At 35.1% G+C, this 144,179-nt stretch overlaps 7 protein-coding genes, 3 long non-coding RNA genes and 1 other non-coding gene across 27 annotated transcripts in view; 6 read left to right on the plus strand and 5 right to left on the minus strand.

Moving 5' to 3' along the window:
• The window catches only part of LOC113694085 (uncharacterized), a 9,127-nt gene extending 1,531 nt beyond the window's left edge, over positions 1-7,596 (plus strand). The window contains exons 2-13 of one of the 9 annotated variants that reach the window (XM_072053179.1): positions 1,355-1,466; positions 1,547-1,675; positions 1,752-1,800; positions 1,915-2,067; positions 2,981-3,123; positions 3,226-3,330; positions 3,765-4,398; positions 5,595-5,697; positions 6,385-6,505; positions 6,624-6,955; positions 7,055-7,127; positions 7,231-7,596. In XM_072053179.1, coding sequence (XP_071909280.1) covers positions 1,360-1,466; positions 1,547-1,675; positions 1,752-1,800; positions 1,915-2,067; positions 2,981-3,123; positions 3,226-3,295 — 651 coding nt within the window. In that variant the 5' untranslated portion in view covers positions 1,355-1,359 and the 3' untranslated portion in view covers positions 3,296-3,330; positions 3,765-4,398; positions 5,595-5,697; ... (2 more) ...; positions 7,055-7,127; positions 7,231-7,596. The remainder of the gene's footprint in view (positions 1-1,354; positions 1,467-1,546; positions 1,676-1,751; positions 1,801-1,914; positions 2,068-2,980; positions 3,124-3,225; positions 3,331-3,764; positions 4,399-5,594; positions 5,698-6,384; positions 6,506-6,623; positions 6,956-7,054; positions 7,128-7,230) is intronic. The other 8 variants (XM_072053180.1, XM_072053182.1, XM_072053186.1 and 5 more) reach the window with 8 other exon arrangements.
• A 23,064-nt stretch (positions 7,597-30,660) lies between these two features.
• LOC140008527 (UDP-URONIC ACID TRANSPORTER 1-like) lies at positions 30,661-35,426 on the minus strand. The gene is made up of 4 exons (XM_072053188.1): positions 34,707-35,426; positions 32,727-32,830; positions 31,890-32,118; positions 30,661-31,081 (listed from the first exon to the last, which is right to left on the minus strand). Exons 1-4 carry the CDS (start codon positions 35,172-35,174, stop codon positions 30,935-30,937), a joined length of 948 nt encoding a protein of 315 aa, XP_071909289.1. The 5' UTR covers positions 35,175-35,426; the 3' UTR covers positions 30,661-30,934.
• Positions 35,427-45,703: 10,277 nt separating this feature from the next.
• LOC113691656 (polyubiquitin-like) lies at positions 45,704-58,108 on the plus strand. Of its 2 annotated transcripts, XM_072053195.1 has the most exons (4): positions 45,704-45,908; positions 46,436-47,395; positions 51,292-52,280; positions 56,848-58,108. In XM_072053195.1, exons 2-4 carry the CDS (start codon positions 46,436-46,438, stop codon positions 57,866-57,868), a joined length of 2,970 nt encoding a protein of 989 aa, XP_071909296.1. In that variant the 5' UTR covers positions 45,704-45,908; the 3' UTR covers positions 57,869-58,108. The 2 variants fall into 2 exon arrangements, with proteins under 2 accessions (XP_071909296.1, XP_027065703.1); XM_027209902.2 differs by lacking the exons at positions 45,704-45,908; positions 46,436-47,395; positions 56,848-58,108 and adding an exon at positions 50,512-50,672 and having other exon boundaries at positions 51,244-52,579.
• Positions 55,818-112,703, plus strand: LOC113691658 (UDP-N-acetylglucosamine transferase subunit ALG14-like). Of its 6 annotated transcripts, none has more exons than XM_072053197.1 (7): positions 55,818-56,119; positions 103,613-103,817; positions 103,942-104,081; positions 104,874-105,020; positions 105,134-105,193; positions 105,469-105,673; positions 106,603-107,038. In XM_072053197.1, exons 2-6 carry the CDS (start codon positions 103,637-103,639, stop codon positions 105,643-105,645), a joined length of 705 nt encoding a protein of 234 aa, XP_071909298.1. In that variant the 5' UTR covers positions 55,818-56,119; positions 103,613-103,636; the 3' UTR covers positions 105,646-105,673; positions 106,603-107,038. The 6 variants fall into 6 exon arrangements, with proteins under 6 accessions (XP_071909298.1, XP_071909299.1, XP_071909297.1 ...); XM_072053198.1 differs by having other exon boundaries at positions 55,901-56,119; positions 103,623-103,817; positions 106,496-107,038; XM_072053196.1 differs by lacking the exon at positions 106,603-107,038 and adding an exon at positions 112,551-112,703 and having other exon boundaries at positions 55,906-56,119.
• Positions 67,376-70,006, minus strand: LOC113719989 (uncharacterized). The gene is made up of 5 exons (XR_011815421.1): positions 69,657-70,006; positions 68,963-69,005; positions 68,769-68,856; positions 68,574-68,685; positions 67,376-68,139 (listed from the first exon to the last, which is right to left on the minus strand). It is a non-coding gene; the product is annotated as an uncharacterized lncRNA (long non-coding RNA).
• On the minus strand, positions 72,489-72,595 carry LOC113694433 (small nucleolar RNA R71). The gene has a single exon (XR_003449383.1). It is a non-coding gene; the product is annotated as a small nucleolar RNA R71 (small nucleolar RNA).
• Positions 73,176-74,411, plus strand: LOC113693081 (uncharacterized). The gene has a single exon (XM_027211662.2). The coding sequence runs from the start codon at positions 73,176-73,178 to the stop codon at positions 74,409-74,411; it is 1,236 nt and encodes a 411-aa protein (XP_027067463.2).
• Positions 80,799-90,401, minus strand: LOC140008528 (uncharacterized). The gene is made up of 2 exons (XR_011815941.1): positions 84,275-90,401; positions 80,799-82,133 (listed from the first exon to the last, which is right to left on the minus strand). It is a non-coding gene; the product is annotated as an uncharacterized lncRNA (long non-coding RNA).
• On the plus strand, positions 96,109-97,610 carry LOC140008529 (uncharacterized). The gene is made up of 2 exons (XR_011815942.1): positions 96,109-96,433; positions 97,211-97,610. It is a non-coding gene; the product is annotated as an uncharacterized lncRNA (long non-coding RNA).
• A 2,171-nt stretch (positions 112,704-114,874) lies between the features above and the next one.
• On the minus strand, positions 114,875-120,244 carry LOC140008530 (uncharacterized). 3 transcript variants are annotated; one of them, XM_072053191.1, is made up of 7 exons: positions 118,014-120,242; positions 117,730-117,785; positions 117,500-117,559; positions 116,660-117,399; positions 115,728-115,862; positions 115,403-115,558; positions 114,875-115,313 (listed from the first exon to the last, which is right to left on the minus strand). In XM_072053191.1, the coding sequence occupies exons 1-7, from the start codon at positions 118,022-118,024 to the stop codon at positions 115,113-115,115; spliced, it is 1,359 nt and encodes a 452-aa protein (XP_071909292.1). In that variant the 5' UTR covers positions 118,025-120,242; the 3' UTR covers positions 114,875-115,112. The 3 variants fall into 3 exon arrangements, with proteins under 3 accessions (XP_071909292.1, XP_071909291.1, XP_071909290.1); XM_072053190.1 differs by having other exon boundaries at positions 115,728-115,847; positions 117,730-120,244; XM_072053189.1 differs by having other exon boundaries at positions 117,730-120,242.
• A 13,308-nt stretch (positions 120,245-133,552) lies between these two features.
• LOC140004594 (MDIS1-interacting receptor like kinase 2-like) lies at positions 133,553-137,551 on the plus strand. The gene is made up of 2 exons (XM_072053192.1): positions 133,553-136,074; positions 136,288-137,551. Exons 1-2 carry the CDS (start codon positions 134,565-134,567, stop codon positions 136,683-136,685), a joined length of 1,908 nt encoding a protein of 635 aa, XP_071909293.1. The 5' UTR covers positions 133,553-134,564; the 3' UTR covers positions 136,686-137,551.
• Positions 137,552-144,179: the final 6,628 nt, after the last annotated feature.

The following is a 144,179-nucleotide window of genomic DNA, read 5'->3' on the forward strand; positions in this document are numbered from 1 at the left end:
AATTTTGTGTATAGTAATTAATAAGTACAGCGTAATAGGAGTATTATGTGTTAGTCTTTGAGCATCGAAACAGGAGAGTGGGAAAGGAGGGGGAAATCTTGCGGCACAACTGCTTGAGAAAATGTGTGCATGGGTTTGGGAGTTCGTAGGTGTAAAAAATAGGTGTAGATTATAATTAGTATGTGGTAAGTAGATAGTACAATGTGTTGAGTGTATCATACACTGTTACATTCGTTGTTATGCATAAACATAAAACATGGAGAACTAATGCATGTTGTGGATTAACAGGAACAGGACAGAAACAGAATAGAAATGTTAGTTTGAAATTGGGATGTCATATTTGGGTCTTTATTGGTGTATGTTTATTGTATTAGTTTGTGTGCATGAACACAGTGTTCGATAATTGTTACATGTTGTGGTTTAACAGGTACAGAGAAATAACAGAATTCAAATGTTTTGTACTCAGTTGTGCGTCTCATATTTTATACTACATTGATGTATGATTATTGGTTTAGTTGCATAAAGAGAGACAAGTTTTTAGATTGGAAGTGAATAAGTATGAAAGTAGGTTATAAGTTGACAATGTGAGGCGGAAGGAATAACAAATCGTGAAGTGTGGCATAGTCAGTGTGGAAAAACAGTTACGAATCTTGCTATTTATTGTACGTGCACATCATGTTGGATAATTGTTCCACGTAGTTATTCAGTAGTGACAGTAGTAGAAGTGTTCTGTAAAATTGGTTGAACATACTTTGAAATTGTTCCACGGGCTTGTTACTTAATTCATATTGTTGAATAGGGTGATACATAAAGGAGAAGGTGATTGCATCGAACTTGATGAGTAGGAGAATAGATTATAAAATGACTAAATGAGGCATAATTAACCAGAAACTTTGGTATTGAGGCAAACAAATTGTGAAAAGAAAGATTACTAGTGCAGCAATTGTTGTGGTTGGACATCATTTTTGATAGTTGTTACACATAGTAGGTCAGAAGTTACAGTAATAAAACTGATCTGTAAAATTCCATGAAGATATTATAAATTTGGTTGCCCCCTATTTCTACTGCATTGGTATTGTACAATAGCATGATAAGTAGAAGAAGAAGTTGATTCTAAGTACAATCTGATAGGTAGAACAATAGATTATGTAGATTAATGATAGTTGGAATAAATAACAAACTGTGAAAAATGACTTATTCAGTGTGAAAAAAATGCTTCAAGTTGTACTATAACTAGTGTGACTAATATTTGATGCTCATATATTATGTTTAACATTACTTCATGATATGTTATGTCTGTAGCTAGAAATAAAATTTTGGAACTGAAGTGCAATTTGTTTGTTAAAAACATTAGTTTACATGGCAAGAACGCGAGCAGGAAGCACACTTCAGGAAGCAGAAAGAGAAGAACTCACCGAAACAAGTGGTGATACAGAACACAGGGCACCACCCAATTCATCGAATAGGTAAGTGGCCAGTGTTTGTGTATGGTCGTGACAAGTTAGATTTGTTATCATTATAATGCATTACAATGTTGATTATTCAGGGGCCGGATGGGAAGGAAAAGAAGCAATAAAATGAATGATCGTTTAGGTGGAGAGGAAGAAATGGTTACAGCGAGAATAAGCGAGATAACAGAACCAGTCCCACCATTGAATCCATGGATGAAATTCAGGTAAGATTATTGAATTTGAGGAAAAAATAATACTACTAAATAGCACAAATAACTTTGGAGTTTTGAATGTGGACAGGAAAGAGTATCAACGCACGGTTTCGGCGAAGGGTGTTAAATTGATAGAGGTATACTGTCCTAGCAAAATAAACACTACAATCATTCTAAGGAAAAAATAGTGAAGCGAGCAATTATTCTGTGTTTAGTTTAACGTGTCTTTTGACTTTGTTTATTCAATGCAGTACAATGACATTGTCCGGGCAGCATATAATAAGTTGAGTGAGGAAGAATTAAGGATGCGAAAGAAGGAGTATTTGAAAGAGAAAGAAGAGTACGAGAAAGAAATGAAACGTCTAGGAGAGCCGATAGTGCGAAAAGCACGGGTTCACATCAAGGTTAATACACGTCATGATTCGTTAAATACTTAATGAAACTGTATATTTTTCTAATGCATGCATCTAAAAAATGGTGTAGAATCAGAAGTACACTATCCGTTGCTAACCAAAGCAAATGTCAAGCTTAGTTTCACGAATCAATGAAACTAAGAAGCAGCAGATTAGAGACATAGGGTTTGGAGGGCTGTGAAACATACAGTGTCACCGGATTTCTAGTGGCATAGCTACCTGGCTTGTTGATAACTTTAATCCGACATTGAGCAGTTTGAATGTACATGGAGATAGTGTGCTGCCTTTAATATCAAAGAATATTAGTTTAATCCTGGGGGTCCCAAACGAAGGTCCCGTTCCAGTTGAAGACACCGATACAACCAAGGTTGGGGGAACCGAACCAAGTCGCAGGACATACAAATGGAAAGAGCTGCCAAATGAGTTGGTAGCCATGAATGCAGGGAAAGTATTCATACTACTATTTGTGGCATTTTCTTGTAGATGTCTACTAGCTCCAAGCACTAGAGCCGAGCACAAAATAAAACTTTGGACCTGTACGCAATTGGTTGATAGGGTAGCTACATTGAACTGGGCTGAGTATGTGAGGATCGTACTATGCAATAAAGTGCTAGAGGTGTAAAAGAAAAGTGAAAAGCAGCATCAATATGTTGGCGGTTGTATCTTCGTTCTGCTGGTAAGATTAGGTAGTTGTAGTCATGATTGAAGTATGCTTTAATGGTTAGATAATACACCATAGAGTAATCAGTTTTGCGTGTATGTAAGCTATTGTCTGTATTTTCACGTTCTGTCGAATTCAGTGTGATGGATTGATTAGATTATGCTCAAATGAGTGCGTTTACAACGATGTTCAGGTGGAGTCAAGTTTATCTATAGTTGAATTAATTGCTCTATTGTATTGCAGATTCATTATCTTGATCGGGTGCAAATACTAAAGCATAAAGTGCCAAGGACTACTCCACGAGCAAAGGCATGGACAGATGCTCTGATCTCTGAAAGGATGCATTGGAGATTAAGAATCTTGGAACTTATGGAAAAGGAAAACTGGTGACATATTATTTGTTATTTACCTCATTTCATATAAAAAGTATTGATGTATGTATTGCGTGGCTTTGCTATTGAAAAGGTTGGTTTAATTTGATGTTAAAGGTTGAACGAGATGATTCGAAAGAGAATGAATATGGTGCCCAGAGTACTGAACTATCCCCCGATTTGGTAGGGATGCTGATGAATAGCGAGCATGCCGATATCAGTGTAAGTGGGTCTGTTCCATAGTTAATGAAATTTATTGTTTGATTTGACGTAATTACTGCATATTATTGTCAACATTATGGGTCATTGATAGGCCTATTAGCTTCATTCTACATACAATTACATGTTAATATATAAAACCAATTCCAATAGTATATTGAACAAATAAGTTATCTTGAATTAAGTCAGATGATTGTAAATACATAAATTTAGTGATCTTTTGAATAATCATGTTATAAATAAATAAAAATTCAATGTTCGTGGTGACCATTTTATTTATTACCATAGAATTTAAAGTTATAGAACCTATGCCAGCAGTACAAAAGTTAAATTAAGAACTTTCACTTAAATATACTATTGTGTATGCCTGTATTGTATTCCATTCTTGAGAGCATGTGGGTCATTTATGAATTGATAATGTCGTCATGTAACTGCAGGCTAAGCTAAATGAGCTGTATAACATTGCTGTTAGTAGCCAACGAATGATATTAAAGATTGCAGAAATGCTCGCTTCTCATCCAAGAGCAAAAGCTTCCATTTCTGGGCCTGAAGCACTAGACAAAGGAAAAAAACCTATACATGAGGACTATACAATGCACAAGAGTCCTGATACCGAAGAAGAGCTAGAATTTCAATCTGCCGAAGAAAGGGGCAACGATGAGGATGATGATGCTAATGAATTTGATGCGGAAGGGTCTGAAGAAAACGAGCATAATGCAGCGCAGAGTGAAAAAAACGATACTAATACGAGGACAAATATTGAACCCATCCCAAACCCAGAGTTGAATGAAGATATAATGGGTATGGAGAATTCAATTCCTACCTCATTAGTTGTGCCCGATAACATCAGTCAGGGATTGCAACAAGGGGTTACTATGACAACAATTGAGCAAGGAAGCATTATACACCTTCAAGAGTAAGAGCAGGAGCAATATAGGTCAAATGTCATAGAACCTGCCGAAGAAGGTCAATCAACGGTGCAACCACCTTTGAACGCCAGTGCATCGACGTCACATCTACATGAGCCAGATACACCACGTAGGTTGCGGTCATATGGTCGAAAACGGAAAGGTTGGTACAGTTATATTATTTATAAGGTTCTAATTCAAGTAACATGATTGTAACAGCTATATACACACACGGTAACTCTATTTATACCCTCATGTTGCTATCTATATGGGTCTGAATTCTCGCTAGTCATCATCGAAAACTTGTAAGCATACTGTTATAACACACCAATGTCAGCTGCATATAAAACGGACCTAGCAAACTGAATTGAGTATAATAATTAAGTATGACTTTATTCCAGCCACATTCAGATAAGCCTAATGTCATATTAAGTCAATTGGAAAGTTACAGTGTGTTTGACAAACTGTTAGTTACATCGTGTTTGAAGATTGTTATAAAATAGTTATTGGGAAATCACAGTATGTTTAAAGATTGTTACGAAAAAAATTATTTGGGAAGTTACAGATTAAAAATTAATACAAAACTTCATACATGAAAACTGTTAGTTACAAAGTGTTTGTAGGTTGTTAGAAAATAGTTATTTGAAAGTTACAGTGTGTTCAAAAACTGTTACAAAATAGTTATTTGGAAAGTTACAGTTTGAAAATTAATACAAAATTTCATATTTGAAAACTGTTAGTTACGAAGTGTTTGTAGGTTGTTACAAAATAGTTATTGGGAAGTTATAGTGTGTTCGTTGACTGTTACAAAATAGGGAAGTTGCAGTTTAAAAATTAATACAAAACTCCATATTTGAAGTCTGTTGGTTACGAAGTGTTTGTAGGTTGTTACAAAATAGTTATTGAAAAGTTACAGTATGTTCGAAAACTGTTACAAAACAGTTATTTGGGAAGGTATAATTTGAAAATTAATACAAGACTCCATATTTGAAGACTGTTTGTTACGAAGTGTTTGTAAGTTGTTACAAAATAGTTATTGAGAAGTTGAATGTTATTGAAAACTGTTACAAAATACTTCATTGGGAAGTTAGAGTGTGAAAATTAATACAAAATCGTATGTTAGATGATTGCATGTTACAGTGCATTTGTAGGTTGTTACAAAATAGTTATTGCGGTAAATGATGGTGTGTTTGAAAATAAAATAGTTATTGGGACAGTTACAGTGTGTTTGAAAATTAATTGATTGGTGTTTCTAGACTGTTAGTTACACTATGCTTGAAGATTGTTACAAAATATTTTACAATTTGTTACATAATAACAAATAAATTGCATATGAAATGCATGTTCTTTACTTTTCAGGAGGCCCTAACATTGAGATAAATCACAAGTCTACACGTGCAATAAAGAAGAGCACCATTCTGCGGCCGGCGGAGTACATTCTACCAGCACCTGTGATAGTAAGGTTGTACGTTAAAAATGTGGCTGCATATGCATTGGACCCCGACAAAAATCCCAAATAAGATTCTTAATAAAACTATTAATTCGACATTGTGAGCCATTCATTTCGATAAGTACGCATGTGGTTCATTGTAAGATGGCCCAAGAAAACAGTATAAAAATGGATAAGAATTGATTTCATTATTACATGTTCGTTTTTTGGAGTACGAGTATTAATTATTAGTAAATTGTTCAATTGTGGCCCGGATTTGATAGGAACATACTTATTCAAATATTTCAATTCTCGTTGACACGACTTGACTTGAAGTCACTCAAAAATGGCATGCATATGTTGAATCGGGTCAGTAGTTTATTACGTTTATTCAAAAAGTTTGATTATCAATTTATTGATTGGATTAGTGATACGTAAACGCAATTATAACAGTCAATTACATGTTTTGGAAACCATTAGAAATTGATTAGGTGATTGATATGTTTACCCGTCTTATGAATTGGGGTGGAAAAACTGCCAAAAGTAAAAAGCTTGAACGCGACATCGTTGAACCTCTAGCAGTTGTGAGTTTGAAATTTGGACTACATCTTATTATATGCTAAATTTTTTCAGCATCATATCTAAATTGGTATTACAAACCAACACACTATTACTGACGTCTTCTACACTACTCCCACTCATCCATGTTATTGGTTGCAGAAAGAAATTTTAAATGAGAAAATTTGACAAGCTACCTGATGCTAGCTTATCTGCTAAGCTGAAAAAGTTATTCAAAGTTTGCAATAACAATACGGGGGTTGATCCCGCGAATTGTGATTGGGTATGCAATTACCACCTTTAATCCAAGGCTTTTTATTAGATGTTGAATATCCAAAATTGTAGACTCAGGTTACATATAATTCAAATGTGTTACCTTTTTTATACCTTATTCGTTTCAGATACTTGTGTCTGTATGCACAGAGGGGTATTGATTTGTCTACAGTTTTGATGTCTCACAGTGAGAAGTGCACCTACTAGACCCTAATAGCAATCAAGCAAAGAGCAAAGACATAAGTGTACTGAATCGACTAGTATGTTGGACTGTCACGTAAACGCATTATAAGAGAAGAGGATGACACATTAGTGCTTCTAATCTGTTTTACATAATCTTTAGTGCGCTACAGAAACGTGCTCTAGGGTTAGTCGTGGCGACAAAGTTTGACAAGGAAATTAACTTCTTCAGTTTCGCATATTTGGTTGCCGATGCCCCTCATCACTGACCAAATATAATGTAAATAGTTTGATTTCTCACATCATTATTGTTAGAGTTGCAAATATTTTATTTCAACACATATACTCCAACTGACTAATGAGAAGACAATATGAACAGATGTGACAGTGGTGTCTTCATCATAACATTCATAGAGCATTGGAGTGGAAGGTTGGCTGTTCGGCTTACAAAGGTATTACAATTGCCCTCCTTTTTTTCCTAGTTTATAACTGAAATTGTGGTTTATAGTTGTTGCCTTTGCTTTCGAAATTACTTATTATTTTTAAATTGGAAAGGAAAATGTTGGCAAGTATCGAGTGCTATACACAGCTTGATTGTGTACCTCAGCAAAGAACTCTAAGTTTCCGGACAGCTTTGCAAACCTGCAAGTACCAAAACGGGCGCAGTTGAATGTTGGTAATGCATGAATTTCATGAAGTCAAATATGACTGTAGTTGGACAAAATTGGATCTTCTCCCATTTATACATTGTTATGTGTGTAATGTAGCTTTTAGATTGATGTAGACAATGTTTTGGGGTACATTGAGAAGGACTATATTAACCCTATAGTAGATTATTGAAACTTTTAAATTAACAGTCATCATATGTACATAAGTTACAACAGAGCTTATATGAATTTGGATGACGAACACATTGCAGTATAGGGTCCATACATGTCTCTCCATAAATTGGGGACCGAAGAATAGCTTTCGTAGTTTGGACCAAAGAATAGCTCAAATAGTTCAATATTTGGTACAAAGCGCACATATAAAGTTACAACAGAGAACACAAAAAAGTATGGGGTCCATACAACAAAACACATATGAATTTGGACCCAGTATGGATACAAGTCACGTTTGGACCCAAGAATAACTTTCGTAGTTCACAATTTATTACACAGAGCACATATAAAGTTAGTGCACGTGCATTGTTAGATTAAATTATCATGTACATAGCTCGTAATAGTCACTAAAAGGCGCATACAGGTGTAGATGGAATTTTACGTTGACATTTTCAATAAAATATGACAAATTCATATTTTTGGACATTAAGATGCATCCTTTAAGTCGAAACTTTTGACAAAATCAGTATCCTTGCAAATCGGTACTACCTTTTGGACCGAAAACACCATTTATTGTCATTAATAACCCTAAACGAAATGTATTTTTTAAAAAATAAAGCGTAAGTACGTGGAAACTACTTGTAATGCAACAAATACAATTGGTGAATACGTCTCTGCAGCATGCATAAGCACAGGTGTTTGCCTCAACCCAACCATGGGGAGCTTTTGCCTTATTTCATATTCTGCAATGAGTTCATTATGTCTCTTATCATCAACCACCCGATTGAAATATCTAAAGAACTGCACAAGGTCGTGATCCAGTTTCAAATGATTTTTAATTGTTGCATTTAGGTTTTCGCTAAGTTGGGTGCTTCACATTCCCGCGGTCCATTTTTCTTCCATCATACACCTTGCCCACTTATCACGAATTCGATACAGCCCGGAAAGCCATTTATTATTTTCAAGATTGTGTTTTTTCACCATCACCTCCCATACCCTATTGAATTGTTCCACTTCTTGAATCTCATACATGCAGGCACCAAACATGTATGGAAGGTCACTACTTTTATTTTAGTGATTGCCAAGATATTTCATAAAATTACGTCTTATGTGAAACGTACATAGACCGTAAAACGTTTAGGGCATGACAAGTGAAAGAGCGGCTGTCATGGTGTGATCTTGGTCGGTTAGTATGGTACTTGGACGCTTTTCGCATATTGTTTCTAAAAATGTACCAAACATCCATTTGAAAGAATCTATCGTCTCATCATACATAAATGCAGTACCGAATATCACAATTTGCCTATATTGGTTAAAACTCACAAATACTCCAAGTGGCCGATATTCTTTATTTGTTTTGTAGTTTGTGTCGAATTTGACTACGTCTCCAAAAAAGTTGTAGTCAATTAACATTCCTACATCAGTCCAAAAGATATTTGTTATCTGTTCTTCATAGTCCAGCTGTACGGCATGAAAAAAAGGATGGATTCTCGAGTGTTTGCTCTTGAAAATAATTCAGCATGCTACCTGTTTCTTCATATTTTAAACTCCTTTCCCGTCTCGTTCGAAGATATCGTTTAAGATCATCCCGAATATATCTCACATTACCCATTCCACCTGCCTCCTTTCCCATAAGTTCATGGATCTGTTTCAATGAAAACCCAGCATTCTCTCTTATTTCAGTTTGGAATCCTTGAGCTACACTCACTTTTCTTTGTGATGGTATCATGTGCGCACATTGAGCAATGTGCAACTAATGGTTATGCTCTAAGACAAGGTCATGCACACGGTACTTTATTGTCCCTTTAAACAACATGATAATCATTTTAGCTCCACACCCTGTTTTCGTCGGCGCTCGTGTCCTCTTTGGCATCATATCACATTCATACTTGCGCTTCACACCTTCCTTGCAACAACTATATCTCTTAGACGTGGTCACGCCATCTTTGTCTTTATTCAGATAGTTTTTACGTACACTAAAACCCATTTTAAAGGCATACTTGTTATAAAACTTGTACGCATCCTCTTCACTGTTGAACTCCATTCCTAACTCAGGGGTCCAATCTTCTGCCAATTTGCTTGACAGGGTGTCGAGCCTGTGCAATAATAATTACCTACGCAAGAAAAATACAAATTTTGTATATAGCGGTGAGCAGGGTCGAATCCATAGGGATTGGGAATAATTCGTCCCTTCTACAGTTCAGTACATGAGGGATTTTTGGAAAATATAAAATTACTAATTAACTAACTAATAGAAATAAACAAAAATTAATCAATAACCAATATGACTCTAACCAAAGGTGCAACTTTTCAGACACGGTCCATTCAACTGATCATCGATGCAAAGATAATTTAATTACTCATTAATAGATTGGTTATAGTTGTCATATACGTGATGAACAACCAGCCTTTCCTTAATTTCTCAATAGTTAAGATATGACCGTTAATTATTTCTCTAACTAAGAAATAACCCTAGGTACGACCGTAGGATTTAATTACTTGATTGCATTAATAATTAGAAAAACCCAACCCTAACCATCAAACACGTTACGAGAATTTATTTAAATTAGATCATACGTTTCCCTAACATGAAATCAATCACGCCAGTCGCCACTGGTATTAATCAATTGAACAATTACGGATTCAATTAATTAATTTGGTATTAGTTCATTAGGTTAATTCGAATATCGGGCCCTTGACATTCAAATAACATAACAAGCATACACAATTAAATCAGGAAACGTACAAATACCAATGAATAAAAGAAATAAATAAAATTAATTCGATCTCACAGATATTTGGAACCGCGCCTTCAAGTTGGCCTTCAACTAGATGAAGGGCTTACCCACGCCGCATAATTAAATATCCGCGCAAATTAATTGACTGTAAAGGCATCAAGTTTTTCACTAGAAAGTAAGGAATAAGGGATATTTTTCCCGTTGGGGAATATTGTCGAACAGTTGGCATGTGCCTGACAAAGGGAAAAGAAAAGAAAAAATAAAACTGAACTAAAACTATTCTAAAACTAGTGATAAGAGCTCCTGCACGTTCGTTCCCTTTTTAAAGCCAAAAGAAAGATGCCTAATACTATCTCCAGTGGTCCCCACGAATTAGCAACAAGTAACTGCCAAAACTTCCTACGTTTCTTTCCTCCCAAAGCTAAAAATGACTCAATGCTTTCCCGTGGTCCCCGCCGCAGATTCAAAATCAAAGTACAAAAGGCAAGGCCTCTTGGTGTTTCCTCTTTCTCTCGTCTTTCATTGTTCTTAGGACTCTTAGTACTCAAGACACTCCCAATCAGCCAAAAGAAATACAATCCGTCCGTATCACCATGTGGGCCAAGTTTGTGGCTTGTTTGAAGTCTCCATTATTTCTAGAAAGTCCCTCATTTTTTTTTAGTTTCCTCTTCCACTCCTTGAAATTGAGTCCAATACCAAATTATAAATAAATATTAATAATTAAAACAATATTTGGCAAGGATAAAAGGGAAATTAACAATAAAATGCCCAACAATTAACACCCTATCAATTCCCTCCACACATGAATCATGCTTGCCCTCAAAGCATGAGAACAACATTTGAATACCAAAATTTTGATAATGGCTATCGCTCCAACTACCGTATTGCCAAGATATCCAGAAAAACATATATCAAGCATCACAGGTTAAGATCAAAGAAAAATCACCTCGGTTAGCCTCTTAACCACCAACTCCTCTAATTTAAAGTAAACTAATCTAAGAAAAATGAATGATTGCTCACATTTATCAGCAAATGGTCCAACTATTAACCAAAATCTCGACATTAAGATCACAAACCGGCAAGCTGACTTATTCACATACTAACACAATCTTTACTTTACTTCTTTTTCTTTTTTTCTTTTTGTTTTTATTTTTATTTTTTTTTCTGAGTAACAAAAAACTTAGTCTATAGCCCTTAGAATCTTTTAACGCGAACTCTAAGATTTGACAGATGGAGGAGCCCGGTTACTCAGCTCCAATCGCTACGGACCACGCACTCATAGTAACTACTACCTTTTGACGCGAGAATCGACACTTTAGGTGAAAATCCCCGGTTACTCAATAGTAACCACTAGTGGAGTACAGTCAACTCTTATTTACAACCATATAGCACGATATCTAAAAATAACACAAGAATAACAGCAGTCAGCCTCAAATTTCCAAACATGGAGAACTAAAATTAATAACTGGACCAATTCATATGAAAAATGCCAACAATCATTCCCTATGCCTAGAAAAGTTAACCAAAAATTGAAAAAATTAAGTAATTATTGATATTCACCAAAGAGATGTTCCTGAACTCAATCACATCAACTTGATACCTTTTTATTACTAAAACTTGGCAATAGCATAATTAGAGACAATAATCCAAAATCAAAACTTGGTATTCATACAAAACTGATCACTAGAAAGAAAAAGAAAAGAAAATAAATGAAAGATAGACAAAAACAAACTAAAAATAAAGGAAAAGCCTCTAGAAACTAAAAGCAAAAAAATACTAGCACCCCAACTGATTCCCCCCACACCTAAATCATACATTGCCTTCAATGTGATAATTTAACAACAAAAGTAAGCAAAAGAGCAACGGTACTTCCCTGAAGTCGTCAAAATAGGAGTGGAACAGGCGGGAACTGAGGAACAAGACACTCATGGTGTATAAAAGCTGCCAAATGTTGCGCCATGTTGTGCAAGTTGATGTCAATGCGGGTCACTCGAGTCTCCAATCTCTCAACTGTGTTCCGGAGTTGGAGCCAGTCATCTGCCGTTGGGGTGGGAGAGACTGTGAGTGTCTAGGTGTCCTAGACCTAGAAGCAGATCAAGGCCTCACCATGGTCTCTAGATGTCACTCTAATCACAAGGGGCTACAAATGCCAACAAATAATGGAAACAGAAAATTCAAAGCAATAACAATTTTTAAAACCAACCCAATGAACAAGAGGCACAATTCAATCACCCACAGGTTATACAAATACCTCAACACTAATGACAATTGCACTCAATGAGCATCTATGGTCCAAATGTAGTCACATGCAGAATCAATAGACCCCAAAAATGCAGCAAGTGGTCCAAACAAGTCAATTAGAGGCAACCAACTCAATAAGCAAATTTAAGCGTTACAGTCACCTCCCAATTTAACAAACAAATTACCCACAATTAGCCACAAATTACAGCAAATGAGACACAATTGGACCCAAAGTCGTAACAACTGTCTCCAATTGGACAGAAATGACCCAATCACGAATGCCCAGTAGTCACAATTCGATCAATTAGGCAACCAATAACACAACTATAACAAATGTTAAACAACTACCATCGCCTGTACCACTGGTAAATGCACAGGGAAAGAGTAAATTAAATAGCTAACTCAAATTCGATCCACACAAATGAAAATAGAGGGCTCAAGTAGGTAAAACCCAATCAATACTCAACAATGTAATCATTATCAGAAAATACGCCCAAATGGAGCAGCAAAGAAACGTAATTCCACCCTAAAATTAAACCCAGAAAACGCCCAATTCAGCTCCTGCTCTATCCATCAAAACAATACTAAAACAAGGGTAGAAAGCGAATACCTCCACCTGTCAATTTTGACAGGTGGTAACGTACTGATGAAGGAGAAAGAGAGATGCGCGCAGAGTGAGCTCGTGGAGGGGGTGGAGCTGCTGGTGGTGTGCAGCTGTCGGTGTACGGCTGTGAGCTCATGATCATGAGCGAGGGAGGTGCGCAGCTGCTTGTGGCGTTGATGGAGCGTAAGCTGCGTAAGAGGGAGAAAGATCTGGGGGCGGAGGCTTCAGACGGCGAGGCGCACTGGAGTGGAGCTTGAGCTGAGGTGGCCGAGAGGGTGGCAAGCTGGTGGTGCTCGCGCGGTGGTGGCGGAGACGCGCGGAGTGAGCTCGCCGCTATGTGGGCTGTCGCACTCGGTGGTGCGCGGAGAGAGAGAGATGAGCGTGGGCAGCGGCCTGGGGATGACGAGCTGGTGGCGGGCGAGGGAGGAGCGGCGTGGCATGCTGGTGGGGGCGATTCGAGGTGGGTGGCGAAGGATGGAGGGCAGCCGAAAGAATAAATAAAAGAAAAGGGAAGCGGGGCAGCGGGGAAGAAAATAAAAAGAAAGGAGAGAAAGAAAAGAAAGAATGAAAGAAAAAAGAAAGAAAGAAAGAAAAAGAAAAAAAATAGTTTTTGGGTTTTTTTTTTCAATGGCTTTTCCGAATTTTTTTCCCAATTTAAATTTTCAAAATTTAAATTTTTGAAGAAAAAGAAAAGAAAAAATGTTTTTTTTTTTAATTTTTGATTTTTTTTTTCAATGTGAATTTTTTAAAAAAAATTTTGACTTCATTTTTTGGTCGTCAAATACCGCGTGGGCACGCCAAGATTGGTAAACGTCCACTGATCTCAGGAGACACAAACACCGCGTGGGCACGCCAAGATTGCACTTCCTGATCACAGTGAAGAAAAATATCAAGACCGATTACTACCCAAATGAGCAACAACAAGACGAAAGAATTAAACAACGAAAAATAATAAAATCAATATTTGGGTTGCCTCCCAAAAAATGCCTTTCTTTTATGTTTTTGGCTAGACATTATCATATTTGTTCAGGGTGGATAAAATCTTGTAACTCGTCTTAATGCTTCATCCTCTATATGGTCCTGATAACCCTCGTAAATAGAGTAATTCTTGAGCACACGAGTTACGGGCTTCTATGAACTAGTAGATGGCATCAAACCGGTCAACAATAATTTAGATTCTTCACTCATTCCTCCATTACGCGCATTTATTGGTTCAACATATTTTGTCATTACCGCTCTTAACTTATTCCTGTCATGAAATTTAAAATTTTTTGGTATAATAAAATCAATTTCAATAACAGGAGTTGAAGAATAGAAGTCAGGAAAATATTGATTAAGGAATAAGAAGATGTCACCGCATTTGGAAATTGTTCACTAGATTTATTCACTTGAACGAGTTGATGTTGGGGTCTCATTTCTTACACTTCAACTTCTTTTTCAATTATATTTTTAGATCCATTTTCTTGAGACTCTTGTAGCTTTATGTCACTTGTCAGAATAATTGCACTCTCATTTTCTTCAAGGTCGACGATGGTTTGTGAGGGCAATTCTTCATAATTTGAAAGTTTTTCTTGGACTTGGGATTCTAGGCGGTTAATTGCTATCATTAATTGATTGACCTGAGTTTGCAATGATTGCACTTGTCCCCATTGATTCCTCATTGTCCCCGGCAACGGCGTCAAAAATTGACAGGGTGTCGAGACTGTACAATAATAATTACCTATTCAAGAAAAATATAAATTTTGTATATAGCGGTGAGCAGGGTCGAATCCACAGGGACTGTGGATATGAGCATCTAGTAATCACTTTTTAGCCATTTTATCAAAAATTGGTAAAAATCCCTTGCGTGAAGGACATTAATTTGAAGAAATTCACAAATGATTCCTCCTATTGAGACGATAAATAAATTGAGGCCAAAATTTGATTTTTAGAAGGCCATAGACTAATGCACCTCAATAATTTTGAAATAACCAATGGGCGGACAATTCAACCAATCCAGTTTGCCAATTTATTCAATAAATCATCAATTCATTTGACCAATTTACCCTTTTTAGGGTCACCTGGTCGATTTTTGAATAAATCTTCAATTCATTTGACCAATTTACCCTTTTTAGGGTCATCCGGTCGATTTTGAACAAATCGTCAATTAATTTGACCAATTTACCCTTTTTAGGGTCATTCGGCCGATTTTTGAATAAATCACTAATTCAATTTCATTCATTTGGCCAATTTACCCATTTTTAGGGCAACTGAGCCGATTTTGAATAAATCAAGTTTCGTTCAATCTATTTGATCAATTTACCCTTTTTAGGGTGATCTGATTAATTTTGAATAAATTAAATTACATTCAATTCATTTGACCTGTTTCCCTTTTTAGGGTAATCCGGTCGATTTTTAATAAATTGTCAATTTCATTTGACCAATTAGAGTTGCAATGTCGGATTTCAAAACTTAGTCGATTTTTGAGAAAATCACCCATTGCATCCAGCCATTTGATCAGTTGGGGTTTTGACCCGTGTTTCACTGAAAAAAAATTGGTCAACGAATTCCAATCTCTTCGATAGGAAGTTCGTCAAGGTCAAACCCGTGCGTTTTTGCAAGTTCTTGTATCGATCAAAAGTAATCAATCCCTTCGGACGAGGTACTCATTTTGACAAACGTCTCTTCTCATTCCAATGGGCCAAATTTTTCAAATTATTTTTCACTCCATAAGATGATCGGATCCATCAGGTATTGTATAGTGCTTGCTCTGGAGGATTGCATTTTCATACTAGGCCTACCATTGGCACAAAAAGGGTCCCCCCATAGGACATGCATACCGATTTTATATTCTTTCTTACTAACTCTGGGTATTTTCCTTTTGTTTTCCCCCTTCCCCCCTGCATTCATAAGAATATTTCAATAAGGCAAAAACATTTTTCTATATCTGATGATAATTTTGATCTAATAAAGTTTGAAAATCACAAGTATTATTTGATTCTTGGGCAGATCCAACAATGGAAACCTGAAAGATCCATCTGAAAGCTCTAGGCTAAGAGCTTCTAAGAGATTTCATAATTGTTTTCAAGGAAAATTCTATATATTTGACTTGTTAATATATTTTTGTGTCAAAAGAAAAGGAGACAAAAAGTGTATATGTGGACCTCTTTACAAGTTTCTCTCTTCTCATTTGTATCATAATTGAATGAGAATTTTTGTTTCAAACTTTTTCAGCAATAAAATTTTTGGACAATCATTGTCTTGTGTATATGTATGTACATTTCATTCTTTATTCTTATTCATTGGAGATTTCATGATGAATTTTGAGAAATAAGACCAAATTGAGGTTTTTTCAACCTCTAGCCTGAATTTCACAAGTGTACACTTTTTAAAATCCTCATGTACACTAGGTTGGTGATCCGAGCTATACAATAAGAGTGCTCAGAAAAGAAAAAGGGTGAACGGACACTCAAAAAAAAAAAAGGCCTAATGAGATACCTTTTCTCCTTCACTGTACAATTCATATTTTTGTCCACTTCTATTAGCCCAAAATAAAATCAGTCACATTGATTGATGAATTGCAAGTTGGGGTATTCTTTGTTTGAGAAATGTCCACTGTGTCTAATTATATTCAACTCACATCTAAATGAAAGCAAAAATGTGCATTATTCTTGTTTGTTTTGAAAATTTGGAATGATACTTTGAGCATTCATTTCTCTACCTATACACATTTTATCATTTGATTTCCCATTTGAGTTTTTGAAAGAATAATTTCGTTTCAAATAAGAACCCTAATGATCACTACTTATATTGAAAAGTTTTCAAATATAAAAAAAAGGGGGAATAGATTTTCAATAACCATTTCGTTACTTTGGTTGTCATGAGGTGTAAGATTGATACTTTGGCCATCGTTTCTACAACCTAAACACCATTTATCCCTTGTATCCTCATTTGAGCCAAAAAATTGGTGGTTCTTTTCGAGTGCACATATGATCGCACCCCACATTGGGGAAGGAGATTGGGGAATTTTGAAAATGAAAGAAAAAGAAAAAGGGGAAAGGGAACCGCAAATTGGGAAAATTTGATTCCACTTGGGTTCCAATTTTGAAAAAAAAAAGAGAAAAGGAAGAAAAAGAAAAGGAAGAGATTTGTCCACACGGACCGCCTATGTTTCACAAATACGGATGAATAAGGGTCTTCCTCAGTCAATTAATTCAGACACATGCAAGAAATTTCGCATTAACGAAAGTTTCCTTTCAGAGTTATTGTAAGGGACGGAACAAAGGTCAGGCCCTCTTCTTTTCCAATCGGACATTCTATCCCTAGTCATTCCTTTTGAGCTTTCAGAATAAATTATTTCGTTTGACAACCCCTGAGAATCGCAAACCCCACATTGGGGCAAGTTTGAGTTGAAAAGGAAAATTTCAAGAAGTGAAAAAGTGAAAAGCCACAAAATCCAAAAGAAAAGAGAAAAGAGAACCTCAGTTCAAAAAAATAAACTGGGGCAAATTTTGAGAAAGTTCAAAAATGGTAGAAAGCCGAAAAGTCAAAAGAATAAAGAAAATGAAAGAGAAAAAGCCTCAATTGAGCATAAACTAGGGCAAATTCTGATTTAACCCTAAAATAGGGTTGACACAACAATGCGATCTCAGATTTTTCAAACCGCTTTTGAATCTGCCTTCAAGCCTTAACTTTTCTAAAGCACCCCACCTGACCCCATTACAAAAGTCGCAAGTCCTGACTTCTGTTCTTTGCAATGGCCCTGTTAAGAAAATTTCTGATGCCGGAAAATTTTAGCTGTATTTCTGAATTGCTTGGGTATGGGGTTTGACGCTACTCACCATGTGAAAATCCACCAAGTTGAGAGAAAGGAAAAAGAGGCAAAAAGCAAAGCAAGAAAAGGAAATGCAAGAAAAGGCAGGAAAATTCGACGCTGAAGTCCCTGGTGAATGATAAAAAAAATGCAAACAAAGTCTGAGATTTTTTGAGTTTCAAAAGAGGGGCAATTTTCAAAAATGCGATTTTTGGTGCGATATCCCTGAAAGTCTTATTCTTTAACTATCGTTTTCAAGCCACATTACAATCTCATAAAGTCCATCGTTGACTTATTCCTTCATGACAACCCAAAGTGAGGATTATGCTCATAAGAAAATCCATCAATCATTTGTGATCATAAGGGTATAACCAGTTTTCGCATGTTTAGCTATCGTTCCTACCCATTTGTTGCAAGTTTAAAGCTTATGTGTTGACTAAGTTTTCTTAAGAAATAAGGGTGACAAACGCTTTGCTTTCACTAAGATATGATATTAAATGGGTTAGATACGATTTGAGCGCAAGAATGAGACAGCTTTTGACCTCCCATTTCCTTCAGCCACTTCCAAATCAAAAATAAAGTCACTTGATTGGTCCTGAAAGATGAACCAACCAGAAATAGTGACCCATCACCCAAAGCATTGATGCTAAAGTGGGGAAGAAATCTTTCGTAATTTGGCATTATTTCGAGAAATTCATCATGAAATGTGCTATATAAGTAGAGGTGGCAAAATGGGCGGGATGGGCGGGATTTGCTTGGGTTTGAGATGGAACCGAGTCATATGGGTTTGGGTCCAACCTTACCCATATGTGTTTTGGGACTAACTTGGGCGGGATCATTTTGGGATGGGTTTAGATTCATCCCGCCCAATACCCAAATTCATTTTCTACATATTTTTTTTCCTTTAATTCATTTTTTATTTTTTATATAATTTTAATATTTTTGATTTATTAAATTTCTTTTAGTTTTATTAAATAAACATGCAAGTGCTTTATACTCAAGATTCCCACCAAAAATTGGATTAACAAATAAAGGAAAAGATAGATATACAGCCATATTTCAACATATATCAAGATGGCCAAGGTCCTTAGGATGTTGAATATTTATCCTCATCATTGTCCAAGGATGACAGGTCTAAACTAACTGAAATGCTGGAAATTCTTGTGGATAATGACTAAGAAGATTACTAGATTATATTCGCTGGTATGACTATAAAAATTGTTAAAGATAATTTTTGAATCTAAGACTCCGTTTGGATTGACTATTTTTTCAAAAAATAAGTTTTTCAAATACAATGTTACAGTAATATACAATAACTCAAGAAACATCCCATCCATATTAGTATATCAAATTTTTCAAAAAAATTTTATAGTAAAAATTTTTCATATACACGGCTACAATAAAATATTTCAAAAATACCTACCAAAAACAGCTAATCCAAACGGAGCCCTTGCCATTTGAGCCCAATGGGTACCCAAGTATTTCCCATCCTTTCCCATTCATTAATGGGTATAGTTGGGATGTGTCCCAACTTAAACCCAATACCAAATTATAATACCCATCCCGCCCAAAGTTCCTTTGGGCATGGGTAGCCCATTGGGACTTGGGACAAATTGCCAACTCTATATATAAGTTTAAGCAAGACATTCAATTTTCTTCACATGATATGTTAGGAAAAGCAATTGCTTACTTTGTTCAAATAAATGGAGGGTCATTCAAACAAATTTTTTGCAATTAAATAGGCCTACACTGGGGCAAATTTTCATGTGAGAGATTTTGCAAAATAGCCCACACTGGGGCAAAAAATTTTTGTAATACATTTGAGGATGTCAAACCAATCACGCTGTTCTTTCTAAATAAGAAATTTGAATGCATGTCATACTTTGATGAACCCCTTGTACAGGTATTCATGGTTCAAAATGACGAAAAGCATCCAGTGAGGCGGAAGGCCGATACTGCAAAGAGAAGCAAGAAGAAGGAGGGAAAAATGGACCCGACACTGGGGCAAATTAGTTTGAAAAAATTCTCTCGGAAAAATCCGAAAGGAAAGAGAAAAAATCAAAAAGGAAAAATCAGAGAAAAGAAAGGAAAAATAAAAAAAATAGAAAAAAAAATCAAAAATCATCAACAAATCATCATCAGAAAGGTCAAAAATCAAAAAACTCAAGTTTAACTTCTTGCTTCTTAACAAATCAAATTCAATTTCTTGTTCACAAGATCACGTTGGGTCTGGATTTCGTGCCGCCAACTTCACAACATCCCGTTGGGCCTGGATTTCGTGCCGCCAACATTTCATTGGGCAGGCTTGGGTTTAATCCCACTGACCAATTCATCACACTGGGGCAAATTATTTCGACAAGTCTCTCAGTCAGCAAAAATCAAAAAATCAAAAAATCAAAAAATCAAAAAATCAAAAAATCAAAAAATCAAAAAATCAAAAAAAATCAAAAAATCAAAAAATCAAAAAAAAATCAATCAAAAATCAAAGTAAAAAATCAAATCAAGTTCATCACGGCAGACTCGGGTGTGATCCCACTGTCCGATTGTCAAGCATTCCATTTTCATTGCTATTGGAGCTGGGTTTGTCCCGCCAGTAAGCATTTCATTTTCATTGCTATTGGAGCGGGACAAATTGGAGCTGGGTTTGTCCCGCCAGTAAGCATTTCATTCTCATTGCTACTGGAGCTGGGTTTGTCCTGCCAGTAAGCATTTTATTTTCATTGCTATTGGAGCTGAGTTTGTCCCGCCAGTAAGCATTTTATTTTCATTGCCACTGGAGCGTGAGGTTAGTCCCGTCAGTGTGCATTTCATTTTCATTGCCGCTAGCCGTGCGTCAGTCCCACTAGTGTGCATTTCATTTTCCCAGCCGCTAGCCGTGGGTCAGTCCCACTAGCGTACGTCCCATGATTTTAAATTCTTGTTCGGGTCAGTCCCGTTTAAATTCTTGTTCGGGTCAGTCCCGTTTAAATTCTTGTTCGGGTCCATCCCGTTTAAAATTTCTGTTTGGGTCAGTCCCGTTTTAAATTTTTCGTTTGGGTCAGTCCCCATTTCAAAATTTTTGTTAAAGAGGTCGGTCCTCGTTCCAAAGACGGCAGTCGTTCGAGTAGTCGCAGCCGAATAATCGCAGGTAAGTATTTGGTGTCTACTTATTTGTCTCAAATTTTTCCAAAACTCAGACAAAGAGGGGCAAACTGTAGACACCAAATTTTCGATTTTTTTTAAACTTTATTCATTTAATTAAATTAACTTTAGATTTAATTATTTCAATTTGAGTTTTGTTGTTTTCTTGTTTCATGTCTCTTATTTTATTTTATTTGGTTCAAGGTTAAAGGTTCTTTTTTATATATTAAATTTCAGAAAAAGGGAAAAAGCAACAAAAGAAAAGAAAAAAAAGAAAAATAATAAAAATGACAAGTGAAATCTTGCATGAGGGACAAATGTCCTCATTCTAGTTGGACAACAAAGGGGTTAGGTGTTACACATTTAGAGGACCCAAGAGAAAAAAGGAGGGGGCTGCAGGAGAAAAATAAAAAAAAAAAAGAGGGCAGAAACTAGCTACAGCAAGAAGGAACGGCCAAAAAAAGCTTGGGGATGGAAAAAACAAAAGAAAAAAAACAAAAACAACGAGGAAAAGAGGACGGCAAAAAAGGAAAAACAAGAGGGGAGAGTAATTGGAGAGGGAGCTCCGTGAGGCTACGGAGGACGAAAAGAAAGAAACAGAGGAGTGCTTCAGCGGAAGAAGAGCAAAAAAAAAAAAAAGAAAAAAAAGAAATAGAGGGCTTCGTCCAGGGGAGCTGAAGGAGAGTAGAACCGAGCGGGAAGCTCGGCTGGAAAATAGGGAGAGGTTTTCAGCAGTAAAAAATCAAAGGAAAAAGAACAAAAACAGGGGGGAGGTTCTCAGCCGTGGGTTTGAGGAGGAGGAAACGAGCGGCGGACGGCGAAGAAAACGGAGAACAAGGAGAAGGGGAACGGCGGCCAGAAGAGGAAATCTAAAAGAAGGAAAAAAAGAGGCTGGGGTAAGGAGAGTGGATGAGGGCTGAGGAGCAACAGAAGAGAGAGGAAAAGAGAGGCGTCGGCCGCGCCGGCGGAGATGCTACAGAGACGGATTCAACGATGGCAACTGCGAAGATTTTGAAACCCTCTCCTCACGACTTCACCAAGGCTTACTCTGCCTATCTCAGTCGATCTCAAGGACACCGCCATCCCCGACTGCCTCCAGTCCGGCTGCCAGAAGAGCACCGCCGCTAGCAGTCCACCGTAAGTTATCCCTTTCATTTGTATTTCATTTTTTTTTTTCCTTGATCACAAGTTTTGGAAAGTTTTTCAAATGGGTCTGCCATGACTTGGTTGTTACGTTTCCCCTGTTGATGGTCCATAATTTTATGATTATACATGTTTTATGTGTTGATTTGGTTGGATTTTCTTGGGATTTCTGATAATTTTGGGTGCTGCTTTACATCAATTGAGCGAGAGATTAGCTAAAATTTCTTATGCTCATGTGGTGTTTGACGAAATACCCAACCGACAGTCTTGCTTGAGGACGATTTTGCTTGCGTGTTCTTATCCCAGAAATTTTGTTTACTAGAGTTGGGTAGTTGACGTTTTGGCAATTATGCAAGAGGTTGGGTTTGGATGGTGTGCTGTAGCTCCCTGCTTTTCCCTTGTGGTTGTGCAATAGATTTGAAATGATGAATTAGAAGAAAGCCACGGTTGGGAATAAAATTATTGCAGAGAATATTTGTTGCTCAAAAGAAAAGTTTCTCATGGCTTTGTATGTTCTTTTCAAAGGATTCTACACTTAGCATGTGAATAAGTTGACCCGTATCAATTTCCCTTTAGTAGAATATGTTTTTCAGTTTGGCTATTGTTGTTTCATTTCTGCCATTTTTGAATGAAAGCTGTTAGTTCCCTTCATCCGATGATCTGCAAGGCTGTTTTGCTGTGAATACTGGTTTTTTATTGCAAGATTATGGTTGTGCCTAAGATATTTATCTTGTGAGTTTGTTTGAAGTTATGGCAGAGCTCTAAGCTATTTTGGTTGCATTTTGATGAGCATCAAATCTGCAGCAGAATAAAATTTTTGCAGTCCTCTTTGCTGTTTTCTTTTTTCTGCAATTGCTCACCAAGTTTCAGCCATCCAACCTGCTGATTGATCTTATATTGGAAAGGTGGATTAGATAAGTGGTGTTGGATTAGCATGTTTAGTATTTTGTTCAAATTCAAGATCTGATCTTTAGCATGTTTTCTTGAATGTTTTGGTTCGACACTTCAAACAAGAGTTAAACATTTTCGCTGCATTTTTGTTTTGTTATTTTGAAAACCACTGCTACCCTTTGTTTTTGCTAGCTGTCACCAAACCAGATTTTCTGATTTGATCTTGCAACAAAAGGGTAATATTTGGCTTGGGTGGTGGTTAGGAGTGTGTCTTGCGATTGTTTGATTCAAAAAGCTGATGTTTGTGAGTGACATATTCGAATTGATAGTGAACTAGAGAAGGTAGCAGGTTGATGTTGCATAAATTCTCACCGTAGCCTTGCATGAACAGATTGTAGAAATGTGCTTTGCAAAAAAATAACTTTCTAAAATTGCGTTCTGGCCCCCCAAGTCTCCCTTTGTTCACCGTGGCCCAAAATCTGGAAAAATCAAACTAATTTCACTTTTTCAAGTTTAATCCTCTGTTTGCATATTTTATGTGACTTTTTGGATAGATTAATTCTTGATTTGTGGGTCATAATTGCGGCTTAATAATTTTGTTGATTTGTTTATCTTGTTGGGCTTAATGAAATAAATGTTTAGGGCCAAGAGGTTGTTTTGTGTTTGGGTTTAAGAAAGTTGTTTTAGTTTATTTTGTTTGTTTTTTTTGGTTTGGGCTAGAGAGTCAAGGCCCATCTTTTTGGTTGGCTAATTTTTTGGCCACAATAATGTACTAGCCCACTTGTTTTTCCCTGGACTTCGATTGGGCCTGGAAGGTTTTGGCCCAAGCAAATAACAAAAATGGCCCAATGGTTTGGTCCATTAAGAAACCAGAAAACGATTCTGCAAATCAGTCCCTAAATTTCCCCCCTTAACTTTACTGTGGCCCTGAATATTTTCAACTACTTTCAATTCGGTCCTTACTTTAATTGCAAATGAGTCCCTGAACTTTATTTTTCATTAATTTTGACCCCAAAACTTTGTTAATGTTTGCAATCAAGTCTCTTATTCTTTTGACTTCTTAAATGTGAGTTGCTTACATGATTCAATTGATTCAATTTCAAGTTTACCATTTTATTTTTTATGATTATTTGTTGATTTGTGGTACCTTGACCCTTTTATTATTTTGGAGGGTACATTAGTAACTTCACTACGTTAGAGCTTCAACTCAAGAGAGGTATAACTTCTTTTATCTTTTTTTGTCTCTCCTATGTGAACCAACGTGCTACGTGAGAAATACATGTCTACTTTGCTTTCCTAGCCTTTCTTTAATTTCTTTTATTTATGTCATTTACTTTTGCTTTTTATTTAAGTTATTCTTTATGGGGTATGTGTACACCTCTTGGCTTGTAATAGTTAGGGATTTAACTATTTTATTCCTTTTCCCCCTTTTAGATTGTAGTAGGGTCTCCCTAATGTAATAGATAGGGTTTGGAGGAGCATTCAATGAAAACCTATCGAAGTCATGTGCCTAGCTAGCAAATGTAATAGTTAGGGCTTTAATTGTCTTATGTGTCTTGCATGCTTAGTTGCTACGTGTTAATTTGCTTTGTTAGGGCCTTGCATCTAGTCGAGCATGCTAAATGTTATGTGCTATGTGTTTATGAGTGTTTGGCATGTCTACTCGCTTTTCATAGCCATGAATGAATGTGATGGATGAATGTACGTTTCCGCTAGTCCAACGCTAGTCGGAATTCATAGAATGGGCTAGTCCAACGCTAGACCCTTAGGGATTTCCCCTCGTTAGTACATATTTGCATGTTCATTACATGTCATGCATTCTTTTTAGTTTTATCATTTTTGCATGCCCCTCGAACCCCTTTTCCCTCCATTTTAGGATTTTTGCATTTCATGCTAGTTATAGGGTTCATTTGCTTGAGAGTCCCCTAAATATGGGATATAGACGAGTGTGGCTTTTTCTAAGCCTTAGCACGCTTGTATTCCCTCTATAAAAGGGCAAATTGAGTCACGATTTAGGTCTCTCCGTACCCAATATGCATGAATTCCCTAGACTCATGCATTTTTAAATCCACTCTACCATTTTATACCCTCATCACACTTTCATTTTTCCTCCCATTTTGCACACGTGCACCTTTATGTTTCTTCACTTGCACACGAACACTTTTATCATCACTTGCACACATGCACTTCATATTATCATTTCACATACTGTACCTTGCCCACTCACGTGCACATTTTCATTTACATATTTATTGTTTTTTATTACTTTTTCAAACTCATGTCCTCACATTGCATACATGCATTCCATTCATTTGCATCCCATTCGCATTATTCGTGACTTCTTCAAAGGATCGTTATTGGGCTTCACAATTAATGTGATTGGCACCACTCAACCTTTGAAGAGAAATTTCCCCCAATACCCCTAGGTCTAGGGTTTGCATTCATGTAGTACACCCAAATGTAATAAATTCTTTGGTTAAAACAAGAAAATCTTTGATTAAATCATGCAACTAGCCTTGGCTAGGTCAAAGGGGTGCCTTGGATTTTATCCTTGCCTTCTCCTTTGTCAAATGTGACTCCCAAACCTTTTTCTTTGATTTACGTAGACTAGGAGTCGTTTAAAAAGGGTTTTCCCACTACTTGTTCCTATTTTTCTTTAAAAATACATTTTTTAGGTGACTTGGTACACCTTAACTCATTACCAAGTGGCGACTCCGTATTTTGTTTCAAAAAACCCTTTTTAAACTATATTTTTGGGTCAAATCGTCGCATTCTCAAACCCCATTTAGACCCATTTTTCTTTTAAATCACAATTCATTTTTCAATCACAAATTGAATCAAAAAATATTTTTTTAAACCATTTATTTATTTATCAAAAAATGGGGCGCGACACTAGGTACGACCGTAGGATTTAATTACTCGATTGCATTAATAATTAGAAAAATCCAACCCCAACCAACAAACACGCTACGAGGGTTTGTTTAAATTAGATCATACGTTTCCCTAACATGAAACCAATCACACCAGTCGCCACTGGTATTAATCAATTGAACAATTACGGATTCGATCAATTAATTTGGCATTAGTTCATTAGGTTAATTCGAATATCGGGCCCTTGACATTCAAATAACATAACAAGCATACGCAATTAAATCAGGAAACGTACAAATACCAATGAATAAAAGAAATAAATAAAATTAATTCGATCTCACAGATATTTGGAACCGCGCCTTCAAGTTGACCTTCAACTAGATGAAAGGCTTAGCCACATCACATAATTAAATATCCGCGCAAATTAATTGACTGTGAAAGCATCAAGTTTTTCACTAGAAAGCAAAGAATAAGGGATGTTTTTCCCATTGGGGAATATTGTCGAACAATTGGCATGTGCCTGACAAAGGGAAAAGAAAAGAAAAACTAAAACTGAACTAAAACTATTCTAAAACTAGTGATAAGAGCTCCTGCACGTTCGTTCCCTTTTTAAAGCCAAAAGAAAGATGCCTAATACTATCTCCAGTGGTCCCCACGAATTAGCAACAAGCAACTGCCAAAGCTTCCTACGTTTCTTTCCTCCCAAAGCTAAAAATGACTCAATGCTTTTCCGTGGTCCTCGCCGCAGATTCAAAATCAAAGTACAAAAGGCAAGGCCTCTTGGTGTTTCCTCTTTCTCTCGTCTTTCATTGTTCTTAGGACTCTTAGTACTCAAGACACTCCCAATCAGCCAAAAAGAAATACAATCCGTCCGTATCACCATATCGGCCAGGTTTGTGGCTTGTTTGAAGTCTCTATTATTTCTAGAAAGCCCCTCCTTTTTTTTTTAGTTTTCTATACCACTCCTTGAAATTGAGTCCAATACCAAATTATAAGTAAATATTACTAATTAAAATAATATTTGGCAAGGATAAAAGGGAAATTAACAATAAAATAACCAACAATTAACACCCTATCATTGCTGCAATCTATTACTTCTGCTCCTGCCAATTATGCATCAAATACCCTAATTTGCAACACTTCCTGAATAGTATGTACATAAACGACAACATAAATGTATATTATCATTCATAATGTGTTATGAATCACACATTGTTCGTATACCAAATTCTATTATTACGCTTATCAATATGATTAATGATTCACATCACTTTACTTTTACTCTGAGACAACGGCATTATCTATGTACAAATACAACTCCATGTACACTAACTTATACGGACTGTAATGTATTGGTCAGACGATGTAAGTCTATTTTAACTGTATGTACATCCACCCTGATAATTATATTTTGATTCTAGGTTCTTTAGCTCACTGGACCTTATCTCATTCGTTAATAACAACCGCATAAGCCAACTCCGCATTTTCTACTATTTTTACATTTTGAGGTCAAACAAGCACTTTCTACTCATTATAATATATTTCTTATATCATGTAATTTACTTACAACACAAGGTTCATCCATTTATTATTCACATATATGTCTTTTCCTCTGCTTCACCTCATTCAACTCTACGTCTCCATTTTATACACACTGCATGGTTAGGAGAGGGGCAAACTAATATTGCTCCATGAGCATGGACCAATTACTAAATGCACAATGATTCATATCAATTGTAATACGGTGGCTATAACATGTAACTAATTTACAACATGATGTACATTCATTCACTTGTTAAATGTGACTTTGTTTCTCTCATCTTTCCCTAATTCTGTTCGACGGTTTACTTGAATACATACTCCTAGGTCTTTCAAAAACTACTATCCCATTATAGTCCATCACTGAAAAGCTGAATGCTCACACACACACAGATACGGTACACACATACAAATACAGTACAACTTCACTATTCTTCTATCATCTTCATAGTATGTCTTCAGTGACTCTAATTTCATCCTTTATTTAACAGATGTGCATTTGGGTGACAAATTATTGGCCACAGTTACTGACATGGTTCAGTCATGTTACCTTGGTCTACTAATACGCTTCACGTTTCACCAAAGTCGAAGAGCGTAGCTGCTTCTGCTATTAAGTTGAAGGACAAAATCTGGCTTCGCGAGATGCTGAATTTCCTCTGTTAGCTTCTACCTTACCACCTGCCGTGCACGTATTCAAAATAGATACAACACTCTTATACCTAGTTGAAGACCACAGCTGCTTCTGCTATTCAGTTTTACGGACAAACTTTGGCTTCGTCTCTGTTTGCTTCTACCTTGCCGCCTGCCTCTCCACCCACTTTTCTGTCAATTGCTACCTTCATTAGAGTAGACTACACCACTTCACCTAGAAACACTCAGTAGGTCAAATCCCACTCGAACTTCAGCTTTCTACCTTCAGTGAGTGGTCGGTCAGAGTAGACTACCTTCAAAAGCACGCCAAGACTCTTCCCTCAGTTTTGATTTCTGCAGCTAATTCAAAATTTCAACTTGAATTTCAAAATCTACTTCTCTTCCGTTTGCTCCGTCTGCTCCCATTTAGAAGTCAACATTTTTTTATTTGGAATGGCATTGTTTTTGTGCCCTGCTTCAGCCTTGCTGACTTGGCTCATTTGTCTCCTCACGTTTTTTATTGTGAGGAGACCGTTCAGGAGCGGTCATCAGACGACTGCTCCTGCCCCGTATCCGTAGTCATCTGGTAGAGAAGTTTGAAAAGAAGCCTGTCGTTTTCCAGCGAATTTCTAAGAATATAGTCAAAATTGAAAAAGTTCAAAAAATTGGTGTTATGTGGGGAGTATTGGTGAATAAGGGGTCGCCGTAATTGTGAGCTGAGGCTACTGATAAAAAGAGTTTTAATTTTCATTTATTTTGGTTCTTTTAAAAAAAAAAAAACGCTTCGCCGCTCATTTATCTTGGTCATATTCATCGCCGCTTGTCTTTATGTGTCGCCGCCCATCAGATGAGCAGTGATACATGTTTTTTTTTCAGAAGCATTCTTCCTACCTTTTATTATTTCATATGTAATTTTTAATAAGTTATTTAGTGTTTAATAAAAGGCAGCGCGACCAATTAAATGTAACACTTTTCATCTGGAACATTAAATAAGTTTTATGTAAATAATTTTATGTAACAGGTTTTCAAATAATTTTATGTAACACTTTAAATTATTTAATGTTCAGTCTAACACTTTTCAGATAATAATAATACTTTTCAAATTACAATGTAGCACTTTTCAAATTAAAATTATTAAATCATATTACTAAAATTCTATTATAAACCAAAATTATCAAAAATTTAAAATATGATATTAGAATAATGTTAAATTTATAAATTAAGATGATAATCGAGTATGCTATTAAATTACTAATTTTATTTACCTAAGTCATATTTTTAAAAACTGTCGCCGCAATCAAGATTTGCAGTTTTATTTTAAAAATATTCTTTTTCAGTTAACAAAATTGATTTTTGCTCAAATCAAGCCTTCTCACTTTAAAAGAAAATATTTTGGCCGACAACGTCCGTTGATCACAATGAAAAAAAAAATTTTGACGTCGCAAATTTGATTTGCATCGTCAAGTAGGAAAAGTCAGCTTTTTAAACTATTAAAAAAATTGAATGCCTCCTGTCCGTATGAGGCAAATAATTTGGGCCTCAAGTAAGAAAAGTCAAAAAGTAGTCCTGACGTCTCATATAGGAAAAATCAAAAAGTACTCCTGATGTCTTGTCAAGTCGTCATCAGGCTTGTCGGTGTCGGCAACCTTTCGCCATTCATCAGATGAGCGGCAAAGTATTTTTATTTTTTTTTTTAAAAATACCGAACCAAAATAAATGAAAATTAAAACTCTTTTTACTAGTAGCCTCACCTCTCAATTGCAGCGATCCCTTATTCAGCAACCCTCCCCACGTAACCCCAATTTTCTGAACTTTTTCAATTTTAACAATATTCTTAGAAATTTGCCGTGGTTTTCCACAATTCTGCAACCAATGAGACAAGTTAATGGCAGCATAAACAGAAAAATACAGCACTCGGGTTCCTTTCAAAAAAGCAACAGCAGTTGCAGGGCAGTCATTGCCTGCAAGAGCACAGGTTTCATCAATTGATGATGATTGTGCTCAAAATTGATGACATGAAAAAGCCTGTTCACTTGGCCATGATCATAACAAAGGTTTCGAGAGCAGGGAGTGGAGGCCAGGATGATAGCTACAAGCAAAATCTTGCTGCATCAGAGGCTTGCACTACTCTTTAGAAGGTTCTACTGCATATTTAGAAAGGCACAAACATTATATCTGGCAAGTTAGGGATGAGCAAAGGAACACAGCCTTGTTCTGAAGTCAAGAAATCTTGCAAGTATATTATTTATTAATTAGCTGGAATGAGGAAACGATTTTTGAACTGGTAAGTAGCTCGAAAGGGTCGTGTTCCTTGGCCAGTTGAGCAAAAAATTCCCCTCTCTGCAGAAGCAGATTTAACAGCCTCCTTCACCATCTGAAACTGCATTGGATTAGGCTTTAGCCTCTTTCCTAGGTTTTCCATGAAGGATTTCCTCATTTCCTTTTGCATGTGAAAATCACCTCTCCGTTATGAAAAATCAGAGGGTAAGATTTCCATATTGGCTCCAAAGAAGCATAATCATTTAACGGTCTAAAGCCCTTAGCGAAAAGCTTACATCCAAAGGCAGGGCAAGATGCGGAGGAGGACAAGCAATGGATCAAAGCTCCAAAAGTGCAGGCAGTTGAAGTAATTAGATAGGTACAGGTACAAAGTTAAAGAGAAAAAACAAGTTGTTAATGTTCCTCTTAATAATGGCAAATGTATGGTATAATTCACTATATCATGTATGAATTTCTATGACAAAAAGGGTACAAAGAAATAATCTCTCCCTGACATTGTAAAGAATAAGTCCCAAATGTAGTAACTCTTGAACCTTCTGAGAGTATCAGAAGTATGAAGCCGCATTTGACAAGATATCTCCGGTGCACATCATTTGTATCTCCGCTTTGCTTCTCCATAAGCAACAACCCCCATAACAGTCATCGTATAGCCAGCAAGGCCAGTGAAGGTTACAGGATTGCGGAAAATAAGAATTGAGATAACCACTGCAACAGCGCCTTTCGCATTGCCTAATACCTGACAAAGTTCAGAAGATCATAATAGGACCAGAATAGCTGGAGCCATACATGCATGAACATTTGCTTCTTAGAGTCTGTGGCATAGATCCCCAAAAGACCAGTCATTATGTTTTTAACACAGGAAGCAGGTACCCTGCAATTATGTCTTCTCATTTAACACAGTAATATTTACTTACTGAGTGGTAGCATCATTAACCCTACTTTGCCCCAGCCCCAGCGCAATATGCTTTTTCTTTTACAGTCCATGCCTCTTACTAAGCTCCTACAGAAGAAGGCATTTTGCCAACTTTCCGAGCAGCATCGATTGTCCAGTCTATGTTTTGTTTTCTCCTATTGGTTTTGAGCAGTTACTGCTTGAAAGTTATCGGTGTCACTTTATCATATGCTATAGAGTTAACGGCCTACCATGCCCCAGGAGATACAACCAGGTTTGCATCTACATAAGAAATTGAAAAACCCAAAACCAAAGCTGTTCCAATTTGATGAAACAACCATATGAAGGTTCAATAAAAGCACTAAATCAGCCCTAAGGAGCACCAGCCTCAAAAAAGTGAAGTATCCATGGGGTAAGAGAATAAGAAAAGCTCAAGTAGAAAAGAAAGAAAAGCATGACTATTCATGACATTTATATCATGACATGGGTATTGAGGATTAGATGATTATGACAATATTATTTGGCCAAAACTCAAGCAAGATATATATTCTTCCAGTAAATTTTATAACAAGTGCATCTACTAGACAAAGCAACTCCATCTACAAACTTGCACATCCATAGGCACACCCACAAAGAAATACACGGTACCAACCTGGAGCGTTAGTGCACTTGTATGCTTAGTCACCAAGAAATTGCATAGGTTGGCTCCATAGGCCATTGCGGAATTGAGTAAAAGAAGTATTGTCATGTATCTATGCTCTATCCCAAGCGATACTGTAACTTCCAAGACATTTGGCTCCATTATGATTGCTGCAGGCAATAAAACTACAAGAGCAATTGGGGACATATAAAGGAGCAAATTCATGGAGTTTAATTTCTCCCTGAAACAACAATGGTGAATGTATCAAAGTAAAATCAAAATATTAATTGAGGGCTGAAAAGTGCAATGCACGACTTGGACTAGAAATCAAAGCAGTATGCTCACAAGTGGCAAACAATTTAAAGAAATCCACAGAAGAAATTTCAGATTTCCAGGTCCAACTAGTAGTTCTTTAGAGGATTTGCATAAATGTGAACCAATCTCTCACTGTACCAAACCATAGTGGGTACATGCGGAGACAAAATGTGCATTAACAGTTCCGGCGCAATATGCAAGATGATTTTTAGTTGGTTATGATTGAAAAGAGAGGAAACCAAAAATAAAATCAAAGACATGCATAGCATACAGTAACAAGTTGAAAATGAAGGCAAACAAGGAGAGCAAGAATTGCTTCCACAATAAGCATAAAGGTGTAATCTCATTGCAGCAAACTCCTTTTGTGGGAAGACTATGCTTACATGTCAATCTACATAGTTTAGCATATATTTCTCATTCAGGACAACACTTGCTTTTTGTTTTTCTCACAATATTAAGGAATTGTTAACCATTGTTTGCACATTGCCAACAAAAAGCTGGCAGGTGAAGTACCAAATGCAGCAAATGTCTTACCCTTCTGAAGAAAGAAGTACGCCTTGAAGAACAGACTTAAATGCTCTAGCAGCAGTTGCACCAATGCACATAATAAATCCAAATAAATGGAACATTGGCTCTCCCTGTAACCATATAGCATAGTTTTAGTTCCACAAATTCTGAAAACACGATCAACAAGTCACCAAATTCCAGTTTTAGAAGACAAAGAATTCAGTAGATCCTAATGTATTTTAGAACAGATTGGAAAATTTATAAAGAAAACTGATAGATCTATTTACTTGCTCTGTCATCCATTCAATCATGCTTAGGAGACATGTAATGGGTGATAAAGAAAGTATGTAGGACTTGAACCAGAATATTGACATAAAAATTGAGACAATAAAACAGCACAACTTATACGCCAAATACAAATGGCAAAGCACTTTTCATTAGCCATACCACTCTGGTTCTCAGCTTCAATCAGTCTATAAGATATGAGGGAATATATATCCATCTTCACTAGTTGAATTTAAAGCATGACTCACGCACAGCACAAGACTGTTCCTAACGCATTAGCTCTTTTTTTTTTTAACCCCATTGTTTTTAGCTCTGTTCCATAACTATTCAGACCTGAAATGCCTCTTTAAATATGTATAATGCTGCACTTATTTCTTTCAAGTTTGAAACTTTTGCTTCAGCATTTTATTAGAAAATGAAGCATTTCTTTGGAGGGTTATTAGACAAATAAACCGTTGATGTGTTCCCCACCAACAGGGAAAAACTTCATCTTGAGTGTGTAGGAAGTACCCAGGTTTTTGAATACCCTATGGCCTGAGTGCAGTGCTTCAGACTCTAAACTTGCTTTTAGATCCCCTAATTCATTCTGACACTTCACCCCAATCTTACACCTACACTTTCGGATATTGAACTTAGTCCTCAAGAATGATAACATGCATTTGACATTGACTTCCTTATAGGTTCTTCTCATTCACATGCACAAGCAACACAACACAACCATGTGACATGACACTTACCACAACTAAAGGAAAGTTATCTTTGCTTCATTTCAAAGCCTCCCTCCAGCCCAAAAATTGATCCTAAGGAAAATGTACATATGCATGCAAAGTTGCAAATCTCAAGAAGCACTGCACATGATCCAATGAATCCCACATATAATCAGCAAGTTGCATAAATATAAACTGAAGAAATGCCAGGCATGACCCAATGCTTGTACACATAACCAGAAACTACATAATCATAATCTCAAGAACGCAGTCACATGATCCGGTACTTTTAGAACCTGAACGTGACCAGAAAATTTCTGATCACGTAACTTTGAGTCAGATGCATTCTTGATTCAATTTATTCATATAAAATTACCTAAACACGTTCACAAAGTTAAGTAAAACCTAGATAAAATCTTGTATTTCCACTCAATAACTATTAGCATTTAGCCTAGAAGTCCTCAGAAATAGTATTCTAGACTTGCATAAACTTATACTCTTAAAGAGTGCTGGCATACATCAGACATTGACTTTTTGAGGTCTCTATTACTCCACATGCATAAGAAGCAAAATAATACAGCCTTCCAAGTCCACTAATTTAGTATTTGATTAAAGGCCCAAAACTTCTACAACGCAATGGGAAAAAAAAAGTAATCTTTATTTCAAATTGAAGAAACAAATGCCCGCAAAATAAGCAACTAATATACAGTAGCAAAACTAACAACATCTCAGATCTGATCTTCAAATGTTAAATTGGCATCCACAGGAAACGACCTTAAAAACAAACAAACAAAGAATTTAAATAGCCGAAGTTGAGCTCCAGATCAGCAGCAAATCAACGAAATATACAAAACCCACCCAAAAGATCAAAATTTTTCTGCATTAGGAAAGCACAAATCACAGTGCAATTAATTCAGATAATTAAAAAAGAAAGAAACCATGAAAATAAAATCCTTCAAAAATGGATCTTAAATGCAAAAAAAGAAAAACATATTAAAGCGAAAATTTAACATACCCCACTGGCAATGACTACCCCACCGACGACAGGAACAAGACAGAGATAGGTAATCCAAGCTTCCCTTTTGAGGGTCATGAGATAAGCAAACAAAGCTGTGAAAAACGGTGTCGTGGCACCCACAGCTTGATTGAACGACACTGGTAAATACTTGAGAGAAATGTTGCCACCCACAACAGAGGCACAAAACACAATGCTGAGAGTTGCGATTCTGAGGAATTGGGACATTGATTTGATCCTCTGAAATGGGACAATTTTCAAGAAAACAATGGAGACATAACTGAGGAGTGCACAGGCTGCCATGTGGCACATTGTCAGGAAGACTGGGAAGGCAAAATGATAATTTGAGAGCAAGAATTTGTTAAGGAGAATGACTCCTATGTTACTCGAGTACCATAGGATAATGAGTGTTATAATGAATAAAGCTTGCTTCTTTGATGCTGCTGCTGAGGCTGATGATGATGACATTTTCTGATCTGGGCTGGGATTATTTTATCATATGAAATTCAAGGATTTCTTTTTTCCTCTCTTCTCGTATGGGGGAAGGCGAAGGAGAAGATGGAGGTGGAAGTGGTGGAAGAGGTGAAAGTTTTCTCTTTTCTGGGCCTCGGTGGGCAAATATTTCTAAGCTGCGATCACCCTGTTATTTTTGGCCTTGGTTTGGGATGCAGCCATTAAGGGGTGTGTCCTCACAGTATCAATGTGATGGTGCCATGCTTAGGGGGTGCTGTTTGTGTTTTGTTGTGACTGAGCAACTGTTTGTGTGTGATTTTACAGGTGTCATGTCATGTTGGGAGTGAAAAGTAGGATTTCTTTAAAAACAAAAAACAAAGGAGAAAGCAAAACACTTCTTTTAATTGATTTGTCTAACAGGTGCTCTATTAACATATATTTCAGGTATTATTTTTTAAAAATATAAAATTAATTAAAAAATAAATATAAAAAGAAGTAGGCAAAATTAAATATAAATGCAAGAGATGATAATGATTGTTAATATATATATATATATATATGATAAGTTAGGTAAATATTAAATATGTTGCCGAGGGCTCTAAGAATATCCGTTAGAAAAATTCTTTTTTTTTTTTAATGTTTTTGCAATTTGCACTGTGGTCTAAAATAGGGATAGAGGGAAATCCAATTATCAAGTATGGGAAATCCAATTACCATTGAATTCAAATCCAAGGGACACCAAATCCTTATTGTACGAGTGAAAATGAAACAATCTTGATTTTTTTACTTTTCTTTTCCTTATACATAGTACAAATAACAAAGCTAGCAGGAACTTCATACCACATTATCACATTTATTTATGCATGCAGATACTAATATGATGATGCTCACACTATGGTTGACTTGAATTTGGAGATATTTCTGTTCTACTCTTTTGAGTGGCGTCAAATTCTTGATTTGGAGCCTTTGTGAAATATATTGCAATCTGCCTTGGATCCGAATTAACTTCATGTGCTATAAGTTTGTGATTTATGCTACAAAAATATAGTGAATGTTTGATTGTGTGAGAAGTTTTTATCCACATTAATGAGGAATGGATACAAATTGGTTGAACACAAATAAAAGAAAAACTGTTTAAATGAAAAAAAAAATGCTCTACTCTTTGGTTTTTAGAATTAACAAAGCACTAGATATATGTCCAATAACGGCTCCGTTTGAGTTAGCTGGTTTTTGGGGTGTTTTTGAAATATTTTATTGTAGTAGTATATATGAAAAATTTTTACTATAAACTTTTTTTGAAATATTTCATATAATAATATGGATGGGATGTTTTTTGAGTTATTGTATATTATTATAACATTGTATTTGAAAAACTTATTTTTTGAAAAAATAGTCAATCCAAACGGAGTCAGGATTATTGTAACGAGAAGGTGTATCTACTTGTTACTATGGCATGTACTTCCATTTTTTGTATGTAACTATGGTATGTACTCGAGTTAAATATGGACTTGCACTTGGAACCTTAATATTTGAGGAAAAAGACTAACAGGAACTAATTAATTTGGCAGATACTTTGTTGTTGATTTAATGCTCATTGTAATGCATTAACTACTCGTTTTCTTTGATACTGCACAGGAGATATTATTGAATTTTAGAACTCCATCTCTATTTCATGGTAAAGCAAAGGAAATTAGTTCATTATAGGAAGGGTTTTTTTAATGGTTGCCTTTGTTACTACATTTAAAATCCACGTAACTTATCATGTATATATACATATTAATAATATTACCCTCCCTTGCATTAATATATTTTTTTCGATTTAAGCTTTTCTATCTTTCCTTGTAGTTATTTATTTTCTCTAATTAATTTTATATTTTCAAAAATATGATGCCTGAAATATATCTTAACAGGTGCCCAATACCCTTATAACAAAATAAGAGTCTTTAAACAGTTTGTTAAAAAAAAAAAAAGTTCATGATATGTATTTTCTACCATTAATGCAAATCTCATGAATAAAATTATGATAATTATATTATATAAAAAATTTTTTTTTTTATTCACAGATAAGATGTACTTCAATTGCTAGACTTTTAGAAATATAAGATTAATTAGAGAAAATATAAGATTAATCCATAGCCTAATTCGTGCTCTTCAAGTCGTTTGAAATTTTAAATTATACAATAAATTACAATAAAATTTTGAATAAACATCCAAAAAAACTCAAAGGGCCTTTAATTGAACTCCTTCATTGAACACTCCCCACAGGAAACTACATGGAAATGACAAAAAAGGTCATGTACGTAATTTACCAAGAGAGACATTTGTGTCCTTTCACCAAATATAACTTTTTTTTCTATTTCAAATTGCATCATTGCCGAAGTAAAATCAAAACAAGTAAAATTTTATGGGCCACTGATAGTAACCAAACTTGACAAACCCATAATTCTGTAAGGCATATTAATATACAAACATTGCAGGCCTCCATTAATTTATCCTTTCACTTCTTCATGCTCCAAGAAGATCCCCCTCTTGTTTATTGGAATCTAGACTCGTCATCATCTTGTTTAATTTTAATTTGGATGAATAGGAATGATTATGAAATATAAATGATAATTTAAAAAAATTGATTATGTTTTTGTACGTTATTGTCTTAGTGTGTGCATCTATTTTTCTTAGTGCCTATATTTGTTGTTTTCTGGCCTACAATATATGGTGCAATTGATAATGACAATTATATAAGACACAGAGGAGCATACTTTAGTTTTGGTTGCAAATTGCAAACCTAAACCTTAACTTTGAGGATTAATTTTTTATACACTGATAGTGTATACACGTTCACCATTAGATGCATGACACATAAATCAAATTTGAATTTGAAACTCAAATTTTGCATATGTGTTGCATATCCAAACGTGATAATGTATACAAATATAAGATTTTCTCTGACTTGAATTATTTAGCCAGAAAATTTGAAAAAAAAAAATGTTTCTGGCTCAATGCACTTAGACTCTTAGAAATTTAGTCTCCAATCTTTTTAAATTGACAAAATTTGTTCCTTTGGTTAGAACAACATAGCACATGAGGACAATTGAGGGCTCCTAAAACTAGATTCTCATAAATACTTAGATGCCAAAATTTGATTTGTGAGAGATACAATTGAACAAGGAATAATATATAAGAAACCAGAGGTTTTAACTCTTCTTGAATTTAACCGTATCGAAATCCCAAATTGGAAGAACATAATTTGTGTTCTCACTATGCAACTTTTATAAGGATTGAGTAGAAAGAGCAATAATTGTCTCCTCTCTAATCTTGATTATTACTACCTCGTTTGTGGTTCTGTCCATTGTCAAAAACTCGTATACCTAAAAATGACCAGTTCTATTGATTTGCAAAAGGGCTATTTAGTCTAATTGCAGAAAATTTGGGGGCGAACCCAAGCGAAGAGACATGAAATGGCCCATAACAAGATAATGATTTGCAGGATTGAAGCATAAGAAAAACTTATCATAAGACCCTGCATTGTCTTTTCCACTTTTTTTTTTTAACTATTTTTCAACTTTTGTATAATGATGCACTTTTTCTTCATAGATAGGGATCAATTGAAGCAGAAACTCTCCACCCTTGTTTTAGGAACCATATGCTGCGAGCAGCCTACTCAGACGAATAATGAGGTAAAGTTCTTTCTCTTTTTCTTTTTCTTTTTTTTTTCAAATGAGCTAAAGTTAGAAATGGATAAAATGAATATATTCCAGAGTTTAATTTGTATTGTAATCTTTCTTCAGTCCAACAACTTAGGGTTTGTTTGGTTCACGGATGAGATGAGATGGAATAATTTATTCTCTGATTAGTCGAGTCACCATGGGATCAATAATCCAAATTATCTAGTATTTGGTTAGTTTAGACTGAATAGGATATATTAAATTATAATCCTATCCTATGTTTGGTTGGAGATAGGATTACTATTTTAATGGCTAAAATGTCCCTTAATTTGTAGGATCATTTTAATAAAATAATTTAATAATTTATAACTTTTATTAGAATAAAGTAATTTGAAACTTTAGAATTATAAGTAAATCAAGGGTTTGATATATAAAAATTTGCATTCACTGAAACTCAGCCCATTTAGGCCCTAAAAAATAGGTTTTAATATAGTTTTTGAATCTAAATTTGAAATTTAATAAAATAATGGGCCAAATTTTGGCTAAATTAAGGTTAAATTGAATAAAATTTAATCCATTTAAGAGTTTTAAATGAGCCAAACTCAAGTCAATATAGAAGATTTTTCTTTGAACTAAGTTTGGGCTTATTGAAACTCTTATTCGCAAAGCCCAATTGATAAGGTAGTGTATTTATATAGAATTTGGTTGAGAAAATAAAGTTAGTAAGGGCAATTTAGTCCAAGAGCAATATAGTTCTTTTATTATGATATAAATAGGGGTAAATTTGCTTAAAAATTTCAAATTAATTAATAGGACTAAATTTGTCAAAAAATTTAAAATAATGAAAATGGACAAAATAGTTTAAAATTTTAATATGATTAGTAAGGGCAAATTAGTCTATTTATTAATGTATTATTATGTAAGAGAATGGTTATATAATATTCATCATTCGCAAGAGTAAATTAGTTCAATATTGTTATATTGGTAGTAGGGACAAATTAGTTTAAAATTTTAAAATTAATTAGTAGGGGCAAATTAGTCCATTCATGTTATACTATCGTGTGAAAGTAAAGTTATATAATTATGAGAGTATGAATTTATATTATTCATAAGGATAAATTAATTTAAAATTTTATTATCTCATCTTCTGGTCATCCGAGAATGACTAATATCACCCCCATGGGATTATTTTACCCCATGAACTGGGGATTAATTTGGTTAATTAGGATGTGTCATCCCATGTGTAAAATACAATTAAATATGGGATGACACAAGATAATTAATCCAATTTTATGTTATTCTATAAACCAAATGGACCCTTAAGGGATTGGTCTCATTTACTTTGCACATTGATTTATAATTTTATATAACCCTAATGGCCTAATCAGGATAATGAGCTTTTTCTTACAACTAACAAACTTGGCTTTTAAGTCTCCTAAATCTTTCTTTCTTGTAGTTGTGGACTTTTGCTCTAATGTTGGCGAAGTCTCATTTTGTGAAGAACTCCATAATGTAATAACCTTTGCAAATTCCGTCAAGGACCCAAAACAAGTCTTTTTTGTAAATATGAGGGAGCACTTTATAACTTTTCATATGTGAGGAACAAAAAAAAGGACTTGTTACAAATGTGAGCGATAATTTCACTGATTTTCCCCTGAATTAATTCAATCCCATGAATTTGATTCTCACGTGGATTTTGAACCCTAGTACAAAATTCGAATCCTGAATTTGATTCTCCTCTAATTGATGGTTTGAATCATGAATTTGATTCTTTCCCAACAGCCAAACATGGAATTCGAATTCGAACCTTGGTACAAAATCCGAATCTTGAATTTGATTCTCCCTTAACTGCCAAACATGGTTCAAATCTTGAATTTGATTCTCTCCCAATTTGCTAGACATGGATAGAAAAGATTCAAGAGAAAAAGAAAGATTTTAAGTATCTTCCTCTAACCAATGGACCACCCAATGATTATTGGATTTTAGTTATCAAAAGTATTATTTGATTGCTTATTTGATTATATCAAGTTTTTCATTATATGCAGTGAATTCATGTGCAATTGTAAAGTAAAAAAGATTTTTTTATACATTCTCAATATGCACACACCCTCGACACAAGGGTTGGGAATGAATAATGATACCCATACCAATTGCTTTAATGACCCATAATAATCCTTCCATAAGAGTGAAAAAGTGAATACTTGCCACAATCATTCCCTACTTGTGATTTGATTTTCATATTAATTATCTCATTAATAAACCCCATACCATTTGTTTTTTTTGGGGGTGGGGGGGCACGCTTGCAAATAATAAATATTACAAATTGGCATTTTGATTCCCATTCCGCTCTCTATTCGGGCATGCGAACCGAACAGTCCTCATCTGTTTTCCACTACCACGCTCAATTGGTCATTTTGGTCGGTGCAACTTTCCAATTACTCCCTATCTTTTTCCTAATTAGACCAAACTGACCGAGTTATTCCAAGAGCCAGTGGCTGGAATTTCATAACGACTATTAAGTCAATGGGTCATATCATCACATTATATCGCAAATTTCCGCCAAATAAGATGGGCAATATGATTAAACTTCGTTAACATTAAAACGGTTTGTTTAATGGTTATCCATTGACGATTGTTAAGATATACTTCAAATACTAGATTTTAGAAATATAAAATTAATTTAAAAATTTATATAAATATAAGAAAAAATAATTATTATTAGCATGTGTATATACAAAAAAAATAGATTGAGTGAAATTTAAATATATTAACAAGTGTCATTGGACACCCGTTAAAAAATATCAAACTAAAATTAATTGCCTAAAATAGTGGATGTGAATTCCCAAATGACACTATCTATAATATAGTTGGATTTGTCCCCTTCCTTATAGCATAGGAGTAGGAATCAATGTATAAGTAAATGATTGATGCTTGACAAAAAAATCCTAAATGACACTATTTATATCTTCCCTGTTTTCCTTGCGCAAACTACGATTATCTTTTCAGGTACCTTCGATCTACTTGAAAATGTTTTTGACAAAATTGGGTTGATGATGAAAGATGAAGACTTATAGGAATAACTTTGAAATAAGGAGACTAAATAGAAAAGTTTTGGTAAGGTAGGTGGCATACCTAATGATCTTACATGACCAATTACTAAACATGGAATTCAAACTCGAACCCTAGTGCATAATTCAAATCTTGAATTTGATTCTTCCCCTAACTGCCAAACATGGTTTGAATTCTAAATTTGGTTCTCTCCCAACTGCCAACACAGAATATAAATCTTAGCACAGAATTCGAATATCGAACTTGACAGCAGAAAAGATTCAAGGGAAAGATTTTAAAAATCTTCCTCTAAGCAATGGACCACCTAATGGTTATTTGATTTTAGTTATCAAAAGTATTGTTTGATTGCTTATTTGATTATATCAAGTTTTTCATTATATGTAGTGTATTCATGTACAAGTGTAAAGCGAAAAAGATTTTTCATACATTCTCTACGTGCACACACCCTCAACACAAGCGTTGAGAATGAATAATGCTACCTATACCAATTGTTTTAATGACCTATAATAATCCTTCCATAAAAGTGAAAAAGTTAAAACTTGCCTACAATCATTCTCTACTTGTGATTTGATTTTCATATTAAATCTCTAGTTGTTTTTTTTCTTTTTTTGGTGGGGGGGTGGGGAAGGCATACACTTGCAAATTATAATAATGATACAAATTGGCTTTCTTATTCTTGAATGATACTATTTATATCTTCTCTGTTTTCCTTGTGCAAACTATGATTATCTTTTTAGGTATCTTCGATCTACTTGAAAACATTTTTGACTAAATTGGGTTGATAATGAAAGATGAAGACTTATAGAAAGAACTTTCACAAAAAGAGGACTAAATAGAAAAGTTTTGGTAAGGTAGGTGACATACCTAATAATCCTATATGACCAATTGTTAAACATGGAATTCGAACTCGAATTTGGTACAGAATTTGAATCTTGAATTTGATTCTCCTCTAACTGTCAAATATGGTTCGTATCTCCCAACGGCAAACATGGAATCTAAACGTTAGCACAGAATTCGAATCTCAAACCTAATAGCAGAAAAGATTCAAAGGAAAGATTTTAAGAATCTTCCTCTAACCTGTGGACCACCCAATGGTTATTTGATTTTAATTATCGAAAGTATTATTTGATTGTTTATTTGATTATATCAAGTTTTTCATTATATGTAGTGTATTCATGTGCAAGTATAAAGTGAAAAAAATTTTCATTCCTTCTCTACGTGCACTCACCCTCAACACAAGGGTTGATAATGAATAATGCTACCCATACCAATTGTTTTAATGACCTATAATAATCCTTCTGTAAAAGTGAAAAAGTTAATACTTGCCTACAATCATTCCCTACTTGTGATTTGATTTTCATATTAAATCTTGTTAATAAGCCCCATATTAGTTATTTTTTTTCTTGTTTTTGGAAGGGGGGAGGCATACACTTGCAAATTATAATAATAATACAAATTGGCTTTCTTATTCTTGAATGACACTATTTATATCTTCCCCATTTTCCTTGTACAAACTATGATTATCTTTTTAGGTACCTTTGATCTACTTGAAATCATTTTTGACTAAATTGAGTTAATAATGAAAGATGAAGTCTTATAGGAAAAACTTTCACAAAAAGAGGACTAAATAGAAAAGTTTTGGTAAGGTAGGTGACATACCTAATAATCCTATATGACCAATTGCTAAACATGGAATTCAAACTCGAACTTGGTATAGAATTCGAATCTTGAATTTGATTCTCCTCTAGCTGCCAAACATGGCTCGAATCCTAAATTGGATTATCTTCCAACGGCCAACATGGAATCTAAACCTTAGCACAAAATTCGTATCTCGAACCTAACAGCTGAAAAGATTCAAAGGAAAGATTTTAAGAATCTTCCTCTAACCATTGGACTACCCAATGGTCATTTGATTTTAGTTATCAAAAGTATTATTTTATTGCTTATTTGATTATATCAAGTTTTTCATTGTATGTAGTGTATTCATGTGCAAGTGTAAAGCAAAAAAGATTATTCATACCTTCTCTACAGGCACGCACACCCTCAATTTAAGGGTTGAGAATGAATAATGATACCCATACCAATTGTTTTAATGACCTATAATAATCCTTCCATAACAGTGAAAAAGTTAATACCTGTCCACAATCATTCCCTACTTGTGATTTGATTTTCATATTAAATCCCATACTAGTTTTTTTTCTCTTTTTTTTTGGGTCATACACTTGCAAATTATAATAATAATACAAATTGGCTTTCTCATTCCCATTTCGCTCTGTATTCGGGCATGCGAGCCAAACAGTTCTCATTCGTTTCATACAACCACGCTCAATAGGTCATTTTGGTCGGCACAACTTTCCAATTATTCCTCTCCATTTCCTAACTAGTCCAAACTGCCCGAGTTATTCCAAGAGCTAGCGGCTGGCTGGAATTCCACAACGACTTTAAGTCAATAATGTGTCATATCAACACATCATGTTGTGCATTTCCGTCAAGCAAGATGGGCAACTAGATAAGTCCCCGCATCGGTACTTGGGGGGGTTTGAATTGGGTAGATAAGTCCCCTTGGCGCCTTCAAAAGTTGCCGGCTTTTGAAGGTTGCTTGGGGATTTAGGTTTATTTGTCGAATTCTTGCTTTCGTCAAGAAAATGTTAGAAAAAAAAGATGGGCAACTAGATTAAACTTCGTCAAAACTAAAACTGTTTATTTAACGGCTGTCCATTAATGCACGTTAAGATGCACTTCAAATATTAAATTTTTAGAAAGGTAAAATTAATTAAAAAAATTTGTTTAAAATGTTCATCATATTTTATTAAATAACCTTTTTTTTATCTTTCACTTTTAAAATGTTAATTTATGTCCCTTATAAATTGACATTCACAAAATTTGATTTCAACCTAAGTTTTCGATGACTTTTGAGCATGAATTTACCATATGACTCACATGCAATAATTTTTATATACAAAAAAGTCAAATCTCACTCTTTTAGTAGCAAAAATTAATATAAATTGGGTCAAATCCTACTTTTTTACGAAAAATAATGAATATAGTTTGTGTCATATACCGCTTTTTTAGGGGCAAAAATAAATATAGATTTGGTCATTTATTTAATTGCAAATGAGATCTAATCTTTTGTCTCTAAAAAAAAGTCATGTATGGATCACGCAATGAATTCATGATAAAAAATGGTTGAAAATTTAAGTTGGTGTCAAATTTTACCGAGTTAATTTTGTAAGAGATGTAAAGTTACTATTTTAAATATGAAGGACGAAAAATTTTATTTGACAAAATGTAAATAACGTTTTGAACGATTTTTTCTTAAAAAAATTACTATGTGTGTATATACAAGATAAGTTGAGTGAAATTTCGATGTGTTAATGAGTGACTATTAGACATCCGTTAAAAAAAAAATCCCAAACTAAAATTAACAGCTTAAAAGAGTGGACGTGAACTCTCGAATGATACTATTTATAATTCAGTTTGACCTGTCCTTTCTTCGTAACGTAAAAATAGGAATAGATATATGTATATATTTTTTACGTTTGACAAAAACAAAAAATTCCAGAATGACACTTATAACTCCTTGAGCAAACTACGATTATCTTTTCAGGTACCTTCGACCTTACATAAAAACGTTTTTGACTAAATTGGGTTGATAATGAAAGATGACTAAATTGGGTTGATATCTCAGAGGAGTCGGTCACCAATGACCTTACTTAAAAACGTTTTTGACTTAGAACAGTTTCGTTAAGGTACGTGACCTACATAATAAAATAATCATATATCACCAATTGCCGTTAACGGTAGGCATTGGTTTGGTAGACGTAAACGTCATTGGTGACCGACTCCTCAAGGAACTCCCGTTTCCCCTTCTAAGTCGGTCATCGCTCAGACTCTTCACGCTATAAATTTCCTCAACATCCCCTCTTTCTTTCATTCATCCTTTCTTGTTGTACTAGTCTTCTGAAATTCTCCCCAATTCTTCTATCAAAAGCGGCTTTCTATTTTCTATCCCAACAAGGTAATTGATCTGTCTTGGATAATCTTTAGTAATTCAAAGAGTAAATTGTTTAGTTCTAAAATCTATGTTTTGGGCGTTTGGCTTTGAGATTGGTGGTGAATTGGGATTAATCTTGTATTTTTTCTGACGTATCTGTTTGGGTTATTCTGAGATAATTTATTGGTTAATTTTTTCAATTAGTCCGGTTGGTTGATTTTGCTTTAGGGTTTTCGATTTTATTTTTTGGATTTTGATGATCTTGCCTATGGTTTTTATAATATTTGGAAATTGAATGATGCTTCTCTAGGGTCTTTAATAAATTCTCGATTTTGACAAGTTTGCTCTAGTGTCTTCGATCGCTGTCAGTCAAATAGTTGTTGGTTGTTTTTTTCTGCAGAAGGATTCCTTTTGCTATTGTTTTGTTTTTCCTAGCGATTTAAGCTGGTTTTGGAGTTTCAATTAGTAATAAACGGAGTTGATGTGTCAATTTTAGGTTGAGAAATTTGCAATTTAACACAGCTGATTTTCGTTCTTTGTTTATTGAGCAGATGCAAATCTTCGTGAAAACCCTCACCGGGAAGACCATCACTCTTGAAGTTGAAAGCTCTGACACAATTGATAATGTGAAAGCCAAGATTCAGGACAAGGAGGGCATCCCTCCGGACCAGCAAAGGCTGATATTTGCCGGAAAACAGCTGGAGGATGGACGCACCCTTGCCGACTACAACATTCAGAAGGAATCCACCCTTCACTTGGTTCTGCGCCTGAGGGGAGGCATGCAGATCTTTGTAAAGACCCTTACCGGAAAAACAATTACCCTCGAAGTTGAAAGCTCTGATACAATTGATAATGTCAAGGCAAAGATTCAGGACAAAGAGGGCATTCCCCCAGACCAGCAGAGGTTGATTTTTGCTGGAAAACAACTTGAAGATGGCCGCACCCTTGCTGATTATAACATTCAGAAGGAGTCGACCCTTCACTTGGTGCTTAGGTTGAGGGGAGGGATGCAGATCTTTGTGAAGACCCTCACGGGAAAGACTATCACTTTGGAGGTTGAGAGCTCAGATACAATCGACAACGTGAAAGCTAAGATCCAGGATAAGGAGGGAATCCCTCCGGATCAGCAGAGGCTGATCTTTGCTGGCAAGCAGCTTGAAGATGGCAGGACTCTTGCTGACTATAATATTCAGAAAGAGTCAACTCTTCATTTAGTGCTGAGATTGAGGGGTGGAATGCAGATTTTTGTCAAGACGTTGACAGGGAAGACCATAACTCTTGAGGTGGAGAGTTCAGATACTATAGATAATGTGAAGGCAAAAATTCAGGACAAGGAGGGCATACCACCAGACCAGCAAAGGTTGATCTTTGCTGGTAAGCAGCTTGAGGATGGCCGCACGCTTGCAGATTACAACATCCAGAAGGAATCAACGCTCCATTTGGTTCTCAGGTTGAGGGGGGGAATGCAAGTTTTTGTTAAGACTCTGACTGGAAAGACCATCACTTTGGAGGTGGAGAGCTCAGATACGATTGATAACGTCAAAGCTAAGATCCAGGACAAGGAGGGGATCCCACCTGACCAGCAGAGATTGATCTTTGCTGGTAAACAGTTGGAAGATGGAAGGACTTTGGCAGATTATAACATCCAGAAAGAGTCCACCCTTCACCTTGTCCTGCGTCTGCGTGGTGGTTTCTGAATGCTGCATCTATATGCAGTTGAAGGCTGTCTCTTGAAGATGGCAGTATTTTGTGTTGTCTGCTTGACTTCTGTTGGTGTTCAAGCCATGGGTCCTAATAACTTCTCAAGCGTTTTTTAAATGTATAGTTTAGGGATTTGGTGGTGGTGTTCCATGTTTGTGATGGGAATTAATGGTGGTGTTATTTGATTTGTTAATAAAGTTCAGAAGTTTTCAATATTCGCGCGCCCTGGAAATTTTTGGTCATTTGAAGTTTTTTGTTTTTTCCATTCAATTACTACCTTGTATGCTTCGAGATGTGACAAGAAAATTTGAGAAAAACCACAGCCTACTTTTGATTGCTATATTAGCGCTCTCATCGCCTTGATTGCACTTGCTTAATAGTGTTCTCTCATCGCCTTTGATTGTGCTTCCTAATGAGATTTAATTTCAGTGTTTTGATGTATGATAGTTCGAGCTTGGAATTTTGGTCATTTGAAGTTTTTGTTTTTCCCATTCATTACCATCGATATGCTCGACAAGAAATGCAAGTTGGCTCTTGATTGATATTAGCATTCTCTCATTGCCTTGATTGTGCTCGCTTATGAGATGTGATTTCAGCGTTTGGTGTATGATAGTTCGGTTTATTGGTGAGTTGTGATCCTTTTGGCAGTGTTGTTTAGACTTTAGAGATGTCTAATGGTAGATTACTTGCAAGTAATCTGCAAAATTAGTTCCTTTGGGATTCTGCTTAGTAGAACTATAGGTTGATTTTGTTCGTCTATAACCAATAATTGCACTTTGGTTTGCTTTACCACGAGTTAAACGCTTTATACCTGTGAACTAAACAAACCGAACCTCAAGCTTAGCCTTGAGGAGAAGTTAGATTATCATCAGCTTCCTTTTACAAGAGTACAGTTACAAAGGATCTCAAAGATGGACATCTTGTATTCGTCTGAGGACTTGGACAAGTTGACCATAGTATACCGTTTGATCCAGTTGAGATTACCAGGTTGAAGAAGTGGTCGATACAAAAGCTTTTCTTCTTCCTTCTTCCTTCTTCAGAAGTGGTTAAACAGAGTATTCTATTCTCTGGATACAGACGATAGATTTACGCGCTTTTTAAAGGCAGACCTCCTGGTTTACAAGCACTAATTTTCTGATCTTAAACTTTTTTTTTTTTAAAAAAAAAAGAGCTTCTGTTTGAACTAAATCATGGGCCAAATGCCCAAAATTAAAGGAATAAAAGGTGCTGCTGGGAAGCGTTCTTTATTTGGAGTGCACCTAGGACGGAGTCCAAGCTCAGACTATTGTCCCTTCTAAACCTATCACAATGATTCATACTATTGGTATTTCCTACACAAAAGGAACACACTTGAAACAAGTTAGCTAGTGCAATGATACGTCTTCCACCAATGTAACCATATTGGAATCATTTCCGGCTCCCGATCTTATCAAAGCAATAAGACGTTTGTTCATACTCGAAATTTTGATCCGTTACCATCTCATCTCTCTTGCTTTCATCAAGGCCAATCTCACAGCTTCAGCTTCATCTTGAGTCTCCAGTTGTGAGCTTCTCTCCACCAGAGCCCATTCAGCTCTGAGTAGATCTCCATTTAGCTTAGCTACAATACCAATTCCTAGCTTGTGGCCCTCTTTTAGATCTTTTTGTAGCTATCTGGAGTTCCACTTGCTCCCCTTCCCCACTTCCTTCCACCCGTACCTTTGCATCTGCTTCACTTGTTTCTAGTGTGCTTTTGGATTCCTCTCCTTTGCCAGCATCCTCATACTCCAACCATTCTGTGCCAGCTTTTTGAACTATTCTTATCCCTTCTGGATTACTTGGTGCCGTTCGTAGTCGCAGGCTCGCAGCAGCAAATATTACTGATGAAAATGTTATCAATTCTTAAGGGCCCTGAACTTTTAATTGAGATTTTTATTTAGTCCTCAAACTACCAAAAGCTCAACTAAGAATGACTTCAGGGGTCACGAAAAAAAAGAGTAATTCTAGAGGGTAGAAACTAGTCTAGCTCAATTGAGCTATTCACGAGTTTACTTGGTCAAAATTCAAACTCAATATTTTTTGAGCTCAAGTTGATAAATGCAAACTCAAATTCGAGCAACTCTAATAGTTCGATGGGTTTTAGTTCGAACCTAATACTTGAGATTCGAAAGCTTGTTGAATTAATTTAACTTCAAATACATATCTAGTTTGAGATGTCTACATATATCATTGAATTAATATAGTTCGAAAGCTCGTAAATTGAACTTTTGTTAGTTTGAGATGCCTACTAATCCCTTGCGTAAAACTTTATAAAATTCTAATTTACGTCGCTTAAGCTCGATTGAGATCAAGTTGGAGCAAGGTAGTATAAACTTGAGAACAGTTTTTAAGAATTCAATAAGAGCTAGCGCTCGAATTTCAACTCGAATATTTTTTCTATAATTCGATTACTTATTACATGAGTCACTTTGATCTAGGGAATTTCATTAAAGGGTCTAGTTCACGTTTCGACTGAAATCCTCTATCTTATAACATCGTATATAGTACTATATGCTAATAAATTTGGCTAAAAACCTAAAGGTAATGTACCATGGTCGCAAAAAGATTAAACCGCTTAAAATTCCTTATAAAATGAAAAAAAAAATCAAGATGATTTTTATTGGTTGATACAATGATGACACAAAGTCCTTACATATTTTGAAGGATAGGAAACAAAACATAAACTCGCTTTCAATTATAATTATCAATGCTTATTATTAACTAGTTAATGCAGTCCTTTCTACCACAGTGTGTTCTGCGTTCTTATGCATAAAGTTTTATTGAAAATTCCCGCATTAAAAGATTTTAGTATATTAAAAAAAAGGGAAGTCCGATTCTTACCGTGTAGGCGACCTTACGTGATTGGTACTTAGACGTCATTGATGACCAACGCATCCAAGGAATCCGTTTCTTCTTGAGCCGGTCATCGGTCACCCAATACTACTATATAAGTATCCCATCACCCTGTCGTTCATACTGCTACATTCAACGTCATCTGCATCTCCTCTTCTGAAAAACTCTCTCAAATTCTTCGATCAAAAGCCTTCCTTCGTTGTTTAGTCTCTCAAGGTAATTGGTTCTTCTTCTTCGATTATTTGCCTTCTTTCTTATGTGAAATTGTTTTATTGATTGTGTATGGTGCTTCGATGATTCTGAATATATTTCTGGTATATTATTAACCTGGGGCTTCGTCGGAGTTGGAATTGTAATTGGAATTAATCTTTTGCTTTATATCTGAAAACAGCTATTTTGATTGCTCTGGTTGAAGGAGAAAATTTTCCCCTTTTACATTTTGAATCTGTCTATACTCTAGGATTGTTTTGGTGATTTACTAGTTTGTTGATTTGCAGAATTTAATAAAAGTTGAAAGCCCTTTTTGGATAAACAACGGTTGATTGAGCTTTCGGCCTTTTAATTAGGGTTGAGGAATTTAATTAAGTTCACTTTTAGATGAGGATTAATCCTCTGGTGTTGTATTCGTTCTAGCAATTTACGTTCTTGAGGTACTTTTTATCTACTTTGATACGTCCTCTTTTTAACCTTCTGTGTGGTTGTTGTTGTTGCAATTTTGGCTTGAGGATTTATTTCACATAATCAGATCTGATTAGGGTTGGATTTGTGCTTTCTCTGATCTTTACAGATGCAAATCTTTGTGAAAACACTCACCGGGAAGACCATCACTCTTGAGGTTGAAAGCTCTGACACAATTGATAATGTTAAAGCCAAGATCCAAGACAAGGAGGGCATCCCTCCAGACCAGCAGAGGCTGATTTTCGCTGGAAAACAGCTCGAGGATGGACGCACCCTTGCTGACTACAACATCCAGAAGGAATCCACCCTTCACTTGGTTCTGCGCTTGAGGGGAGGCATGCAAATATTTGTCAAGACGCTTACCGGAAAAACAATTACCCTTGAAGTGGAAAGCTCTGACACAATTGATAATGTCAAGGCTAAGATTCAGGACAAAGAGGGTATTCCTCCGGACCAGCAAAGGTTGATTTTTGCTGGAAAACAACTTGAAGATGGACGTACCCTTGCTGATTATAACATTCAGAAAGAGTCGACCCTTCACTTGGTGCTCAGGTTGAGGGGAGGAATGCAAATCTTCGTGAAGACACTCACCGGAAAGACTATAACCTTGGAGGTTGAGAGCTCGGATACAATTGACAATGTTAAGGCTAAGATACAGGACAAGGAGGGAATTCCTCCGGATCAGCAGAGGTTGATTTTTGCCGGTAAGCAGCTTGAGGATGGCAGGACTCTTGCTGACTACAATATTCAGAAAGAGTCCACCCTTCATTTGGTACTCAGGTTAAGGGGTGGAATGCAGATTTTTGTTAAGGCTTTGACAGGGAAGACCATTACTCTTGAGGTGGAAAGTTCAGATACAATTGATAATGTGAAGGCAAAAATACAGGACAAAGAGGGCATTCCCCCAGACCAGCAAAGGTTGATCTTTGCAGGTAAGCAGCTTGAGGATGGGCGCACACTTGCGGATTACAACATTCAGAAGGAGTCAACCCTTCATCTCGTGCTCAGGTTGCGAGGAGGAATGCAAATTTTTGTTAAGACTCTGACTGGAAAAACCATCACATTGGAGGTGGAGAGCTCGGACACCATTGATAATGTGAAGGCTAAGATCCAGGACAAGGAGGGGATCCCACCAGACCAGCAGAGGTTGATATTTGCTGGGAAACAATTGGAAGATGGAAGGACTTTGGCCGATTACAACATCCAGAAAGAGTCCACCCTTCACCTTGTTCTGCGTCTGCGTGGTGGCTTCTAAATGCTCCATCTGTTTCAGCCCGCTTGGCTGACTTGTGTTTGGTGTTTATGCCTTGGGCCAATGGCTTCTTAAAAAGTTTTTAATTTAGTATTGTTCCAGGGTTTGCTGGTGGTGTTATTCCATGTATGTATGTAACGGGAAGTGATGCCAGTGTTGTTTGTTTTGTTAATAAAATTTAGAATTTTCTAAATATTCTTACCCTGGATTTCTGTTTTGTTTTAAGTATTTCCCTTGCATTACGACCTGTGCTTAGCATTTTTCACAGTTTGACATGACTGAATATACGAGTTTCTTGAGAGCAATCCACCACATGCCTGACTCAAGCTCATTGTTCATCGCTATTAATATGTTGACTTCAGTTGATTGGTGGGTTCTGATCGTTTTTCATTATAAAGGACTTTCTGGTTTCATTAGTGGATCAGGGTTTAAAGCATACTGTCCTCAATATTCTTCTAAAAAGGGTTCAGTTAGGGGAGGCTGTCATAGATGTCCATCCTTAAAATTTTCTCAAAACTTAAAAGTAGTTGATCCTAATAGACTGTTTAATTAACATGTAAATCTTTCAGTTGAGCAACCCTGGTTCAGAACATTGTTAAGTGGTTGAAACGTGAAAAGGCAATAGGATAGTCAAGAAGTGGTTGATAACTAGTGATCTTTTTTTTTTTTTTCTTTAATAATCTTCAACCTTATTTATTTATTTGTTTATTTTGGTTTGAAGTTTTGAAAAGCTTTTGGTGAAACTCTAAATCATGGGCGCAATTGAAGAATAAAGGTCGGTGGACAAAGAGCATTAAACCATTGAAGTTCCTTGAAAATTGAAGAACAAGATGCTCTTATCCACTAACATAGTTATGGTGTAAAATTTATACATATTTGCAAGAAAAATAAGAAAAAAAAGACACCACCACTTGATTCGAGTTATCAAAAGTATAATGAATTACCGAATTAAGTTTTTGTCATACATGATGGATATTGTTTGTCATGCATTAAGTTTTCTGTGATATTTTACACGCAAGTCATTCGTCAACATACGTGTTTTCGTAGAAGGGTATGAGTGAAACGCTCAAGAGTATTACTAATTAAATTAGTGGGCATTAAAAGATCAAGGGGCAAACACACAAGGAGATTCACAATCAAGAGGCCAAATTAGGGATTTTGACAAAAAGTTAACATCTTTTTTAAATTTTAATACGATTTACCCCGTGATTAAAAAAAACAGAATATACAAATATGGACAAATCATGACATTTTCGAGTGGAAGACATAAGAATTTCCTAAAATTAAGGGACCATCTTTTAGTTTGTTTGAAAAATATCCACCTGCCAAAAGAATTGAAAAATTAAGAGTGTGTTTGAATTGCATTTTCCGTCATTTTTCATGGAAAAATTACTGTAACGATTTGATATATGTGAGGGAAAAAGGTGATAGGGAAATGTGATCACGGAAAACGACAATATTTTCCGACAGAAACAAATAATCCAAACACACCCTAAGATAGTTTCAATCGAGAGGAATCTCTAAAATCGAGTAAAAGAAATTTCTAAATGAGGTGGATCATCTTTTAATTTTTTTTTTCATAAGGAATTCACGTACCAAAAAGTAACGGAAAATCACCATATGTTCTAAGCCATGGAGAGATCTTGAAATTTAAGGAGGATGTTCATTTGTTGGGAAAAAGTTAAAGGCAATTGATCCTTATTATTATTAATTTTTTGACAAAAACTTTTGTAGGCTCGATTGACAGCCATTTGGCTGTAGATCGAGTGGTACACTCTACACAAATTGCCACGTAATAAATATTCAAAATTTCACAATTTTTATTCTTGGCTTATCCATAACCTTTCTCACCAATCTCTATATTCTTGGTTTTTTTTTCCAATGCAAACACAATTTTCCAATGCAAACATTTCTTCCTGCTTTCTTCCGCAAATTGCATCTCGCTTTGTATCATCTCCAAATCGAATTTTTTTTTTTTTTTAAAAAAAAAAGAAAAAAATTCCAAACCCCTAATCAAATTGATACTTGACTTTTCTTTTGATTTATGGTCAGATTTGTTTTAATTGGGTTTTCTTCAAAATAAATCGAAATCCTAACCGTAGGTGCTACGAGAAAGAAGGAAAGAAGACACGAGGAAAACAAAGGCGGTGACTGTAGGTTTGATGGTTTCAGTGGATCTAAGAGTGCAGATTTTGGGGTTGGAAAGGAAAATGGGTTTCTGAACAAAAGGGGCAATACGAATGGCTGTTCATATTCCTTGCAGATGCTGCTTCCTACACCGAAAGATGGTGATGGCGGTACCGTGGTAATAAGGAAATTGAGAGAGATGAGTAAGAATCTGACGGCTGTGAGTCATCTGACAGGTTGCTTGAACCATATCACCAAGTAGCACCGCTAAAATATATAGGAGTCCAAACTTTGGCAAAAGGAGGTGGTCAGCTGCAAAGGCTGATTTAACAAGGGGCGGGGCCATTGCAAGAATATATTTTTGTGCAGATGACGTGGCAAATCTCATACCTCTATGTCTACAGGTGGATGGCGGATCGGAAATGGGGCAGGAGCAAGAACAACCGTTCCTTGCAGTTGAGTTGACGGGAATGATTTGATCAAAAAATTTTATGCGATTCAAATCACATTTTATAACTCGATTTTTAGATCGTGTGTGAGACTTACAAAAATTTGTTTTAATGTCGTGTGCAAAAAAATTTATATTGTGTGCAATCAAAATTATACACAGTAAAAAAAACACATAATCGATCGAAACGATTGTACCTGTAACCGTCTGTGCTCCTGTTCACTCAAGTTTTTGCCTTTTTTTTTTCCCCGCTGACTTGTCCTTTTCTTGAGCGTGTTGGGCTCTTGTTTCCGACTTTTCTGGTATAATAATAATCCTTTTTCTTGTATTTGTTTATTTTGTTAGGAAAATTTTATAACAAGCATCCTCACTCACTCAAGAAAAGAACAAGTTAGAGGAAAAAAAAAGAAAGGACCAATTGCCTTATAATAAGCATCCCCGCTCACTCAAGAAAAGAACAAGTTGGAGGAAAAAAGAGAAAGGACCACTTGCATTATAATAAGCATCCTCACTCACACAAGAAAAGAACAAGTTAGAGGAAAAAAGAGAAAGGACCAGTTGCCTTAACCCTTTCCCAACAAAATAAACAAATAAGAAAAAGGATTATTATACTAGAAAGGTTGGAAACAAGACAACGGTCTTGTTTGGCAAGTAAATTTTTAGTCAAATTGATTTGTTACAAGTATTTTAATAATTTTATTTACAGTAATTTTAAAAAATTTTAAAATTTTAAAATTATATACTTTAAAATATTTAAAAATTTATATACTTTAAATTTTTTTTAATAATTTTTACAATAAATTATAATAAAATTTTAAATAAATACATAACAAAATTCACTTGACAAATGGGGCAAGAGTCCCGCTCGTTCAAGAAAAGGACTAAAGAAAAGAGGTGGAAAAAGTGGGCTGCCTTAACCGCGTCGGCTGGGTAAGGGTAAGGCAGGCAACTAACAAATTGGCACGCAGCCATCATGACTGACCCAACGCCTCACAGGAACCTGTTCCGTCTGGAGTCGGTCATCGCTCCTATAAATAACCCCGGATAATCCTTTTGCTTTATCATTCACATCTTCATTATATAATCTACATCTCTTCCTCTAAAACTCTCATCAAATCTCCTATCGAAAGCCGCCTTCCTTCTGTTTCCTCTCGCAAGGTATTTGCTTTTTCATCGATTGTCTTGCTTGCTTCTCGGTTATGTGAATTTTTGTTGATTATGTATATGATGCTTGACTTTTAGATGGATGGTGAATTAAGGTTGCGGCTGGAGTTGGAATTTAAATTAAACTTTCGTTATATTTGACGGATCTGTTCTGATTTGATTTGATTTGATTTGATTACTCTGGTTGAACGAGAAAATTTTCCCCTTCAATCTTTTGGTTTTGTCTGATTTGTTTATTTTGCTGTGAGTTTTTGTTGATTATTAGTAAATTAAGCTGTAAGCCTTTCTTTTTTCCCTATAGAGGATAGGAAAAGGTGGAATTGGTCGATTTTTTTTTTTTGCCTTGTTTATTAGGGTTCAGGAATTTGATTGAAACCGCTTCTTATGTTAAGAATTAACTCTTTGATTTTGTAGTTGCTATGCAGATGTTGGGTTGGGGTATTTGAGTGAACCATAATACCTATTATTTGACCCCCTAGTTGGTTTTGAATTTGGTTCTTCAAGTGATTTCTTTCTTTTTATGCATTTGTTGGTTGAAGAATATCTCATAATCAAATCTGATTAGGTTTGGGTTTGTGCTTATTTTAATTCTGACAGATGCAAATCTTCGTGAAAACCCTTACCGGGAAGACCATCACTCTTGAAGTTGAAAGCTCCGACACAATTGATAATGTGAAAGCCAAGATTCAGGACAAGGAGGGCATCCCTCCGGACCAGCAAAGGCTGATATTTGCTGGAAAACAGCTGGAGGATGGACGCACCCTTGCCGACTACAACATTCAGAAGGAATCCACCCTTCATTTGGTTCTGCGCCTGAGGGGAGGGATGCAGATCTTTGTAAAGACCCTTACCGGAAAAACAATTACCCTCGAAGTTGAAAGCTCTGATACAATTGATAATGTCAAGGCTAAGATTCAGGACAAAGAGGGTATTCCCCCAGACCAGCAGAGGTTGATTTTTGCTGGAAAACAACTTGAAGATGGCCGCACCCTTGCTGATTATAACATTCAGAAGGAGTCGACCCTTCACTTGGTGCTTAGGCTGAGGGGAGGGATGCAAATTTTCGTGAAGACCCTCACTGGAAAGACTATCACTTTGGAGGTTGAGAGCTCAGATACAATCGACAACGTGAAAGCTAAGATCCAGGATAAGGAGGGAATCCCTCCGGATCAGCAGAGGCTGATCTTTGCTGGCAAGCAGCTTGAAGATGGCAGGACTCTTGCTGACTATAATATTCAGAAAGAGTCAACTCTTCATTTAGTGCTGAGATTGAGGGGTGGAATGCAGATTTTTGTCAAGACTTTGACAGGGAAGACCATAACTCTTGAGGTGGAGAGTTCAGATACTATAGATAATGTGAAGGCAAAAATTCAGGACAAGGAGGGCATCCCACCAGACCAGCAAAGGTTGATCTTTGCTGGTAAGCAGCTTGAGGATGGCCGGACCCTTGCAGATTACAACATCCAGAAGGAATCAACCCTTCATCTGGTGCTCAGGTTGCGAGGAGGAATGCAAATTTTTGTCAAGACTCTGACTGGAAAGACCATCACTTTGGAGGTGGAGAGCTCAGATACGATTGATAACGTCAAGGCTAAGATCCAGGACAAGGAGGGGATCCCACCTGACCAGCAGAGATTGATCTTTGCTGGTAAACAGTTGGAAGATGGAAGGACTTTGGCAGATTATAACATCCAGAAAGAGTCCACCCTTCACCTTGTCCTGCGTCTGCGTGGTGGTTTCTGAGTGCTGCATCTATATGCAGTTGAAGGCTGTCTCTTGAAGTTGGTAGTCTTTTGTGTTTGTCTGCTTGATTTCTGTCCGTGTCCAAGCCATGGGCCCTAATAGCTTCCTAAGTGTGTTTTTTTTCAAATGTATAGTTTGGGGATTTGGTGGTGGTGTTCCATGTTTGTGATGGGAATTAATGGCGGTGTTATTTGATAAGTTAATAAAGTTCCGAAGTTTTCAATATTTACACCCTGGAAATTTTGGCCTTTTGAAGTTTTTTGTTTTTTTCCATTGAATTACTACCTTATATGCTTCGAGATGTGACAAGAAATGATAGTTTTCTTGAGAAAAACCATAGCCTACTCTTGATTGCTATTGGCGTTCTCTCATTGCCCTGATTGTGCTTCCTTATGAGATGTAATTTCAGTGTCTTAGTGTATGATAGTTCGACCTTGGAATTTTGGTCTTTTGAAGTTTCGTTTTTTCCATTCATACCGCCTATATGCTCGACAAGAAATGCAAGTTGGCTTGATAGGAAAAAAAGGGCCTACTTTTAATCGATATTAGCATTCTCTCATTGCCTTGATTGTGCTCGCTTGTGAGATGTAATTTCTACTTTGGTGCACGATAGTTAAGTTATGCTATAGATGTTATGCACGTATCAGGTTAGATCCCGTCTTCCTTTGGCCTTTTTAGTATTAGAAAACAATAAACAGTATTCGTCGAAATAATTTTGTGAGTTCAAAAATTTATTGTGATTTTAACAACTTCTGAAATTAATGTATGATTGAAGAAATGTTAGTTAATTATGCACATGTAGGTGATTCCACATGTAGTTAAAAAAAAAAAAAAAATCCTGCAACAAACTTTTGTTTTAGTCCTATTTATGCTTTCTTTTTCATTCCTGAACATGGTTGTCTACTTGTTTAATTCTTGTTTTAAGATCGTAGTTTTCAATTTGTTTTATGGGTCAATTAATTTTCTTTCTTGATTCGAATGGCATGGTTTTGATTATAATTGGTGCATTACATCATATGTATAATTCGATAATTTCATGCAATTAGCCTTTGAATTAGTTATTCATACAAAAAACCACCACATATAAACTCATATGTATTCATTCCAAATGTGTCAGCTTTACAATTCTTAGCTATGTTTTGATCCACAATATTATTAGAAAGTCTTTCAACATACTAGATGCAGTCCAGTTAAAGAAACAGTTAAGAACTATTTTAAATAAAAGTCAAACCATAAAGGAGTATTTCGTTTAATAGGTTCGGCTAACGAGTGTTCTAGGATGCGTTATTGGTTAAAAAGGCGTCGGTTGTTAATATTTTAGCAAAAGTGTAATTATTTCGGAAGAGTGACTGTGTGTATTCATATTGTAAATTCGGTGCAAGTTAAGTGTTTTAATGAGTTTCGGCACTCCTTAAAAAGTCCTTAACACATTAATTCTTGAGAGTGCAAATCCCTTTAAATTATCGGAAAAAAAAAAAGAAAAAAACAAAGCCTGGCAAGAAACAAAAAAGTCTTCAACGTGTTTAAGCACCGCAGAAGAGTCTTCTAAGAAATTTTGCACAAGAATTGCAGTGAACTTGACTCTCAAATGTGAAATCAAATCAAGGCCAGAAAGAACACGTTACAAGTCTTCCTTGGTCCCCCTAAGACGCAGATTGGAAAGACCTTGACTTAGACTTTAAATGCAGATCTTTAAACTCACGCTACCTCAAAAGGATTTAACGGGAATTAGCTGAAATATCAATGTCGTTGTTACTTAAGCAGAAGAGTCTTCCAATTGCATCTCAGATGCTTTTGATGTCCCAAGGTGCATCAGTTGACAACTAGTACTCTTCTTTACTGATCAGCCGGTGGACCCATAAGTTTTTGGCTGTATTAATGGACAAGTTTTGCTCTGACTTCTTCTTCTATTTTATTAATTCCCGCACCACTTGTACAATTTTAATACTAGACCATAGAGGCGCTCTTCCTATAAATAACCCTTCATTGAGCAGCCATTGTTATAGTTGGCATTCACATCTTCATTATGAATCCGCAAATCTTCATTCACATCGCTCACATCTTTCACATCGGTCACATCGTCATTCACACCGGTCACGTCGTCAAATCTTCATTCACATGGAGACGGGGCAGGGATGGTCATCAGAATTTGAGCAGAGCAGGGGCAGGAACCGTTCCTAAACAGTTTATGATCAGGATTTAATTCAAATAAATTATACGATTCATATCATTTCTTATATTTTATTTTTAACAACGTATGTGAGGTACACAAAAATTCAGGTTTCTGAATGCTGCATCTATATGCAGTTGACGGCTGTCTCTCGAAGTTGGTAGTCTTTTGTGTTTTTGTTCGTGTCCAAGCCATGGGCCCTAATAGCTTCTTCTTAAGTGTGTTTTTCTTTAAATGTATAGTTTAGGGATTTGGTGGTGGTGTTCCATGTTTGTGAAGGGAATTGATGGCGGTGTTATTTGATAAGTTAATAAAGTTCAGAAGTTTTCAATAGTTGCACCCTAGAAATTTTGGTCTTTTGAAGTTTTTTGTTTTTTTTTTCTATTCAATTATTAACCTTATATGCATCGAGATGTGACAAGAAAATGATATTGTTCTTGAGAAAAACCATAGCCTACTCTTGATTGCTATTGGCGTTCTCTCATTGCCTTGATTGTGCTTCCTTATGAGATGTAATTTCAGTGTTCTGGTGTATGATGGTTCGACCTTGGAATTTTGGTCTTTAGAAGTTTTTGTTTTTTCCATTCATTACCACCTATATGCTCGAGAAGAAATGCAAGTTGGCTTGAGCAAAAAAACACAGCCTACTCTCGGTCGATATTAGCATTCTCTCATTGCCTTGATTGTGCTCGCTTGTGAGATGTAATTTCTACTTTGGCGCACGATAGTTAAGTTATGCTATAGCGGGTCTTGTGCTCTCCGCAACATGTCTTGAATCACAAATTTGAACCACACTCTAGGAATTAAAATAATTTCTTCTTTTTTTTCTTTTAATTTATCTAATTTTTAATATTCATTTTTAAGATTTAAAATAATCATTGATTCAAAATTATTTATGAAAGCAAAGATATGGTTTTTATAAAATAATAAGCAAAAACTTTTTTCTATTTTTTTGGATTGCTTCAGGGTTAATAAAATAAAAATATGTTCTTTTTTTAATGCAACATGGCCTCAATAAGGGCATTTTCGGCATTAAGGGGGTTTTTGTTAAATGTTTGATCATTCAAAGGGTGAGACCGCTATTTGGACAAATTACAGGGATTGATTGGTAATATGATCAAACCTCAGGGGAGGTAAATGTAATTAACCCTATTAGTAATTATGGATTCGAAATATATTATATAACAATGTAGAAGTTATAGATAAATATGGCACTGTTTTCTTTTTCCCATCTATTGGATATATTGTTAAAGGTAAAGTTAGGAGGAGGTCCTAAAAGTGACAAAATATTAAGTGCTAACTTTGCTATAATAAGGATATATGCCTTGCTCTCTTTTGGTGTAGATTTTGTAAATGTCAATTTTGGAAAGTAATTACATACAATAATCAGCTATCTGAAAAAGTTACCCTTTGATAGATTTTGGATTTTACAAATGGGAACGTTACAAAAAAAAAAATTTGGTAATGGCACTCCACTTTTTGTTAATGATACTCTCATTATCATTTTTATCATATAATTATTATTTATTAGAATATATGATTAAAAAAGTGTCATTAATAAAAAATGAAGTGCAATTATCATTTAAAAAAGTCATTATTCAAAATCAAAATTTAACATGATCAACTGAGAAAGCCGATAAAAAAAAATAGTGCAGTGTCTATGGTTAATCTTCACCTCCTTTAGGGCTGGGCTAATGCAGCTTCGCCTTTCTAACTTTAGGTCCACTGGACCGAGCCTTAATTGATCACTCGCATGAATTGAGACCTCAATTTTTTTAATCATCGTCACTTTATCTATACTATCATACTCTAACCTAATATAATAGGAAGGTCTAACTGGACCTACGAGAGACAGATGAAAACTAAACTACCATCACTTTAATCTAATCTAAGAGGAAGGTCTGACTGGGCTTAAGAGGAACTGATGGGGACTGAACCATTATTAGACTTGACGTGGAAGGCTCAACTGGGGCTACGAGAGACTGATGAGAACTGAACTACTATCAGACCAGATGGATACACTATGTATTTGTATGGATCTCTTGAGGAAATCACATATTGTAACAATTGATGGGAGGCAAGGTTAGAACTTTGAACTCTTGGCATCTCACCCCATCAAGCGTTAAAGTCTTGGTGGTGGCCAATAGCTCAAAGATTGTTGGTTTGGCGTCAAGTTTAGACTCGATTGTAATGTCAACTGAGTTTGGACTGCACCAAGCTCAACCAACTTATTGCTCAGTTAAGAAATTATGATCTATTTTTTATTTTCTTTGTAGAATATAAATCAGATACTAGGGCTTTGCAACAGCTCAGGAAAAATCAATGGTCATTTTACGTGATCATTTCCTCAATTTATATCCCATCATAATAATGGTGCTTTTAAATGATTAAAATTGTAATTAGGGTTATAACATTTTGTCCTCTTGAACTTACAGGTTGTCACACGTTGTCATCTTGAATAAAAAAAAAAAAACTTTGCACCCTTACCCTAGTAAATAATAGGCCCTCAAAACATGTGAAAATTTTTCTTTTAGTTTTGCTCCTAGTATTATTCACACTTTGTTCCTTTCAGCCAAAAAAAAATATACACTTTACTTTAATAATTATCAACTCTATATATAATATATTGAACTATTAAGAAAGTTATAGTATAATTTTAATATTTACAACTAACATTGTGAGAATCCGAAAATTTTCTTATTTTCTAGCCATTATTTTAATTCCATGCATACATTTTCTATACTTTCCTTTATTATATTAATTTTCTAGCTATTATTATAAGGGAATTAAGTTTTTAAAACATTTTTTCGGTATAAGTTAGTTCATGTGACATTAGTTGTGTATATTAGATGTGGGACCTGCTAGTGCGTTAAGTGCGATAAGTTTTGACGACTAAGTTAAGTTTTGTATAACGGGTTTATTTTACAAGGTGTTAGGAAATAATTAGAGGTTAGGTAGATAGATTAACCATTGGGAAACAAGAGGATAGGATTAAACCTTAAATGCGCCACGTGTCGCGGTACCATTCGAAATTGGATTTTGACTAACCTTTCTTACCTTACTAAACACCAATTTTGACCAAGCTTTCCTCACTTTTCACCCCTTCTTGGCCGAAACTTTGAGAGAAGAAAAGAGAGAAGACTTCATCTTGTATCTTCAATTTCTTGCTTCAATCTTGTGTTTCAATCAACCAAATTGCAAACTACTCCATAAAAGTTGTTCACTAAGGAGATTCCAAGGTGTTGGTGGAGTGATTTTGGAAGGGAAAGCACCAAGCTTCTATCTTTCTTGGAGGAACAAGGTAACCTTGGCTAGAATTTTCTCTCTACTTTAATTAATTGTCAATTAGTGGTTTAGAGTTGTGAGTTTTGTAGTTTTATGGGAAAATTTCATGGAGAAAGTGGTGACTTGGAAAATTTCAGATTTTTGGTGAATTTTCTGGTCTAATTTGATGCTTGAGCAATTGTCATGGAATGATAGCTTTGTTATGTGTAAAATGAAGCTTTTATATGCTAGTTTTGGTTGCTTACAGAAAATTCCAGCTTGTGTGGTTAAATTTCAGCTTTAGGGTTTCAATTTGGGACTTTATTGTGGTTGGTTTTGGAGCTATCAATTGGCTCAAATTGAAGGGTATTGTGGCCCTAATTAGGTGTGTTTTATCACTTATGTGTTGTGTGTGCAATTGTGGTTGATTTGAATAGAGATTGATGATGGATTGTAGGGTGGAAAGTAGAGGAATTTAAAGGGAAATGCTGTCCAATTTTTGGGGCAACTTGATTCCTTCAACTTTGGTTGATTTGGTGATAAACTTGCTTAAGATGCTTGGTATATCTATAAGTTTTACTTAGGTGTTGAATTTTGGTTGATAAATTTATATATACTCTTGTGTTTATGATGTAGTTGTAGCTTGTGTTGTGAAATTGTTGTAAATTTGGTGAATTTCCGCTTGTAGAAGAAAGTATAGCTCTTATTCAGAAAATTCCAGCCTTGAGTTAGGGATTTGAGTTGATTATTGAGTGGTTAACTGGGTATTGCTTTAATGATAACTTAGATGTTGGTTTATGATGTGTTTTCTTGATTTGGTGTATCGAAACCAGAAAAAAAAAAAGGGTTTGTCAAACCTGTAACTTTGACTTCGTTTTTCACTTTGATCTGTATCAAATCAGCGGTTGGCCAAAATACGAAAATTTTAGCCCTGTGTTTCAGCTTTCCAACGCATCTGAAAATGCTTTAATCGAAATTTTGTAGCCTGAGTTATTGCCATTTGAATCCAATTCTGATCAACAGACTGACAATGAAATTCTGGTTCTGTAATATGCAAATTCGATCTGGATCAACTATAAACTGGATTGAATTGTCTTCATGAAAGTTGTAACCCTTTGTTTTAGCTTCGAAACGCTACCTAGTATACCTTGATCCGATAACCACAACCCAGTTATGGTCGAAACCGTGCAATCCGTTTTCATACGGTTTTCATTTTTGCGCACGCGCATACGTTTCTTTGCCATTTTTGCCGTTTTGGCTGTTTTAGTCCTTATTTCCATTGTGATGGTTGTTTGATTGATAGTTAAGTATATCTTCTATCACAGGCAGTGACGACCCGGACGGAGTCGGTGGACCCGTATAAATTGTCTTGATTTGCATGCTAACTATTTTGGGTGAGTAATTGGGTTTGTTTATGTAATAAATTGTCAAAGTGTTTTGTTTATGTTAAATGGATACTTAGACGAGGGTGTACTTTATCTCACTCGACCTAATCCCATTCTCTGTTCTTGATTTAATATGTGAGGATACATGCCTTGTGGCGAGTTGAACCCCTTGTGCTGTGTGCTGTTGGGGTGATTACACGACTTGAGTATTTTGTTGAGTACTTTGTTAAGAGATTGGATATCTCAGGGTTAGGTTCCAACCCGATTCCAAGGGTAAACGGATTATTTGAACCAGCCGGGGGTTGGTCGAAATCACTTCTATGCTAACCTTGGGATTTTGTTTTTTGTTAAAACAAAGTGGTTTTGCTTTTGCTCGAACTGCTGTGTGCTGATGACTGGCCAGCGGGAGTTGATAAAGTGAACGAGAAAAATAAGTACTCATAATAAGATCTACTTATTAATGAAACAGGGCATTATGACCACATTGTCTCAACATTAATAATGTGCCACAAAGCATAGAAGTTTGTCTATATGCCCAATATCAGAATAACTAAACCAAAGAGATCCATGTAAGAATGCACTAAATTACCCAAGGCACAAATTCCAAGTGATATTATAATGAATGCTACAATTAGAAAGAAAATTGCACACGACAACTTCAAGAATTGTCTAATGAGACAAAAGAGAAAGTAGACCACTCATTTCAGTCATCTTCCTCCATGATAATGGCTCCAAACAAACAGTGAGTACATCTGTCACTGACCTGGAACCAGACTTGCTTTGGAAAGGTCTACATTTACTATATCCATTCCCGAAAGATAAACTAATTTCTTACCTCCGTTCCTTGTCCTTAATTTTCTCTGATCTATCATTTAGAACTAATTTGGATTTGATTTTAGCCATTGGTTAAAATCGAAAGAGTCAAACATCCAAGAGTCATTCAGACACATGCAATCAGAAAGTAGACTGAAGAACTCCAAGTTATCATGATTCATGTATATTTGTGATGAAGGCTTGCAAGGATCTTTCTGATCAAGCTTATTTGAGTTTTTTCAATAAACTTCTCATTTGCAGGGGTAAAGACTTTTAACACACTAACTAAATCACTAAAATAACCAAACTGGAAGTGTAGAAATCCAAAAGTACCCTGAAAATGTAATATATTCCATTTCAAGAAATCTAAGATATTTGATTTGCAATATAAGACTTTTCAAAGTACACAACTCCCCCAAATTAACTTTTTATGCCATTTTGGCAATTGTATATATTCCATCTCAAGAAAGTGGGTATACTAGTAATAAAGAAAAAGAAATAGCTTGACTTGAAAGTGAAGTTATTTAAAAGAATAAGTAATTAATCATGTAAGTAGAAGGGACAAAACAAGAGTGGGGCTGCATGAGACCAACCAAGTTCCCTCCATTCCAAGTAAATAGGTTAATATCCAGATAAAACTTGAGAAACTAGACTCCACAACTACTCATCAGCATGAGCTACACATCATTCTCCCCCATCACCACAGTACGACCACCCAGAAGCAAAAAGTTCAGCTTTTCACCCCATATGGATGTTTACAGCTGGTTAAGTGCAGTTCCCAGGCATGCAGTTCTATTCTCCATATAAATGATAAAAAGGATACTGCTAATCTAGTAAATAAATGGTGTAGGCAGCGTCCACCTTTACATAAGAATGCCCTAGCCACGTATTAACATCAAGACAAAATGATCATGTTACATATGTATACTAATAATTGTCAGCTCTCACTTGGTGACTATAGAACCATTTGTATAATTCTGAGTAAAAAAATTCTTTCTTCAGTAAGCTAACAGCATATTTAACCATCTCGCTTTTTCTTATCCATGTTCGTCCTTTTGTAGTTTTAAGGTGACTGAGAAGACAAAAGGTCAGATGCCTGAAGAATCTAACATGTGGATTGTCAATTGAGAGTAATAGAGGTCTAAGAAGAAGATCAATCTCTCATTTATTTCTTCTAAAGATGCACTTCCTTTTTTATGTAGGTTCCCAAAAAAAGAATCCCTAAAGTTTAATCTCCACTTTCTAAATTTTTTGACACAATACAGTATGATGAAAGAAATACTGGTGAACTAACATATCAATGGAAAACCTATTCAACTTCATCCAATGGGTGATGGTGACTGTAACATGCTTTATCACAATGATCATTCTCCAAATATGGCCCCGCATTTAGATTTTTGAGTTTTTCATTTGATGTGTAACCCTGACTACCATATTTCGTTTCTTCGTTTAAATACAGTGCTTATGTCAAAAGGAATTGCAGCTAAGTGCTAACAGCAAAACTTACCCGTTTCTTATTCTTGTTTGCTCTAATGCGGCACCCTCCACAAAATCGCTATCAACGTCTTTTATTATGTTAACAAGTCATCTTCCCATTTTTCTTACTAAAGCATATTCTTCTACATCCCCCTAGGTCTTGTGATAAAGTGACAAAGATTGGAGGTGAAATCATGAGTCAGAGATTCAACCTCCTAGTATTCACTTTAATTCTCTGTAGCCGAGTTCTAAAGTGGATTCAACATCTCGCTCAAGTAAACTTGAAGAATGTTCTCCTCAACCATTTCAGGAGCAAGTACAATTCATGAAATGACAAAGTCATCCAAACTCATCAAAGCTCTCAAACTTTTAAGACAATAGTAAATTAGTGTCTATATTCTCCTTAGAGTAACCTTCAAAATGTTCTCCTCAACCATTTCCGGAGCACGTATTATTGGTAAAATATCTAAAGCATCTGAGGTCATAAAAGTTCTTAAACGTTGAAGATGGTGCTTGGCACATGCACTATAAAACTACTCTACCTACTCTGCAGGACAAATGCTAACTTAACCTTATCCATATTAGAAATCGGATCTACTTTTAACCAGCAGAACAATTGCACCAAGTGCCAAACTGCAATTGGACTTCCCCAAGTTGATATGCCAAATATGACAACTGAAGGCTCTGAACTTCCTATAGACAACCTTAGCCTCCTTTTGCTTGCCAATTCTCATTGAACTAACCAATCTACGACATGGCAAGACTGAAGAGTTCAAAGACCTATCAATTAAAATTGCTGATCAATCCACTTATGAATAAGCTAACTGCAAGAAAATCCAAATAGGAGACTACAGAGTTTACCTGGTGAAAGGTAAGAATGCCTGTATCTGCTTGATTACAAAATAAGCCTAGAGAAAGCCATCAAAACTATTGCTTGTTCTGCACGTCTTAAGCTGTGCCAGAATGATGAATATAAAACCTTTTATGGCATCTATGAACAGCAGTCAACGAACATAAATTAGTATTAAATGACTATCCAAATACTTCACAAAAAGATAATCTTGAACGTGCAAACTAAGTTGTCATGGAGATAGAAGGCTATACTTTACCATCTTGTATATTCCAACTTGATAGAGATAAATGGAGCTAAGTCCCAAAAGTCCCTGAAAAGTAGCATGTACAAAATAATGCAAGAGTACTAGAAAAATTATCGATTCAGAACAGAAAATTAAATAAAATAAAAAAGGAGGTTGTAAAACTCCCTAGAGATGATGTGTACTGTTCTATATGTAAGATGAAAAGGCCATTCAGATAAAACGTGTAAGATTCATGTCAAGCGTAACTTTGTCTGAGCTCCGCACGAATTGTTCAGAAGTATTTCAAATCAGGGAAGTAGTGAGGAAAAATATTAAAAACACTTGCCAAATGGAAGAAAAAAAACAATTAAAAGAAAGCTAACACTTGTTTTTAGGGCAATGAAATTCTTCAGGACTTTGCTTCAAATTCCAACGTCAAGCTGAATCTCAAAACCTTACCGTATAACATGAATGAGTAAATTTCTCAAGAAATAATAAGCAGTGTAGGAATATAGTGTTACCTCACTTAGATTGTAACATACAATCAGCATCCTTTAGTGCTCAAACAAGATGTGTTATACGATATTGGAACTTGGCATTTTCTGCATTTAGCTGCTTTAGCTCTTTCTGAGACTAAAAGGGATATAAAACAAGACCGGGTTACTCTTTTAGCTTTATTTAACATGCAAAAATTAGAAAAACTGCACAAAGCACACCTTTTCTCTTTCTAAAGCTTGTTCTGCTTTCACATTTTCTAGCTTTGACTAAGCTCACGAACCTTATTCAATTCCTCATTCCCAGCATCTGAAGAAGCATATCCACATGAAGAAAAGGTTAAGGATGAGTTAATTAGTAGATGTCAGAAAATTCAAAATGAAATCCGTTGAAATGCATTGATGGTTAAACCTACTTCTGTCACTAGCAGTAGCAGCTTCAAGTCTTTCCAATCGAGCCTACATGACAAAGATGGAAATTTCAATAAGTAAAACCCCTATCGTCAACAAAAACGAGGAAAGATCTCCCAAACTGTCATTTGATTAACATATTACCCCTAAAAGCTTAGTGCACGCTACAATTATTAATAAAGCAAAGCGTAAAAAGTAGTATTCGAATACAAGAAAATAGTATTCTACAATTCTGTAACTTCATTTACATGCCAAACACAAAAGCATCCACTACACAAGGGTGTGTTTGATTCCTCAAAGAGAGTTGAATTGTATACCATAGGATTTAAGTAAAATTTCTATAGACAAGTCCAATTCTAGTGCAACTCCAATTCTCACAAGGAACCAAACAAAAACATCAAACAGAAGAATCCGAAGCTCCCAATTTAGATTCCTGAACTAATTTAATATCTGATTCATGTATTTATAATTCGTAAACATGATTGATGCATCAGTAAAAGAAACGTCAAAATAAATTCATCAAACTAGTCTAAGAACTCCTGGTAAAGCCCTTCAATAATTGGATTAAAGCATGAGAATTGATACAAGAAAAATTAAAGCATAACATATCAATGACAAGTAATTAAAAAAAAAAAGAGAAAAGCACCAAGATTTAGACCCATAATGTGGGAGTTAACGAGCTAAAAAGAGATCAGAAACCTCAGCCTCAGAAGCTCGCTGGTGAAAGGATTTGCAGATTTCGGGCAGATTGTTTTCTGCCATTGGAGTAGATGAAGGCAGCTGCCGGCGTGCCAAGAGACAAAAGTGTAGCAAAAGTGGCTAACAGTGTTAACACGAAAATACAAATAAATTGAACAAGCTTGAGTCGTGTTCGAACACTGTCCTAAGAAACTATTTCAGGGGTATTGAAATATTTCCCCAGGATTAAACAAGCCTTCCTCTTCACTTTTCAAGAGAGAATTTGAACCAGCTAATTTTTAGTCCAGCAATAAGAGAGAGAGAGAGAGAGAAGAGAGAGCAGAGAGTAGAAGTGAGAATTAGAATGTGTGTCGTGCATTTCGAATGAATTTGCCCAAGGCCTCTATTTATAGCCTTTGTAATGATTTTAAACGTTAGTAAATGATAGATATTATCTCTTTGTTTGTTTAGAAAAATTGGGACACGAGCTATTTCAAATCCTTTGGAAATAGTCAAACAAACTTCAAGGAACGTTACAAGCTTTAAACATCAGAGCCTCCGGAAAGAGTCAAACAAACCAATTCCAAACTTTAACTTTGTTTGATCGAAAGCTGTGGGATAACATAATGCTCCACGTTTCTATTTAAACCCATGTGCATGCCAACAACTTTTTCTTATCCAATAGAAACAACCTGATAGAGTTTGAAATTGTCAAAGCATGACCATGAGTGATAGGTTGCAATTTTACTATTTAATTTATTATTAATTTCCCCCGTTACCTGATCTGATATGGATTAATTATTAGATTCTACTTATTTTTCGTAATTTGCATTTATTTCAGGGAGTAGAACGAAAATATAATAACAGGTGCCAATTTGACAGAAAAGAAATCCAGAAAATAGAGCTTATCCCAGGGGCATTTTTGAAAAAGAAGATGTCACGCCCATTTTGATAATTTCTGCAAAGGAATGACGGACGAAGGGCTTCTTCTCCCTGGTGAGCCGCCGCACAAAGGAGGGCCATTAGAGAGGAATTGGGGAGAGTAGCAGGGGATTTTTATCTCTTTTAGTTTAGTGTTCCTTTGTTTTTTTCTTGCTCACGAATGTCAGGGCTGCTTAGTAGATTAGCTTGACTTTTCTTTTTGATTCTTTAGTAGCTCTTTGCTCGGCATAAATGCCAGGGCCACTGGAAGCAATTGAATGATTCCTTGTAGCTTTTCTTTTAACTTTTCCGCTTGGTTCTTGAGTAGTTTTTCCTTCTTTGCATGTCAGACGAATTGAAACAATCAATTGCCTCTGTAGCTTGTTTTTCTTCATGAATGGAACGAATTGAGTTTTCTCAAATCTTGGACACGATGGCCGCAGCTTCCTCTTCAATTTTGCGTGGGCTCTATGCACCAAGAATGAACTAATTTCCTTTGTCTAGTCAAGGGACAACGGATGCTTTGGGTCATCTAAAATTGTGAGGTCGATTTAATTTTGTCCTTTTCTTTATTTATTGGTATTCACATATTCCTTTATTACAGTACTTATAATTATTTAATTAATTGATTGTCGTAAATCCGAATAATTAGTTAATTTGATAATCTATTGTCAATTAGGGTATTAAATCCGTAATTGTTTAATTGCCTTGAAATAGTGACAACTGGCATGATTAGATTTGTGTCAGGGGGATATGCGGGCTAATCTGAAATAACCCTGGTAGTGCGTTATTTGATTAGAATAGGGTTTCTCTAATACGTAAGGCAATTGGAGAATTAAATCTTATGGGCGTACTTAGGATTATTTCTCAATTAGAGTAGTGATTAACAGGCGTACCTTAATTACCGGCACAGTAAGGAGGGGTTGACTGTTACGCTTGTTTGGCAGTTATAACCTATTTATTGGTAAATAATTGGAATTGACTTTGCATCGATGATCAATTAGGTGAACCATTGCTGAAATTATTCCTTGACTAGATCCTTAATTATTACTCATTTGATTTAGTAATTTGTTATTTAATTTGTAGTAGTTTATTAGGTTTTATTTGAATTTCTTTAATTGTTACCCCTGATATAAAAACACTCCCCTTGTCACTGTGAATTTGAAAAGAAACAATTACTCCCAATCCCTGTGGATTCGACCCTGCTTACCACTATCTACAGAAATTAACTTTAGTTAAGCAGGTTTTTATTATTGCATAGGCCGACAACCTGTCAATTTTTGGCACCGTTGCCGGGGACTGGCGTTATTATTTGCTTCTTTTTAAATTCATTTTTTGCTCTAATTTTCTGGTATTTTTCTAGTGTATGCCTCGATATTCTCGTACAGGTGATTTGATTTTTGATCCTGAAGTAGAGAAGATCACGCGTAGAACAAGAAAGGAAACCAGACAGTTCAGAGAGGAGCAATCCAGTATTGCATCTCAGAAACCTGAGCCAGGAGTTGAACCAACGGATTCGTTTGGTGACACTTCAAGTGACTCTGATCAAGAGGAAATTGCTATAGCTAATGCACGGACATTAAGGGAGTTGGCTGCTTCTGATTTAAATCAGCAGCCTTTATGCATTACTTTCCCCACTTTAAATGATAACACTCCATTTGAATTAAAATCTGGTCTAATTCATCTTCTACCATCTTTTTATGGTTTACCAGGTGAGGAGCCTTATAAGCATTTGCAAGAGTTTGATGTCGTGTGCAACAGTATGAAGTCCCGGGCATTACAGAAGAGCAAATAAAAATTAGGGCATTCCCCTTTTTCTTGAAAGATTCTGCAAAGGACTGGCTGTACTACTTGCCACCAGGTAGCATCACCACATGGGACCAATTAAAGAAAAAATTTTTAGATAAATATTTTCCTGCGTCCAGGACTGCAAGTCTAAGGAAAGAAATTTGCGGGATCAAACAGCATCCAGGGGAGTCGCTCTATGAGTACTGGGAGCGATTCAAGAAATTGTGCATCAAATGCCCCCAGCACCAAATAAGTGAGTAGTTGCTCATACAGTATTTTTATGAGGGGCTACTCTTCAGAGAAAGGAGTATCATTGATGCTGCGAGTGGAGGGGCACTGGTGAACAAGATCCCTTGAGCAGCGTGGGAGTTAATTGAGGGAATGACAGAGAATTCACAACAATTTGGTACGAGAGATAATGTTCCAATACGCAAGGTAAATGAGGTAAAGACATCTTCTATTCAGTAGCAGTTGATCGAGTTGACTTCTTTTGTTAGGCAACTGGCTGTAGGAAACGCATCTCAGTCCAAGGTGTGCGGAATTTGCACTGGTATGGATCACTCTATAGAGATGTGCCCAATGATTCAAGAAAAAAGTGTGGAGCAAGTGAACATGGCTGGTCATGCGCCCGCGCCAAGAAATCAATATGACCCATATTCGAACACCTACAATCTTGGTTGGAGAGACCATCCCAACTTCAGTTATGGAGAAAATAAGTAGTCCAATTTTATGCCAAGTAGACAACAAAAGTACCAGCAGCAGTATCAATTTCGACCACCACCACCTCTACCGAGCCCCAGTCCATCTTTGGAAGATATGATGAAACAATTGATGGCTAGTACTGCACAACACCAGCAAAAGACGGACTCCGAACTACGGAACATAAGAAGTCAGATGGGTCAGATACAAGCGATGCAGAATCAAATAAGTCAGATGGCAATATCAATCAACCGTCTGGAGTCTCAAGTAAATGGAAGATTGCCATCCCAACCTGAACTGAACCTGAAGAACGTAAGTGCAATGACTTTAAGGAGCGGGAAGGAAATTCAGGGGCCCAAACTTTTGACTTCAAAGGATAATGACGAAGAGAAGAATGAGAAAGAACTTCAGGCAGAGAATACAAGCACCAAAAATCCAGTGGTACTTCCTGACCCGATCATAGACGTTAAAACTAATCCCCCTCCATTTCCTTGCAGGTTGGAGAAATCGAAAAAGCAGGACAAGGAGAAAGAGATCCTGGAGGTACTTCGCAAGATAGAGATCAATATCCCCCTGCTAGACGCCATCAAGCAAGTGCCGAAGTATGCAAAATTTCTGAGGGACATATGTGTCAATCGAAGGAGACTAAGGAGAGATGAAAAAGTCATTGTTGGGGAGAATGTGTCAGCAGTTCTCCAAAAAAAACTACCACCAAAGTGTGGGGATCTAAGTAGGTTTATTGTCCCATGTAGGATAGGTAACACTTTAATTAGGAATACCTTGTTGGATTTAAGAGTATCGATCAACGTAATGCCTAAATCTATGTATGCTTCTCTGAACCTCGATCCATTAAAAGAAATCGAGATAATAATTCAATTAGTTGACCGAACAAATGCATACCCTGATGGGTTGGTCAAGGATGTGCTGGTTAAAGTTAATGAATTGATATTTTCGACAGACTTTTATGTACTTGACATGGATGATGATCATTCCCCTGACCCCTCACCTTTGCTACTAGGTAGACCCTTTTTTAGCACAGCACAGACAAAAATTGACGTTAATAAGGGTACATTATCCATGAAATTTGATGGAGAACTAGTCCACTTTAATATTTTCGATACAATGGAACATTCTGTTAACTCTCACCCTGTATTTGCTATTCATGCTATTAATCCCTCTGTGCAAGAATTTTCTGAGTTTGCTTGTAGGGATAAATTCAAATTTACTGAGAACAAGTATAAGGGGATGAAAGCACTATATGAGATGAAAAGGAGTAGAAAATTAAGAAAGAAGGCTGCACTCAAAGGCTATTTGGATCCTGGAGGAGGGCCACTGATTACAAGAAAAATTGAGTTACACCCAGATTGAAGAGTGGTGTTTAATGTCTAGCCAAAAATATTAAAGAAAGGCGCTTATTAGGAGGCAACACAATTGTTTCTTTTAATTGTTTGTTTGATTTCGTGTGATAGTTTAAATATGTTTTCCTTGAATTTGGCTGATTTCGGGTTTTAATTTTCATTTTTGATGATTTGTAGGTATCCTTCTGTCATGACGTGCCCGCGTCATGACGTATGGAGAGCTCACGGTCAGAATCGTCAGAAGGGGTTCTTGCCCTCATGACGTGCTCGCGTCATGACGTATGGAGAGCTCACGGTCAGAATCGTCAGAAGGGGTTCTTATCCTCTTGACGTGCCTGCGTCAAGTGACCTGGAAAGCTTCTCATTCCGTGTCTTCTAGACGTGCCCACGTCACGTTCGCGGGAAAGGTAGGGATTAAAAAAAAAAGGGGTTATTGATTTTCTGTTATTCTCTAATTTTTATTTTCGAAAATAAGTTTTGTAGTAATAATAATATTCAAAAAAAAGAAAAAAAACTATTTTGTTTTCTTTTTCTTTCTTTTCTTTCTTCTTCTTTCTTTCTCTTTTCTTTCTTTCTTCTACTCTGTTTTTCCTCTATGTCACCCGAAGCCGCACCACCGCCGCCCCCAGCATCACCCCACTCTCCAATTTGACCAGATTCCAGGGGAGTTTTGTTGCCCTCTCTTCTACTTTTTATATTTACTTGCTTCATTGAGGGTAATGTATCGTTTAGGTGTGGGGGGGATTGGATATTGTGATTATCGTTTTTAGTAGTTTTTAGTTTTTAGGTGTTTTTCCTTTATTTCTAGTTTATTATTTGAGTCTTTCTTTCTTTCTTTTTACTGATTAGCTCTCATATGAATGCCAAATTTTGATGATGGGTTATTGACTTTAAATCTACTCTTGCCAAGTTTTAATAATAAAAGTGTATCAAGTTAATGTGATTGAGTCCAAAAGCATCTCTTTGGTGAATATCGGTGATTGTTTTACTCTTATAATTTTTGATTAACTTTCCTAGGTATAGGGAATGATTATTGGTATTTTCATGTGAATTGGTCCCGTTATTAACCTCAATTTTTCATGTTTGAAAATGAGGTTAGTTGATATAAATTCTCTTTTGATTTTTGTGTTATTTTGAATTTTTGTGTCATTTGGCTGTGAATAAGAGTTGACTGTACTCCGCTAGTCTTTACTATCGAGTAACCGGCGATTTTCACCAAAAGTGTCGATTCTCGCGTCAAAATGTAGTAATTACTATGAGTACGTGATCACGTGGCAATAGAAGCTGAGTAACCGGGCTCTTTCATCTAACAAATGTCAGAGTTCACGTCAAAAGGCTCCAATGGCTAGCGACTAAGTCTTTTGTTACTATTGAGAAAAGCAAAAAAAAAAATCAAAAAAATAAAAAAAAAAAGTAGAAACATGTGATAAAAAAGTGAAGGTTGTATTAGTGTATAATAATAGTCAACTTGCCGATTTATGAATTTAATGTTGAGATTTTGGTTAATAGTTGGACCATTTGCTGATAAATGTTGTGCGTCATTCCTTTTTCTTAGATTAGTTAACCTGAAATTGGAGGAGTTTGTGGTTTAGAACCTAACCGGAGTGATGTTTCTTGGATCTTGATCACTGATACTTGATATATGTTTTTTCTGGCATCTTGACAATTTGGTAGATGGAGCGATAGCCATTGTTAAATTTTGGTGTTTGTTTGCTATTCTTATACTTGAGGACAAACATGGTTTAGGTGTGGGGAGAATTGATAGGTTACAATTTTACTATTTAATTTATTATTAATTTCTCCCATTACCTGATTTGATGTGGATTAATTATTAGATCCTACTCATTTTTCGTAATTTACATTTATTTCAGGGAGTAGAACGAAAATATAATAACAAGTACCAATTTGACAGAAAAGGAGTCCAGATGATAGAGCTTGTCCTAGGGGCATTTTTGAAAAAGAAAATGTCACGCTCGTTTTGGTAATTTCTACAAAGGAATGACGGACGAATGGCTTCTTCTCCCTAGTGAGCCGCCGCACAAAGGAGGGCCATTAGAGAGGAATTGGGGAGAGTAGCAGGGGATTTTTATCTCTTTTAGTTTAGTGTTCCTTTGTTTTTTTCTTCCTCACGAATGTCAGGGCTGCTTAGTAGATTAGCTTGACTTTTCTTTTTGATTCTTTAGTAGCTCTTTGCTTGGCACAAATGCCAGGGGCACTGGAAGCAATTGAATGATTCCCTGTAGCTTTTCTTTTAACTTTTTCGCTTGGTCCTTGAGTAGTTTTTCCTTCTTCGCATGTCAGACGAATTGAAACAATCAATTGCCTCTGTAGCTTGTTTTTCTTCTTGAATAGAATGAATTGAGTTTTCCCAAATCTTGGACACGATGGCCGCAGCTTCCTCTTCAATTTTGCGTGGGCTCTGTGCACCAAGAATGAACTAATTTCCTTTGTCTAGTTAAGGGACAGCAGATGCTTTGGGTCATTTAAAATTGTGATATCGATTTAATTTTATCTTTTTCTTTATTTATTGGTATTCGCATATTTCTTGGTTGCAGTACTTATAATTATTTAATTAATTGATTGTCGTGAATCCGGATAATTAGTTAATTTGATAATTTGTTGTCAATTAGGGTATTAAATCCGTAATTGTTTAATTGCCTTGAAATAGTGACAACTGGCATGATTAGATTTGTGTCAGGGGGATATGCGGGCTAATCTGAAATAACCCAGGTAGTGCGTTATTTGATTAGAATAGGACTCCTCTAATACGTAAGGCAATTGGAGAATTAAATTTTATGGGCGTACCTAGGATTATTTCTCAATTAGAGTAGTGATTAACGGGCGTATCTTAATCACCAGCACAGTAATGAGGGGTTGACTGTCATCGCTTGTTTGGCAGCTATAACCTATTTATTGGTAAATAATTGGAATTGACTTTGCATCGATGATCAATTAGATGAACCATTGCTGAAATTATTCCTTGACTAGATCCTTAATTATTACTCATTTGATTTTAGTAATTTGTTATTTAATTTGTAGTAGTTTCTTAGGTTTTATTTGAATTTCTTTAATTGTTACCCCTGATATAAAAACACCCCCCTTGTCACTGTGAATTTGAAAAGAAACAATTACTCTCAGTCCCTGTGGATTCGACCCTGCTTACCACTATCTACAAAAATTAACTTTAGTTGAGCAGATTTTTATTATTGCACAGGCCGACAACCTGTCAATGAGTTTTAAAAAAACACGTGTAGTAACAAATCTATTGAAATATACAACAATCTCCCACCTATTTCAAAAGATTTTATATAAAATAATGAAAAGAAAATATGCCGGACTTGTTTGGATTCAATGTAATTAATTTGGTGTCTTTTGGACTATGAACCAAATTTAGATTGATAAAACATGTCTTACAGAATTATTGGTGAAATATGAATTTCTATGAACCAATAACTCTTATTGTATGACAGAAATTCTATCAATCACATTGTAACCCATAATTTGCTATTCAATGCGATGTCCCGCTTTTTAGGCCATGCGCCTGCTTGGGTATTCACGAGAGCTCTAAAGATTTGGCCAAATAATCTTATAGGTGCGGCCCCACTCCACTCTCATATCGGTGAATTCATCAAGTGTATACTGCTCTAAATACACCTCTCTAAAGGGATATGAATTCATTAAGAGTTTTAACTCAACCTCATAACTATTAGCAGTTAAAGCACTCGTTTCAAAAGGAATTTAAACTTAATAGTGCTTTACAGTCAATATTGACTTGTTATTACCCATATTAACCTATTTCATGGGATTACCAATCACATAGGTTGGGTTACCATCTTTATTGACTACTGTTGGCCTAAGTCTCATTTCTCTTGTACTTTGAAGAATTAATTTTCTTCCTACAGGTTTAGTCAGAGGATCGGCCAAATTCAATTCTGATTTCACAAAATCAATGAAAATTATTCCATCTTTAAGCAGCTGCTTTACGACATCATGTATTAATTTCATATGTTGACTTTTACAATTAGAAGATTTATTTTTAGCTATGGCAATCGCTGCTTGATAGTCACAATATATGGACACAGGAGGCAACAAATCCTTAGTTGAAGGAATATTAGCTAAGAAATTTCTCAACCACTCGGCCTCAGTCCCAGTCAGTTCCAGAGCTACAAACTCTGACTCCATTGTTGATCTAGCAATGATTGTTTGTTTAGCAGATTTTCATGCTATTGCACCACCACCAAGGGTGAACACATAACCACTAGTGGATTTCGTATCATTTGAATCAGAGATCTAATTAGTATCACTGTAACCCTTTAATACAGTGGGAAATCCACTATACAGGATACCAAAATTCATGGTACCTCTCAAATATTTCATTAGTCTGACTAATGCAAACCAATGGTCACAATTGGGATTATGAGTATATCTACTCAGTCTACATATAGCATAAACTATATCAGGTCTAGTGAAATTCATTAGGTGCATCAGACTCCCAATAATCTGAGCATATTTAGACTGAGCAATTGGGTCACCGTTATTTTTCTTTAATTGAGTGTAAGTATCATAAGGAGTGCTCACAGGAGTTACATCATAATTTTCAAACTTCCTAAGAAGTCTCTTTGTATAATGTTCTTGAGACAACATTAAACCATCATCTCTCCTTATGATTTTAACACCCAATATCATTTTAACTTCACCCAAATCTTTCATATCAAAAATAGAAGACAAAAAATATTTAGTACTATTAACAATATTTAAACTAGTACCAAATATAAGCATGTCATCCACATACAAACTAACTATCACATATTTATCATTTACAACTTTAGTATATACACATTTATCCACTTCTACAGACAAAAAATCGTCTCGTATCAAAACTTGATCAAACTTCTCATGCCACTGTTTAGGAACTTGTTTTAGGCCATAAAGAGATTTTACTAATTTACAAACTTTATTTTCTTGTCCAGACACAACACATCCCTCAGGTTGAGTCATATAAATTTCTTCTTCTAAATCACCATTTAGAAAAACTGTTTTGACATCCATTTGATGAACAAAAAGTTTATGGATAGAAGCCAAAGCAAATAAAACCCGAATAGAAGAAATTCTTGTTACTGGTGCAAATGTATCAAAATAGTCAATATTCTATTTTTGAGAAAATTCTTTGGCCACTAAACGAGCTTTATATTTATCTATAGAGCCATCAGAATTATATTTCCTTTTAAAAATCCATTTGCAACCAATAGGTTTTGCACCAGTTGGTAAATCTACCAAAATCCAAGTTTTATTTTTCATAGTAGAATCAAATTCAGCTTTAATTGCTTCTTTCCAAAGTTTATTATCAGAAGAAGAAATAGCATCAGAATAAGTTAAGGGATCATTGTCAACAAGAAAGGTTTGAAAGTCATTTCCAAAAGAAAATTCTTTTCTTGGCCTTTTACTCCTTCTCAATTCCTCATTTGAGACTATTTCTCTATTTACTTCAACAGGTGCATAAGAAATTTTATTCGATAGTGAAAAAATATGTTCAAAAAATTCAGCATTTTTTATCTCTATAATTATATTACAATCAAGCATATCACTTCTTAACACAAGAAATCTATATGCAGCACTATATTCAGCATATCCAATAAACATACAATCAGAAGTTTTAGAATCTATTTTCCTTTTCTTAGGTTCAGGCAACAAGACTTTAGCAAGACACCCCCAAACTTTTAAATATTTCAAATTTGGTTTATAATTTTTTCATAACTCATAAGGTGTTTTGCCAGTCTTTTTATGTGGAATTCTATTTTGTAAGTGACATGCAAATAATATAGCTTCTCTCCATAAATTATCTGGAACATGAGAACTAACTAACATAGAGTTCATCATTTCTTTTAACGTTCTATTTTTTCTTTCAGCTACTCCATTAGATTCTGGTGAATAAGGTGGAGTTATTTCATATATTATGCCTTCCTGTTCACAAAGGTTATCTAAAGTTAAATATTCTCCACCCCTATCTGATCTAATTCTTTTTATCCTTTTATTAAGCTGATTTTCTACTTCAAACTTATAGGATAAAAAGGCATTATATGTATCATCTTTATTTCTAAGTAAATAAACTTTGGTATATCTAGAATAGTCATCTATAAAAGTGACATAATACCTTTTCCCACCTCTAGTCATTGTTTGTTTTAAATCACCTAAATCAGTATGAATTAAATTTAATAATTCAGTTTCTCTATGGACAGTTATACAACTTTTCTTTGTTATTTTAGCTTCTGCACATATTTCACATTTGTCCATATTATCATTAATACCAGAAATTAGGCCACATGATTGCATTTTCTTTATATAACCAATATTAACATGTCCTAATCTAGAATGCCATAAAGAAATGGAATCAACAATATAAGCAGAAAAAGATGCATTTTCATTGATCACATCAGAAATGTTGAGTACAAAGAATCCCTGATTACAATAGCCTTTGTCCACAAATACATTATTTTTGGTCATTATAATCTTGCCAGATTCAAATGACACTTTCACTCCAACTTTTCCTAGCAAAGCTACGGAAACCAGGTTTGCCCGAACGTTTGGCACATGCAGCACATCAATAAGAGCCAAAGTTTTTCCTGAAGTGAGTTTCAAGAGTACTTTGCCCTTACCCAGAACTTTAACAGTTCGTGAGTCACCAAGGTAGACCACTTCTTCATCATCCCCTATAGAAGTATAGGAGGAAAATGCTTCTCGACTTGCACATATGTGTCGAGTAGCCCCAGAGTCTACCACCCACTCTTTCACATTAGCTGCAATGTACACTTGGGATATGACAGCAGCAATTATATCATCTCCTTTGGTTAGGTGCACCTTAGGAGGATTAACATTTGCTTTGTCACCTTTATTGTGTCTACATTGGGCCAAATGATGTCCTGGTTTTTCACAATAATAGTAATTGCCTTTCTTTTTCTTAAAGTTGGGATTGTTAGGCTTGATGTTAAAATTGTTCGGCTTGTAATTTTGGGATTTATTAGCGTACCTTTTGTTCTTGTTGTTGTTTTGAACGTTGCTTTGTATCAGGTTCGCATTGAGACTCATTTCTTTAGCTCTGGCAGCTCTCATTTCTTTCTTGTTGGCATCTTCAATGAGAATGTGCTTCACGAGCTCATCAATAGTGTAGTTTTTCTGCTTGTGCTTCAGGTTGTTTTTGTAGTCAGTTCACGACTCGGGCAATTTTTCAATTAGCATGCCTGCTGCAAATTTTTCAGGCAAATTGATGTCTTCACTTTTCAAGTCCTCGAGTAGCATCTGGTATTCCGTGATTTGGACTTTCATTTCTTTGTCTTCCGTCATCTGCCATTGATTGTATCTTTCAATGACGAATTTTTGTTTGGTTTCATCTTCAGCGGTGAATTTTGTTACCAAAGCTTCCCAAATTGTTTTGGCCTCCTTACAGCTACAGTACACGTCAAACAGTTCATTTGAAAGCATTTGCAAAATAGCATGCCTACATACCTTATTGGCATATTGCCATGATTCTTGTGTTTTGACATCTGTGGTTGAAGCAGGTTGGGACTCCGTCAGTGCATAGGCCACTCCATGGATGTCGAGTAGTGAGTGTACTCGTTCTTGCCACCTTTTGAAATTTTCATTGGCAAAGACTTCAACTCTGGAGATATCCGGAAAAGGCTTGGCGAATGGTAGTGCAACTGCAACGGCCGCGGATGAAGGTTGTGGGGTGTTAACACTGTCAGGTGCCATAGTTTCTTAGATTGTAACAAAAGTGGCGAATAGTGTTAACATGAAAATACAAATAAATTGAACAAGTTTGAGTCGTGTTTGAAGAACACTGTCCTAAGAAACTATTTCAGGGGTATTGAAATGTTTCCCCAGGATTAAACAAGCCTTCCTCTTCACTTTTCAAGAGAGAATTTGAACCAGCTAATTTTTAGTCCAGCAATAAGAGAGAGAGAGAGAGAGAGAAGAGAGAGCAGAGAGTAGAAGTGAGAATTAGAATGTGTGTCGTGCATTTCGAATGAATCTGTCCAAGGCCTCTATTTATAGCCTCTGTAATGGTTTTAAACGTTAGTAAAGGATAGATATTATCTCTTTGTTTGTTTAGAAAAATCAGGACACGTGCTATTTCAAAGCCTTTGGAAATAGTCAAACAAACTTCAAGGAACGTTACAAGCTTTAAACGTCAGAGCCTCTGGAAAGAGTCAAACAAACCAATTCCAAGTTTTAACTTTGTTTGATCGAAAGCTGTGGGATAACATAATGCTCCACGTTTCCGTTTAAACCCATGCGCATGCCAACAACTTTTTCTTATCCGATAGAAACAACCTGATAGAGTTTGAAATTGTCAAAGCATGGCCATGAGTTTTAAAATAACACGTGTAGTAACAAATCTTTTGAAATATACAACAAAGTTGTACCAAAACAACTCAACAAAAGTGTCCGGTTTTCGGAGAGTTCGAGGTTGGGAAAGGGGATAACCAAAACTTTTTTTCTTTCTGGGTTCTCTCATTTGGGTATGGGAACAACTCAACAAAGTTGTACCAAAAAGTGCTACACAATCGGAGTATTTGTTCATCATGCCACCATAAAAAAATTGAAAAAATAAAATTAAAAACACATGCACAGTAGGAGTAATTGGAACAAGTCAGTAACTTTATAGTACAAGTGTACCCAAATGGAATTTTGGATGCAACTTGGAAATCTATCTACACATTTACACAAATGATGCATAAATTACAATCAATTTATATACAAAGCATGAGATAGTGTTAAAATGGGAGTGTTTGGATGTCAATTACATGAAACAATTATTTAATTTATATCATTAACACATTTTCTCGTCTATTTATTTTTCTAATCATCTATTTATCTCACGTCAAGGAAAGGCACTACAATGTCGAAATAAATAATTTTTTTTCAAATAATGGATATCTCAATATCTTGATATGTTGATTTACATTTTATTATTGGGGAGGGAGCGTCGGCGCATTGCGCAGGTGTTGGGTGCATGTGAGTAAAGAGAATTTTAAGATAATTGTTTGTTGGTGGTTATGTTGTTATTTTGTGAAGTTTCAAAAATATTTAAATTGGTAGAAGAATAAGTGAATGAAGATAAGAATGAAATAGTATATTAAACGATAATATTTCATAGCATAGGTTTCAATAATAGATTGTCTGCAAAGGCTATTTAAGTCTCCCTTTCTTTAGATTATTATTCAACTTGCATTTTATAGATTACATGTAATTCCATTAGCTATATGTCTGTCCTTGGGGTTAAAATGTTAATCAACTTGTTGATTAATAACGATTATAGTATCTGTAAAAAAGTCATTTAAGTTTTCCTTTCTTCATATTATTATTCAATTTACATTTCATGGATTAAAAGTAATTTCATAAGCTCTATGTCTGTTCTTGGGGTTAAAATTCAAAGCCACGCTCATTCTTGTACAGTGTGAGGTTTTGTTTCGCATCTTGGTTTCTTTTTAGTTCATCTTTTTAGTTTTTTGTAGTAATTTTAGTTTTTGTTTACCTGTATAAGAAAGCATTCATTGTTCTATAATGTAAGAAAACACTAATTGAAGTTGTTTGTTTAAAGGAGTTTCTATAAATTCATCACTGGCTAAAGAAATTGAACCATTTCTATTATCTCTGCTTAATTGGAATGTATATGTGAAACACTATTAATGTGAATGACTTAGAAGGTGTTTATTCCATTAATTCATCAGTGAATAAACAATTCAAACTCAAATCAGCAACATACCATGTAACCTACCAATTCACAATGCTTCGCTATCAAATTACTAACAAAAAGAATTTCATATATGAATCACTTATTACATGCAACAGAAAACACACCATAACTAAACTAACCTTATTCCAGATACTCCTCCGAAAACTTTTTCTTGCAGTTGTTCTGAACCTATTGTATCATAACTACACAATTCAAATTACACAGACCAAGCAAATTTGTGAAAAAATCATAATATTATAGTTAAATTATGCAATCAGAGTTTCAAATTTTGCGATAGAAGTAGTCATTCGACGCGACACACCACCAAAACCACCTACATAAACAATAAAATTAAGAAACAAAACTCACCTCAAATTGAACCACCAATAATAGTTTCGCTTGAAAACCATTTTGGAATACAGAGTATAAAGGTAGCAAAAATAGCCCAATCTCAAAAATTGAAAGAAAAAAAACTAAAGAATGTGAAGGAGAAGGCATTTGAACAACTAAAATTGATGCTGAGGTATAAATTCATTAACATACCCGCATTTTCTTCAGTTTAATTAAGATATAAATGACAATGACAATTGAATATGTTTCAAGCAATTGAATATCCTCAAGCGGTAAGATTATTGCAACATGCCTTTATTTCAATTGCACAATAAATACCACACTTCAAGTAAATGTGTTTGTAACACCATTTAAGTAATTGCACTAATATATAAGCTTGTATGACTTGTACATGATACAAAAATGATTATTAAATAATCCTATATTCCAAAAGTACCCAAATGTCTCCATAAATAAACGCTTTAAAGGTGCAAATATGAGGAGATTTCTATAAACATATCAAAACACATACTACCATCACTTGTATCCAAAGTTAAAAATAAACTCCACATCATTTCACATTTAAAAAATACCCTTATCCATGCGGTTGAAATTCAAAATTCTTTTTGACCACAACTCATTCTTATATAGTATAAGAATGTTTACTCCCTCACATTATAGCACTTCAAAAAAAAAAGGAAAAAAGGAAACTAAACTTAGGTCATGTTTGGATTGCATTTTTCTGAATTTTTTTGTAGAAAAATTATTGTAACGATTTGATATATGTGAGATAAAAAGATTGAAAAATGTGTTTACAAAAAATATAGCAATTGAGCACAATAACATTCTCCAAACAAAAAAATTGCTTTCCAAACAAGTAAGTTTGTAATTTCCCCCGTCTCCTCCTTCTCATCACATTGAACACAATAAGTTTCTCCAACTCTTTACCAACTAATGAATACTTTTTTGAAATCAAGTACTCATAAAGAGTTTGCAAAACCTAGTGTGGTATAATGTTTAGAATTTCTTTTATAGCTGCACTACAAAGGGTAAAATGGTGCCAAATCACAAAACCCCCATCAAGAATTTGATAATCTTACTAATCCCGTAAAAAGAAAAAAACACTAATAATAAGTACAATTATCATGGTCTTAGATTTTCCAAAGGCATAATTTAACAAGATAGCTTAAATTCTTTTATCAATTTGTAATAGAGTAAAATTAAGCAGTTTATAAATTTTTAAGTGCAAAAAAAATAATTTCAAAAATCCTAGGGGTTATCTAGTTAAAACTCAAACTTTGGGTATTTATGAGATAGTTTGGATTGCACTTTTTGAAAAGTTTTTTCTTTTACAAAAAATTACTTAACACTTTTTTCGGATATGATGTATGTGAGGTAAAATTAAAAAATATGTAAAAAAAAAAATCACCAAAAACCTTAAAAATATTCTTAAAAAATTAATAATCCAGACAGGGTCTAAGTAGGGAAAGGCTCATTGACTCTTAAGGGCAATATACAGTCATCCTTAATACAGTCATTCTTGAGAGTGCAACTCCTTTAAATTATCCAAAGGGCAATATACATTTCACCCCCCTTGTGGTTTAGCACTTTTTCAAATAATTCTCTAGTAGTTTGAAAAACTATATATAACTCACTCATAATTTGAATTAAAGTGTCAAAGTTACAGAATTTGCATTCTATAATGGAGTCAACTAAAATGTCAAAAGTACCCTATTGTAAAGTTGGAAATTATTAATTAATTTCAGAGGGGTTATGTATATATTTTGAAAACCACAAGGGGGTTATATAATAAAATATAAAACCATAAAGAGTTAAAGTGCCATACATATTAAGTTTATATATTTTAGTCAATTCAACCATTTTAGTTTTTAAACAAGAATATTCTCGATATTTCCTTGGCTTCTGTTACAGAAAATCATTTTCGTTACTTTGACACTTTAGTTTAAATTATGAGGAGGTTATGTATATCTTTTGAAATTATGGAGAGTGTTATATGAAAAATTGTTAAACCATATAGAGGTAAAGTGTATTTTACCCTTATCCAAAAGAAAAGGAAAAACAAAGCCTGGTCAAGAAACAAAAAAGCCTTCCACGTGTTTAAGCCCCTCAAAAAAGTCTTCTAAGAAATTTTGCACAACAATTGCAGTGAACTTGACTCTCAAATGCGAAATCAAATCAAGGCCAGCAAGCACACGTTACAAGCCTTCCTTGGTCCCCCTAAGACGCAGATTGGAAAGATCTTGACTTAGATTTTAAATGCAGACCTTTAAACTCACGCTGCCTCAGAAGAATTTGACAGGAATTAGCTGAAATATCAATGTCGTTGTTACTTAAGCACTAAAACAAATAATGAGCTAATTATCTTGCATAAAATCATAAAAAAATTATATGAATAAATGTAAAAATCACTCGAGAATAAAGTGAATATCAATGCAAATTAGAGATGGTTTACTAGACATTATGATTTTATCACACACATTTGTTGAGGGCATCTAGTTTAATTGCCATTACTGATAGTGTTTTCCATCAATTTTTCACTTTATATAGAACTACAAGAGAATTATGTGGAAATTTTAAAATTTTACGAGGTCACGTGGTAATATATAAAACTACAAGGGGGTTATATGTAATTTATCCTAAAATAATTTTCGAAATTCCAAGATCCTAAATAAGAAGCCAAGAAGGACAAATTACTAATTACCCTCTGGTGCATTTGTAGAATACCATATGATCCTTCTAAGGTTTTAAAATATCCACATAACCCCCTTATGATTTTATGTAAAGAGGAAATTTGATGAAAAATAGTCTTCATAACATGTTAGATATAATGATAATATTGTCCTTATTTCAAGCATTAAATTGAATAAGGGGGGCATACACTTGCAAATAATAATAATACAAATTGGTTTTCTTATTCTTGAATGACACTATTTATATCTTCCCTATTTTCTTTGCGCAAACTACGATTATCTTTTCAGTTATCTTCAATCTACTTGAAAATATTTTTAACTAAATTGTGTTGATAATGAAAGATGAAGACTTATAGGAAGAACTTTCACAAAAAGAGGACTAACTAGAAAAGTTTTGGTAGGTCGGTGACATACCTTATTAATCCTATATGACCAATTGCTAAACATGGAATTCGAACCCGAAGCCTAGTATAGAATTTGAATCTTAAATTTGATTCTCCTCTAAGTGCCAAACATGGTTCAAATCCTAAATTTGATTATCTCTCAACGGCTAACATGGAATCTAAACCTTGGCACAGAATTCGACTCTCAAACCTAACGGCAGAAAAGATTCAAGGGAAAGATTTTAAGAATCTTCCTCTAACCAGTGGACCACCCAATGGTTATTTGATTTTAGTTATCAAAAGCATTATTTGATTGCTTATTTGATTATATCAAGTTTTTCATTATATGTAGTGTAAAGCAAAAAAGATTTTCATACCTTCTCTACATGCTCGCACCCTCGATACAAGGGTTGAGAATGAATAATGATACCCATACAAATTGTTTTAATGACCTACAATAATCCTTCCGTAAGAGTGAAAAAGTTAATACTTGCCTACAATCATTCCCTACTTGTGATTTGATTTTCATATTAAATCTAATTAATAAACCCCATACTAGTTGTTTTTTTTTCTTTTTTTGGGGGCATGCACTTGCAAATAATAATAATAATAATACAAATTGGCTTTCTTATTCCCATTCCGCTCTCTATTATTTCGGCCATGCGTGCCGAACAGTTCCCTCTTCTGTTTCACATAGGCCTATCAACGGGCCGGGTTCGGGTCAAAATTTATTATTTCAGACCCAGACCCGGCATATCATATTGGACCCGGATTCGACCCGTTTACCCGACGGGTTTTCAACTCTATTTTCCGGATCCGGACCCAACGGATCTCGGGTCCGGATTGGGGTCTACCCGAAAAAAAATTATCAAACTTACAATTTTTAATAAAAATGAGAAAAAAATATATTTGTAAACTAGTTACTAACTAATAAAAAAATCAAATAAGAAAAGAAATCAAATTAACTTTATTCAAATACATCACTCTAATCAAATGATATTGATAAATATATATATTTTAAATTATTAATCCATTTATATCCGAATCCGGGTCTAATACGGGTCAGAATACTATATTCCGTATCCGATCCGTTTTTTTGTTTGATAAAACGGATCTGGATCCGGATTCGAATAACGAAATTAAATCCCTATCCATACCCGCAATAATTTAACGGATCCAATTCGAATCCAAATCTATACCTATCTATACCCAAACCGTTGACAGGCCTAGTTTCACACTACCACGCTCAATTGGTCATTTTGGTCGGCACAACTTTCCAATTATTCCTTTCCATTTCCTATAGTCCAAACTGACCGAGTTATACACTTATACTTATTCCAAGAGCTAGTGGCTGACTGGAATTCCACAACGACTTTAAGTCAATGTGTCATTATCAACACATCATGTCGTGAATTTCCGTCAACGAAGGTGGGCAATGGGATTAAACTTCACCAAAACTAAAACGGTTACTTAACAGCTGTCAAATTTTCCCAAATAATTTTTTTTATCTTTTACTTTTAAAATGTTAATTTACTTCCTTATAGATTGGCATTCATAAAATTTGATTTCAATCTAAATTTTCGATAACTTTTTAGTATGAATTTACTATATGACTCGCATGCAATAATTTCTATGTACAAAAAATTCAAATCCCTCTCTTTTAGTACCAAAAATAAATATAAATTGGGTCATATCCTAATTCTTTTTAGGAAAAAATGAATATAATTGGTGTCATTTTTTTAGAGGTAAAAATAAATATGAATCGTGTCATTTATTTAATTATAAATGAGATCTAACCTTTTTGTCATTAAAAAAAAATCATGTATGGATCACGTAAATAAAGGTTGGAAAAAGGATATTCGTAACAAAAATTTTCCTAAAATTTTCCAAACAAAATAAACAAATAAGAAAAAGGATTATTATACTAAAAAGGTTGGAAACAAGACAACGCCCTTGTTTGGCAAGTAAGTTTTTAGCCAAATTTATTTTTTATAAAATTTTTAACATCTTTATTTATAATAATCTCAAAAAAAAATTTAAAAATTTTAAATTATACACTTCAAAATATCAAAAAATTTTCATATTTAAAAAAAAAATTTAACAACTTTTACAGTAAAACAAAAAATTTTAGATAAACACTAACAAAATTCACTTGCCAAATGGCAAGAATCCCACTCGTTCAAGAAAAGGACTAAGAGGTGGAAACATGGAACAGACCAGTTGCCTTAACCGCCTGGGTTAGGTGACGGTAAAGCAGGCAACTAACGAGTGGCACGCAGGCGTCATGGCTGACGCAATCCCCTGACAGGAACCTGTAGGTCATCGCTCTTATAAGGGATAATTACAGAAACCTCCCCTGAGATTTCTGACATTTACACTGACCTCCCCTGTGGTTTGAACAATTACACTAACCTCCCCTGAGATTACTAATCCTTTGCAAATTCAGTCCAAACTATTAAAATATTATTTTAGGGAGTGAAATTAGAAGTTTTTACCAAATTTGTCCTTTGTACTACATGTCCAATGAATGACAAAGTATTACAAATCAATTAACAATTAATAAACTCTAAGAAGTATAGTTTATAGGCAAATACGCATTACCTATTTAAAGTACCGGCTCTTTACGGGTATTTTACTTTCAAACATTTAATTTATGATAAATATCTCAATATTTGTAAGTAAAATTCAAAAGTGTTACAGTAATATTCTTGCAAAAAGGAAATCGATAGGTTATTTATTTAATATAAATTAAAAATTTTTTTTAAAAAGAAATGACCCATAAAGTATTAATTTTTTATGATTTTCATCCATTACATGAGTAAAGTATTCATTTTTTATATGTATTTTATTATGAATCATTTAATTTATGTTAAATACATAAATATTTGTAACTAAAATTGAAAAAATGTTATATTAATATTTTTACGTAAGAGAGATTGGTAGGTTTTGTATTTGACAAAAATTAAATATTTGAAAGTAAATACAAATATGTATTTGAGCGTAAATATTTGTATTAAATTAAATGTTTGAAAATAAAATACCCGTAAAGAACCGGTACTTTAAATAGTTATCGATTTTTTATGGGCAAACACGCATTATTCATTTATAAATTACCAGTTTTTTACGGGTATTTTACTTTCAAACATTTAATTTATGATAAATATATCAATGTTTGTAAGTAAAATTCAAAAAAGTGTTACAATAATATTCTTGCAAAAAGAAAATCAGTAGGTTATTTATTTAATATAAATTAAATATTTTTAAAAAAAAAGAAATGACCCATAAAGTATTAATTCTTTATGGCTATCATCCATTACATGAGTAAAGTGTCGCGCCCCACTTTTTGAAGGGTGTGTGAGTAGTGTGTGGGATATGTATGTGAACGTGTGTGAAAGTGAAAATAAAAAGCCGTGGGATTGTGAAATACGACGGTTTGGCCAATCAAAGAGTTTTAGATAGAAAAGGAGTCGCCACTTGGTATAGAGTTAGAGTGTACCAAATCACCCAAAAAGTGATTTTTTGGAAAGAAAAGAAAACAAACCATTTTTAAAGAATTTTTTAGGTCTACATAACCAAAGAAAGGAATCGGGGGTTACATTTGATAAGGGAGAAGGCAAAGGCAAAGCCTAAGGCACTCCCCTACCCTAGCCAAAACTAATTGCGTGACTTAGTTCTTTTTTTCCTAATTCTTCTACCCAAAGTATGTGTTGCATGTTGGACATGACTAACGGATGCGAAAAGAAAAGAAAAAAATGCGATCCCAAATCTAAAATATCTCTTATAAGGCTTTTTGGTCCCAACCACATGAGTTGTGATGGCCAATAAGGAAAAACTCTCATAGAGGTCACGAGTAATGCAAATGAAGACCCAAATATGAGTGCAAGTGTGAAAATGTAAGAAGAATGCAAAATAAAAATACAAATGTAAGTGCAAGTGTGCAAATGTAAGAAAAGTGCATGTGTGCAAATGTAAGAAAAGTGCATGTGTGCCAATTGAAAAAATAAAGGTGTTTGTGTGCAAGTGGATGAAAATATGGTATAATAGTAGTGAATGCATATAAGTGCAACTAGGTGCAATTTGTGAGGTAGAAAATAAATAAGTGATAGGGAAAGAAAAATGTGCAAACATGGCATGTGGATTGAGAAAAATATAAGTAGTAAAAGAAAGTGGATAAAGAAAGTGAGGAAGTGATATAAAAATGAGAGTGTATGAACCTAAAGGAATGCATCAAGTCGGGTACGGGAATGACTCCTAATTTTGTGATTTTAATTTTCCCTTTGATAGAGGGAATACAAGCATGCTAAGGCTTAGAAAAGTCACACTCGTCTATATCCCGTATTTAAGGGGTAACTCTCAAGCAAATGTACCCTATAACTAGCATGGAGATGCAAAAAGCCTAAAATGAAAGGGAAAGGGTTGGAGGGGCATGCCAAATGCTAGAAAACTAAGAAAAATGCATGAAATGTAGTGAGACATGCAAATATGTACTAACGAAAGGGAACAACCTATTGGGTCTAGCATTGGACTAGCCCTTAACTAACGCTCTCTTACAAGCATTGGACTTGTAAGAGCTCGAGGGGACAACAATGACTAGCATTGGACTAGCCATGGTTACATACATTTGCATCCATCATACACAAATATATAAGTAATGTGCATAATTAAAGCAAGTAGACATGTGAGCACGTAATTCACATAATACATAAGCATGCATATCTAGATGCCAAAACCTAGGAAAGCGATTAAACACATAGCACATAGACATGCAAAACACATAAGGTCATTAATACCCTAACTATTACATTTTTAGGGGGAAGGCCTACTACAATCTAAAAGGGGGGATAAGAAGGAATAAAATAATTAAATCCCTAACTATTACAATTTTGGCATTCGAGTGCCTCCCAAATGATGAAATTGAACTAAAACTGAAGCAGAAACTACGCAACTAAAGAAATAAATAAAGTAAAAATGAAATAAACACTTAAAGTCATGCAATTGCACACATAAGACACATATACGCACGTAGGGTCAAATAAAGTCAAAAATAAAGGATAGAGTGTACCTCCCTTGAGTTGGAGCTCTAATGGGGTGAAATGACTTATTTACCCTCCAAAAATAAAGAAAAGGTCAAGGCACCAATTTAATTGAGAAAATCAAAGAAAGTATGCAAACACAAGCTCACTTGGTCAGAAAAGCCCTTAAAATTATGAATTAAATGCAATTCAAACAAAGGATGGTGGCTAATCGAAGTAAACAAGCAATGGAGTTGCCAAATTAGGGCGGTCAAGGACCCAATTGTAAATATTAGAAAGGTTTTAGGGCCTGATCAGGATTTTCCAGGACTTTGGGGCTAAATTATAATTTTTGAATGTTATCATCTTCTTCACCGAGAAACTGAAGCAATCATCAGTTAGCATTTCCGTTGTTGTTGATCAACAATACCAGAGATTTGTTTCAATTCCGAACCCACGAAATCCACCCAGAACATACAAAAACAAAATTCATCTCCTATCGCTGATTCGGATTGAGCAAGAAACAGAGAAACAAAACAAAACATCAATTCATCAAGATTTCTCAAATGCAAGGAAGTAAGCTCACGGACTTATCCGCTTTCTCACAAAAATGCAGATGAATCATTTTCCAGGAAGAATTTTCAATCCGGCATTTCATCGAACATTAAATAGACATTAAAATTTCACTGCCCTCTTTGCTAAATTGAGTTTATAATCTGCCCCAAAATTATCAAAAACCAGAGATTTCAATCCAGTCAACACAGAGAGCGCGTATGTACCAAAATCCATGGACAATCAGCATAAAAATTGAAATAACAACTTCAGGGAAAACATGCTTTGACAGAAAACTGAAGTGTAAAGGAAAAGGTTACCTTCCATTGGCTTCTCACGGTGACAATTGGCAGGCAGCAGTAGCGGATTCCGACGAATTTGGTGACAATTCTGATTCTTCCCATAGCTAATTTCCTTCTTTTCCTTGCTTGCTTCACTCTCAATCAGCCCGAGGTTTCCATTGCTTTTCCTTTGTTTGATTTCTTGCTTTTCCTAAATTTCTCTAAGCTGTCCGAGGCCCTCTCCCAATTTTCAGATTTTCCTTTTCTTCCTCTGTTTTCTTCCGACCCTCCATCCGCCGCCCCTGTTTTCTTTTCCTTGCTCCACCTCTCCTTTCTCCGTTTTTACTTCAGCCTTTCGCTCTCTTTTCCTTTTGTTTTTTTTTATTTTTCCAGATTTTCCCTACTCTTGCTCTCTCTCGTCTGACCCCGAAGTTCGCCCCTTCCAAATTCCAGATTTCCCCGTTGCCTTTCTTTCCTCTGTTTTTCCTTCAACCCAGATGAAGCCTCCTCTATTTTCCTTTTTTTTTTCTCGGCTCTTTCTATCTTAAAACCTAGCCGTCACTCCCTTGCTTTCTTCTTAGGGATGGCAACGGGGCGGTGTTGGGGCGGGGGACGGGGGAAACCTAGCCGTCACTCCCTTGCTTTCTTCTTAGGGATGGCAACGGGGCGGTGTTGGGGCGGGGGACCCCTCCCCCGTCCCCCGCCCCGTCCCCCGCCTCCCGCTTCCCCCGCCCTGCCCCGCCTCCGCCCCGCTTTCCCTGCGGGGTTAATAAAGTTTTATTATATAATTTTATTATAATTAAATTTTAATAAATAATCAAGTACTAAAATATCAACACATCACCAAATTATTATTCATTGTAATTTTACAATTGAAACTCATAAAAATAATTAAACAGAAGTTATTTGAATACAATCCAATATGATGAAATAAATATAATTAAAATAGTCAAATTTTCACTTTTAGTACAAATACAATCACTAATTCATCATTGTGTTTGTGTTTTTTTTTAGAAAAAAATGTTATTCTATTAAGTGTAATTAGAAATTTAGTATAAATGTATTAGTAAATTTAGTATAACTAATTAATAAATTCTATTAGTAGACATGTATAATTATTCATATAATTGATAATATCAATTATATTACATAAACTAATATACATTATATAATACATCTAACTATTAATATCATTATCATAAGTTTATAACTAATTAACTTACATATAATATATAGTCATTTATATACATATTTATATATATATATATTTTTTTTTTTTTTTTTTTTTGCGGGTGGCGGGGCGGGGGATGGGGCGGGGGAGTATACCCCCGCCCCCCGCCCCGTTTCTAAGCGGGGGGAAAAAATTCCCCCCCGCCCCCGCCCACCCCCCGCCCCGTGAGCTCCCCGCGGGCACCCACCCCCATTGCCGTGCCCGCGGGCACCCGCCCCCATTGCCATCTCTAGTTCTTCTTCCCCCCCCCAAGTCGCTCTTCAGATTTTTTTTCGGTTCCTCCGTCGGCTCCTGCCAAATGCCACCCACCTTCATACCAAAACCCTTCATCCCACGGTCCACATCTCACCTCCTTCCCCCTTTCATTTCCACCCTCCACCTATTCGCTTCTAGAATTCTCTAGAGCCTGAGGTGTCCTAGACACTTGGCCATTCCTTATTTAAATTGTCCACATCTCACCTCCTTCCTCCTTTCATTTCCACCCTCCACCTATCCTCTTCTAGAATTCTCTAGGGCCTGAGGTGTCCTAGACACCTGGCCATTCCTTATTCAAATTGCCCTCAAGGGCCTTGCTGCAACTCCTCTTCGCAAGCTGCGGACGAATGACCTCCTTCCCCCTTTCATTTCCACCCTCCACCTATCCTCTTCTAGAATTCTCTAGGGCCTGAGGTGTCCTAGACACCTGGCCATTCCTTATTTAAATTGCCCTCAAGGGCCTTGTTGCAACTCCTCTTCGCAAGCTGCGGACGAACGCAGCTTGTAGGTGAACTTTTTTTTTTCTTTTTCTTTCTCTCTTTTTTTTTCAATAAAACATTGACTTTAAATTAAAAACAACTAAAAAGACTAAAGAAAATAAAAGGAATAAATACAAAAGCCAACATGAAAAATAAATTAAATTGCACTAAAATTTTGGTGTCTGCATAAAGTATTGGCTCTTTATGGGCATTTTATTCTGAATCATTTAATTTATGTTAAATACATAAATGTTTGTAATTAAAATTGAAAAAGTGTTATATTAATATTTTTTCGGGAACAAATATTGGTAGTTTTTGTATTTAACAAAAATTAAATATTTGAAAGTAAATACAAATATGTATTTGAGCGTAAATATTTGTATTAAATTAAATGTTTGAAAGTAAAATGCCCATAAAGAGCCGATACTTTAAATAGGTAATGCGTATTTGCTTATAAACTATACTCCTTAAAATTTATTAATTGTTAATTGATTTGTAGTACTTTATCATTCATTGGACATGTAATACAAAGGACAAATTTGGTAAAAACTTCTAATTTCACTCCCTAAAACAATATTTTAATCGTTTGGACCGGATTTGCAAAGGATTAATAACCTCAGGGGAGATTAGTGTAATTTTTTAAACTACAGGGGAGGTCAGTGCAAATGTCAGAAACTTCAGGAGAGATTTCTGCAATTATCCCCTCTTATATAAACCCCATTGAGTAACCATTGTAATTCATCTTCATTATGCATCCGCTCATTCATATCGCTCACGCCTATCATGGCTCTCTAACCGCGTATCACATCGGTCACGGCCTCAAAACTGCTTGGACCCACACATCGGTCACGCCCTCAAAACTGCTTGGACCCGGAGACAGGCGGAATAGGGGCAGGGGCCGTCGCTGAACAGTTTACGGCTAGAATTTAATATAAATAAATTATACGATACAAATTACTTCTTATACTTCGTATTCATAGTTCTTTTGCTTTATCATTCTCTACCTCTAAAACTCTCATCAAATCTTCTATCTACATCCGCCTCCCTTGTGTTTCCTCTCTCAAGGTATTTGCTTTTTCATCGATTATCTTGCTTGCTTCTCGGTTATGTGAATTTTTGCTGATTATGTATATGATGCTTGACTTTTAGATGGATGGTCAATTAAGATTGCAGCTGGAGTTGGAATTTAAATTAAACTTTCGTTATATTTGACGGATCTGTTTTGATTTGATTTGATTACTCTGGTTGAACGAGAAAATTTTCCCCTTTAATCTTTTGGTTTTGTCTGATCTGTTTATTTTGCTGTGAGTTTTTGTTGATTATTTGTAAATTAAGCTGTAAGCCTTTTTTTTCCTATAGAGAGGATAGGAAAGGGTGGAATTGGTCGATTTTTTTTTTTTTTTGCCTTGGTTATTAGTAGAAGCTGCAATTTGGACTGAGATCCATTTATTCATCCATATAATTCATAATTAAATAAATAATGAATTATCTATTTATAGTATTGATTTTAAATAGTTGACAAAGTAAAATTATTAAATTAAATAAATTTATATGAATTATTCACAAAAATTATATATATTTATTTACTTAAAAATCAAATAAAAGATAGAAAAAGAAAATGACTAAAAAAGGAGCCATCCTAAAATTGTACGTGAAAAAGCCGTCCCTGTGAATAGTAACCTGGCACCACAGAATTTGCGGTTCAGCCTCCCCACCTCCTTTCTTCATTTCCTTCCGTTCCTTCCCTTCTTTTTTCTCTACATTTTTATATTACAAGCTCGCAATATCTATTTGGGGTCGGAATTCATTAAACAAGACTAATTTGTTTAGCAATTCATGAAGGTGTTGTGACTAGCACTCTGCTTATTATGTTTATGAAGCGCTTGATGAAATTCCCCTGAGAATGTTGAAGAAGAAGAAGAAGAAGAGAGAGCCAGAATGCCTGATTCACCGTTTGCCAGATTGCTCAGGACAAAAGGAACATGCCCTGCTTGGTACACCCATGCACCTGATTACTAGATGTTGAGCTCAAAAGTCATCCGTGGCTTTAGTAGTAGACACTGCAAGTGTTGTGTGAGTACGAATAAATGCTAGTGTTGGTATTTTTGTAGATACCCTACATACGGTTTATGCGGGACTTCTATTGTTTGGGCTAGTTTGCAATATATGGCTACTCTGTAATATGTAATATATATACATATATATAATAATAAAAATAATTTCAGATAGTTTTTTAGTGAAATGAAGGTTCATTTTGCTTGAATTTACATCCGTGGTATTTTGTGGCTTGAATTTATAAGAAATGGTAATACAAAAAAATAGTAACAAAAATATTTAAATGAATTATAAATGGATAATTGGTTTTTATTTAATCCATTTAGATCCATCCATTTAGATCCATTTATTGAATGGATCTAAATGAATTGGATAAATTTCATCCACTATCCATTAAGTCAAAATCAATTATGAACCATTTATCTATATTGCTACCTCTAGTTATTATGGTTCAGGAATTTTAATTAATAAGCATCCTCGGTCACTCGAGAAAAGAACAAGTTAGAGGAAAAATGAGAAAGGACCAGTTGCATAAGCATCCTCACTCACGAGAAGAACAAGTTAGAGGAAATAAGAGGAAGGACCAGTTGCATTATAATAAGCATCCTCACTCACACAAGAAAAGAACAAGTTAGAGGGAAAAAGAGAAAGGACCAGTTGCCTTAACCCTTTCCTAACAAAATAAACAAATAAGAAAAGGATTATTATACTAGAAAGGTTGGAAACAAGATATCGGCCTCGTTTAGCAAGTAAGTTTTTAGTCAAATTTATCTATTATAAATTTTTTAATAATTTTATCTATAATAATTTAAAAAAAAATTTAAATTATATATTTTAAAATATCTAAAAATTTACATAATTTTTTTTTTATAATTTTATAATAAATTACAATAAAATTTTAAAAAAACACCTCACAAAATTCACTTATCAAATGGGGCAAGAGTCCCACTCGTTCAAGAAAGCAGACCAGTAGCCTTAACCGCGTGGGTTGGGTAAGGGTAAAGCAGGCAACTAACAAATTGGCACGCAGACGTTCCGTCTGGAGTCGGTCGTCGCTCCTATAAAAAACCCGGATAATCGGCTTGTTCTATCATTCAGACATCTTCATTGTAATCTATATTTGCTTGGATTGTTAGTTATTTGGGATTATTTGAAATATTTTTACTGTAACACTTTTTGTGATGTGATGTATGTGAGATAAAAAGGTAATTGAGAAAATAAAAAGGTGTATTGGAAATTGTAACGATGAATGTAAGCAAATAAAATTGGATAAATAATGCTCAATCCAAACAAACCTGTTGGTGGGCTCTGATCCTTTTGGCAGTGTTGTTTAGACTTTAGAAATGTCTCATGGTAAATATAATCGATTACTTGAAAGTAGAGGTGGCAAATCAACCCACTTAACTAAATTTATCCATACCCGCCCATGAATAGATGGGTATGGATATCTTAAATTTTTGTATATGGGTATAAATAGGTTACCCAATAATACCCATTTAATGGGTATTATGGGTATTATATGGGTATAAATGGGTATTATTGGGTAACCCATCAAACCCAATTAACCCATTTAGAATTCTCTTCCTCTAAATCTCTTCCTTTCTCCCACCCATTTTTTTTTTCAAATTTTTCATTTTGTCATGATATTAACTACTTTTGTTTCATTATTATTATTATTTGTTGGTTTTATTTTATTATTTTATTTTCTCTTAATTTGTTAACTTGCTCATTTTTCGGCATTACCAATTTATGATAAATTTGAGCCACTTTTCTTATCTTTCTAAAATGAAATTTTAAATTTATATATGGAAAAATTGTTAGGGGTTCAAAATTTTTGGATTAAATTTTTATATTAACTTTTATAGTACTTAGTTCAAAATTTTATATTCTTATTATTCAATTATTAAATAATATATAATTTTGTGAAATAGAGTATAAATGAAAAAAAAATTGATAATTAGGCTTATTGAACATTATAAGTAAATATTTAAAACTAATGATGGGTATAAAGAGCGGTATAAATTGATAACTTAGTTTGCAAAAATGAATTTACAAAAAATTAAATAAATGGGTTATAAATGGGTAATTGGGTTACCCAATTCATTTTTTGACTTACCCATTTATACCCATCTAATTAAATGGGTATAAATGGGTTGACTCACTTATACCCATTACTCATTTTACCCAACCCAAACTCGCCCAAGTCACCTATTTTGACACCTCTACTTGAAAGTAATATGCAAAATCAGTTCCTTTGGGATTCTGCGTAGGAGAGCTATAGGTTGATTTTGTTGGTCTGTAACCAATAATTGCCTTGCGGTTTGCTTTACCATAAGTTAACCCTTTATACCTGTGAACTAAACAAACCGAACCTGAAGCTTAGCCTTGAGGAGAACTTAGATTATCATCAACTTCCTTTCACAACAACACAGTTACAAAGGATCTCATAGATGGACATCTTGTGTTCGTTTGAGGACTTAGACAAGTTGACAATAGCATATCGTTTGATTAAGCTGAGATTACCAGCTTGAAGAAGAAGGTGATAAAAAGCTTCTCTTCTTCCTTTTTCAGAAGTGGTTAAACAGAGTATTCTATTCTCTAGATACAAATGACATGTTTACCTGCCTTTTGAAGGCAGAGCTCATGGTTTAGATGCATTAATTTTCCGATCTTAGGACTTGTTAGCTTATTGAAAAGTACTTTTCGAGTACAATTTTTAATAAAAATACTTATTAAATATTGAAGTGCTCTTAAATATATTGTTTGGAGATATAGTTTAATAAATACTTATTGCATTGAATAATGTGTAATTTGAAAATTTTTAAAATTGTTTATTTCTTTATTTAGTTCATAATATATGATAAAATAATTAAATTTGGTATTCTATCTTTTAAATTACAAAACTACTCAAAAAGTACCAAATTTAAGCACCAAAAATTTTATTTCTAATTTTATGAGATGATATTCATCAAACATTTTAAAAATACTTTTAACAACTAAATATACTTTTTTATCAAAAGCATCGCAATTCCAAACCGGGCCTTAATCATTTCTTTTAATAGAACTTCTGTTTGAACTAAATCATGGGCCAAAGGCCCAGAATTAAGAGAATAAAACGCGGTGCTGAAAAACGTTCTTTATATGGACTGCACATAGAACGGAGCCCAAGCTCAAACTATTTTACCTTTTCATGAGATGTAAATTTCCGCGCATTAGCTTCCTGCGGCGCCGCAAGAGATCATCCTTCTTTTCCCGTGGCATTTCTGCATAACGCTTGCAACGCTTGGCATTTCTATCCATTAAGCTGGCACCACGGAAGTAAATAATTCATGCACTCAGACACAAGCCATCCATCAACCATAAAACAGCAGAACACCGGCAAGACAGGAATACATCTTTTACTTTCACACCATGGTTCGTCGTCGCGGGTCGCGGTCGCGGTCGTTCCACATCCGTCACGGCATATCAATTAAATATCGGGTGATACGCAAATTAAAGTATATAAAACTTTTAAAAATTCTAAAAAAATTATTAAAAATAAAAAATAATATAAGCAATACAACTATCAAATTAAATTTGGTAAAAAAAACCTAAGTTAACATAGATACCATGTAAGTCTTTGAAAAAAATGACGTAGTTCTAATTAATAAACAAAAGATGTTGAAAAAAAATCAGTTCATTTATTGTTAACTAATCCAATTTAATATTTGTTGGACTATTCTAATCTTGTTCCTTTTGTGTCAGGGGGGTTGAAATGTTGAATGAATGGAAACGTGAATGCATTCAAAAAACAGAGGATTTTAGGTATCCCCCTTTGATCAAGAAATGTTTGTACGGGTTAGAGAGAAAGTTGGAAAGGAAGTGAGACAGAATCTGGTGGCCTTTGAGCTGTGATTTAGCTGTAATTTTTTCTTTTTCTTTTTTTTTTGTCGGGTGTTTGTCTCTCTCTCTCTCTCTCCTCACTCCATTCTATGGCTAAGACCCACACTGCCTCCCATAATCCCTAGCAAACGTCCGTCCATTCCACCGCCTTCCCCCCTTTATTTCTCTGTCTCTCTCTTCTCAAGCTCCACCACCATTACCAGTTTAAGACCACCCACAAAAATCTCCAAAACCCCGAATCCCACAAAATTTTTACAGATTCATCTTTCCACCGCCTCCCCCCCTTTATTTCTCTCTGTCTCTCTCTTCTCAAGCTCCACCACCATACCAATTTACCACCACCCACAAAAATCTCTAAAACCCCGAATCCCACAAAATTTTTACAAATTCATCTTACTTCCAAATTTGCTCCAATTCTTCTTGTTCGTACTCCCAATCTGAAGATTAGGATCAATCCCAACGAAATTACGAGTCTTACAATCACAACCCTCAAGAAATCTCAACTAATTATGATGGGTTGCACTAGCAGAAGTGATGGAATGAGGATGGCAACCGGTGGGAGAAAGAAGAAATCATGTGGGTGATTTTGTTGTCTGACTCGCGAGTTAACTCGGCCAAACTCGGTAAGTTTTACTGATTTCTTATTGATTTGAGTTGACTCGGTAAATATCGACCGAGTCAATCCGAATCAACTCGGACTCGGTCGATTTGGCGAACCATGTTTCACACCACACAACGTCTGTAGCAGACAAACCATGCAATCAAATTGACAGAAAAAAAAACCAACAAGAAAGGAACAACAAATGCTAGTAGAAGAAATCGATGTGGTGATAAGTTTAATTTTCTGGTCATTTGTTACAACATACCCACCTCTTCTGCCGCCCTCTCCCCCTTCCCCGGCTCCCCTGCGGTTTCCAATTTACCAATTTGTAGGCATGTTTTTCTGTATATTTCTGTTTATTTATATTGATAGGTCCAATTATATCTATCTAAGTATATGTTTCCACTCTTATTATGAAACTTAATAACTTTACCAGTCTTTCCATTAGCATTTAGTGCCCTTGTAATAGCACATTCTTGAATGTATTAACTTCAAATATTAACTGAGTCATCCTGGAGTTTATCATACATATCAGTTTTGCTTTTGCACTGAATCAACTAGCTTACAGTTTGATTAGTTGCAGCTTATTTTTCGCAGAAAATTTTTTATATTTTTCATGAGTGCATTTTTTAATCATTTTTTTAATTTATATATATCAAATTGCTACAGTAAGTATATATATATATATATTTACTTACTTATAAAAACTCTTAAAAATAGCAATGCACATGGGACCTGAGTTTCAATATAATTTTATCCTTCTGTGTATGTATGTTGAATACTAATGCTTCCATTAAAGTAAATCAATAGGTAATGGTCTCATTAAAGAAATGCTAACAATTAATAATACTACCTAAGACCTGGGCAGCCTCACGCATCGCGTTTAACGAGTATACAAAAAAGCAGGGAAGACAAAAATGAACAGTAACACTTCGTCCAGTTTCACCATTATTTTGTTAGGCACCACTCCCCCGCAGTTGCTGAAAGCCTGAAGCTTAGACGTTCCCTCAGCAAAATCTGTTGGCTTCTCTTCCTTCCCATTATGGTTCACTGTTTTCAGCACCCACTCGCCACCACCATTTACTGGATCTTCCTCTTCCCCTTCCTCCCTCATTAGGTCGTTGGCAGAAGAAAATTGGAAAAAAAAAATGCCAACAGTAGGTTGTTCGCTGGCATTTAAAAAAAAAAGACTCATGCTAGTACAAAAAACACAGCAGAATTCGATTATTTCCCAGTGATTTTCCAGTCCTATTTCATTTCTTTTTCCCTCTCTTCCCCTCCTGTTCCTCTCTTCTTCAAGACTCTCTGCAACTTGTCGTTTTACCTTATCCATAATAACCTAAGAAAACCCTTTAATTTTCCTCTATTTTAAGTCAGCAAGCCTTCAGCATTTGAAAATGAATAATAAAATTTTAAGGTTATAAAATACTGCAATTGATAGTTGAGGGGGTCAACACGTGAATTAGTGATGGTCCAAGGCTACAGTTTGCAATTACAGAAAAATAAAATGAAGGAAATATGGAGAGTGAAAAATTCTTTTTAGATTTGCACTCACTTGACCTTTCCCTCAATTCCCCCGTCACCTTGTCTCTGGCTAACTATCCGGACAATTATCTCGTCAACCCTGCTCAACCTACTTTATCCATTATTTTCCAATTAAACAATTTCTCCCTCCTTTTATTAGCTGATTCTTTAGCTAATTTCAGTGTGATGTAGGGTAAACTGTAAGTATGGAGAATAGCAACAATCATTGTCTCTCAATCACACCTTCAAGCTTAGTACTTTTATCAATTATTGGGTTTATTACCTTGATCTTGATCCGGGTTTTATACATTATACATCGGAGCAGCCAACCTCGTAGTGCCTCGTCACAGCAAAAGCCCCTCAGCACCCTCATTGTTCTGGGTTCGGGTATGCATATCCTTTATTATTTGATCTATTTTTGAGTTTTGGATTGTGGGTTTTGTTGATTTTTCCATTTTTATTAATGGGTTTGTTTATATATTTTTTTCTTGCAATGAATTTGTGATGGTAGGTGGGCATACAGCAGAGATGATTAATTTGTTGAACGTGCTTCAGAAAAATAGTTTTACGCCTAGGTATTATATTGCCGCTGCGACTGATAACATGAGCCTTCAAAAGGCACAAGTTCTTGAAAGCTCTTGGCTCAGTGAGGTATTTTGTTCCGTTTTGTCCTGTTGAGTTCTTGATTACTGAATTTATCTTTATTAGTAGGACTGTATTCTGTGGATACTCAAGCACAACTAATCTAGGATGTGAATCGTTGTATTGATCTGTATTAGATTGAACTATTTATTACCTTAGAGAATTATTCTTCTATTGTTATTGACAAAAGATAATCGGATGAATCATTAATTTTACATCAGTGATCCAGTAAAGCTTATGAAAAGGAACGGATTGGACTTATAAACATCTGTTTGGATCATTCATGTGATAAATGACAGCCTCTTTTCAGTATTTAACAGTTAGTCATCAGAATCAACCTCCTTACTCCAAAATCCAAGTATAAAGGTTTGGTTTCCACAAGAATTGCAACTATACACGCAGGTTGCTTTGTTTTTAAAATGATTTTCTTATAGCCTTGAAAACTCTGTTTGTCTCAAAGGTCCAAATGCACTATCTTTGTTCCTGTTTCTTAGTAGTTGGGTCAAATCTATCTACATCCAGCTTTTGATATACAACACTTTCTAGTGTGCTTAGTTTAGATTCGGTAGTTAATAAGAGAAAATTACATGTCTCTGTTAATTCTTGTGTCTTCATGGGATGAAACACCCAACATATCTTCTTCATTTAATGAACGCATTAAGTTTGTACCTGAGAGTTGGGCTACTTTTGATGGGTTCTTTTAGTTTGTTTATGTGCTATGGAGATTTCTTCCCCTACTTAGGCTGTCTAGTAGAAGAAGAACCAACGAAGGCATTCTTTAACTGCTTTCTCTTGTTTTAGGGAGGAGTTGAAGAGGTTGGATCTGCTAAATTCATGCAGATATACCGAAGCCGAGAGGTCGGTCAATCATATATAACCTCTGTTGGAACCACCTTAATCGCTTTGGCTCATGCATTGTGGCTAATGATAAAGATCAGACCTCATGTGGTATTTCATATACCTTATACATGACACTCTCTCTATAAACTACTGGTGAAGTCCTGGCTTTTTCTCCTCTTACCCTTTTGCTTTGTTGGTTCTGTTATTTGTACTCTCTGCAGATTTTGTGCAATGGACCTGGAACTTGTATACCTCTTTGCGCAATTGCTTTCATCTTCAAGGTTTTACGTCCTTCATCTGCAAGTGTCCCATACCTCAATGTTCTTTTCCAACTTCTTAATAGATCATTAGGTTCCTCTTGTTAATTTACTAGTACAACAATACAATTATAGGTCAGTAGCTTCCTCTTGTTAATTTACTAATATGATGGCGCAGAGTTGCAAACTCAGAAGGTGGTTAAGGATTTAAGTCTCTCTATCTCTACATTTTCTACTTAACTTTGACTGTTTTGATTGTTGATGGAGTCTGCTTTAATTATGTTCTATGTTACTTTCAGATTCTTGGAATTAGATGGTCATATATATTCTATGTTGAAAGCATTGCAAGAGTGAGGAGGCTTTCTTTAAGCGCACTGCTTCTTTACAAACTACGCATGGCTGATCAGTTATTTGTGCAGTGGCCACAACTAAAATCAAAATATCATCGAGCTCATTATGTTGGGCGTCTTATGTAACTCATTCATTTTTTGCAGCTGTTCAAAGGTACTTCAATGTATAAATTTCAAGTTATTGTCATATATGTGTGGTTTATAGTAGCCCTTCTGATAGGTGTCTCTTTAATTTTATGAAACCATGGTTGTCTTTGGATGCAATCTATGAAAATTAGTCAGCATTGGCTAATTATTTAGAAATGTTTTCACACCACAAAGGAATAGCATGTTAACATTAGCGTAGAAATTAAGTTCTATCTCAAAGCACATTTTACTATGTGATTATTGCATGGAGAGGCTTGTCTACAAGGCTTGATTAGATACTATCCAGATTCTAACTCACCACCCAACAGAAAGAATGACAAACTGCACAGTTTTATACTTGATGGTTCTGACGTTGTAGCATCGAAACATAATGTATATAGACTGGAAAATTGTTAAACTAATCCTGAATGATGCTTTATAAAACTAGCCCTGTAATTATGTATCCTATACTCTGCAGGTTAGTCAGAGCGAAACTGCCTTTTTGACTAATTTCATTTCCATTTTTGGTAGAACATGACTAGTGTCTTGATTAAATCTTCTTAACTTATTTTAGGACTTAATGCTTGAACAAAGCCAAGTTTTCCTGGTCACAAGCGCAATAAATTGATGAAAAAGTTGCATAAGATGGTCCATTATCAGTTATAATGAATCTAATGCTATTTTTTTGCCTCTTTCTCCGGGTTCAGGGGGTTTTTTTTGTTTGTGTTTTTGGGGGGGGGGTTTAATTTGAGGTTTAAGTTCAAAATCTTTCCGATTTGATGAGATATGCTGAATGGCTCTCTCCTTTCTTCACTAGTGGTCTAATGCATTTCTTTTTTCTGAAACTCAGTTTCATGAAACTTGGGCTATGACTTGCGCGCCAATCATCTGGGAGGATGACTTGACTTACCGTGTATTTGATGGAGATGGTTCTATGACAAAATGTATGATTTGCAGGGAGAAAAAAATTAGCTCAGTTTTAGCTGTTCTTTGTACTCAATGGTGAATATTACTTAGTGTGGCAGGGGAAGCTGACAGCAACTACCTTGGGGTTCCATCAACAGACAGCAAGTACACTGACGTATACTTTTTAGCCCTTAGTTCCTCTTTCTACAACTGCTTTATATGCCAAAACATCTTAATTTGGTATAACATTGTAAGAGATGAAGGAAAAGGCAATCTGGGCATGGAAAATAGAAATAGGTTGTAGACATGTATACCACTCTGGGCAAAACTCGTGATTTTTTTGAGAAGAAGGGGGCTATTTGTGCTGATTATAGTGTGGTAAAAATTTCATTTGACACAGCTATTGACTCTTCTTTCATCAGTTATTTGTTGAATTTGATGCTCAGGAGTTCTTAAATGATTTATAATAGAACTTTGACATGCAGCATATATCATTTTCAGTATTGAAAGGGTGGCAGAGAATGTTGATTAATTTTTGTGCTGGTGTTAAATATTTATAGAGCTGAAAACTTTGTCATCAAGGTGCTAGTTAAATTCAAGACATTGGGATGTCCTATGCTTCTTCCTACATTTACTTTTCAGGAGAATGTTAAATGCTTAAGGTATAAAGAGTATGCTATAAGGAGATGACAGAGTATGGTAGGATAAGTGAATTATGGATTCATGGCCGTTTTGAAAATTTGACTAGAATTTTGATTCATTACTCCAACTTAATTGGTTAAGATCTATTGATTATTCAAAAGAGGTACTTTGATAAATGTTTGGAACTATCATTTGGACGTACCTGTAATTTTTCCAAACCCTAAGGAAGTAGACATAAGGAACTCAAATTGCATAAGGTACTTGGGAACTTTTAAACATATATGTAAATAATCTAATTAGCATTCCTCAGTTGTAAATGGGATACTTGATAAACGCTCTGTTATTCTAATTTCTAAGTGATTTGGTCAAATTATAAGTCCATTTGATAATTTTGCCAAATTTTAGGGGAGGTAAATGTCATTTAACTCAATTATTAACTATGGCAACCGGGTCAAGAGTTATTTAACCCAATTATTGACTCAATGACAACCATAAAGCTTGCTAGGTTATCTTTGGTTGAGTTGAGCTGTTGAGGGAATTTGTCTAATTAATAAGTGTTAGCTACCTACTTAATACATGGGAACATATAAGAGTTATTTACAGAGATCATTGAAAAAAGGACGCCTTAGAAAAGCGAAAGTTGTTAAGAATTGAAACTTATTAGTAATTATGGATTTGAAATATATTATATAGCAATGTAGAAGTTATAGATAAATATGGCACTGTTTTCTTTTTCCCATCTATTGGATATATTAAATTTGTTTGGATAGAGTATTATTTGAAATAATTATTGTAGCACTTTTTGTGATGTGATGTAATGTATGCGGGATAAAAAAATAATTGGGAATATAAAAAAGTGAGTTAAGAAATGTGTTTATGGTGCAAGTGAAATATTATTTGAGATATTTGTGCTATCCAAACACTCCCATTGTTAAAGGTAAAGTTAGGAGGAGGTCCTAAAAGTGACAAAATATTAAGTGCTAACTTTGCTATAATATGGATATATGCCTTGCTCTCTTTTGGTGTAGGTTTTGTATATGTCAATTTTGGAAAGTAATTACATACAATAATCAGCTATCTGAAAAAGTTACTCTTTGATAGATTTTGGATTTTACAAATGAGAACGTAAAAAAAAAAAAAGAAGAAAATTGGTAATGGCACTCCAGTTTTTGTTAATGGTATTCACATTATCAGTTTTATCATATAATTATTATTTATTAGACAATATGATTAAAAAAAAAGTGTCATTAATAAAAAAATAAAGTGAAATTAACATTTAAAAAAATTAATTATTCAAAATTAGAATTTAGCAAGATCAACTGAGAAAGCCGATAAAAATAAATAGTTCACAGTCTATGGTTAACCTTCACCTCCTTTAGGGCTGGGCTAATGCAGCTTCGCGTGCCTAACTCTATATTCATTGGACTGAGCCTTAATTTATAGCTCCCATGAATTTGGGCCTCAATTTTGGACTCGATTGTAATGTCCATAGAGTTGGGACTGCACCAAGCTCAACCAACTTATTGCTCGGTTCAGAAATTATGATCTATTTTTTATTTTCTTTGTAAAATATAAATTAGAATCTAGGGTCTAGGGCTTTGCAACAACAAAGGAAAAATCAATGTTCATTTTAGGTGATCATTTCCTCAATTTATATCCCATAATAATAATGGTGGTTTTAAATGATTAAAATTGTAACTAGGGTTATAACATTTTGCTCTCTTGAATTTACGGGTAGTTACACTTTGTCCTCTTGAATAAAACAAAAAAAAAAAAAAACACTTTGCACCCTCACCCTACTCAATAATAGGTCCTCGAAACTTGTGAAAAAATTTTCTTTTATTTTTGCTCTTAGTATTATTCACACTTTGTTCCCTTCAGCCAAAAAAAAATTGTATACTTTGCTTTAATAATTAGCAACTCTATATACAATATATTGAACTATTAAGAAAGTTATAATATAATTTTAATATTTACAACTAACATACTTTATGCTAAAACATTATTGATGAAAAGTATCATATATATAGTTCTTCAAAATAAACTTTCTATAATATTTCTTTATGTTACTTTTGTAGGTTTTTAAGAAAGAATTAAAACTATTTATAGTTAAAAATGTGCTATAAATAATCCCATATACCATAATATCTTTTGCAATATTTAAAATTAACCTCAAAATCTTTAACCTTAAAGAATAAAAAATGAATTATGAAAGAATTTAATAAATTTGATATTAACAAAACATTATCAACAAAAAACTGAAAATCACTTGCGAAAAACTAAGCATCAAAAGATAATGTTTAATATAAGTTGAATTATAAAAATTAACAATTATGTGTTAATTAACCTACAAGCTATAAATATGTTTTTAAATTACAATATTTGCTCCAAGTGTAACAAAAGGTATGTGTATTTTGTTGATATCAAATTTATTAAATTATTACATAACTCTTTTTTTTTTTATTTTTTGAGGTTAAAGATTTGAAAGTTTATTTTACATATTTCAAAAGATATATGGCACATGAAATTATATATAGTACATTTTTTGCCGTGGAAGTGTTTAATTCTATCTTGAAGAAAACTTAAAAAATACATTGCAGAAAAATGTTAATAGTAAAGTGATTATATAGAAAGTTTATTTTAAAGAACTACATCTATATATATATACACACACACACACATTTACAAACTTATTTACACCTATATATATATATATTTCTGTGTGTGTATATGTGGTATTAAACTTGATTAAGTATAAATTTATATTTTATATAATTTTAAATAAGAGGCAAACTAGATATTTCATATTAATAAAAATAAAAAATAAACAAAACTATATATGTGAAGCTTGATGAGATCGATTAAGCTCAACGAGCTTTCGAGTTTTACATGTTAAGTTCGAGCTTAATTCGTCAAGTAGGTCGAACTATTTGAATTCGAGTTCAAACTTAGTCAATACAAGATCTATCTCGAATTTTGACTAAATAAGCTTGAGCTACTCGATTAATTTCGATTCGTTTACATCCCTAACCCCCACCATCTTATAAGTTTTAGTTCTTAACATTGGTGTTGACATTAAATATGATAGTTATCAACCTCGGTATTGATATATCAAAAATGACTATTAATGAAGAAAATTCAAATTTAAAGCAGTTGATAAAGTAAAAGACAACAAAGTAAATTTTTTTTTTTTAACTCTTATCCTCCCTTTGTTGACTGGTAATTTAATGCAAGACTACCAATATAAGAAATATTATGTAAATCAATTCACCCACTGCAATGGTGGCAAGGAAGTTAATACTATAAGTGAAAGGATAATTGATCGAACGCATGAAAAGGAAAAAGAAAAGAAATCTAGACAGCCCATTGACATAACGTGATAACATTCTCATTTCTATTTGCATTGAAGGAAAGGAAGGGAAACAAATGAAAAGGATACAAAAGGTTACCAATAGAAAAGAAGAGGAAATGCCACTAGCGGAAAGTGGTTTCCACTATTTTTCTTTTTTGGTTAAGTATAGAAAGAATAGTAAGAATAAATTAGATTTGTTGTTTGGTTTAGGGAAGGAAAAGAGAGGAAAGGAAAGCGTCAGATTTTTCCTAAATTTTTTCAGCAGGAAAGTGGTGGGACTTAAGAAGGGAGAAGGGGCAGGGGGGAATTTGAACAGAGTACCTCTAATTATTGGAATCTCAATTTTAATTACTAAATAAAGGCCTCCTCAATAAGCATTAGTTACTAGATAGAACTTATAAAAACGAAAATTTGGTTTAATTTGGTTCCTTCGCTATCCGTTTCTGGTCATAAAAATAACCATTTTCATTTCCTTTCCTTGCTCAAAATTCAGTCCAGACAAGAAAAATTAAAGCTCTCCAATTCCCTAATATTCATTATTTACAATTATATCTAATTGAAAGTTTGAGCTGAACTGAATTTGGCCCAAAATTCCACTATATGTGTGAGTTAGGCATGAGTCTCATAATCTGAAACCCGAAAATCTTATTTGTTTAGGACAATCCTAGAAATGGAGAATTGGAGAAATGTGAATACAATGAAGTTGTGTATAATATATTGGATTAGGCTCCGTTTGATAACACTGAATCTGAATTCTAAATTCTGAATATTGAAATAATTAATTTGCTGAATTTTAAGCACTGAAAAGAGATATATGAATGTCTGAATCTTAATACTGAATCTATTTATACTGTTTGATAAATATTCATAACTTAATGCTTAATAAGCTAAATTGTACAATTTTGCCCTTCTATCTTTTAATCCAAAAAGGAAATAGAACCTATGATTTAATTAGCTTAAAATTGTTAGGTATGAAAAAGACAATATTTATTTTTAAATCAAATTAATATAAAAGAATAAATATATTATGCAAAACATTAAAAGAAACATTACAATCCAATAATTCATATAACATATAAATTCAACCTAAAAAATTTAGAAATGATTGTTTGAATAGAGAATATCATATTGTTTTGTTTAATTAGGTAAGGATTTTGAATAGAGAATATTAGGTTGTTTAATTAGATAAGGATTTTGAATGTAATTAACAAACAGGGATAAATTTGGTAGATAAGATAAAGTAGTTGAAGGAAATCTCTTAATTCTTATCAAATTAAGCATTCAGTTACGATTCTTGTGCTGAAAAAAATACATACAAATTCAGCACCACTTAATAAGTTCAACATGTGAATTTTTATTTATCAAACACCCAAAATCCCTTAATGTCTGAATGAATTCAGTTTCAGCACATTTTTATGTTATCAAACAGGCACTTAATCTTATATATACTGTCAGTGTATACACAATCATAATTAGATATCTGACACATGTATACAATTTGAATTTGAAATTTAAAATTTGCTCATATGTCATGCATTCAACCGTGATAGTGTATACACTACCAGTGTATATAAAAATTACTCTAATATATTAGTTGGAGAAGTTTAAATGGCATAGGTTCATAATTAATTTATAGCTATGTGGATAAGATTGATATGTTTTCTTCTTTTTTTTTAATCATTGCATTCAAACTATTTTATCCTTTTTAATAGGAGTATTAAAGAAAATATTTAGAAATCCAACAAAATTGAGTGAAAAATAGGTTCAAATTCAAACCAACAAATGTTAAAAAAATTAAGATAAAATAAGAGCAAAATTGAAAAAGAACAAAATGCCAACAGAAATACGTGCAACCGTGGGTCCATCTACCATTAACTCCTATACGGACAAGATTTTCATGCCAACCGTGCCCTTCCATCTGCCAATAATCACAACAGTGCCCTTCCATCTACCAATAATCACAACAGTGCCACTGATGCTTACTTCTTACTTCCTCTGCATGCAGACAGCCGCTCTGTCCTCTCCCGATAAACTCTCCCCTTCCTCGTTGCTGTCACCATCAATCGCTCACAAATTTCAGTGCGTGATTGTGTGTGAGCTCTTCCGTCGTCTTTTCGATCATTTTCAGGTACAATGCTTTGGTCTTCACTTCGCAAAATTTCAACTTTTTACTGTTACTAGTAATTCATTAGAGCTCTGTTGTTGGAGTGCGTGAGGAAAGATGGGATTTTTTTTGGATTGTTTTTTTGGCTGTGTGAGTGAAATGTGAAATTCTTCGAACTAGCGAATTCTTTTGTTGTTTGCTTTAGTTTGGAATGAGTAATCATAGTTCCTGGGTGGTCGACATCAAATGTCAACCACCAACAAATAATACACACAACAAATTCCAAGCACCAAGTCGACATCAAATGTCCAGTGATACACATCGGCAAAGATGGAGTATTTGACATCACATTTGCCAGCAATACCATATACAAATAGTGCAGAAGATGTTAAATTAAAAGAACAGACTACAATTCAACTAGCGTACATCATGTTGGCATGCAAAGTCATGATTATAATTTAAATCCGCAATAGCCCATACCATTATTCCCCAGAAAACGTGATGAACAAGAGGAAGCGGAAAGTGATTTGTTCACCTGATCTAATTCATGTAATCGATGAAGCTGTTTTACTTCCTTACTTCTTAAAAAAATGTTGATTGGTCCTAGAGCAAAAGAAAAGGTTTTCTTTTGTTTGACTTTTACTAGAATAAGGCCATGGATGAGTGGAAAAATTCGACAGTCAATTGAAACATCGCCACATTTGAAATCAATATTACCCTGATCTAATTTTTTTATAACAAATCTCATCCCTAAAATCGTCGGAAAATTGAATACTTTAAGCCATATAAGTTAATTCATTTGTAGCAAGTATAAAGGTGCTCATACAAGTGATACATTATATGCATATGATACATCTTCTTGCATATGCATTGCCAATATATATGCGAAAATTCTCCACCATCTCTGAAGCACATAAACATGCGCGCACACCAGACACGTTACAAAGATGCATATTTAAAAATTTTGTCACCTATTTAATTACACGTAGAGACATACACTTGTATCTCTTCAAGAACTCAGGAATCTTCCAAACCCACACACACACTCTCTCCATATAATAAGATATGCCAATAGCCTCATCACCATCTCTAATGCAAGAACAGAAGCACACGTTTACATTTTTGATAATTGACCAAACCATCTTTGATAATTGATACCCACACATATGATAAGAATACTTGGCAAAAAACTCCCACCATCTTTCATACACACGCACACGTATAAACATTTGTAACTGACATAGACATAGAAAAACAAAATTAAAGATAAAAAAAGATAATTTTACACCTGCACTTATACATTTGCACATAATTCACAAGCATGCACAAATTTAACAGCTGGAAAAAATCAAAATCAGAAAAAGCAAACGGTAAAGGGAAAAAAAAAAAAGGCAGAAAAATCCCCAATTATATCAATCATCTAGGCAGCCTTGATAGCATAAACGCAACATCAAACAATTTGGATTTGATTTTAGCCATTGGTTAAAATCGAAAGAGTCAAACATCCAAGAGTCATTCAGACACATGCAATCAGAAAGTAGACTGAAGAACTCCAAGTTATCATGATTCATGTATATTTGTGATGAAGGCTTGCAAGGATCTTTCTGATCAAGCTTATTTGAGTTTTTTCAATAAACTTCTCATTTGCAGGGGTAAAGACTTTTAACACACTAACTAAATCACTAAAATAACCAAACTGGAAGTGTAGAAATCCAAAAGTACCCTGAAAATGTAATATATTCCATTTCAAGAAATCTAAGATATTTGATTTGCAATATAAGACTTTTCAAAGTACACAACTCCCCCAAATTAACTTTTTATGCCATTTTGGCAATTGTATATATTCCATCTCAAGAAAGTGGGTATACTAGTAATAAAGAAAAAGAAATAGCTTGACTTGAAAGTGAAGTTATTTAAAAGAATAAGTAATTAATCATGTAAGTAGAAGGGACAAAACAAGAGTGGGGCTGCATGAGACCAACCAAGTTCCCTCCATTCCAAGTAAATAGGTTAATATCCAGATAAAACTTGAGAAACTAGACTCCACAACTACTCATCAGCATGAGCTACACATCATTCTCCCCCATCACCACAGTACGACCACCCAGAAGCAAAAAGTTCAGCTTTTCGACAGTATATACACTGACAGTATATCGATATTTCGACCAACACTGAGAATTTCAATTCTCAAGCAGAGTAACTAATAGAATTCAGAAGAATAAGTATTAATATAGTAATTATAAGATATGTTTATTCACAATATAATAACAGGTACAACTGATAAGTCACGTCTCAGTGAGTTAAACGATATGAGGGTGCTCGAAAGGGATACATTACTGTCGCCTCCTCAGCTTGAAAAAAGGTTTAGTACATGCTTACATCAAACTAAAGAAACCAGAAACCAAGAGTCTCACAAATGATTAGGCCTAACTTGTTTATCAGTTCGAGTACATAAGAAACATCTCATACCATATCAGTTTCTGTAATGGTGGTTTCGGCGGGATTTGGAGATGGCTTCAACTTAGTGCTTTCAATTCTGAAATTCTGTACTGTGACCGGCCCGCTTGTTTCTTCAGAAAGATTGCAGCCCACTGTTCCACTGCTTGAACCAGCTATGTAGCTCAAGGCATTCGCACTGGTATCCATCATCATAGCAGTTGCTTCCTGTTTGTTGTATGAGATTAGCAAAGTCAAAAGAAAATTTGTACATTTATAATAATTGATTCCTAATTTGACGACCGATTGGTAGGTACCTTCTGATTGTCTGGGGTATACATCCTCTTCTCTGCCTCGGTCGTTGAATCATGTATTCCGCTTGAATCAATCTCCATCATTTTTCTCTTGGTGGATGCTTCACTTGCATGTTCAGAAAGATTTGGGAATGAGTTGATGATTGTGGTATCTCCATTCTGATCATTGTTTGGAGAAAAACAATATGAAAATGTAACAAAGAGAAAGGATATCTTGTAGTCTACACGAGTCACAAGTTAGAATTGCGAATTCAAATCTAGCACTTGACAGATTTCGCAGGGCAGCCATGCTAGGAACTGCAAAATAATGCAAAGAGGTTGTCTTTACCTGGTCTTTCTCTTCCGCACCCTCTGAAACTTCCAGATTAAAAGGTTCAGCAATCTCTTCCAAGGATTTAGCAACACAGGCTATTGCTTCAGCATTGCTCAAGCCGGTCTCATCTGTGGACTGGAGAGCGGTGAGCTTCTCACAAGAGGAAGCGAAAAGTGATTGTTACTTAAATGAGGTCTTAAAAGAAACAAATAATACACACAACAAATTCCAAGCACCAAGTCGACATCAAATGTCCAGTGATACACATCGGCAAAGATGGAGTATTTGACATCACATTTGCCAGCAATACCATATACAAATAGTGCAGAAGATGTTAAATTAAAAGAACAGACTACAATTCAACTAGCGTACATCATGTTGGCATGCAAAGTCATGATTATAATTTAAATCCGCAATAGCCCATACCATTATTCCCCAGAAAACGTGATGAACAAGAGGAAGCGGAAAGTGATTTGTTCACCTGATCTAATTCATGTAATCGATGAAGCTGTTTTACTTCCTTACTTCTTAAAAAAATGTTGATTGGTCCTAGAGCAAAAGAAAAGGTTTTCTTTCCCTGAAAGTTACTTTGACTAAGTTCTCAAATACCTCACCCGATAATACTCTTTCAGTCATACATCTATCTGGCTTTTGAGATGCTTAATACCAGTGAACATGGTAGGAAGCATTTAGCAGCTAAGGTCTCAAATATCTTCAGGTATTGGATAGGAAATTTATACATATTCTGAAAAGTGACATGACCAGCAATAATCCAGAACAGGTTTTCAGCCGCTTCACTTCACATCAACTATTGCACTTATTTACAAACAAGAAAAACCAGGGGATAGTAGAGGGTAATATGAAAAACTATGTCTAATCAATTAACCATGCCAACTTGCTTAATGGGGCAGCAGAGCAACAGAATAAAATTGAGGTATTACACAAACCTGCTTATCTCTGTTTGGAAAGTAGTACTTTTCCAGAAGAGCTTTTAGTATTTCACTCAGTTTCGGAGCAGGTTCTCCATGTTTGTGGTGAGGGACACCCATTTCATGTTCCATTTGTAGTGTTTCACCCTGACCAGGATCTCCATTTGTTTGGAAATTAAAATCCCGCTCATGTTCCGCTTGCAGGTTTTCAATCTGAGCAGGTTCTAGATGTGTTTGGCAAAGAACAGGCATCTCATGTTCCAATTGTATTTTTTGGTTCTGAGAAGGTTCCTTACATGTTTGGATGTGAGAATCAAGGTCCTTCTCTGTTTGTAGGCTTTCAATTTTCGCAGGATCTCCATCTGTTTGAAAACAAACATCCAATTCATCTTCTGTTTGTTGTTTTTTATTCTGAGCAGGATCTCCATCTGTTTGGAAACAAAAGTTTAGTTCATTTTCTGTTTGTTGTTTTTCATTCTGAGCAGGATCTCCATGTGTTTGCGAACTAGACGCCTGTCCTTGTTGCTGTTGCACTTTTTCATTCTTCAATCTCTGAATCGAGATATCTAGCGCCTTGGTCCTCTCTGTCAAAGTATCAAAGCATATCTTAGCCCAAGCATCATCTTCCAAAGCCACTTGGGCCTGAAGAAATATAATTTCTTCCTCAAGTTCCTTTATCTCGGCATCAGCCTTAGGTATCAATTTTTTCAGCACTTCGATACAACACCTTTCATTTATAGCATCTTCTTCCATGACATCTATGACACACATATAATGGAAAAGAGGGGACCTTAAGTCAGTATAAAAAAAGTCCCTAAAGAAACTGATTAGCAAACATTGTAAAGGGGATAAACTTACCGCACCCCACACCAGAGGAGAAATCAGACTGCCAATTTCCTTTAAAATCGGCACTGTCATCTGTAACCAAAAATTACACAAACAAAAATAAGAAGTCAGCTTTAGTGAAATAGAAAATTTCCATCTTGCAAAATTCGAATCTATACAGAGTTCCAGTAATTTTTTCAGTCTAAACAACCACCCGTAGTAACTTGAATCATTTAGCTAAAAAAATAACAAGGCAGAGCAACCTTCACAAATTGGTGGATCCCAGAGAGAAGAATCCATAGTCTTAGTCAATTTCGACCTGCAATATGAGTACGAAAATATGATGATAAAATATTTTGGTGATACAGAGAAAATGTTTCCAACAGATATCTGTTGTTGAATCTGTAAATAAAGAAATATCAGTAGTATACACATCCAAATTTTTCAAAGAAGAAAGATGATTAAAAAGCCATCTCAGCATTAACTTAGGACAAGATAGTTCATCCCACGCAACAGTGATCCTGCTAGCATGCAGATTATATAATACCTTGATAGCATGAAGATTATACATCCAAGTCATTGGCCGGCATTCCCCTCCTGTCTAATTTTCACAGTTGGAGAGTAATCTAAAACTGAGTCTTTGGTTAAAAGCAAACTTTCATGCTTTCCATTGTCTCATTCTGAGTTCTTCTAGATGGAATATTTCTGAAACATTGCAGTCATTTCATGAATTCTTTTATAGTGTTTCCACCATTAATTATGATACTCAGCATATACTGAGAAAAGCTTTGCCCTCTGGGTCGTGAGGGCTAGTTTACCATCTCATGCAGCAGTTTGGAAACAATAGATATGTAAGGCAAGTCTCATCCAAATAATCAGATATGGTGAGCAACCTCAAGTTATCTTCTGAAAACAGCACAGATAAAACAAAAGCAGGTCTCACAGCTAAAAGTTGGAATAAAGTTGTCTAAATCCAGCAGTATGTCCTGGTTTATGTAGCATGTTAGGGGTTTCAGTTTTCTAGAATGCTTCTTTTGTTTTTGTGTTTGAATGTTTTTTTCAGTTGCATACAGTGTTGAAGCTCCAGAAGAAATCATGTGAAACAACAGCATCTTAGATTTGGTGACCTGTTTACTTCTGAACATAGCTTTCATTTCCTCCATCTTACATATTAGTTTACTGGAATGAATTCCCAGGTATCATTTCAACTTTTTCATTTAGTACTAAATGGAAACTAGTAGTACCATACTGTAATTGGAAGAGCTACTAATTGAAGAACACCTCTAATTCCCATATGTTTAAAACAAATACTGAATATTTAGGCAGAAATATCATCTAGCAAGAAAGGATATGGGGAACAAAATGGATGAGTTGTTAACAGTAACGGAGAAGGTGTTGATCAACTGCAAGAAGTGTCTACCCACCCCAATGGTACCACTGCTCTGTAGCATTAGGGAAGAAGATCCTTGTAAGTTATACACTTTCCCCAGACTTGTTCCATTAGGAATTTTGGCCTATAAACCATCCCAAAATTATTCCCCTTAAGAATCTAATTAGCGAGCTCAATACTGGATTGCATACGCAAAGATGAAATATTAAAACATGGCAAATGAAATTGACTTTTGCACATCAGCTTTCAACTTTTTTCACATTAGATTGAATGGTAAATATGTTACGTACATGTAGCATTGTATAAGGGAACAAAGAAGACATGTACATAAATACTCAAATAAGGCGGCTGTCATTAGAAAAATCATTCCCTTAACAAGAATAGACGGGAATTACACAAAAAAGAGGAAAACAGACAAAACATACAAAAGGAGAACTAATTCATCCATAGCCACAGCAAATGCTGTAACTAGACCTTTGTCTATTAAGGATGCAAAAATTAGAAACAAAAAATAAGAAAAGATGACAACAGTTACATGACAAAAGATACCAGAAGAATATCAACAGAAATAAGAAAGAAATTTGTTTGACTTTTACTAGAATAAGGCCATGGATGAGTGGAAAAATTCGACAGTCAATTGAAACATCGCCACATTTGAAATCAATATTACCCTGATCTAATTTTTTTATAACAAATCTCATCCCTAAAATCGTCGGAAAATTGAATACTTTAAGCCATATAAGTTAATTCATTTGTAGCAAGTATAAAGGTGCTCATACAAGTGATACATTATATGCATATGATACATCTTCTTGCATATGCATTGCCAATATATATGCGAAAATTCTCCACCATCTCTGAAGCACATAAACATGCGCGCACACCAGACACGTTACAAAGATGCATATTTAAAAATTTTGTCACCTATTTAATTACACGTAGAGACATACACTTGTATCTCTTCAAGAACTCAGGAATCTTCCAAACCCACACACACACTCTCTCCATATAATAAGATATGCCAATAGCCTCATCACCATCTCTAATGCAAGAACAGAAGCACACGTTTACATTTTTGATAATTGACCAAACCATCTTTGATAATTGATACCCACACATATGATAAGAATACTTGGCAAAAAACTCCCACCATCTTTCATACACACGCACACGTATAAACATTTGTAACTGACATAGACATAGAAAAACAAAATTAAAGATAAAAAAAGATAATTTTACACCTGCACTTATACATTTGCACATAATTCACAAGCATGCACAAATTTAACAGCTGGAAAAAATCAAAATCAGAAAAAGCAAACGGTAAAGGGAAAAAAAAAAAAGGCAGAAAAATCCCCAATTATATCAATCATCTAGGCAGCCTTGATAGCATAAACGCAACATCAAACAATTTGGATTTGATTTTAGCCATTGGTTAAAATCGAAAGAGTCAAACATCCAAGAGTCATTCAGACACATGCAATCAGAAAGTAGACTGAAGAACTCCAAGTTATCATGATTCATGTATATTTGTGATGAAGGCTTGCAAGGATCTTTCTGATCAAGCTTATTTGAGTTTTTTCAATAAACTTCTCATTTGCAGGGGTAAAGACTTTTAACACACTAACTAAATCACTAAAATAACCAAACTGGAAGTGTAGAAATCCAAAAGTACCCTGAAAATGTAATATATTCCATTTCAAGAAATCTAAGATATTTGATTTGCAATATAAGACTTTTCAAAGTACACAACTCCCCCAAATTAACTTTTTATGCCATTTTGGCAATTGTATATATTCCATCTCAAGAAAGTGGGTATACTAGTAATAAAGAAAAAGAAATAGCTTGACTTGAAAGTGAAGTTATTTAAAAGAATAAGTAATTAATCATGTAAGTAGAAGGGACAAAACAAGAGTGGGGCTGCATGAGACCAACCAAGTTCCCTCCATTCCAAGTAAATAGGTTAATATCCAGATAAAACTTGAGAAACTAGACTCCACAACTACTCATCAGCATGAGCTACACATCATTCTCCCCCATCACCACAGTACGACCACCCAGAAGCAAAAAGTTCAGCTTTTCACCCCATATGGATGTTTACAGCTGGTTAAGTGCAGTTCCCAGGCATGCAGTTCTATTCTCCATATAAATGATAAAAAGGATACTGCTAATCTAGTAAATAAATGGTGTAGGCAGCGTCCACCTTTACATAAGAATGCCCTAGCCACGTATTAACATCAAGACAAAATGATCATGTTACATATGTATACTAATAATTGTCTTGGTGACTATAGAATCATTTGTATAATTCTGAGTAAAAAAAATTCTTTCTTCAGTAAGCTAACAGCATATTTACCCTGCTCGCTTTTTCTTATCCATGTTTGTCCTTTTGTAGTTTAAAGGTGACTGAGAAGACAAAAGGTCAGATGCCTGAAGAATCTAACATGTGGATTGTCAATCGAGAGTAATAGAGGTCTGAGACGAAGATCAAATCACTCATTTAGTTCTTCTAAAAACGCACTTCCTTTTTTATGTAGGTTCCCAAAAAAAGAATCCCTAAAGTTTAATCTCCACTTTCTAAATTTTTTGACACAATACAGTATGATGAAAGAAATACTGGTGAACTAAAATATCAATGGAAAACCTATTCAACTTCATCCAATGGGTGATAGTGACTCTGACATGCTTTATCACAATGATCATTCTCCAAATATGGCCCCGCATTTAGATTTTTGAGTTTTTCATTTGACGTGTAACCCTGACTACCATATCACATTTCTTCATTTAAATACAGTGTTTATGTCAAAAGGAACTGCAGCTAAGTGCTAACTGCGAAACTTATCCATTTCTTATTCTTGTTTGTTCTAATGCTGCACCCTCCACAAATCGCTATGAACATCTTTTATGATGTTAACAAGTCATCTTCCCATTTTTCTTACCAAAGCATATTCTTCTACATCCCCCTAGGTCTTGTGATAGAGTGACAAAGATTGGAGGTGATATCATGAGTCAGAAGATTCAACCTCCTAGTATTCACTTTAATTCTCTGTAGCCAAGTTCTAAAGTGGATTCAATATCTCGCTCAAGTAAACTTGAAAAATGTTATCCTCAACCATTTGAGGAGCAAGTACAATTCATGAAATGACAAAGTCATCCAAACTCATCAAAGTTCTCAAACTTTGAAGACAATAGTTAACTGGTGTGTATATTCTCCTTAGAGTAACCTTCAAAATGTTCTCCTCAACCATTTCCAGAGCATGTATTATTGGTAAAATATCTAAAGCATCTGAGATCATAAAAGTTCTTAAACGTTGAAGATGGTGCTTGGAACATGCACTATAAAACTACTCTACCTACTTTGCAGGATAAATGCAAACTTAACCTTATCCATATTAGAAATCAGATCTACTTTTAACCAGCAGAACAATTGCACCAAGTGACAAGCTGCAATTGGACTTCCCCAAGTTGATATGCCATATATGACAACTGAAGGCGCTGTACTTCCTATGGACAACCTTAGCCTCCTGTTGCTTGCCAATTCCCATTGAACTAACCAATCTACGACATGGCAAGACTAAAGAGTTCAGAGCCCTATCAATTAAAATTACTGATCAATCCACTTATGAATAAGCTAACTGCAAGAAAATCCAAATAGGAGACTAAAGAGTTTACTTGGTGAAGGGTAAGAATGCCAAACTTAAATGTATCTGCTTGATTATAAAATAAGCCTAGAGAAAGCCATCAAAACTATTGCTTGTTCTGCACGTCTTAAGCTGTGCCAGAATGATGAATATAAAACCTTTTATGGCATCTATGAACAGCAGAAAATGAACATAAATTAGTATTAAATGACTATCCAAATACTTCGCAAAAAGATAAGCTTGAACGTGCAAACTAAGTTGTCACAGAGATAGAAAGCTATTTAGCAACTTGCATATTCCAATTTGATAGAGATAAATGGAGCTAAGTCCCAAAAGTCCCTGAAAAGTAGCATGTACAAAATTATGCAAGAGTACTAGAAAAATTATCAATTCATTACAGAAAATTAAATAAAATAAAAAAGAAGGTTGTAAAACTCCTCGGAGATGACTTGTACTGTTCTATATGTAAGATGAAAAGGCCATTCAAATAAAACATGTAAGATTCATGTCAAGCGTAACTTTGCCTAAGCTCCACATGAATTGTTCAGAAGTCTTTCAAATCCGGGAAGTAGTGATGACAGATATTAAAAACACTTGCCAAATGGAGAGAAAAAAATTAAAAGAAAGCTAACACTTGTTTTTAGGGCAATGAAATTCTTCAGGACTCTGCTTCAAATTCCAAGGTCAAGCTGAATCTCAAAGCCTTACCGTATAACATGAATGAGTAAATTTCTCAAGAAATAATAAGCATTGTAGGAATATTAGTGTTACCTCACTTAGATTGTAATATACAATCAGCATCCTTTAGTGCTCAAACAAGATGTGTTATACGATATTGGAGGCATTTTCTGCATTTAGCTGCTTTAGCTCTTTCTGAGCCTAAAAGGGATATAAAACAAGACCGGGTTACCTTTTTAGCACTATTTAATGCGCAAAAATTAAAAAAACTGCACAAAGCACACCTTTTCTCTTTCTAAAGCTTGCTCCGCTTTCACATTTTCTAGCTTTGACTAAAGCTCACGAACCTTATTCAATAATTTCTCATTCCCAGCATCTGAAGAAGCATATCCATATGAAGAAAAGGTTAAGGATGAGTTAAGTAGTAGATGTCAGAAAATTCAAAATGAAATCCGTTGAAATGCATTGATGGTTAAACCTACTTCTGTCACTAGTAATAGCAGCTTCAAGTCTTTCCAATCGAGTCTACATGACAGAAAGAAATTTCAATCAGTAAAACCCCTATCGTCAACAAAAACGAGGACAGATCTCCGAAACTGTCATTTGATTAACATATTACCCCTAAAAGCTTAGTGCACGCTACAATTATTAATAAAGCAAAGCGTAAAAAGTAGTATTCGAATACAAGAAAATAGTATTCTACAATTCTGTAACTTCATTTACATGCCAAACACAAAAGCATCCACTACACAAGGGTCCTCAAAGAGAGTTGAATTGTATACCATAGGATTTAAGTAAAATTTCTATAGACAAGTCCAATTCTAGTGCAACTCCAATTCTCACAAGGAACCAAACAAAAACATCAAACAGAAGAATCCGAAGCTCCCAATTTAGATTCCTGGACTAATTTAATATCTGATTCATGTGTTTATAATTCGTAAACATAATTGATGCAACAGTAAAAGAAACGTCAAAATAAATTCATCAAACTAGTCTAAGAACTCCTGGTAAAGCCCTTCAAGAATTGAATTAAAGCATGAGATTTGATACAAGAAAAATTAAAGCATAACACATCAATGACAAGTAATTAAAAAAAAAAAAGAAAAGAAGAGAAAAGCACCAAGATTTAGACCCATAATGTGGGAGTTAACGAGCTAAAAAGAGATCAGAAACCTCAGCCTCAGAAGCTCGCTGGTGAAAGGATTTTCAGATTTCGGGCAGATTGTTTTCTGCCATTGGAGTAGATGTAGGCAGCTGCCCGCCTGCCAAGACACGAAAGTGTCCGGTTTTCGGAGAGTTCGAGGTTGGGAAAGGGGATAACCAAAACTTTTTTTCTTTTTGGGTTCTCTCATTTGCGTATGGGAACAACTCAACGAAGTTGTACCAAAAAGTACTACACAATCGGAGTATTTGTTCATCATGCCACCATAAAAAAATTGAAAAAATAAAATTAAAAACACATGCACAGTAGGAGTAATTGGAACAAGTCAGTAACTTTATAGTACAAGTGTACACAAATGGAATTTTGGATGCAACTTGGAAATCTATCTACACATTTACACAAATGATGCATAAATTACAATCAATTTATATACAAAGCATGAGATATTTTTTTAGTGTTAAAATGGGAGTGTTTGGATGTCAATTATATGAAACAATTATTTAATTTATATCATTAACACATTTTCTCATCTATTTATCTTTCTAATCATCTGTTTATCTCACGTCACAAAAAGGTATTACAATGTCAAAATAAATAATTTTTTTTCAAATAATGGATATCTCAATACCCCGATACGTTGATTTACATTTTATTACTACGGAGGGAGCGCCCGCGTATTGCACTAGTGTTAGGTAGGCTTGTCAACAGGTCGAGTCCGAGTCCGGAATTACCGAACCTGGATCCGACCTGTTTATCCGGCGGGTCTTCTACTCTATATTCCGGATCCGACGGGTCCCAGATCCAGGTCGGGTCTACCCGAAAAAATTTATCAAATCTTACAATTTCTAATAAAAAATGAGAAAAAAATATATTTGTAAAACTAATTTCTAACTAATACAAAAAAAAATCAAATAAGAAAAGAAATCAAATTGACTTTACTCAAATACATCACCCTAATCAAATTATATTGATAAATATATATATTTTAAATTATTAATCCATTTATATTCGGATTTGGGTCTAATACGGATCGAAATACTATATTCCGTATCCAACCCGTTTTTTGTTTGACGAAACGGATCCGGATCCGGGTTCGGGTAACGGAATTAAATCTCTACCCATACCCACAATAATTTCACGGATCCGGTACCGTTGACAGGCCTAGTGTTAGGTGCCTGTGATTAAAGAGGATTTTAAGATAGTTGTTTGTTGGTGGTTATGTTGTTATTTTGTAAAGTTTCCAAAATATTTAAATTGGTAGAAGAGTAAGTGAATGAAGATAAGAATGGGATATTATATTAAACGATAATATTTCATAGCATAGGTTTCAATAATAGATTGTTTGCAAAGGCTATTTAAGTCTCCCTTTCTTTAGATTATTATTCAACTTGCATTTCATAGGTTATAGGTAATTTCATTAGCTATATATTTATTCTTGGGGTTAAAATTGTTAATCAAATTAATAAGGATTATAATATCTGTAAAAAGTTATTTAAGTTTTCTTTTCTTCAGATTATTATTCAATTTACATTTCATGAATTACAAGTAATTTCATGGGCTATATGTCTGTTCTTGGGGTTAAAATTCAAAGCCACACTCATTCTTGTACAGTGTGAGGTTTTGTTTCGCATCTTTTGGTTTCTTTTTGGTTCATTTTTTTAGTTTTTCGTAGCAATTTAGTTTTTGTTTACCTGTATAAGAAAGCATTCATTGTTCCATAATATAAGAAAACACTCATTGAAGTTGTTTGTTTGAAGGAGTTTCTACAAATTCATCACTGCATAAGGAAATCGAACCATTTCTATGACCTTTACTTAATTAGAAGGTATATGTGAAACACTATTAATATAAATGGCTTAGAAAGTGTTTATTCTATTAATTCATCAGTGGCTAAACAATTCAAACTCAAATCAGTAGCATACCATGTAACCTACCAATTCACAATGCTTCGCTATCAATTTACTATCAAAATGAATTTCATATATGAATCACCTATTACATGCAACAGAAAAACACACCATAACTAAACTAATTAAAGTGTTTTTTTAGCTTATCTTATTCCAGATACTTCTCGAAAAACTTTTTTTTTGTAGTTGTTCCAAACCTATTGCATCATAAATACACAATTCAAATTACACAAACCAACCAAATTTGTGAAAAAATCATAATATTATAGTTAAATTATGCAACTAGATTTTGCAAAATTTGTGATAGAATCAGTCATTCGACGCGACACACCACCAAAACTACCCACATAAACAATAAAATTAAGAAACAAAACTCACCTCGAACTGAACCACCAAGAATAGTTTCGCTTGAAAATCATTTTGGAATGCAAGGTATAAAGGCAGCAAAAATAGCCCAATCTCGAAAGTCGAAAGAAAAAAAAACCGAAGAATGTGAAGAAGAATGCATTTGAACAACTATAACCGATGCCGAGGTATAAATTTATTAACATACCCACATTTTCTTCAGTTTAATTTAGATGTAAATGACAATGACAATTGAATATGTTTCAAGCAATTGAACATCATCAAGCGGTAAGATTATTGCAACATGCCTTTATTTCAATTGCACAATAAAATACCACACTTCAAGTAAATATGTCTGTAACACCATTTAAGTAATTACACCAATACATAAGCTTGTATGACTTGTACATGATGCAAAAATGATTATAAAATAATCCCATATTCCAAAAGTACTCAAATGTCTCCATAAATAAACGCTTTAAATGTGCAAATATGAGGAGATTTTCATAAACATACCAAAATGCATGCTACCATCACTTGTATCCAGAGCTAAAAATAAACTCCACATCATGCCACATTTTAAAAATGCCCCTATCCATGTAGTTGAAATTCAAAATCCTCTTTGACCACAACTCATTCTTATATTATAGCAACATGTCTTTATTTCAATTGCACAATAGATATTACATTTCAAGTAAATGTGTTTGTAACACCATTTAAGTAATTACACCAATACATAAGCTTGTATGACTTGTACATGATGCAAAAACGATTATAAAATAATCTCACATTCCAAAAATACGGAAATGTTTCCTTAAATAACGTTTTAAATATGCAAATATGAGGAGATTTTCGTAAATATACCAAAACACATGCTACCATCACTTGTATCCAGAGTTAAAAATAAACTCCACATCATTCCACATTTCAAAAATGCCCTTATCCATGCGATTGAAATACAAAACCCTCTGTGACCACAACTCATTCTTATATAGTATAAGGATGTTTACTCCCTCACATTATAGCACTTCAAAAAAAAAAGAAAAAGAAAAAAGGAAACTAAACTGTCATGTTTGGATTGCATTTTTCTGAATATTTTGTACAAAAATTATTATAGTGATTTGATATATGTGAGATAATAAGATGATTGAAAAATGTGTTCGCGAAAAACGTAACAATTGAACACAATAACTTTCTCCAATAAAAAAAAATTACTTTCCAAACAAGTAAGTTTGTAATTTCCCCCATCTCCTCATTCTCATCACATTGAACACAATAACTTTCTCCAACTCTTCACCAACTATTGAATACTTTTTTGAAATCAAGTACTCATAAAAGAGTTTGCAAAACCTAGTGTGGTATAATGTTTTAAAATTTCTTTTATACCTACACTACTAAGGGTAAAATGGTGCCAAATCACAAAACCCCCATCAAGAATTTGATACTCTTACCAATCCCGTAAAAGGTAAAAAACACTAACAATAAGTATAATTATCATGGTCTTAGATTTTCCAAAGGCATAATTTAACAAGATAACTTAAAATTTTTTTATCAATTTGTAAGAGAGTAAAATTAAGTAGTCTATAAATTAAGTGCAAAAAAAAAAATTCTAAAATCCTAAAGGCTATCTAGTTAAAACTCAAACTTTGGGTATTAATGAGATAGTTTGGATTGCACTTTTTGAAAAGTTTTTTTTTTTTTTTTACAAAAAATTACTTAACATTTTTTTCGGATATGATGTATGTACGGTAAAATTAAAAAATATGTAAAAAAATCACCAAAAACCACAAAAATTTTCTTAAAAAAAATTAATAATCTAGACAGGGTCTAAATATTTTGGAGGTCATGGCATTGGCAGGGAAAGGCTCATTGACTCTTAAGGGCAATATATATTCATCCTTAATATAGTCATCCTTGAGAGTACAACTCCTTTAAATTATCCAAAGGGCAATATACATTTCACTCCCATGTGGTTTAGCACTTTTTCAAATAACTCTCTTATGGTTTGAAAAATTATATATAACTCTCTCATAATTTAGATTAAAGTGTCAAAGTCACAGAATTTGCATTCTATAACAGAGTCAACTAAAATGTCAAAAGTACTTTTTTTGTGAAGTTGAAAATTATTAATTAATCTTAGAGGGGTTATGTAGATATTTTGAAAACAATAAGGGGATTATATAATAAAATATAAAACCATAAAGGATTAAAGTGCCATGCATATTAAGTTTATATATTTTGGTCAATTCAACTATTTTAGTTTTTAAACAAGGATATTTTCGATATTTACTTGGCTTCTGTTACAGAGGATCATTTTCGTTACTTTGATACTTTAGTTTAAATTATGAGGAGGTTATGTATATCTTTTGAAACTATTGAGGAAGTTATATGAAAAATTGTTAAACCACAAAGATGTACAGTGTATTTTGTCCTGATTGAAAAGAAAAGGAAAAACAAAGCCTGGTCAAGAAACAAAAAAGCCTTCCCGCAGAAAAGTCTTCCAAGAAATTTTGCAGAACAATTGCAGTGAACTTGACTCTCAAATGTGAATTCAAATCAAGGCCAGAAAGAACACGCTACAAGCCTCCCTTGGTCCCCCTAAGACGCAGATTGGAAAGACCTTGACATAGAACTTAAATGCAGATCTTTAAACTCACGCTACCTCAGAAAGAATTTGACGGGAATTAGCTGAAACATCAATGTCGCTGTTACTTAAGCACTAAAACAAATAATGACCAAAATATCTTGCACAAAATCATAAAGAAATTATATGAATAAATGTAAAAATCACTCGAGAATAAAGTGGATATTCATGCGAATTATAGATGATTTAGTGGACATTATGATTTTATCACACACATTTGTTGAGGGCATCTAGTTCAATTGCCGTTACTGATGGTATTTTTTATTCATTTTTTACTTTATATAGAACTACAAGAGAATTATGTGAAGATTTTAAAATTTTAAGAGGTCATGTGGCAATATGTAAAATTACAAAGGGGTTATATGTAATTTATCGTAAAAATAATTATCAAAATTCCAAGATCCTAAATAAGAAGCCAAGAAGGATAATTAATGACTACCCTCCTGTGCATTTGTACAATACCATATGATCCTCTTAAAGTTTTAAAATATCCACATAACTCTCTTATGATTTTATGTAAAGTTGAAGTTTGATGAAACATAGTCTTCATAACTTGTTAGCTGTAATGATAATATTGCCCTATTTCAGGCACTAATTTGAATAAGGGTCTAATCATTTTTCATAAAATTACATGAGGATTGTGTAGATACATACGAAACTAGAGCGGATTAAGTGAATATTTATGCAAAACTATAGAGGAATCAAGTGGATATTACAATTTTATTATCAGACATACTTTCAAAACACGTCTCGGTCAATCATTGTAAACGAAGATGGTTTCCATCCAATTTCCATTGTCCATAATATCATAGGAGATTATGTGGGTATTTTGAAACTTTAAGGAGGTCATGTCATATTACGCAAAACTACAAGGGGTAGAGCAATTTGTCCAAACAGGAGAAGCCAAATTTTGTACCTCTGTAAAACTACTATAATATGATTCAAAGAGAAGCTTCTTGGCTATGAATAGTTTTTCTTCCATGACAATACGCATTGTAAATGTACGAGGGAAAGGGAAAAAATTAAAAGAAATTCCACTTTTTCACTGTCTAAGAAACTTTTATCATCAATGGACTTTAAAACAAATAAGCTATATCTTAGTTGAACTCTTTGTACTTGAAGTTGGGGCTATATCTAAGAAGTTGCACATGAGACCCAAGTGAAAGACCGACTTCGAAAGCGGGATGAAATCAGATGCCGAAAAAGACAGCATTACGAGTATTCCAAATTAAAACGCGTAATAAAATATCCATGTCGGTTACTAGATTCTAAGGACCTTGACTTGATTGTAAATGCAAGACTTTAAATCCAAGCTAACCCAGGCTAATTAATTCATGCAATTGACCTGAAATGGTATAGAAGGAATTAACCACCAGCCTTTGACCATCAAGCCTTTAAGACTTGGTGGGGTACGTAGGAGGCGAGGGTTCAAACCTTACCTCCCACCAATTGCCACGTTAAATTGTGGATTTGCTTCAAAAAATTCAGGCGGGTGCATAGTGTACCTATTTAGTCCGGTGGCGGTTCAGTCCCCCTCCGGATTACCCCTGGACTTCCTTAGGTCTCTCTCCTCCCCCTAGTGTATGATAGATTATGATATAGTACAATTGTCGTCTCCAGAAAAAGGAAAAAGGTATAGAAAGAATTAGCCACTTCATTTAGCAAAAAAGAGTAAATTCCTCAGCCGAATCCTAAAGCGATCCATCACTTTTATACACTTTTAACCCCCAAATTATATTATATGTTATTTAAACCCTTAGACAAGTTAATGTGTAAGTTTTAGCCCATTCTATCAATTTTTGCTATTTGACCTGACAGAATGGAGGGGCAAAGGGGCAAAATTATCCGTTCACATATTTGAGCAGAAGAATATACTTCTAAGACCATCATATATATTAAATACTACTCATAATTAGAGTTGTAAACGAGTCGAATTGATTCGAGTATCTCATGTTTGAACTCTGTTTGTTAAGCTATTCGAATAAGATTTATGTTCGTTCAATAATATTCGAGATTCAAATCTGTGATCGTGTTCGGTTTGTTAAAAAATATCCTAGTTAGAATTCGACTCATTTAATATGCCGTTCTCGACAAATTAAACCCATGTTTGATAACAATTATGCGTGGAATTAGCATTATAATATTAACCATAAATTTTGTGAAAATGATAATTAGGTCCATGTGCGCGAATGAACTCGTGTTCATTCGATTATTTATTGAGTCAAAATATTTGTCTGAACTTGACTCATATAAAATTTCGAACGAGTCTAAACAAGCCGAGCTAACAAACAACTGTGTTCGTTTAATAGCTCTACTCATATTTTTCTTCTTTTCACGAGACTGCCAAAACAACATCAAAGAAAGTGCTAGTACCTTCTCTCCTTTCTTGTTTCTTTTTCGCTCCTAAATTCACAAACTAAGCCTTGCATGCTAAAATTTACTGTTAATCAGATTTTCAAATTTTGCCCTTAGATTTCCCCTTAAGCAAAAAAGAGGACACCCATTGGATTTGAGTAGCATGCGAGGATGATAGAGACTGTTCTTAAATAAATAAATAAAAAAGGTTATGAATAATTTCCTTTTAATTGTACCACTTCTTCTTAAAATCTGGCAAAGGTTACCAATTTATTCGCAGTTCGATTGGGTAGAATTGCACACGTATCTGGTAAAAGTCCTTTTCCAAAAAAAATATGTGAGTTCAAAGAAATAATAGAGAGTTATTGAATCATTCTCTTTCTGAGAAGTGTCTAAATTGCGTTTGCCTTTTGAGAAGAGAACAATCAACATAGTTGAATAGAAACCTTTCAGCCCGACAAATTTGACTGGTTTTTGAAACTTGAAAGATGTGACTTTGAGCAATGCCCATTAACCAGTAATCAATGCTGAACGATCCCTCCAAATCACAGGTTTAAGCTAATGAATTGTGAAAAAAGATGAGTATATATCTTATGCGTTACTAATTATTCAAATAAATAAAAAAAATAATTCATTATTGCGGCCAACATACCGAGTAGACAAGAAAATCCTGATCAACAAGATTATTATAGCCAATCAATTCACCGGGGGACTTCAGAGGAATTATACAGAGTGTGTTTTGTTTTAATTGCATTTCTAACAAAATACACACAACAATTCCAGTGGTACACATTAAAACACGTATGTCATGGTGCTTGTTTAACTGTCCATATGAAGTCATTAAATCCAGACTACCACTGATTACTCAAATTGTTCTCCCTTCTTTGTTTTTAATGTTTAGGATTGACAAGCTACGCCTTATATCTAAGATTTACAATTTTTTTTTTTTGGGTTTTAGAAATCTGCTCTTAGAAGTTAGAATTTATTCTTTAGCACAAAGAGAGCAATAATTAGATTTAAGAACCATATGAGGATTGGGGAGTAAGTTTTTAAATTTTTTTTGTAAAAAAAAAAAAAAAGGTTAATTGCAAGTAATTTCCTTTTAACTGTACCGCTTTTGCTGAATTTGGGCAAAATTTACCAGAAAATCAAAATTGTGCTGGCCTACACATTATACCAATTATTACTATATCATTTATGACATCGAATGTTGCACTTCGTGTTGCACGTTTTAACTAATTATGCTAATAAACATATAACTGTACACTTGTTACCTGATCTATTTAGATATGCTAAATCTATAGAAATGCAAAAGAAGGATCGTTAGAGTTTAAACTCATATCATATGTCTTGGTGTGCGCAAATGCCTTGAACAAAGATATGTCATGAATTTGATTGCCCAAAAGGTTACATACCGGTATTGAATTACTGGCAGCAAAATGTACTTTTAAAACCGAAACATTACTAATTTGCTCCCTTTCTCGCTAGTCTCAAACAACAAAAACGAAAGAAGTTCTAATACTTCTTTTCCTTTTTTAATCATAACGTAAATTGTTCGTTCTTCTTTCTTTTTAATCTCCTAAACTCACAAACTAAGCCTTATATATCTGAGCTACAATTAGATTTTTTTTTTTTTTTATAGAAATCTGTCCTTGGAATTTATAATTTACTCTTTAGCACAAAGAGCAATAATTAGATTCGAGAACCATGTGAAGATGATGGGGTGTGTTTTTAAAAAAAAATTTTCAAAAAAAAAAAAAAAGGTTGTGAATAATTTCTTTCCGATTGAACCGCTTTTGGCAAAGGTTACCAAATCTAACTCTGATTTTTTCTCAAAAGTGGAATCAACTCAGGACCACAAATGCTGCTGACTGCACTGCATTCCGAGTCTTCCAAATTAAAATGCGTGTATCACATTGCTTTTAACAATCCGTGGGAAAGATACAGATTGGAAAGACACTACTGGCCTGACTCCCTTTTAAGTGCGAGTCTTTCAATCCAGACTACTTAATCAGGGCGGGCGGCGGGCGCTTACATTTCATCTATCTTATCTTAATTACGGTCTTTCATAGTACTATAGCATCGATGGATGTTGGATGCAGCGGAGTTGTTCTTCTCATGATACTGGCTATTGCACCAGTTGCAGTAGCAGCAAAGGAGTCTGCTGTGAATTTATTGGAAGCTAAGGCACTGCTCCAGAGTGGCTGGTGGGGAGACAGTAGTGCTACTGCAACAAACATCTCTGCCCACTGCCACTGGTCTGGTATCATTTGCAACGATGCTGGTAGTGTTACCGAAATACTACTTCCAAACTACGGAATTCAAGATGAGTTGACAAATTTCAGCTTCTCTTCTTTTCGGAACCTGGTTAGACTAGATCTCAGTCGAAATGGTCTTTACGGAGCCATCCCACATCAAATAGGTACACTCTCCAAACTCGCCTATCTCGATTTGTCTTTCAACAAACTTGAAGGTGAGCTTCCGTCTTCTCTAGTAAACCTTACACAACTAGCACATCTCGATGTTTTTTGGAATTCAATTGACAACTTAATTCCTCCATATATCGGAAACTTGACAAACTTGGTTACTCTAGACTTGAGCCTCAATTCATTTTTTGGTCCCATTCCTCCAACTCTTGGTCAATTGTCCAATCTAGACTCCCTTGACCTCAGCAATAACAACTTCAATGGAACGATTCCTTTAGCTCTTTGTCGTTTGACAAATCTTTCCCGATTATACATTCACTCGAATCCCTTAATGGAAAGATTTCTCCCAAAAGAAATAGGAAATTTGAAGAGTTTAGTTGAATTAGACTTGAGTAACAGTAGATTTTCTGGCAGCATCCCTCCAACTCTTGGTCAATTGTCTAACCTTGACTCCCTTGACCTCAGTAATAACCACTTCAATGGGACGATTCCCTCAACTCTTTGTCGTTTGACAAATCTTTCCCGTCTATAAATTTGCTCGAATCCCTCAATGGGAGGATTTCTTCCAAAAGAAATAGGAAATTTGAAGAGTTTAGTTGAATTAGACTTGAGTAACAACAGATTTTCTGGCAACATTCCTCAAACTCTTGGACAATTGTCCAACCTCGACTTCCTTGACCTCAGCAATAATCACTTCAATGGGACAATTCCTTCGGCTCTTTTTAATTTGACAAATCTTTCCCGACTAGATATTCACTCAAATCCCTCAATGGGAGGATTTCTCCCAGAAGAAATAGGAAATTTGAAGAGTTTAGTTGAATTAGACTTCAGTGACCTTAATCTTTCAGGTGCCCTTCCTTCAGCTCTTTGCGGTCTAACCAAACTAGTATCTCTTTCAGGTGCTAAGAATCAAATATATGGTTCCATTCCCTCTGAAATAGGAAATTTGAAAATTTTGAAATATCTCGATCTTGGGTCCAACCGGCTGACTGGTCAAATCCCTTCGAACCTTAGCAATCTGCCGTTTCTACAAATTCTAGATCTTTCCTCAAACCAACTTACAGGCCCAATTCCTACCCAATTTGGCGATGACATTCTTAAATCCGAGTGGTACCTTTGGACTTTGGATCTTTCCCACAATATTCTCTCTGGCACTGTCCCCTCATCTCTTCTGCGACTGGGCAACGTCGACCTGTCCTATAATACTTTGGAAGGTGAACTTCCGTGCGAGCTTGTCATTGAGTTTGGTTTAGAAAGATTTGCCGGCAATCCAGGCTTGCGTCACGATTCCACTCTTTGTGGCGCATCTCCTTCTGTTGTGGGAAACCATAGACATCACACCCCATACTACATCATAGGTCTTGGCGTATCCTTGGGGGCGTTCTCATTAATTGGCGGATTAGCAATTTATATCTTCTGCAAAACCAAAGTCAAGAAAGTGGAAGTTGAGCTGATAGACAATAAACACGGAGACATGTTTAGAATTTGGAACTATGATGGAAATATGGCTTATGAAGACATAATTAAAGCAACCAATGATTTTGATGTCAGTTATTGCATCGGGACAGGGGGTTATGGCAGCGTGTACAGAGCTCAGTTGCCAAGTGGGAAACTAGTGGCTTTGAAAAAGCTTCACCGTTTGGAAGGCGAGAATCTGAATTTTGACAAGAGCTTTAGGAATGAAGCCAACATGCTATCTAAAATCAGGCACAGGAACATTGTAAAGCTCTTTGGATTCTGTCTGCACCAGCGATGCATGTTTCTGATTTATGAGTACATGGACAGAGGAAGCTTGTTTTGTATCTTGAGAGATGAAAGTGAAGCTGTGGAGCTGGATTGGGTTAAAAGAGTGAATTTGATCAAGGGCATTGCCGGTGCATTGTCCTACTTGCATCATGATTGTGATCCGCCAATCATTCACAGGGATGTATCAAGCAACAACATTCTTTTGAATTCACAGCTTGAAGCAACTCTTTCTGACTTTGGAACTGCGAGGATTTTGGAACTTGATTCATCGAATCAAACAGTCATTGCAGGCACCTTTGGCTACATGGCACCAGGTTGGTTACCTTGCTATCCCAGAACACTTCTTCTTTTCACCTTGTTTTTCATATTTTCTTGATGCACATATTAGGCATAACTTTCAAGGACAAAAAAGAAAAAAAAAATTCTTCCAACTGAAACGTTTTTTTTTTGTTTTTGGAATAGTAAGTCTAGAGTTGTCCAGTTGAGATTAACTTTATTTTAATCCAAATATATACTTGTCAATGCAGAGCTAGCCTATACCATGGTGGTCACCGAAAAGTCTGATGCGTATAGCTTTGGCGTTGTGGTGCTGGAAACGCTGTTTGGAAAGCATCCACAAGATTTCCTTTCCTCCTTTTCATCACAACCCAATGAACCAACAATGCTGAAGGATCTTCTTGATGCCCGTCTGCCCCCTCCGACTAACCCTTTGGTGGTTCGTAATGTGGTTTTCGCAACAGCGTTAGCCCTGGATTGCATCAACGCAAACCCGAAATGTCGACCAACAATGCAGCAAGTGGTGAACCGATTTGAAGTGGGCAGGCGAGAATCAACTAGGCCTTTGCACACCATTGCTGTGAATCAGCTTGTTAGTCCAGTATTTTCACTGCGTGACCAAAACCACACAGATGGACAAGTGGTTTAAGCACTACAAATGAATTCCAAGTGGATATCTCTGCCGTCATCCAATTTTTCTGTCCATGTTTTTACCTAAACAACTTTGACATCTGGTAGGAAACAGAATAAGATCGTGCTTTGCAAAATAGAAACTTGACCAACCACTTAGATTGCTACATACTACCATTTAGTGTGCTAATGAAAATAAAGGGTACTAATTAATGAACAAGTGCTTGGATTCCCGGTAGTTCATCAATTGAGGAAAACGCTGGTGATACCTTATTGCTTCCTGGATTTTTAAGCTAACGTGTATAATAGCTTAAGAAAACGTTGTGCAATTAAAGAAATTCTGGAGCACACGAAGGAAAACAGGAAGTTGATACGGGGAGGTGGTCGTTGGGTATTTGCGTTGTTTACAGAATGGTTGGTAAATACGTTGTATTATTGGTTGGGTTTTCACAATTGGGTGCCTTACAGATGGTTGATGATACTGTTACACCATATGTGAACCAAGGAAAATTATGATACTGTTTACAGATGGATATTCCTCATACGCATTCAGAAACTGCTTCTAAGAGTAGAACTGATAATTTGAGTAATCTTGACCTTTCTTCATATGTGAACCAAGGAATGCCTCTGCCTGGATGTATCGTTCACCAAGAAACCTAGTCTCATGTTTCTGGTAGATTGGATGATCAAAATGGTTCTTGCAAATATACTTTTAGAAGAAATTGGAGGCCACCTTCTGGTTCATTTGTCGCCAACGATCCAGTTTGACCTGCTTGTGGAAGAAATTGGAGGCCATGATAAATGAATGCAGAATCTGTAGAATGCTGTAAATGAATGCTAGCAAAGTTTTATCAATTAATGCGTATATTGCTCCTCATAGTCGAATCGAAATAGTGATGCCTCCCTGTTGACAAATTGATCATCTTATATTAGCTTTTGGAATTTGAAACTTCTTTTCTGGTTGCTTGTTGACATCTGGATGATAATGTTTCCCAGAGGTTAATACCCTTGGTTTCTGGACATATTTACAGTATCCGGCATGTCCTTTTTTTATGATTACTAGCACTGATAGGGTATAATTTGTTAGTAATTTTATTATTGATTTTCCCTTCTATCCCTGACAAATATTGTGTTAATTGCTGATATTTACTCATATTTGGTATTTGGAATCAATTTCAGGAGTAAAGCAGAAAATTACCAAAAAGGAGGGACTTGTATGGAAAAATGCAGACTTCTAAGGGCCTCAACCTTTAGGTCCTTGAATTGGTGGGGACCACAAGCTAGTACAAGGCATTTAGTCATTTGGGCTTTTCAAAGAAAGCAACGTAGAGAGACTTGGAACAACAAGTACTTTGGAGGTTTTGTCCACATGTGCGGGGACCACGGATAAGAAGCATGAGTCATTTGGACTCTAGGAAAAGAAACGTACAAGATTTTGAATTTGGTGTGGGGACCACTAGAGATAGCATTAGACTTCCTTTTGGCTTTAAAAAGGGAGAAACGTACGAGAGGTTTATCAATCAATAGTTTTAGTTTAGGCTTTTAGAATAGTTTTAGTTTTCTTTTCTTAGCTCGTTCGCATGGTTGTTCTCCATTAATGGAGGACTAACCTCTTAATTCTAGTCAAGGGGACAACTGAAGATTTGGTTCAACAATTACTGTGAGATCTAGTTTATTTTAATTGCTTCCTTAATTTATTGGTATTTATATGTTTCCTGCTTTTAATTGCTATACCTCATGTGAGTGATTGAATAGATGCGCAATATTTAATTATTCATATAGGCTATTTTGCTAAATAGGGGTAATTGAATCCGTAATTGTTCGTTATCTCTATCTCAGTAGCAACTGGCGTAATTGGGTTTATGTCAGGGGAACATACGATCTAACTTAAACAAACCCTCGTAGCGTGTTTGTTAGTTAGGATTGGGCCTTTCTAATTATTAATGCAATCTAGAAATTAAATCCTACGGTCGTACCTAGGGTTATTTTTGGGTTAGAAAAATAGCTAACGGTCGTACCTTAGCTATCGAGAAATTAAGGAAGGGTTGGTTGTTTACCGCGTGCATGACAACTATAACTAATCTATTACTAAATGTTGGAATTATATTTGAATCGATGATCAGTTGCATGAACCATTTCTGAAGTGTACCCTTGGCTAGAGTTTCTCCAATTATTTCTTTTAATTAATTATTTTCTGCAGTTAATTTATTTAGTTAGCATTCAATCCAAAACCCCCCCATACTTTGGACTCTAGAAGAAACGAATTATCCCCAGTCCCTGTGGATTCGACCCTACTCACCGCTATATACAAAATCTGTATTTTTCTCGAGTAGGTATTTATTATTGTACAGGTTCGGCACCTGTCAATTTTTGGCGCCGCTGCCGGGGACTGGTGTCAGATTAATTTGTTTCTTTTTGAGTTAATCTTGTTTTCATTTTTTTTTAATTTATTTTTCTCTTATTTTTTTTTATTTTTTATGGCTGCTAACATTCCATATTTTGATGATAGACTGGACTTTGTTCCTGAATGGGGTTATGAGACTCATGTTTTTCCTAATGATCAATGGGCTGTTGCAAATTGTGGAACTTATTTTGACTCAGGTTATTCAACTGACACATGCCCCGTATTTCAAGATAATTTAAGTACTCCACTTGATACTTTTGGAGATTTTCCACCCCAATATCAAACGCAGTATGACCCTTATTCAAACGGGTATGATCAAGAATGGTGGGATAATTCCAATTTTGATTATACGACGGGGCCAATGGATTTTTAACAGCAAGAGTCTCAGCAATCATCCTCCATGTCAGGTATGTCTCTTGAAGAAATGATAGGTTTACTAATTGCTAATTCAAATTGATTTCATCAGGAGACACAAGCGAGCCTAAATCGATATCATCAGAAGACACAAGCGAGCCTTCGCGACCTAGCGGATCAAATGCGTCAATTGACATCCAGGATAGATCGATTGGCTTCTCAAATGGAAGAATTGCCCGCACAAACCAATATCAATCTTGAGGAAGATGAGAGTGCAATTGTCCGGCCAAATGACATGGAACTGCAAGAGTTTCAAGAAAACGGATTTAAAGATGCAGTTGAAAAGGAAGCTGAAGTGCAAGAAATGAGACTCCAAGATCAACTCGTTCAAGTGAATGAATCCAGTGAACAATCTCCAAATGCGGTGACATCTTCTCCACTCCTTCATCAATATTCTCCTGACTCTTATTTTTCAATTCCTGTTAACGAAATTGACTTTATTATACCAGACAATTTTGAATTTCATGACAGGAATAAATTAAGAGTGGCGATGGCGAGATATCTTGAACCAATAAATGCAAGTGAGGGAGGAATGATTGGAGAATGCAAATTATCATCGACTCGTTTGGCGCTATTCACTAGTCCATGGAAGCCCGTAGCTCATGTGCTCAAGGATTATTCTATTTACGAGGGTTATCAGGACTATATAGAGGATGAAGCATTAAGACGAGCTACAAGATTTTATCCGCCATGAGTAAAACGTGATAATGTCTAGCCAAAAACATTAAAGAAAGGCGCTCATTGGGAGGCAACCCAATTTCTTTTAGTTGTTTGTTTGATTTTATTTGTTAGTTTAAATCTGTCTTCCTTGAATTTGACTGATTTTGGGTGTTAATTTTCGTTTTTGCTGATTTATAGGTGACCTTCAGTCATGACGCGCCCGCGTGGTGATGTGCAGGACGCTCACGATCAGAAACTTCTGGGAGCTCTCTTGCCCTCATGACGTGCCCGCGTCACGTTCGCGGGAAAGGTAAGGATTTCCAAAAAAAAAAAAAGAAGAAAAATTTCTCAACCGTAGCTAGGTTTCTCAATTTAAAAAAAAAAAAAATTTCTTCTTCCCTTTTCACCGTAGCTCAGTTTTCAAAAAAAAAAAAAAAAATCTTTTTCCTTCTTTCTTTTTCTTTCTTTCTTTTTTTTTTCTTTCTTCCTTCTTCCCCGCTGCTTTCCCTTTCCCCCTGTCCTTTTCTACTTCAGCCGCAGCCTCCATGCTCCATGCCATCAGATCGCACGCCATCAGCTCGCGGCCAAGCCGCGCCTCTCTTCACTGACCAGCTGCGCCGCACCACCAGCTCTTCAGCCCTTCACCTGCGCGAGAAGTCGCCGCCTCAGCTCGCCACTCCGCCGCTGCCATCGCGACAGCCCACGAGCCCCGCCTACTTCTCCCTCTCTCTGCCGCACGTCACCTCCACCCCAGCTCATCCGCCTCGCGTGCACCTCCTCCGTCGCGCCCCAGCTTCACCCCGCGCCGCCCTCCAGCCAGCTCCACCTCTGCACCTCCAAGCTCCACCGCCAGTCCACACGCGCAAGCCACCTGTCAAATTTCTTTGACAGGTGGAGGTATTGAATTCTTCCCCAAATTAGTTTCACTCTCTGAAAGTTGTGGTTGAATTTCTTGATGGATAAACGAAGGTGATAATTTGGGCATTTTCTAGGGTAAATTTTCAACAGAGTTGGGTTTAATTGCTGACATAGTGGGGATATTTTCTGCTATTATTTGAATTTTTGGCCTGTTGATTAATTTTTCCCTGTGACTCACCAGTGGTACTGGTTGATTAATTTTAAAGTTTAAGTTCTTGCGGTTGTGTTGCTACCATTGAATTTAATTCTTTCCTGTCTGTGCACCAGTGGTACTGGTTGCAGTGTTGCTTTCCATTTCTTAATCCTCTGTGCTGGACTGCCTATTCGATTCTTGAGTTTTGGTGCCTGAACTGTCTCTCGATTCTTACCATTAGTTGCTGGAATTGCTGGTTTCTTGGGTCATTTGCCAATTTTGGTGGGTTTAACTGGGTATTTAACTGTCCAATTGGAGACAGTTGTTGAGATTTCGGGTGGGTTTGTGTCCAATTGCTGAAATTTGTTGCGTTGTTTAGTCACTCGCACTGCTCCTAGTTGGCTCGAGTAAAACTGGTTGGACGTCCCTAGCCCGTGGAGTTTAACTGTTACATTGTTTGGGGTGATTTTCTGGTATTGATCGAATTGTTGGGCATTATTTGGGGGTTTTGGCTGCTTGAGACCTCTATTGCACCCTTAGTTGAGTAATTTTCTGGGTTGGTTTGTTGAATTAGTATTGCGAATGGTTGACTCTAAGTACCTTGTTTGGGGAGTATTCAGTTTTGTGATTTCAATTGCTAAGCTCATTGGAGCACTTGCCGAGATTTTGAGTTGCATGATTTCTGCATTGACTAAATATTCGGACCACCATTGCTTATTGTTTGTAATAGCTGCTTTGTTGAGATTTTCGCCTAGTCCTTAGGTGCCTGAAGTTTCCATTTTCTTGATTGGGGTGGCCGTTTATGTTGCTTCATTATCTGAGGGATGCACCAGTGGTACTGGTTGGGGTATTATAACTACATTTGTTGCCACTTGGTTCTAGTTGATGGGCTACTTGATCGAAAACTGCCAAACATTTTGATTTAGTTGTAGTCCAAAATTTGAACTACTATTGCTGGTTTTGACGGTTTCTTGGCTCATTTGCTAATTTCGGTTGGTTGAGTTGTGTAATTTCTTATCCAATTGGAGCCATTTGGACAGATTTTGGGTGGGCAAGTTTTGTCGCTCTCTGTTGATCTTTGGGAGGCATTTCTGACAGTATTCTACGTATTCAAATTGGTTGAATTCACTGCTTTGTCGAGGTTATTTTTGGTATCACTTGAGTTCTACTTTGCTGATTTCTGTCTTGCGTCCCTTGAAGTGCCTTTGGTTGGGTATTTTCTTCATTTGTTTGTTGAATTGGAAGGCTACTGTGCCACTTCCATTGGTTATTGCTGTTGGTGGCGTCTAATTGACTTGCTGGGAGTATTTTACCTATTGATTTCAATTGCTAAATCTTTAGAGCATTTGTTGCGAGTTTGGACTACATTGTTCCTGCATTTGACCCAACTGGGGCCACCAGTGAGCATTGATTGAAATTGCTGTATCGTTGGGATATTTGTATAGTCTCTAGGTGCCTGGGTTGTGCATTTTGTTGATTGGGTTGTCTACGAGGGAGGCACCAGTGGCTATTAAATTGTTATTGTTTTGAATTTGCTAAGTGGCCTCTCCTACCGATGGCCGCTGATGCCCAGTGGATGAGCGAGTAATGCATATCGCCAACCAGGTGGCTCCAATCCCTAAGAACCTGGCCGCGTATTTCCACCTGAACCGCCCCTATTTTGATGACTTCAGGGAAGTACCGTTGCCCCTCTCCTTCCTTCTGCTTTTACATTATCACATTGAGGGCAATGTGTTATTTAGGTGTGGGGGGGAGATCAGTTGGGATGCTAGTATTTTTTTGTTTGTAGTTTCTAGGGGCTTGTCCTTTATTTTTAGTTAGTTTTTGCCTATCTTTCATTTATTTTATTTTCTTTTTCTTTCTAGTGGTCAGTTCTTATTTGAATACCAAGTTTGATGTTGGATTGTTGTCTCTAATTCTGCTATTTCCAAGTTTATTGATAAAAAGGTATTAAGTTAAGGTGGTTGAGTTCAGGGATTTCTCTTTGGTGAATATCAATAATTGCTTAACTTTTCCAATTTTTGGTTAACTTTTCTAGGCATAGGGAATGATTGTTGGCATTTTTCATGTGAATTGGTCCAATTATTAATTTTAGTTCTCCATGTTTGGAATTTGAGGATGGCTGCTGTTATTTTTAGTTGTTGTGTTATATGATTGTAAATAAGAGTTGATTGTACTCCGCTAGTAGTTACTACTGAGTAACCGGGGATCTTCACCTAAAGTGTTGATTCTCGCGTCAAAAGGTAGTAATTGCTATGAGTGCGTGGTCCCGTAGCGATTGGAGCTGAGTAACCGGGCTCTTTCATCTGGCCAATGTTGGAGTTCGCGTCAAAAGGCTCAAATGGCTAGCGACTAAGTCTTTTGTTACTATTGAAGAAAGAAGATTCAAAAAAAAAAAAAAGAGAGAGAAAAATAGAAAAAAAATGTGAAAAAAAGTGAAGGTTGTGTTAGTGTGTAATAAAAGTCAGCTTGCCGAATTATGGTTTTAATGTTGAGATTTTGGTTAATAGTTGGACCATTTGCTGATAAATGTTGCACGTCATTCCTTTTTCTTAGATTAGTTAACCTGAAATTGGAGGAGTTTGTGGTTTAGAAGCTAACCGGAGTGATGTTTCTCGGATCTTGACCATTGATGCTTGATTATTATTTTTCTTGGTATCTTGGCAATTTGGTAGATAGAGCAATGACCATTATCAAATTTTGGTGTCTGTATACTTTCCCCATACTTGAGGGCAAGCATGATTCAGGTGTGGGGGGAATTGATAGGGTATAATTTGTTAGTAATTTTATTATTGATTTTCCCTTCTATCCCTGACAAATATTGTGTTAATTGCTGATATTTACTCATATTTGGTATTTGGAATCAATTTCAGGAGTAAAGCAGAAAATTACCAAAAAGGAGGGACTTGTATGGAAAAATGCAGACTTCTAAGGGCCTCAACCTTTAGGTCCTTGAATTGGTGGGGACCACAAGCTAGTACAAG

This window comes from Coffea arabica, chromosome 6c (assembly GCF_036785885.1).
Source record: "Coffea arabica cultivar ET-39 chromosome 6c, Coffea Arabica ET-39 HiFi, whole genome shotgun sequence".
NCBI lineage: Eukaryota > Viridiplantae > Streptophyta > Magnoliopsida > Gentianales > Rubiaceae > Coffea > Coffea arabica.

Excerpts from the sequence above, each read along its gene's own strand:
- LOC113691658 (XM_072053197.1), top strand. The coding sequence starts at position 103,637 with ATGGAGAATAGCAACAATCATTGTCTCTCAATCACACCTTCAAGCTTA. Across the intron at positions 103,818-103,941 it reads CCTCATTGTTCTGGGTTCGG|GTGGGCATACAGCAGAGATG; the intron begins GTATGCATATCC and ends TTGTGATGGTAG. Across the intron at positions 104,082-104,873 it reads AAAGCTCTTGGCTCAGTGAG|GGAGGAGTTGAAGAGGTTGG; the intron begins GTATTTTGTTCC and ends CTCTTGTTTTAG.
- LOC140004594 (XM_072053192.1), top strand. The coding sequence starts at position 134,565 with ATGGGAGGATTTCTTCCAAAAGAAATAGGAAATTTGAAGAGTTTAGTT. Across the intron at positions 136,075-136,287 it reads CTTTGGCTACATGGCACCAG|AGCTAGCCTATACCATGGTG; the intron begins GTTGGTTACCTT and ends TTGTCAATGCAG.
- LOC140008530 (XM_072053189.1), bottom strand. The coding sequence starts at position 117,901 with ATGTGTATACTACTGATATTTCTTTATTTACAGATTCAACAACAGATA. Across the intron at positions 117,400-117,499 it reads CTCCTCTGGTGTGGGGTGCG|ATGTCATGGAAGAAGATGCT; the intron begins GTAAGTTTATCC and ends TGTGTGTCATAG. Across the intron at positions 115,559-115,727 it reads GTGCGGAAGAGAAAGACCAG|AATGGAGATACCACAATCAT; the intron begins GTAAAGACAACC and ends AACAATGATCAG.
- LOC113693081 (XM_027211662.2), top strand. The coding sequence starts at position 73,176 with ATGGCTAGTACTGCACAACACCAGCAAAAGACGGACTCCGAACTACGG.
- LOC140008527 (XM_072053188.1), bottom strand. The coding sequence starts at position 35,174 with ATGTCATCATCATCAGCCTCAGCAGCAGCATCAAAGAAGCAAGCTTTA. Across the intron at positions 32,831-34,706 it reads GGGTAGTCATTGCCAGTGGG|GGAGAGCCAATGTTCCATTT; the intron begins GTATGTTAAATT and ends ATATGGTTACAG. Across the intron at positions 31,082-31,889 it reads CAAGTGCACTAACGCTCCAG|GTATTAGGCAATGCGAAAGG; the intron begins GTTGGTACCGTG and ends GAACTTTGTCAG.
- LOC113691656 (XM_072053195.1), top strand. The coding sequence starts at position 46,436 with ATGCAAATCTTCGTGAAAACCCTCACCGGGAAGACCATCACTCTTGAA. Across the intron at positions 47,396-51,291 it reads GAAAGACCATCACTTTGGAG|GTTGAAAGCTCTGACACAAT; the intron begins GTGGAGAGCTCA and ends ATCACTCTTGAG. Across the intron at positions 52,281-56,847 it reads ATCCCACCAGACCAGCAGAG|GCTGATATTTGCTGGAAAAC; the intron begins GTTGATATTTGC and ends GGACCAGCAAAG.